The 140688-nt window shown below is 47.5% G+C and overlaps 30 protein-coding genes across 30 annotated transcripts; 20 read left to right on the forward strand and 10 right to left on the reverse strand.

Annotated features, from left to right (window-relative positions):
- Positions 1–51403: 51403 nt before the first annotated feature.
- CLAFUR5_01347 (uncharacterized protein) lies at positions 51404–53728 on the reverse strand (the record flags this gene model as incomplete). Its single annotated transcript, XM_047900495.1, has 3 exons — positions 51404–52721; positions 52771–53147; positions 53219–53728. 3 exons carry the CDS (start codon positions 53726–53728, stop codon positions 51404–51406), a joined length of 2205 nt encoding a protein of 734 aa, XP_047756167.1.
- A 1424-nt stretch (positions 53729–55152) lies between these two features.
- Positions 55153–55647, reverse strand: CLAFUR5_01348 (uncharacterized protein; the record flags this gene model as incomplete). Its single annotated transcript, XM_047900496.1, has 1 exon — positions 55153–55647. One exon carries the CDS (start codon positions 55645–55647, stop codon positions 55153–55155), a length of 495 nt encoding a protein of 164 aa, XP_047757255.1.
- Positions 55648–58505: 2858 nt separating this feature from the next.
- CLAFUR5_01349 (uncharacterized protein) lies at positions 58506–59006 on the forward strand (the record flags this gene model as incomplete). The annotated part of the gene is made up of 2 exons (XM_047900497.1): positions 58506–58535; positions 58587–59006. The coding sequence occupies 2 exons, from the start codon at positions 58506–58508 to the stop codon at positions 59004–59006; spliced, it is 450 nt and encodes a 149-aa protein (XP_047757256.1).
- An 844-nt stretch (positions 59007–59850) lies between these two features.
- Positions 59851–60060, forward strand: CLAFUR5_20127 (uncharacterized protein; the record flags this gene model as incomplete). The annotated part of the gene is made up of 2 exons (XM_059462964.1): positions 59851–59886; positions 59941–60060. The coding sequence occupies 2 exons, from the start codon at positions 59851–59853 to the stop codon at positions 60058–60060; spliced, it is 156 nt and encodes a 51-aa protein (XP_059318863.1).
- A 576-nt stretch (positions 60061–60636) lies between these two features.
- On the forward strand, positions 60637–61146 carry CLAFUR5_01350 (uncharacterized protein; the record flags this gene model as incomplete). The annotated part of the gene is made up of 2 exons (XM_047900498.1): positions 60637–60672; positions 60730–61146. 2 exons carry the CDS (start codon positions 60637–60639, stop codon positions 61144–61146), a joined length of 453 nt encoding a protein of 150 aa, XP_047756015.1.
- A 189-nt stretch (positions 61147–61335) lies between these two features.
- On the reverse strand, positions 61336–62715 carry CLAFUR5_01351 (uncharacterized protein; the record flags this gene model as incomplete). Its single annotated transcript, XM_047900499.1, has 2 exons — positions 61336–62187; positions 62248–62715. The coding sequence occupies 2 exons, from the start codon at positions 62713–62715 to the stop codon at positions 61336–61338; spliced, it is 1320 nt and encodes a 439-aa protein (XP_047756014.1).
- A 1438-nt stretch (positions 62716–64153) lies between these two features.
- CLAFUR5_01352 (uncharacterized protein) lies at positions 64154–65694 on the reverse strand (the record flags this gene model as incomplete). The annotated part of the gene is made up of 6 exons (XM_047900500.1): positions 64154–64456; positions 64509–64555; positions 64643–64989; positions 65041–65143; positions 65336–65456; positions 65545–65694. 6 exons carry the CDS (start codon positions 65692–65694, stop codon positions 64154–64156), a joined length of 1071 nt encoding a protein of 356 aa, XP_047756017.1.
- A 343-nt stretch (positions 65695–66037) lies between these two features.
- Positions 66038–68080, reverse strand: CLAFUR5_01353 (Potassium transport protein 1; the record flags this gene model as incomplete). The annotated part of the gene is made up of 5 exons (XM_047900501.1): positions 66038–66563; positions 66605–66768; positions 66801–66822; positions 66872–66949; positions 66996–68080. 5 exons carry the CDS (start codon positions 68078–68080, stop codon positions 66038–66040), a joined length of 1875 nt encoding a protein of 624 aa, XP_047755926.1.
- A 1623-nt stretch (positions 68081–69703) lies between these two features.
- Positions 69704–70396, forward strand: CLAFUR5_01354 (uncharacterized protein; the record flags this gene model as incomplete). Its single annotated transcript, XM_047900502.1, has 1 exon — positions 69704–70396. One exon carries the CDS (start codon positions 69704–69706, stop codon positions 70394–70396), a length of 693 nt encoding a protein of 230 aa, XP_047755921.1.
- A 1497-nt stretch (positions 70397–71893) lies between these two features.
- CLAFUR5_01355 (uncharacterized protein) lies at positions 71894–72431 on the forward strand (the record flags this gene model as incomplete). The annotated part of the gene is made up of 2 exons (XM_047900503.1): positions 71894–71937; positions 72098–72431. 2 exons carry the CDS (start codon positions 71894–71896, stop codon positions 72429–72431), a joined length of 378 nt encoding a protein of 125 aa, XP_047755920.1.
- Positions 72432–72512: 81 nt separating this feature from the next.
- On the forward strand, positions 72513–72989 carry CLAFUR5_20128 (uncharacterized protein; the record flags this gene model as incomplete). Its single annotated transcript, XM_059462965.1, has 1 exon — positions 72513–72989. The coding sequence occupies one exon, from the start codon at positions 72513–72515 to the stop codon at positions 72987–72989; it is 477 nt and encodes a 158-aa protein (XP_059318864.1).
- Positions 72990–73471: 482 nt separating this feature from the next.
- CLAFUR5_01356 (Ferric/cupric reductase transmembrane component 2) lies at positions 73472–75373 on the forward strand (the record flags this gene model as incomplete). The annotated part of the gene is made up of 1 exon (XM_047900504.1): positions 73472–75373. The coding sequence occupies one exon, from the start codon at positions 73472–73474 to the stop codon at positions 75371–75373; it is 1902 nt and encodes a 633-aa protein (XP_047755923.1).
- Positions 75374–75615: 242 nt separating this feature from the next.
- On the forward strand, positions 75616–76138 carry CLAFUR5_01357 (uncharacterized protein; the record flags this gene model as incomplete). Its single annotated transcript, XM_047900505.1, has 3 exons — positions 75616–75738; positions 75794–75922; positions 76085–76138. The coding sequence occupies 3 exons, from the start codon at positions 75616–75618 to the stop codon at positions 76136–76138; spliced, it is 306 nt and encodes a 101-aa protein (XP_047755922.1).
- A 626-nt stretch (positions 76139–76764) lies between these two features.
- On the reverse strand, positions 76765–77301 carry CLAFUR5_01358 (uncharacterized protein; the record flags this gene model as incomplete). Its single annotated transcript, XM_047900506.1, has 3 exons — positions 76765–77013; positions 77069–77211; positions 77247–77301. 3 exons carry the CDS (start codon positions 77299–77301, stop codon positions 76765–76767), a joined length of 447 nt encoding a protein of 148 aa, XP_047756019.1.
- A 1017-nt stretch (positions 77302–78318) lies between these two features.
- Positions 78319–79053, forward strand: CLAFUR5_01359 (uncharacterized protein; the record flags this gene model as incomplete). The annotated part of the gene is made up of 1 exon (XM_047900507.1): positions 78319–79053. One exon carries the CDS (start codon positions 78319–78321, stop codon positions 79051–79053), a length of 735 nt encoding a protein of 244 aa, XP_047756018.1.
- Positions 79054–79070: 17 nt separating this feature from the next.
- Positions 79071–80075, reverse strand: CLAFUR5_01360 (uncharacterized protein; the record flags this gene model as incomplete). The annotated part of the gene is made up of 2 exons (XM_047900508.1): positions 79071–79985; positions 80019–80075. 2 exons carry the CDS (start codon positions 80073–80075, stop codon positions 79071–79073), a joined length of 972 nt encoding a protein of 323 aa, XP_047757321.1.
- Positions 80076–80539: 464 nt separating this feature from the next.
- On the forward strand, positions 80540–81388 carry CLAFUR5_01361 (Short-chain dehydrogenase RED1; the record flags this gene model as incomplete). Its single annotated transcript, XM_047900509.1, has 1 exon — positions 80540–81388. One exon carries the CDS (start codon positions 80540–80542, stop codon positions 81386–81388), a length of 849 nt encoding a protein of 282 aa, XP_047757322.1.
- A 391-nt stretch (positions 81389–81779) lies between these two features.
- CLAFUR5_01362 (uncharacterized protein) lies at positions 81780–83664 on the forward strand (the record flags this gene model as incomplete). Its single annotated transcript, XM_047900510.1, has 3 exons — positions 81780–81878; positions 81941–82108; positions 82165–83664. 3 exons carry the CDS (start codon positions 81780–81782, stop codon positions 83662–83664), a joined length of 1767 nt encoding a protein of 588 aa, XP_047757323.1.
- Positions 83665–84536: 872 nt separating this feature from the next.
- Positions 84537–86157, forward strand: CLAFUR5_01363 (uncharacterized protein; the record flags this gene model as incomplete). The annotated part of the gene is made up of 3 exons (XM_047900511.1): positions 84537–84859; positions 84917–85041; positions 85091–86157. The coding sequence occupies 3 exons, from the start codon at positions 84537–84539 to the stop codon at positions 86155–86157; spliced, it is 1515 nt and encodes a 504-aa protein (XP_047757324.1).
- A 112-nt stretch (positions 86158–86269) lies between these two features.
- CLAFUR5_01364 (uncharacterized protein) lies at positions 86270–86706 on the forward strand (the record flags this gene model as incomplete). The annotated part of the gene is given in 2 exon segments (XM_047900512.1): positions 86270–86630; positions 86645–86706. 2 exon segments carry the CDS (start codon positions 86270–86272, stop codon positions 86704–86706), a joined length of 423 nt encoding a protein of 140 aa, XP_047757317.1.
- A 415-nt stretch (positions 86707–87121) lies between these two features.
- On the forward strand, positions 87122–87439 carry CLAFUR5_01365 (uncharacterized protein; the record flags this gene model as incomplete). Its single annotated transcript, XM_047900513.1, has 1 exon — positions 87122–87439. One exon carries the CDS (start codon positions 87122–87124, stop codon positions 87437–87439), a length of 318 nt encoding a protein of 105 aa, XP_047757318.1.
- A 21-nt stretch (positions 87440–87460) lies between these two features.
- On the forward strand, positions 87461–88879 carry CLAFUR5_01366 (uncharacterized protein; the record flags this gene model as incomplete). The annotated part of the gene is made up of 2 exons (XM_047900514.1): positions 87461–88515; position 88879. Coding segments are annotated over 2 exons (1056 nt in total).
- A 1047-nt stretch (positions 88880–89926) lies between these two features.
- On the reverse strand, positions 89927–91738 carry CLAFUR5_01367 (IQ domain-containing protein IQM5; the record flags this gene model as incomplete). The annotated part of the gene is made up of 1 exon (XM_047900515.1): positions 89927–91738. One exon carries the CDS (start codon positions 91736–91738, stop codon positions 89927–89929), a length of 1812 nt encoding a protein of 603 aa, XP_047757320.1.
- Positions 91739–92486: 748 nt separating this feature from the next.
- On the forward strand, positions 92487–94090 carry CLAFUR5_01368 (uncharacterized protein; the record flags this gene model as incomplete). The annotated part of the gene is made up of 3 exons (XM_047900516.1): positions 92487–92685; positions 92736–93509; positions 93564–94090. 3 exons carry the CDS (start codon positions 92487–92489, stop codon positions 94088–94090), a joined length of 1500 nt encoding a protein of 499 aa, XP_047757315.1.
- A 60-nt stretch (positions 94091–94150) lies between these two features.
- CLAFUR5_01369 (uncharacterized protein) lies at positions 94151–94456 on the forward strand (the record flags this gene model as incomplete). Its single annotated transcript, XM_047900517.1, has 1 exon — positions 94151–94456. One exon carries the CDS (start codon positions 94151–94153, stop codon positions 94454–94456), a length of 306 nt encoding a protein of 101 aa, XP_047757316.1.
- A 1112-nt stretch (positions 94457–95568) lies between these two features.
- Positions 95569–96067, forward strand: CLAFUR5_01370 (uncharacterized protein; the record flags this gene model as incomplete). Its single annotated transcript, XM_047900518.1, has 3 exons — positions 95569–95601; positions 95653–95820; positions 95981–96067. The coding sequence occupies 3 exons, from the start codon at positions 95569–95571 to the stop codon at positions 96065–96067; spliced, it is 288 nt and encodes a 95-aa protein (XP_047756091.1).
- Positions 96068–97068: 1001 nt separating this feature from the next.
- On the reverse strand, positions 97069–98811 carry CLAFUR5_01371 (uncharacterized protein; the record flags this gene model as incomplete). Its single annotated transcript, XM_047900519.1, has 1 exon — positions 97069–98811. The coding sequence occupies one exon, from the start codon at positions 98809–98811 to the stop codon at positions 97069–97071; it is 1743 nt and encodes a 580-aa protein (XP_047756090.1).
- Positions 98812–100099: 1288 nt separating this feature from the next.
- Positions 100100–101120, reverse strand: CLAFUR5_01372 (uncharacterized protein; the record flags this gene model as incomplete). Its single annotated transcript, XM_047900520.1, has 2 exons — positions 100100–100902; positions 100970–101120. The coding sequence occupies 2 exons, from the start codon at positions 101118–101120 to the stop codon at positions 100100–100102; spliced, it is 954 nt and encodes a 317-aa protein (XP_047756089.1).
- Positions 101121–102658: 1538 nt separating this feature from the next.
- On the forward strand, positions 102659–103923 carry CLAFUR5_01373 (Peptidase M20 domain-containing protein 2; the record flags this gene model as incomplete). The annotated part of the gene is made up of 3 exons (XM_047900521.1): positions 102659–103571; positions 103738–103826; positions 103882–103923. The coding sequence occupies 3 exons, from the start codon at positions 102659–102661 to the stop codon at positions 103921–103923; spliced, it is 1044 nt and encodes a 347-aa protein (XP_047756088.1).
- Positions 103924–104866: 943 nt separating this feature from the next.
- On the forward strand, positions 104867–105295 carry CLAFUR5_01374 (uncharacterized protein; the record flags this gene model as incomplete). The annotated part of the gene is made up of 2 exons (XM_047900522.1): positions 104867–105180; positions 105235–105295. 2 exons carry the CDS (start codon positions 104867–104869, stop codon positions 105293–105295), a joined length of 375 nt encoding a protein of 124 aa, XP_047756095.1.
- Between the last annotated feature and the right edge of the window lie 35393 nt (positions 105296–140688).

Raw genomic sequence — 140688 nt, forward strand, 5'->3', positions numbered from 1 at the left:
ATTACTAGAATAGTCCTCCTTCTAGGACCTAGTTCGCTTATTCCGCGGTAGCTATCTAGACGATTAGAGAGGAGTACGTCTTAGTAGCTTCGACGTTCTTATTTAGCTACGCTACTTTAGTAAAGCGTACTCCCGGTAAGGTGTTCTAGTTCTATATCTAGAGTAGGGCGAGGTCGTTCTCTACCCTAAAGGTCCTTAGTACCCTATAGGCTATTACCGTAAACTACTAGTAAGAGACCTTTACCGACCTCGCTACCTTGACTGTCTAGTCCTTAAGGTAAGGAAGGAATCGTATTTAGTAAGCTAGCTACGAGATAAGGTAACAAGTCTTAACCGCGCTTTCCTACTTATCTAGTACTACCGTATAGCCTCGTTTCGAGAGGTTAGCCCGGAGCAAAAGCTTCCCTCTACGCCCTCTCTCCCTATTTGCTCCTTAAGCTAATATCCACCTCTATAGGCCTAAGCCCTTTAGTACTCTCTATTGACCGATATACGTATCCGTCCTCTCGGGCTATATAGATAGTGTTAGCCGTCGCTACTAGTATATACTACGCCCTAGGTTTTGACGCCCTTCGCGTTACCGTAGCCTATCTCTAGAAAGCGGCCGTCTATACCTCGTAGGTTTGCTCGGGGCACACACTACGCCGGGCAGCGTACTCCTTACGTTTCTACCTACTAACTAATATAAAGTTCCTTATTACCCTACCCTCGATCCTCCCCGATTATAGAACTAATCTACTTATATTATACGTCTTTTCCCCGTCCTAATAGCCGTCTTTTCCTTACTTACGCTATCGTCTTTTCCTCGTCGTAATCTACTATATTAGACTAGGTACGTTATATAGCGGGATAGGTAGTACCTTAGGTAAAACCCTCGTTCCTATACCGGGTGCTTAATAGGCCCTTATAGGCTTCGTCGCGTATCTACCTACCTACCGTATTACCCGCTAGTAAACACTAGATTGTTTCGTAGTCCGCTCGACGCCGTCGTATAGTCCGCTTAGTTGTTATTCTATAGTCCGCTCGTCTAATATTCGTCGCTTAGCCCGCTCGGTTTACGGTCTCCGGAGGTAAAAATTCTGTACTTATACTAGAGGTGTCCTATCGAGCGTATAGGCTACGGTTCCGCGCCCTTCTTATACGTAGAAAGAAGAGGGACTCGCTCCCGATACGAGTACACGCTCGTCGGATAGTTTTTATGTCCGTTTTACTAGTAGTCCTCTATTCGCCGTAGCTTCGCCTATATTACGCGCCCGTCGCGCCTACGACGCTCTAGCGTAAGAATACTTAGCTCTCTCGTAGTAAGACGAGAGGTTCGTAGCTAATACTACGTATAGGTAATTCTCGTCGTCGACCCTACCTAATATATAGGCGCTCGACTCTATTAAGACTAATAAAGTAATATACCCTATCCCTATACTATGCGCCCGGTTACGAATAGAAGTATATCGCCGTAGACTTTATCGTCGACCTACCCGCTAGTAAAGATCGCGATACTAGACTAATCTATAAATATATCATAATAGTTACCGATATACTAACTAAACGCGTACGGCTACTCCCTACTAATAACTTGAACGCTAAGCACGCCGCTACCTTATTCTATAAGTATATATTCCCCGTATACGGCCTGCCGGAGGTAGTCGTGAGTAATAGAGGCACGTAATTCGTTAGCGCGCTCTTCCGTAGACTCTACGTAAGGCTTAGTATCTACTAGAATCTTTCTATAGCCTTCTATCTAGAAACGGATAGGTAATTAGAACGTATAAACTAAGTACTCGAATAGTATATCCGCACCTATAATAACTATTAACAAGATAACTAGGTCGAGTTACTACCCGACGCCGAGTTCGCCCTTAATAATTACGAGTCTATAAGTACCGGAATAACTCTATTCTTCGCCGACTCTAGCCGCTACCCGCGGGTAGAGTTTAGTAGCCTAGCTAAACTATAAGTTATAGCTCGGGAAGCACCTAACGTTAAGGCCGCTAACGCGTTAGTTAATAATATATAAGACACTTAAGTACAAATGCGGCGGGTACTCGAGTCTATACGCCGCGACCGCCTAGACGAGCTACGCGACGTATATACTTTTACTTAAGTACAAACGGCCGACGCCGTAAACACTCGGCGAGCGCTAGCGCCTACCTACTAGCCTAACGATATAGTTCTACTAGATACCCGTAATATTAAGACTATACGCCTAAGTAAGAAACTCGATTATAAGTTCCTTAGACCGTTTCGAGTCGTTAGGGCCGTAGGTAGACACTCGTATAAACTCGAACTTAGCGATAGGATATAAATCTATAACGTGTTCTATACGAGTAAGTTACGCCGCGTAGTAACCGAAGGGATACCTAAATAACGTAGACTACTACTAGCGCCCGTAACCGTAGAACGCGAAGGCTAGGTATTAGAGGAATACGAAGTAGAGGATCTAGTAGATTCTATTAAATAGGTACGAGTTACGTAGTAGTAGAAGACGGCGAATTATACAAAAGACGAAGAAGGACCTAATAGGATAGCGTGTATCTATATATAGTATCGCTAGTATTAGTATAGGTGTTTTAGAAGGGACAGCTATACTTAGGACTTAACTAGTAAGCCCTGATTACTAATCTCCCTAAGCACCTAATGTTAACCCTATAACCTATATATTCCCAATACTCCTACTTAGGTCAGAAGGTCTTAAACAATCCCTTATATAAGCTAGAGCTGCCTTATAAAGTTTTGAAACTGCTAGCTATTAAGGGGCTTAGTCAGCCTGTTAGTAACTATGTCCTTTATATAGTAGTAATCCACTATAATCTTCCTTCGCTACGAGAGATTCCTAATATAGTAGTATATAATATCAATATGCTTTGACCTATTATAGACATAGGCATCTTTAATAAAGGTCAAAGCTACTTAGTTGTTACCTATAAGCTCTACGGGTCTTAGCTTATTAACAGTACTGCTTACCTTGATCCTAGGTTAGAATAAACACTCTCTAACTAGGTCAGGACACCTTATCTCTCTAAGGACTATAGTAAGAAACTGTAACTACTTAGCTACTACATTTATAGCTATGAACTCAGCCTCTTTTGTTGATATAGTAATAGACTTCTGCTTCCTACTTATCTAGGACATAGGTGATCTATAAAGGAACTATATATGTCTAAGGATTAAGACTCTATCTGCCTTATCTATAGTATAACTAGAATCTAAGTATCCCTAGAGAATACCTCCTCCTCTTCTATATATTAAGCCTAGGTCCGGGTATGATCTTAGATACCTAGAGAGTTTCTTTAAAGCTCTAAGATGTTGTTTTAAAGGGTCAGCAATATATAAGCTGATTCTTCTAAGGGGGAAAGTAAGGTCTGGCCTTGTCATTGTCATTAGCTATATCTAGGTACTATTATAACCCTAGTACTCCTGTTTGTTATATCTCTTATCTATAGTAGCTAAAGGTCTTAGATCCTTATAGCCGTCTATAGGTAAGAGTATAGGTGTGGCCTTCTCTAGAGAGATGCCTATCTTAGCAAGGTTAGTTTAGATATAGTGTCCTTGATCAAGCTTTATAGTGCCTTAGGACCTGTCTCTTATAATCCTTATTCTAAGGGTCTTCGTAGGTTCACTAAGATCTTTAATCTTAAACACTTTTCTAAGCTTAGCCTTAAACTACTAAACATCTAACAGCTTTAGAGCTATAATAGGGATGTCATCTACATAGGTGAGGACTATAATGTCTCTTCCTCTATAGATAAGTAGGCATAGATCCACCTAGGACTAGGTGGATCTAATCTGTTCTAGCTTAGCAACATAGAGCTAGTTCTAATCTCTAGCTACTTACTTCAGTCTATATAGGCTTCTAAGGACCTTGACGACTATATTTAGTGGAATTTCAACACCTAGGGGTAGGATCATGTAGATGTCTTCAAGAAGGCTGCTTTCGGTGAAAGTATTGTTCACATCCACCTAGTGCATCTCAAGATCTCTCTTATATACTATAGCCATGAAGACCCTAAGGGTATCATGCCTAACAGTAGGTGCAAAGGTCTCTTCAAAGTCAACACTATATTTCTGTGAAAACCCTCTTGTAACCAGTCTTGCCTTGAACTCTTCGATGGCTCTACTGATCATTCTTTTCACATCAAAAACCCACTTAGATGTAACCAGGCTTGCACCCCTTGGTGGTACAACTGGATCCAAGGTATTGTTGCTTCCTAAGGCAATAAGTTCTTTCTGGATTGCCTCTTTCTACATATGTCCCCAATTGGGGTCTCCCACTGCCTCCTTATAGGACTTTAGGATTGGTACTTCCTGCTGGTAGGCTATGGCCTGCCTAACAGCAGCAAATGCATATCCCTCCACATCATTCAGGATTTCCTCAACCCAGCTCATAGTTGGATCAAGATGAAACATCTGAGCAATCAATGCCCTATGATGCTTGGCTTCATGCTCAGCAGAGCCATCATCTTCATCCCCCCTTGACCTCTTGTTGCCTGCAAGCTGAGGTGGCTGTTGAGGTTGATCCTCCTGAACAAGTTCCTCTTCCTTTTCTTTTCTTGGAGTCCCCTCTACCCCACTCTTCTGGTACACTCTAATGTCTTTTGGAGGTTGGGGAAGTTGCACAAACAGAGGCTTTGCCTGGAGCTGCTGTGGCTGCATTGATGAACTGGAGACCTGAGCAGGAGGTCTTCCAACGGGGTTTCTCTTCAGGGCTCTGCTTGACTGGTTTGTGAAGGTGATGCCAAGATCCATATCACCCCCCCTTCTCATTCTCAAACCAGTCAACTTGCCCGTGTGTTTTGATGGCTTTCATGTCAGGCTCCCAGAAGAGCCATTGCTTTGTGGTGTCCTCCACATAGCCAACAAAGACAACTTCTTTACCCCTATTCATGAGCTCGTCACTTCTCAAGCCTTGAGGTTGGGATCTCGGGTCTACACAGACCACTGCTTTACATCCCTAGACTCTCAAATGGTCAACTGATGGTACCTGGCCAGTGAAGGCTTCTTCTAGTAAAAGAGTAGTACCATCTATTATTGGTCCATTTGGAAGTCTGTTTCTGACCACAGTTTGAGCAATAAGGGCCTCTAGCCAGAATTCAACTGGCATACTCGAGTCCTTAAGCATAGCTCTCACTGTATTCTCAGAGGCTTGGATTGACCTTTCCACAGGTCCATTCTGAAGTGAGTTGTAGGCATCAGTTGTGTCCATCTGAATGCCAAACTCCTTCTCCCACTGTTTTAGCAAGGAAAGAATTTCCCTTACACCATTACTACGGATTGCAGATAGAAAACACCTTGAGCTGTTCTCTATCTGAACCTTCCATTCCTTTAGAGCTGTAGGAGCATCACTCCTAGCCTTCAAAGGGATTACCCACTTCTTCCTCAAGAAGTTGTCTACAATCTCAAGCCAGTACTTGAAGCCAAGTCTTGAGACTGCCCCTTGAAAAGGCCTATAGATGTCAATAGAGATGAGGGCCAGCCTCTCTCCTTTCCTCTCTGTGGAAGGTCCTTTGAACTTCCTCATGTTTGCAAGGGAGCAGACCTTGTAGTTCTGGTGTTTGGAAGGAACAGGAATGGGATCTTTCTTGTTAGTGCATCTATGTAGGTTTCTTAGCAGTCCCTTGCTAAGGTGTGCACATCTTCTATGCTATAGCTCCCACTGGTCCTGGGACTCAGTAGCAGTCATAGCCTGTTCTAATTCACACTCAAAATGTGTACCTAACTTAGACAGATCTAAGTCATGCTCCTATAGAGAGGCATATGCTTAAGGCATAGCTTCAAGCTGCTCTAAAACACTTTGAATGAATAGAACACCCCCTCTCAGCTTTATCTAGACAACAGGTTTTCCAGAAAGGGATTTAAGGGCGAAACTAGGTAGTTAGATAGCAAACTGTTGGCTGAACTAATTCTACGAAACAAGACTAACTCTAAGGCCAGGAACAAACAAGACATTTTCGAAGACAATTTGCTTTCTAGAAGGACTACCTATTACTGCACTTCCTATATATGTAGCTTATAGATAGCCACCCCCAACCTTGATCCACTTCCTCTTTTGAAGAGGCTTCAGTGTCCTAAATAGTGAATCTTGGTCAGTTATATATAATGAAGCACAAGAGTCAAGTAACTACTCGGACGAGGGGTACTTACCCTTAGCTTCTATAGTAGAATAGGCAACCTCATCAATATCATTATCTTCTGATAGTATCTTAGAGTCTAATGCGTCTTCCTAGGTCGTATAGGCCCTTATAGGCTTCTTACTAGAGGAGGGCTTTGGCTTACGGCTCTCCTTTATCTACTTTATAAGGCCCGTTATTACCTTAAGGACATTACGAAGGTTTGGTAATAATGACCTCCTACGAGGTAGTGACGGTTATCTCTTAGTAGGGTAGGTAACCCTAGCTAGTTTGTCCTTGTTCCTAATAGCCTACTAAGCTATAGAAAGGTGTAGGCACTTGCTTATAAAATGGTCACTATTATAGAGATAGTACGTAAGCTTACCCTAGAAACCCTTCTTAGCGAATATAGCTGTCCCTTAATAAATTATTGATTCTTACTTCTCCCTAAGGATTGTAAGAATGTCTTATAGTAAGAGATTTACCTAGGTATTAATTGCATCGCGAATTGAGCCAAATGAGTCTAGTAGAGCTACTAAGAGTTGCTAGATCTTTCTGTCCTTAGTCTTAATGTCTTAGAACTAAGGCGAGATTAAAACAGCCCTCCTTACAATTGAGCTAAGCTCCTACTAGGCGTTATCTATTGACTAGTCCTCTATTATTACGAAATTGGTGTATTGCTAAAGCAAACTTCTTCTAGTAGCGAGAAGTCTTCTCTTATATTTAGCTTTAGCCTATTCCTACAACTCCTTCGTATACCGGATCTCGTATATTATCTCTTAACTATCTGTCGACAGATAGATATACATCTTATATAGGGCCGTTATATTATACCGTCTATACGATGCCTTCCTTATTGCTTAATCTAAAGGAAGGGATAACTCCGATACTATAGAGGGTGTCGCTATAGATAGGGTTATAGCGGGAATGTCCGTAATAATGTCTTCGAGGGCCTAGTCAACCTACTTTAATACTAGGTGTATTCTTATTAGCTTGAACTATGTTTCGTGGTTCTCTCTTATTAGAATAGGTACTACTCTCTTTCTTATAAACCTAGTCTCGTTCTCTATTTCTTGTAAGTTAAGGGACAGGTTGGCTACCCTTAGGTAGAAGGATATATTCGGTCGTACGCGATCGGACCGAAATAGGATAAACCGAACGCGAGGTTAATAGCAGAGAGGATAGCTATCCGCCGGGAAGAGGAGGAAAGTCAGTCAGTAAGGATCGTATTAGTACTAAGACACTATAGCGTAACTCTCTTAGTAGAGGGAGTTTCTAAGACACTACGGCTCTCTTAGAATAAACAGTTAGTCGATACGAACGCGATGTCCGGAGAGCGACTCTTCTTAGTAAGCTCGCCTACTTATCTAAGGTATTAGTATAGACTCCCTAACTCGGAGTCTAACAGTGCCTTACTAGGCTCTTTTACGTCTTATATATACCTATAGCACGGCTATAGCTTCCTATATAAGGCGGGTACGGCCTCTAGTCTGCCTTCCTTTTGTTCTAAAGAGGAATAACTCTAATACGACTTTATCGAGGGTGAAACACCGAGTTACTAACTCGGGCTTATAACCTATTAAATAGGTACGAGTTGCGTAGTAGTAGAAGACGGCGGATCACACGAAAGACGAAGAAGGACATAATAGGATAGCGTGTATCTATATATAGTATCGCTAGTATTAGTATAGGTGTTTTAGGAGGGATAGCTATACTTAGGACTTAACTAGTAAGCCCTAATTACTAATCCCCCTAAGTACCTAATATTGACCCTATGACCTATATATTCTTAACAGATTCTAAGATTAGGTATAACGATATATAGTATATAGTTATTTAGAAGGATCGTACGCGGAGCTAGGCTAAGTAGTTAGCCGTACTACCTAGATATAAAGAACTCGTAATCGCGTTCTACTAGCGATACCTAGACAAACCTAAGCCTACCTTCGACGGACTCGATTAGCCGGCAACTTAATACGGGCTAGCGCTAATCCTTAGACCGTATATATAAACGCGGCATAACTATAGCTTCCTCGATAAAGCTCTTAAAACTAGTACCGGTATTAGTACTAGCGATAGCCCTCTATACGCTCCGAGTATTAAATATAGAAACGTCGTAGGAGCTCCTTATTCGAGGAGGGGGGGTACTATTACGAGATAGCTCTTTTTATAAACTACCTCGTAATATAGTATCGTCGGCCGTACGCCCGCGCGCTAGCGGCCGCTAGTACCCGCTAGCTCGATTCGCGCGACTTTATCTTCTCGCGCTTCTCGCGCTCTCTTAGATAGCTCGCGTAACTATATATATCTTTACCCGACCCTATTATAGTACTCTCCCCCGTAATAGTAGGAATATAAGTAGGACCTAGAATAAGCTAATAAGGACCTTATAAAGGCTAACTAGGACGTTACTAAGTATAGGAAGTAGGCTAATAACTAGTATAGCTCTACTAAGAGAGCCGAAAAGGAGGTCGATATATTTAAGGTTAAAGTCGCTAAACTAGAAATACTCGTACCGGACGACTCTACCCCTACGGCTACCGACGTAGTAGGGCTATAGTAGACTATCGCTACGCTTAAACAGGATCTCGAGGAATCTAAGCGTAGCCGTACTACCGAGAAACCTAAGGAGCGTAGCGCCCGCTCCCTCTCCGAGTTACGACATCGACGCGGCGATAGACTAGCTAAAAAGCCCGCCAAATAACTCGCTACGAAGCCTACGCGGAAGTAACGTAAGGAGCGATTCGCTAATAACTCCTCCGACCCCGATTCCTCCGACTCGTCCTTAGACTCTAATTCCGATTTCGAAGAGCGTCCGCGCCGTAAGAGTAAGGGTAAGGACAAGAGATCGAGAAAGAGATAAGAGACCGTTATCGTCGACGACGACGACTTTGAGATTATAGATAGTAGCGTAGATATCGTACGCTATAACCTAACTATAGTAGAAGACTTTAAGACGAGTTCCCGTATCGAAGTACCTAAGCCTAAATTCTTAGGAGAGAATATAGGTAGTAAAGACTCGCCGATACTTAATAAGTAGACTACTTAACTCGGTAATAGGCTTACCGCTTCTATCTTTAAGGACGTACTATCCGCCCTATATACTATATAAGAAACTACTATAGGGTTAGTATACTCTATACTCCGTAACTATATTCCCTAGAAGATCGTCTTCTCTAAGGTTCCCTCCGCGAGCCGGCTATTTAAGAGCGTAAAGAAATGCCTACGTTTCCTAGATAAGAACTTCGGCGACTATAATCCCGAGGGCACCGCGCGTAATAATATAGACGCGCTTAAGATAGTAGAGAATAACAAGTTCTCCGAGTTCTAAACTAAGTTCTAACGTAAGCGCGCCTAGCTCCTATAAGGCGCGAGCCGTAAGTACGAGGTTATCGAGCTTAAGAAGAAGCTAAGCTTTTAGTACCGTAATCGACTAGTCGTACTACCTAACGTAAAGTCGGTTAAGGAGCTTACTCGGTAATACTACCGCCTAGAGAGCGAGCTAGCTTAACTTAAACACGACCTACTACGTACTAAGAACGACGAGAAGAAGGATAAGAAGACGACTATACCTAAGGGTAACGGTACGGTATTAGTACCTTCTATAGTAGGGTAGATTATAGTACCGGTACTCTATTACGGGTAGTAATCTATAAGACGATAGTATAGGGTTACCGTAAAATAAGCGTTATTCGTTAAGGCTACGAAAGAGAAGCGTAAAGCGCGCGAGATATATAGGGAAGCGCTAAGGCGCTAGTACGCGGGGAAGAGCCGCGGCGCGACGTTACGGTAGTAGTAAACCGTAATATACTCCCTTTAGATAACGGTATACCTCTCGGCCGCTCTCCTTATACTAATTAGCCGCTCCTTCCGTAGAAGGACCGCCCTAATTAGTATAAGAACCTTATATAACTTACTTAAGGACGAATATATACTTTCTATATATCTATCCCCTAACGCTTATCGATCTCTACGCTAAAACAAGACACATTCGAAAGCTCTTATCAAGGCTATTCTAACGATATATAAAGTAGGCCACTGCCCCTAGGACTAAGGGAATTCTACCTTATTTAATCTAGATAGCTTAAAGCTCTCTTCACCCTGTTTCTTTAGCTCTAAACGCCGCGGAGGTGCCTAGCTACATTAGGCAACTCCTAGGCAATAGTAGCCTAGGCTACGGTACTAACGGCGCCTACGGCCCTATAGGCGAAGCCCCTCTAAGACAACTGGCAGCAACTTATAGAGGACGCAAAAAGTATAGAAACTAACGATCAGCTCCCTTACCGGTCTCTATAGGTAATGATCACTTAGCTACGTACGGCGCTTATACTATCGTATTACCGAGGGCAACAAGAAATGAGGACGACGTCCTAGGCGATTAGCAAGGCCACCCGGAATCAACACTACTATAGCTAGGCATCGGTCGCGGTATTGATACTAGGCCCCCGTCTAACGTACGATATAGTTACGATCCGCATTATAGTAAAGGAAGACTAGGCCGAAGTTACGAAGCTATCGAATAAGGAGCTCGCCTAACGAATTAACTAACTAGGGGTGGTCGTAGTGAACTAATAGTCTAACGGCACTCTATAGATCTATACTAGCTCTACTACTACTAGGAGGTACCTAGAGGCATAGCTATAGTGGGCATCTAAGGTTACGGCATTAGCGAAGGTCTTAACGAAACAATTTACGATCCTAGTCTACGACATGCCTAAGGAGTTTGACCTAACTAACTAGGGTCACCTACGCGCTCTCTAAGAGGACAACCCGGTCACTCTTAACTCTCTAATCTAGAAGGCGACTTGGCTCTATAGGAAATGGCCAGAAGGCAAGAAGGCCTCGGCGCTAATAGTATAGCTATAAGACGCGAAAGCGGCGGATCTAGCGATAGAACAAGGCCTAGTCTAGTAATATAGCCTTAAGATAGTAGAAAAGCACTCCTTATCCTTTCGTGTCCTCTAATACTTTAAATGCTAACAGTATAGACACCAAACCTATACGTATACAAATAAGCAGGCCTACTCGAACTATATAGGAGACTATAGATCTAGGGACTATATATTGACTACGAGACGGTACGCGAACTGTCCGGGGTACTACCTATCGTATAGTACGGAATGCCTATAGCGGAAACTAGCGAAAAACAAGGCAATTATAAACAGAACCGTCGCCCTAAGATTCTACGGCGACCGTAAGGCTAGCCTACACCGGAACTAACTAGCGGCGGTCGGGTATAAGCGCCCTAGGGCCGAGAACGATATAAAGGATACGTAACCTAGGGCGTACGGGAGGCTACGTACTCTGCTAGCTACGGCGAGGGAATCTAACTAGGCCCGGCTCCCCTTTAGTATATAGCCGATAGGCGTAGACTAGGACGTATAGGGCAGTAGGACATAGGACGATATAGAGGAAATGATTGTCGATACCGATAACTAGCCTCGACACGCTTAGTATCATCTAGTATAACGTCAACTATAGCAAGGATATAGTCTAGAACCATTTCCTATACGAGGCGGACCCGCGCGTCTACTACGTCCTTATAATCTAGGAGCTATAGATTAACCCGCACTATAAGAGACTAACGACCTATAAGTCACTAGGCTATACGACATGCCTACGAGGCGACGGTAGACCCCGTACGTACTTCTATATTAGTAAGGACATACTAGAATCCGACTAGGAGGTAGTATACTACGTAGACGAAGAAGGCGGGGGCGATATTACCGACCTCTACGTAGGTAGTACCTAGATATACAACCTATATATACAACCGCTAGCCTCGAGGTCTAGCCGCGACCTAGGGGTCTATAGACACCTAGACAGTGCGCTTAAGAGACAAGGGTGCCACATCGTAGTAGGAGACTTTAATATATACTACCCTTCCTAGGAAAGCCTTATATAGCCGTACCCTATAGCCGACGAAGTACTCGACTTAATAGCGAGCAACGCAATTGCCCTTAATACCCCGAAGGACCTAGGCACCTAGAAGAGAGGGGGACTCTAAGGCACGATCGACCTCTCCTAGATCTTAGATAGCTACTACTATACGGTAACCTACTATAGGATCGAACATAAACTCGAGGCGTCGTTAGACTATATACTAGTTAGGACCTCTATTACGATATAGATATAACATATACTAGCAAGAACCCCTAAGCCAAACTAGGGAAAGGCCTACTAGGCTAACATCTAGGCGTACCTCGATAACTCTAAGAGGCTAGTCTAGATCGCGTAGTAGCAATATAACAGTAAAGACGAGATAGACGAAGCAGTCTAGGGGTTAATAGACGAAAAAAGAAAAGCGACCTTACTTCACCTTCCGCTTACCTAACTAACGACATAGTCTAAACTATACTAGACGCCGGAGTGCACTACGGTAGTAAGAGAAGCAAGGAGAGCCCGCCGGGTATAGACGAGCAGCTATAGCGAGGAGGCCTAGAACGTATATAGGGAGGTATACTAACAGAAGAAAGCTATAATACGAAGGGAGAAAGTAGTCGGCTAGAGGGCTATAGTAGAAGAAATCGCCGGCAAGCTAGAGAGGATATAGAAGCTAGCGAAATGGGCCCGACAGGACCCTATATAGGGCCCCTCCTTCTCTATCCTAGCGCTACGATCGCCTAGTAGCCCGGTTAGCGACCCCGAGGCTAAGGCGCGTCTACTAGCTAGCAAGTTCTTCCCGCCCCTAGTCGAGGCTGATCTAAGCGACATAAATAGCTCTACTCCCCTAGCCCCTAGTATCGCGGTCTAATAGGAGGTGTCCGAGGGAGAAGTTGCCGCTATACTAAGGAAGTTGCCGGCGAAGAAAGCCCCGGGGCCGGATAGGATCCCAAACGAGCTACTAAAGAAGTGTAGAGATCAACTAGCCCTAGTAGTTATAGCGATCTTTAACGCCTGCCTACAGACCGGGTACTACCCGATAGCTTTTAAACAATCGACAACAGTAGTCCTACGTAAGCCGTAGAAGGAAGACTATACGTAGGTAAAGTCGTACCGCCTAATTGCGCTCCTTAACACTCTTAGGAAGGCGCTTAAGAAGCTAGTTATAACGAGACTCTCCGAGGCGGTAGAGGAACACTCCCTACTCCCGGACACCTAGATAGGTACGCGCCTATAGCGATCGACGCTATCCGCGATAGAACTTATTACCTCTTAGGTAAAGGCTATCTAGTATAAGAATAGGGACAAGGTGGCTTCCTTACTTAGCCTAGATATATCGGGAGCCTTCGACTACGTATTATACCCGCGGCTACTCTATATCCTAAGGTCGAAGGGACTCTCTAAGTGGCTTATTAACTTCGTACGGTCCTACCTCTAAAACCGTAGTACGTCGTTCCTAGTCGGCTAGTACAGAAGCCCATTTCAAGTAGTCTATACTAGAATCCCGTAAGGCTTAACGCTAGTACCTATTCTGTTCCTCTTCTTTATAGCGACGCTACTCCTAGCCCTAGAATCCTAGAACACCGCTACGAGCGGCTTCGTAGACGACACAAACATCCTAGCGTAGTCTTCCTCGACTAAGGAGAACTGTAGGCTACTAGAAGAGAAGTATAAGATCTACGAGGACTAGGCTAGGAGGTACGGGGCTCGGTTTGCCCTAGAAAAGTACAATCTAATACACTTTACGCGCCGGCTACGGTTCTATAATATACAAGCTTCTATCTAGATATAGGGGTATACGACTAACCCGGCAAATTAGCTTAGGATCCTCGGACTATAGGTAGACCCGGCGCTACGGTAGAGGAAGTACGTATAGGCAATATTACGGAAAGCTAAACAGAATATAGCATTATACTAGAGACTTACTACGTCTATATAGGGGGCGGACTTCCGGTAGTTACGACTACTATATACGGCTATTATACGGCCAGTCCTTACCTATAGTAGCTAAGTGTAGTCCTTAGGCGAGAGGGCCTACCTATCAAAGGGACTCGTCGCGCCGCTAGCGAAGATCTAAAACTAATGCCTAAGGAAGGTCACCGGGGTATATAAGTCGATACTAACGAGGATACTTAAGCACGAGACCGCTATACCGCTAATCGACCTATATATCTAGGGACTACGGACCTCCTACTTAGGTAAGTCGGCACAGTACCTAGTATAGAAGGTTATCGCTAGTACAGTCGTAAGGGCCCGCGAATTAGTACTAGCGTATAGGGGCATTCGACCCGGAAACGAGCCGAACTACCGGGCAAGGGACGAATAGCTAGCAATATAATAGGAAGGTAAGAAATCGTTTGTAGAGCAACTATAGAAAGAGAGGTGGAACAACTAGGTTGTAGGGCATAGTAGACGCCCTTAGCTAGCGGGACAACCTAAGGAATAGTTAGCTACAAAATCCGCGGTTAAGCACCCCCCGAAGCTTATCTACTACCGCCTTACGAGGGTATAGAGTAGTATAGTAACCTAACTACGAAGCGAACATATCGGCCTCTAGGGGTACCTATTATAGAGGAAGGTTCTAGGATACACGAATACTAGCTACCCCTACGGCTATCGCTCCTAGAACGTACGGTACGTACTCCTCGTCTATCCGAGGTGGTCGCTAGGAAGGGGGGAGTAGATAGTAAAGGCGAGGAACCGGACGATTAGGGCACTTCTTAATAACGCTAAGGACCTACGGCGCATTACGAACTAGATACTAGAGAAGGGCTGGCTAGAATAGTACCGCCTAGTAGGAGTAGTATAGGAAGAGAGGATACGACGTAGCGCGACGAGACCGGCTAGGAGCGGGGGCTAACGGGGTAGTAACATAGACTACGTACGTTTAGAGGGAAAGCTAAACTAGACAAGGAGTAGTCGGGGGCGGGAAGGGTTTTCACCTATTCGGGTTTCCCTTTGTACATAACAATAGATATATACCTATATAGGCCGGATAGGGTCCTAGAATAGGGGAATGACAAATCTATCTATCTATCTATATAACTTACTTAAGATTAGCGTACTTAGATTATCGCTAGCGGTAGCTACCTACGCTACCGGGGTACCGGCTACGTCTTAGGCGCCGCCGGCTACCTACTTAACCTATACGAGCGTCCTAAGAAGAAGGCTAATAATAACGGCCTTACGGTTACTAAAGCACCGGCGGGAAATGCCTAAGCTATTATTTAAGCGTAATAGATAATAGTCCGCCTTAGGAAGTCTTATACTAGAACTAATACCCTTACGAACCTTATAAATATACCCGTAACGTATAGGCGTTTTCCTTATAAGCCCGAGCGAGCACGCCCTCTTCTATAGAAGTAGATAAAGGACCCGAAGTCTCGTATTACTTTGTAGTAGAGGGTAGGGCAAATAGAATATATATATATATATATACCTTCCTTAATAATAGTACTAACTCTAAACTCGTAAATACTTCCCTTATATAAAAATATAAATTCCCGCTCTATAATATTAAGCCCTTTACGCTAGGCCTAGGTAATAGCTCCTAAGTACTAATAATCATTACTAAAGCTATAAACATTAAACTGAACCTTTAAGGCTATGTCGAGACGGTCAAATACCTAGTTACCGATACCTACTACGATATAGTCCTTAGCCTTAGATAGTACGCAAAGTATAGCCCTTATAAAGACTAGAAGCGAAGCGTGCTTACCTTTAACGACGTTAACTATTAGAATCACTCTCTCTATAAGAACGTTAGCCTACTAGTAACATTACCTATCCCGAGTTACTACTAACGCCGGTACCCGACTATAATAGCCTTAAGCGACCCAATATCCGCGACATACCGGTCCCTTAGCCTCTCGAAGTCGGCGCCGAAAGAGTTAGGGCTAAGTATAGAGACGACATTAAGTAGATCAACTTATACAAACTCCGGAGACTCTATCGTATAAGAGGTACGGAAGTATATACTATATAGATTAACCTACGCGAAGTATATACGGCTAAGAGCGCGGCCGATCTAGTTATAGTATAAGCGTTAGGGCTTTACGCTATAATAGTACGAAAGGTTATAGGCGGTAACGCTCTATTCGCGTACGCTATATATATTAGATAGAGAGATTTGTTATTCCCCTATTCTAGGACCCTATTCGGCCTATATAGGTATATATCTATTATTATATACAAAGGGTAACCCGAATAGGTAAAAACCCTTCCCGCCCCCGACTTCTCCTTATCTAGATTAGCTTTCCCTCTAAACGTACGTAGTCTATATTACTACCCCGTTAGCCCCCGCTCCTAGCCGGTCTCGTCGCGCTACGCCGTGTCCTCTCTTCCTATACTACCCCTACTAGGCGGTACTGTTCTAGCTAGCCCTTCTCTAGTATCTAGTTCGTAATACGCCGTAGGTCCTTAACGTTATTAAGAAGTGCCCTAATCGTCCGGTTCCTCGCCTTTACTATCTACTCCCCCCTTCCTAGCGACTACCTCGGATAGACGAGGAGTACGTACCGTACGTTCTAGGAGTAATAGCCCTAGGGGTAGCTAGTATTTATATATTCTAGAACCTTCCTCTATATTAGGTACCCCTAGAGGCCGATGTGTTCGCTTCGTAGTTAGGTTACTATACTACTCTATACCCTCGTAAGGCGGTAGTAGATAAGCTTCGGGGGGTACTTAACCGCGGATTTCGTAGCTAACTATTCCTTAGGTTGTCCCGCTAGCTAAGGGCGTCTACTATGCCCTACATCCTAGTCGTTCCACCTCTCTTTCTATAGTTGCTCTATAAACGATTTCTTACCTTCCTATTATATTGCTAGCTATTCGTCCCTTACCCGGTAGTTCGGCTCGTTTCCGGGTCGAATACCCTTATACGCTAGTACTAATTCGCGGGCCCTTACGACTATACTAGTAATGACCTTCTATATTAGGTACTATACCGACTTGCCTAAGTAGGAGGTCCGTAGTCCCTAGACATATAGGTCGATCGGCGGTATAGCGGTCTCGTACTTAAGTATCCTTATTAGTATCGACTTATATACCCCGGTAACCTTCCTTAGGCATTAGTTTTAGATCTTCGCTAACGGCGCGACGAGTCCCTTTAATAGATAGGCCCTCTCGCCTAAGGACTACACTTAGCTACTATAGGTAAGGACTGGCCGTATAATAGCCGTATATAGAAGTCGTAACTACCGAAAGTCCGCCCCCTATATAGACGTAGTAAGTCTCTAGTATAATGCTATATTCTGTTTAGCTTTCCGTAATATTGCCTATACGTACTTCCTCTACCGTAGCGCCGGGTCTACCTATAGTCCGAGGATCCTAAGCTAATTTGCCGGGTTAGTCGTATACCCCTATATCTAGATAGAAGCTTATATATTATAGAACCGTAGCCGGCGCGTAAAGTGTATTAGATTGTACTTTTCTAGGGCAAACCGAGCCCCGTACCTCCTAGCCTAGTCCTCGTAGATCTTATGCTTCTCTTCTAGTAGCCTACAGTTCTCCTTAGTCGAGGAAGACTACGCTAGGATGTTTGTGTCGTCTACGAAGCCGCTCGTAGCGGTGTTCTAGGATTCTAGGGCTAGGAGTAGCGTCGCTATAAAGAAGAGGAACAGAATAGGTACTAGCGTTAAGCCTTACGGGATTCTAGTATAGACTACTTAAAATAGGCTTCTATACTAGCCGACTAGGATCGACGTACTACGGTTTTAGAGGTAGGACCGTACGAAGTTAATAAGCTACTTAGGGAGTCCTTTCGACCTTAGGATATAGAGTAGCCGCGGGTATAACATGTAGTCGAAGGCTCCCGATATGTCTAGACTAAGTAAGGATACTACCTTGTCCCTATTCTTATACTAGATAGTCTTTACCTAAGAGCTAATAAGTTCTATCGCGGATAGCGTCGATTACTATAGGTACGTACCTATCTAGGTGTCCGGGAGTAGGGAGTGTTCCTCTACCGCCTCGGAGAGTCTCGTTATAACTAGCTTCTTAAGCGCCTTCCTAAGAGTATTAAGGAGCGTAATTAGGCGGTACGACTTTACCTACGTATAGTCTTCCTTTTACGGCTTACGTAGGACCACTATCGTCGATTGTTTAAATACTATTAGATAGTATCCGGTCTATAGGTAAGCGTTAAAGATCGCTATAACTACTAGGGCTAGTTAATCTCTATACTTCTTTAGTAGCTCGTTTAGGATCCTATCCGGCCCCGGGGCTTTCTTCGCCGGGAACTTCCTAAGTATAGCGGTAACATCTCCCTTAGATATATCCTATTAGACCGCGATACTAGGGGCTAGGGGAGTAGAGCTGTTTATATTGCTTAGATTAGCTTCGACTAGGGGCGGGAAGAACTTACTAGCTAGTAGACGCGCCTTAGCCTTAGGGTCGCTAACCGGGCTACTAGGCGATTATAGCGCTAGGATAGAGAATGAGGGGCCCTTTATAGGGTCCTATCGGGCCCATTTTGCTAGCTTCTATATCCTCGCTAGCTTGCCGGCGATTTCTTCTACTATAGCTCTCTAGCCGACTACTTTCTCCCTCCGTATTATAGCTTTCTTCTATTAGTATACCTCCCTATATACGTTCTAGGCCTCCTCGCTATAGCTACTCGTCTATACCCGGTAGGCTCTCCTTACTTCTCTTACTACCGTAGTATACTTCGGCGTCTAGTATAGTTTAGACTATATCGTTAGTTAGGTAAGCGGAACGTAAAGTAAGGTCGCTTTTCTTTTTTCGTCTATTAACCCTTAGACTACCTCGTCTATCTCGTCTTTACTATTATATAACTACTCCGTAATCTAGACTAGCCTCTCGGAGTTATTAAGGTACGCCTAGATATTAGCCTAGTAGGCCTTTCCCTAGTTTAGCTTAGGGGTTCTCGCTAGTATACGTTATATCTATATCGTAATAGAGGTCCTAACTAGTATATAGTCTAACGACGCCTCGAGTTTATGTTCGATCCTATAGTAGGTTACTATATAGTAGTAGCTATCTAAGATCTAGGATAGGTCGATCGTGCATTAGAGTCCCCCTCTCTTCTATATTCCTAGGTCCTTCGGGGTATTAAGGGCAATTACGTTACTCGCTATTAAGTCGAGTACTTCGTCGGCTATAGGGTACGGCTATATAAGGCTTTCCTAGGAAGGGTAGTGTATATTAAAGTCTCCTACTACAATGTGGCACCCTTGTCTCTTAAGCGCACTGTCTAGGTGTCTGTAGACCCCTAGGTCGCGGCTAGACCTCGAGGCTAGCGGTTGTATATATAGGTTGTATATCTAGGTGCTACCTACGTAGAGGTCGGTAATATCGCCCCCGCCTTCTTCGTCTACGTAGTACACTACCTCCTAGTTGGATTCTAGTATGTCCTTACTAATATAGAAGTACGTACGGGGTCTGCCGTCGCCTCGTAGGTATGTCGTATAGCCTAGTAACTTATAGGTCGTTAGTTTCTTATAGTACGGATTAATCTATAGCTCCTAGATTACTAGGACGTAGTAGACGTACGGGTCCGCCTTATATAGGAAATGGTTCTAGACTATATCCTTACTATAGTTAATGTTATACTAGATAATACTAAGCGTATCGAGGCTAGTTATCGTTATCGACAATTATTTCCTCTATAATGTCCTATATCCTACTACCTTATACGTCCTAGTCTACGCCTATTAGCTATATACTAAAGGGGAGCCGGGCCTAGTTAGATTCCCTCGCCGTAGCTAGTAGAGTACGTAGCCTCCCGTACGCCCTAGGTTACGTATCCTTTATATTATTCTCGGCCCTAGGGCGCTTATACCCGACCGCCGCTAGCTAGTTCCAGTATAGACTAGCCTTACGGTCGCCGTAGAATCTTAGGGCGACGGTTCTGTTTATGATTGCCTTGTTTTTCGCTAGTTTCCGCTATAGGCATTCCGTACTATACGATAGGTAGTGCCCCGGACAGTTCGCGTACCGTCTCGTAGCCGATATATAGTCCCTAGATATATAGTCTCCTATATAGTTCGAGTAGGCCTACTTATTTATACACGTATAGGTTTGGTGTCTATACTATTAGCATTTAAAGCATTAGAGGACACGAAAGGACAAGGAGTGCTATTCTACTATCTTAAGGCTATATTACTAGATTAGGCCTTGTTCTGTCGCTAGATCCACCGCTTTTGCGTCTTATAGCTATACTATTAGCGCCGAGGCCTTCTTACCTTCTAGCTATTTCCTATAGAGCCAAGTCGCCTTCTAGATTAGAGAGTTAAGAGTGACCGGGTTGTCCTCTTAGAGAGTACGTAGGTGACCTTAGTTAGTTAGGTCGAACTCCTTAGGTATATCGTAGACTAGGATCGTAAATTACTTCGTTAAGACCTTCGCTAATGCCGTAACCTTAGATACCTACTATAACTATACCTCTAGGTACCTCCTAGTAGTAGTAGAGCTAGTATAGATCTATAGAGTACCGTTAGACTATTAGTTCACTACGACTACCCCTAGTTAGTTAATTCGTTAGGCGAGCTCCTTATTCGATAGCTTCGTAACTTCGGCCTAGTCTTCCTTTACTATAATACGGATCGTAACTATATCGTATATTAGGCGGGGGCCTAGTATCGATACCGCGACTAATACCTAGCTATAGGGGTGTTAAATCTAGATAGCCTTACTAATTGCCTAAGACGTCGTCCTTATTTCTTATTACCCTTAGTAATACGATAGTATAAGCGCCGTACGTAGCTAAGTGATCATTACCTATAGAGACCGGTATAGGAGCTAATCGTTAGTTTCTATACTTTTTACGTCCTCTATAAGTTACTACTAGTTGTCTTAGGGGAGCTTTGTCTATAGAGCCGTAGGCGCCGGTAGTATAGTAGCCTAGGCTACTATTACCTAGGAGTTACCTAATATAGCTAGGCACCTCCGCGGCGTTTAGAGCTAAAGAAATAGGGTGAAGAGAACTTTAAGCTATTCAAATTAAATAAGGTAGAACTCCCTCAATTCTAGGGGTAGTGGCCTACTTTATAGATCGTTAGAATAGCCTTAATAAGAGCTTTCGAATGTGTCGTGTTTAGCGATATAAGGCGAAAATCGGTCTAGGAGACTCCGTAAGTCTCCGCTATATATATTAAAGATAGCTACTATAGAACGCTCCGTTATTAATAGGAGTACTAGGTAGAAGCCTACGCAATGAACGTAGCTAATTATAACGTATTTATAGAAAAGCTATACCGGAATTAGAAGGACTCCGACGTACTCGGTAAGCTACCGGCTATATACTATTATCGGTAAGCTCTATTCTCGAAGTTAGAGTTAGATAAGCTACTACCTTATCGCCCTAGCCTAGATTACAAGATTAAGCTAAAGAAGGATACTCGGCTACCGTTTAAGTAGCCCTATCCGATTTCGAATAGAGAGTTAGAAGTAGTAAAAGCTTAGGTAGATAACTAACTTTAGAAAGGTAATATCTACCGTAGTAACTTACCTATAGTATTACCTGTTAAGATGTAGCATCTCAAAGGGAGTCAACAATCAGGAAGTGATCTGGCAGCCTGAGGCATCCACAATGACTCAGCTTGTAGGGAGATACCTTCTCTCCCCTTTAGCTTAGATAGACATCTAACACAATCAACATATTGGTTCCTGATATATTGCTGCATGCTCGTGCTATTAGTCAGTTGAAGATTGATCTCTTACTCCACTCCGCTGCCATCCACCCGTACCTGTTCAACAGGTTATGAGCCCGGGTTTGTGCAGGAATAAGAGCAACCTATATCAGTACAGGTTACTTGTATCCCTTGCTATCGTAGCAGAAAACATCTGGGAATCAGAAGTCTACCCCGTCTATCCTATCAAGGAGCTTAGTTCGATACTAAGTGATAGGTAACCCAGACAAGGACTCTGTGCGGCTTACTCAAAGCCAATACCTTGAAGATACTCTGTAGGCAGGACTGCATCGAGATACTATCAAGAAGGACTTCAAGTAAGTCATTTGAAGCTCTGCTAGGAGAGACAGACCTGTGTCCTAGCCCCGAGACCTCACACCGCTCCTTCTTTACTTTACCAAGCAGGCCTTGGTATCCACACCTACGAACTTTCCCATTCTACACCAGAAGCCTCCGCAGGATCTGAGCCACCACCTTGGAACATACACACCTTGTTTCATTACATCCAATTTATTATGGATTCATACCAAGAGAAGACAGAGGAGAAGGGAGGCAAAATCCCAATTCTTGGGAGGGACAATTGGAAGAGATGGTTCAACCTTCAGAGATACAAGATGGAGAGCCAATCAGCATTCTTTGCAATTGATGACCTAATGGAAGTGTCTTTTGACAACATCAAGGGCAAGACTCTGAAACTCCAAGAAGAGGCTACAACCAAAGAGATCCTCAATACGCCAACATGGACAAGACACAATGCAGTATGCAACTTCAGTATCCTTAGTAGGATCACAGAAGAAGATGAATTTGAGCTTGAGGGCTCATGTGAATCTGGAAGAGCTGCTGAGAAGTGGGTGTATCTCTGGAACAAGTATAGCCAGGTGCTACCAACCCATGCACATGAGCTCACAAAGCAATTTGTGACCTTTGAGATGAGTGAAGAGTTCACCATCAGATCCGCATAGACACACCTGGTTTCTCTTGGAAAAAGGATTGCTGATGTTGACCCAGAGGGTCAGCATTACAGGAAAGCTGATGTGAGGATGACCCAGCTCTTAAGCTCACTGCCACCTGACTACCATGTAGCCAGGGATACTATCATGGCTCAGCCAAAGATGGATCATGAAAGGACCTTAAAGATCCTTGAAGCTCAAGAAGCCAGGTTGGATCCCTCTAAGGCTGAGTATGGCATGGCAGCCACCTGGGTCAAGCCCTCAGGTCTAGCAAGACCACTCTCCTGCCTTCTCTGTGAGAAGGATCATCTGATCAAGGACTGCCCTAGTTTGCCTGAGGCAAGAAAGGTCCTTAGATCTCATTCCCAACCACCATCTTCCCAGAATACAACACATGTCAAGAAGAAGAGAACTCCACCACCCACTTCAAGGAGGACACCAAGAGAGAAGTCCTCTATGGAAGAACTTAAGAAAATGGTGAAGAAACTCAGCTCTGACATGCTGTCACTCCAGAAGAACCAGGCCCAGTCTTATACCTCTAAAGCAAAGAAGACTGGAAAAGGTTTCTCCGCCCAAGAGTCACCATGCAGCTCATCCCCAGAGACAATGTCTGATGATGATGAGTATGATGAAGTGGCTCACTCAACTGCAGAAGTCCAAGGCAAGTTCCCCTCGTCAGAGTGGTTACTTGACTCCTGTGCTTCATCCCATATGACTGACCAAAGCTGCCTCTTTAGATCTATGACTCCCTTGACAAGGAAGAAATGGATCAAAGTGGGAGGTGGGTTTTTATTGGCCACTCATATTGGGAATGCAGAGATGAGTGGGAGAGCTGGCAGAAAAGTTGTTTTGGAAGATGTCCTGCTTGTACCCAAGCTAGGAGTGAACCTGGTTTCATGGAACCAGTTTAGCAAGCAGTTTGGTGTGCAACCTCCATCATTTTCTCTTGTTTCCCCCTCTGGTGAGACTGTTGTCCAGACAAAGCTCCTTGGGGGGGTTCCATTCATTGATGAGATTTCTCCTCTCCTACAAGAACGGGCACATTACTCATCATGTGCACCACCAATGGAGAATGCCTTTGTGACTGCTCAATCAGAGACCGACCTGAAGCAGTGGGAGCTTTGGCATAGAAGATTTGCACACTTTGGGAAGAATTTGCTCCAGAATCTTCACAAGGTAACAGACTTGAAAGAACCCATTCCTATCCCTAAGGATGGCTTTCACCAGTGCAGAGTATGCTCAATAGCAAAGATGAAGAAGTACAAAGGCAAAGTTACAGAGAGAAGACCTGAAAGACTTGCCCTTGTATCTATTGACATATGTGGCCCACTACCAATCTCAAGACTAGGATTCAAATACTGGCTTGAGATTGTTGACAACTTCTCTAGGAAGAAGTGGACCTTTCCTCTTAGGAAAAGAGAAGATGCTCCAGTTGCTCTCCAGAACTGGAAGATCAAAGCAGAGAGGAAATCATCAGCGCAGCTGAAAGCAGTAAGACTTGACAATGCAAAAGAACTTATTGCATTAGTGAAGCAGTGGGAGAAGGATTTGGGGATTGGGCTCGAGCCGACTGAGGCATACAACTCTCTACAGAATGGACCAGTTGAGAGGTCAATACAAACCTCAGAGGACTCTATAAGGGCAATGCTTGAAGAGGCTAAAATGCCGGTTGAATTTTGGCCTGAAGCACTAGAGGCCCAAACTTATATGAGGAACAAACTGCCAAATGGCCCAGATTACGATGGGTTCAAGGTTTCACCAGATGAGGCTTTTGATGGTATCAAACCGACCATCAACCATTTGAAAGTTTGGGGATGCAAAGCTGTTGTCTATATGGACACAAGATCCCAACCTCAATGGGCAAGAAGTGACAAGCTAATGAATAGGGGTAAAGAAGCAGTGTTTATTGGGTATGTTGAAAACACAGCTAAAGCCTGGCTCTTTTGGGAACCAGACATGAGAGCTGTTAAACAACACACACATGCAGACTTCTTTGAGGACCAGCCTGGAGGTGATATGGGTCTCAATGTTCCAACATTGAATCTACCAAGCAGTGCACCAGCTAGGAAGCCCTTAGGAAGGCCGAGGAAGAACGTATCCTTAGGACAATCTACCTACCATTCAGGCGTCCATCAGAGCCCCCCCGAAATAGATCAGCCAATTGAGAGCCCTAAAGTCGCTCAGCCGAGAAAGCTGTTTGTGCAACTTCCCCAGCCTCCGGAGAACGTAGGGGAATTTCAGAAAATCGATCAGCCAATTGAGAGAAGCTCCCTAGATCCCCAGGAAATAGACGTTACTAGGTCACAAGTGACGGTCCCTAAATCATCCCTTGGAAAGAGAAAGGCTGACTATAATGTTGAGGGCTATGACATGAAACAGAAAGCCCTAAGATCCATGGTCCCTAAGCCCGAACTAACCACTGAAGTGGGAGAAGCAATGGACCTCTCAGAGAACCTTGCTGCTTTTCACCAAGCTTTCTTTGCAGCCATGCAATCAGTGGACAGTTCAATACCATGGGATAGCGAATTCCTGGAAGAAGTTGAGGAAATGGCCTTTGCAGCAACTGTAGAAGCCATTGCATACAAGCAAGAGGTCCTAATTCCAAAATCCTACAAGGATGCTGTGAATGACAAGAAATGGGGACATCTTTGGAAGGAAGCAATCCAAAAGGAACTAGATGCTCTACAGAGTAACAACACCTGGGAAAATTCTGTTCCACCAAAAGGAGCAAATCTGGTTACATCAAGATGGGTCTTTGATATTAAGAGAAGCATTAGTGGAGCTATTGAAAAGTTCAAGGCTAGACTAGTTGCAAGGGGCTTCTCACAGAAGTTTGGTGTTGACTTTATGGAGACATTTGCACCTACAGTAAGACAGGACACCCTTAGGGTGTTTATGGCTATTGTGTGTAAGAAGGATCTTCATCTTCACCAAGTGGATGTGAACAATGCATTCACAGAAAGCACCCTCCATGAAGACATCTTCATGTTACCACCACCAGGAGTTGAGCTTCCACCAAACATGGTGTTCAAAATCCTCAAAAGCTTGTATGGACTTAAGCAAGCAGCTAGAGATTGGAATCAACTCTGTGTGTCAAAGCTCAGAGAGATTGGATTCACACAGTCAGAAGTGGATCCATGCCTACTTATCCATAAGAAGAGGGAGATCATAATCCTTATATATGTGGATAACATTCTAATTGCTACACTAAAGTTGTTAGATGTTCTCTAGTTCAAAAGAGAACTTGGCAAGATCTTCAAGATCAAAGATCTAGGTGAACCTGAAAAGATCCTTGGCATGAGAGTCACAAGGGACAGGAAGAGAGGAATCCTGAAACTTGACCAAGGACACTTTGTTAGGGACAGCCTAGCCAAGATGGGAATGAACCATGAGAAGGCAGCACCTACACACTCACCCATGGACAGCTATGAGGCCCTCAAACCTTCAAGCCACATGGATGAGAGGTGTGACAAGGCAGAGTACCAGAGTATTAATGGTACTTGGATGTGGCCAGCAACAATCACAAGGCCAGACATTGCTTTTGCCCTAGGAAGGATGAGCTCATTTGTGAGTGACCCATCCACCTACCACATGAAGGCTTTGAAGAAGATCACTAGGTACCTAAGATCATACCCTGATCTAGGACTTCAGTTCTCAAAGTCTGGAAAAGGACACCTTATTGGATACTGTGATTCTGATTATGCAATGGACAAAGCAGACAGAGTCTCAATCCTTGGGTATGTCTTCTTCCTCTGTGGGGCACCAGTTTCTTGGATGAGCAAGAAGCAAAAGTCTGTAGCAACATCCACAATGGAGGCTGAATACATGGCTATGAATGCATGTGCGAAGCAGTCCCAATTCCTAGCTTCACTGCTGAGGGAAATGGATTGTCCAGAGTTAGTGGGAGACTGTTCCCATCAACCAAGAATCACTGGAAACCAGGAGACTGTATCAAATTTGAGACCAGTCCAATTAAGAGGTGACAATCAAGCTGCCCTCACCCTAGTGAAAGATGCACATGTTCATGACAAGTCGAAGCACATTGACATTGCCTATAACGCTGTTAGGAAACTTTGGTGGAGGAGGCTTATTGCTGTTGAGTACACCCCAACCTCTGAGATGGTTGCAGACGGGTTTACAAAACCAAAGACTGGTCCACACTTCCAGAGGTTTGTAAGCCAGCTGAACCTGTCATAAAAAGGTCCAAGTACTATTGACAGGAAGTGAGCAGACTGTAACCTCCCATACGAGATGAGTGGGAGTGTTAAGATGTAGCATCTCAAAGGGAGTCAACAATCAGGAAGTGATCTGGCAGCCTGAGGCATCCACAATGACTCAGCTTGTAGGGAGATACCTTCTCTCCCCTTTAGCTTAGATAGACATCTAACACAATCAACATATTGGTTCCTGATATATTGCTGCATGCTCGTGCTATTAGTCAGTTGAAGATTGATCTCTTACTCCACTCCGCTACTATCCACCCGTACCTGTTCAACATTACCGGTAATTATTATACGTAAACTAGGTAGTAGACTACGCGTCTATATTAACTACCGCGCCCTAAACGCTATTACTATAAAATCGAGGTAGACTATCCTACTTATCTAAGATACCCTTAACTAGATCAGTAGTAAGAAGTACTTTACTAAGCTCGATATAATCGCTACCTTTAATCGTTTACGTATCGCGGAAGGGGACGAGTAGAAAACGGTATTTACTACGCGCTACGGTTAATTCGGATGTCTAGTAATGCCCTTTAGTCTCTATAATATACCCAGTACCTTCTAGTTATATATTAATAACGCGCTCCGAGAGTACCTAGACGATTTTACCTCCGCGTACCTCGATAACGTACTTATATTTAGCGATCCCCTAGAGGAGTATATCGTTTACGTCGAGAAGGTTATAGCGAAGCTATAGGAGGTAGGACTTCAACTCGATATCGATAAGTACGAGTTTTACGTCTAAGAGACGAAGTACCTTAGCTTAATTATAGGCGCGGACGGTATTAAGATAGACAAGGACAAGATCGCCGTAATCTAAGAAAATGAGACCCCTCGTAACCTAATAGATATTCTGTCCTTCCTTAGCTTTTATAACTTCTATAGGCGGTTTATTCGTACCTACTTAGGCATCGCCTACCCGATAATATAGCTTACTAAGAAAGACGTACTATAGGTATAGGGCAATAAATATTAGGACGCTTTCGAACGTATAAAACAAGCGTTTACTAAGGACGACATTATACTCGTATATTTCGTACCCGGGCGAGAAACGAAGCTCGAAACGGATACGTCGGACTTCGTTACTACTATAGTAATGTCGTAGCGAGGAGAAGACAGTATATAGCGCCTAGTAGCTTTTATGTCTAAGAAGATGTCGCCGTAACAATATAACTACGATATCTATAATAAGGAACTACTCGCTACCGTAAAAGCCTTTAAGGAATAGAAGCTAGAGCTTATATCTAGAGATATTAATAGAGATAAGGCCGACTTCGAAAACCTTACCGACGAAAGCGGTAGGCTAATCCTAGTATACTCCGATTATAAGAACCTTAAATAGTTTACGAGTACTAAGGTCCTAAATAGACGCTAGGTACGTTAGTCCGAGTTCTTATTATAGTTCTACTTTAAGATTGTCTATATCCCTAGTAAGATAAATATTAAACCTAATACTCTAATACGGCGGCTATAGGACGTCCCTCTAAACGATAACGATCTATAAAGATGTTAAATAGGTACGAGTTACGTAGTAGTAGAAGACGGCGGATCATACGAAAGACGAAGAAGGACCTAATAGGATAGCGTATATCTATATATAGTATCGCTAGTATTAGTATAGGTGGATACTAGGTGTCCGGATGTTTAGTAGCCTATAGGCTAGTAAACCCTAGTCACGTGATCTAGTTATATAATACACCTACACCTATATACTTGTCCTACGGCCTATATGTTCTTAACACTCCTACTTAGGCTATATAGTCTCCTACAATCCCTTTACGTAAGCTAGAGCTGCCTTACAAAGTTTTGGAACTACTAGCTATTAAGGGGCTTTATTAACCTATTAGTAGCTATGTCCTTTATATAGCAGTAGTCTACTACAATCTTCTTCTACTACTAGAGATGTCTAATATAGTTATATACAACATCAATATACTTTGACCTTTTATATATATAGGCATCTTTAACAAGTGTTAAAGCGGCTTAGTTATTACCTATAAGCTTGACTAGCCTTAGCTCGTTAATAGTGCCCTTGCTTACCCTTACACTCGGCTAGAAAGAGCTCTTTCCCACTAGTTCTAGGCACCCCATTTTCCTAAGGACAGTAGCAAGAAATTGTGACTGCTTTACGGCTACGTTTATAGCTATAGACTTAGCTTCTATTGTTAATATTGTAACAGACTTCTGCTTCCTACTTATCTAGGACACAGGTGATCTATAAAGGAACTATACGTATCCTAGAATTAAGACTCTATCCACTTTGTCTATAGCGTAGTTAGAGTCCGAGTATCCCTAGAGATTGCCCCCTCCCTTTCTATATATAAGACCTAGGTCTAGGTACGACCGTAGGTATCGGGAGAGCTTCTTTAAAGCCTTTATATACTACTACGAGGGATTAGTAACATATGAGCTAATTCTTCTAAGGGGGAATGCTAAGTCTGGCCTTGTCATTATTATTAGCTATATCTAGGTACTATTGTAGCTCTAGTAATCCTGTTTGTTACACCTCTTATCTATAGGTGCCGTAGGCACTAAGTGCTCGTAGCTCTCTATAGGTAAGTAGGTTAGCGTAGCCTTCTCTCTAGCTATGTTCATCTTGGCTAAGTTAGCGTAGACATAGTGTCCTTAATCAAGCTTTAAAGTGCCTTAGGACCTGTCTCTTATAATCCTTATTCTAAGGATCTTCGTAGGTTCACTAAGATCTTTAATCTTAAATACTTTTCTAAGCTTAGCCTTAAACTACTAAACATCTAACAGCTTCGGAGCTATAATAGGTATGTCATCTATATAGGTAAGGACTATAAGGTCTCTATCCGTATAGACAAGTAGGTATAGATCTACCTAGGACTAGGTAAATCTAATCTTCTCTAGCTTCGTAACATAGAGCTTGTTCCAGTCTCTAGCTACTTACTTAAGCCTATAAAGGCTTCGTAGGACCTTAAACACTATTGTTAGAGGTGCTTCAACTCCTAGGGGTAGGATTATATAGATGTCTTCAAGGAGGCTACTTTAGGTAAAAGCATTATTCATATCTACTAGGTATATCTCGAGATCTCTCTTATACACTACTGCTATGAATACTCGGAGAGTATTATGTCTAACAGTAGGTATAAAGGTCTCTTCGAAGTCAACCCTATATTTCTATAAAAACCCTCTTATAACTAGTCTTGCCTTAAACTTCTTAATAGCTCTACTAATCATTCTTTTCACATTAAAGACCTACCTAGAAGTAATTAGATTCGCACCCTTTGGCGGTATAACTACTTCCTAGGTATTGTTGCTTACTAAGGCAATAAGTTCGTTCTCGATTACCTCTCTCTATATATATCCCTATTCGGGGTCTCCTACGGCTACCTTATAGGACTTTAGGATTAGCACTTCCTACTAATAGGCTATAGCCTGCCTAACAGTAGCAAATATATATTCTTCTACGTCGTTCAGAATCTCCTCTACCTAGCTTATTATAGGGTCTAGATAGAACATCTAGGCGATAAGAGCCTTATAGTATTTAGCCTTATACTCTTTAGAGTTATTATCTCCGTCCCCCCTTGACCTCTTGTTACCTACAACCTAAGGTAGCGCTAGGTGTTTAGATAGGTCGAACTGAACGACATCTTCTTTTTCTTTTATTAGAGTACCCTAATCTCTAAACTTCTAGTATTCCCTAATGTCCTTTAGGGGAGGGGGAAGTTATATAAACAGCGGTTGCTATAGTGTTAATGACTTAGGTAGGTTCTGTATAGATCCACCGTTATCGGCCTTCGATAGTATTGAAACCGCCTTAATATTTTCTCCTAGCCTTCGTAACGGTGTCTCTAATCATCCCCTATCGGAAAATTTCGCCCTAAAGGGCTTCCTCCTAATAGGATTACGCTATAGCGCTCGACTCGGCTAGTTAGTAAAGGTGATACCAAGATCTATATCTCCCCTTTTCTTATTCTTAAACTAGTCGACGTAACTATACGCTTTTATAGCTTTTATATCGGGATCCTAGAACAGCTATTGTTTTGTAGTGTTTTCTAAGTAGCCTATAAACACGGCTTCTTTTCCTCGGTTCATCAACTTGTCTCTCCTTAAGCCTTAAGGTTAGGCTCTTAGGTCTATATAGACTATAGCTTTATATCCCTAGACGCGGAAATAGTCGACTAACGGTACTTAGCTAGTAAAGGCTTCTTCTAGTAAAAGAGCAATACTATCAATGATCGGACTATTAGGTAGTCTATTTCTAATTATAGTCTATGCTTATAAAGCTTCTAGCTAGAACTCAACTAGTATACTAGAGTCTTTAAGTATAGCCCGGACTATATTCTTAGAGGCTTCAATTGACCTTTCTATAGGTCTATTCTAAAGAGAGTTATAGGCATCAGTTGTGTCTATCTAAGTACTAAACTCCTTCTTCTACTCTTTTAGCAAGGCGAGAATTTCCTTTATACTATTACTACGGATCGTAGATAGAAAGCACCTTGACTGCCGTTCTACCTAGACCTTCTAATCCCGTAGGGCTATAGGAGCGTCGCTCCTGGCCTTCAAAGGGATTACCCACTTCTTCCTAGTGAAGTTGTCTACAATCTCAAGGCAATATTTATATCCTAGCCTAGAGACTGCGCCCTAAAAAGGCCTACAGATGTTAATAGAGATGAGGGCTAGCCTCTCCCCTTTCCTCTCTATAGTAGGTCCTTTGAACTTCCTTATATTTATAAGGGAGCAGACCTTGCAATTCTGGTGTTTAGAAGGAACAGGAATAGGATCTTTCTTGTTAGTAACTCTATATAGGTTTCTTAGTAGTCCCTTACTAAGGTGTGCACATCTTCTATACTATAGCTCCTACTGATCTTCGGACTTAGTATTAGCTATAGCGGTACCGTTACGTTCTTAAGAGAGTATACTAGTATACTATAGCTCAAGAATTTCCGAGATCGAGTAGATAAACGGTACTCCTCCTCGAAGTTTAGTCTAGATAACGGGTTTACTAGACAAGGATTTTAGGGTGAAACTAGGTAGTTAGACAGCAAACTGTTAGCTAAACTAATTCTACGAAACAAGACTAACTCTAAGGCTAGGAACAAACAGGACATTTTCTAAGACAATTTGCTTTCTAGAAGGACTACCTATTACTACACTTCCTATATATGTAGCTTATAGATAGCCACCCCTAACCTTGATCCACTTCCTCTTTTAAAGAGGCTTTAGTGTCCTAAATAGTGAATCTTGGTCAGTCATATATAATGATATATAAGAGTTAAGCAACTACTCGGACGAGGGGTACTTACCTTTAGCTTCTATAGTGGAATAGGCAACCTCATTAACATCATTATCTTCTAATAGTATCTTAGAGTCTAATACGTCTTCCTAGGTCGTATAGGCCCTTATAGGCTTACTAGAGGAGGCCTTTGGCTTGCGGCTCTCCTTTATCTACTTTGTAAGGTCCGTTATTACCTTAAGGATATTACGAAGGTTTAGTAATAATGACCTCCTACGAGGTGGTGACGGTTGTCTCTTAGTAGGGTAGGTAACCCTAGCTAGTTTGTCCTTGTTCCTAACAGCCTACTAAGCTATAGAAAGGTGTAGGCACTTGCTCATAAAATGGTCACTATTATAGAGATAGTACGTAAGCTTGCCCTAGAAACCCTTCTTAGCAAACATAGCTATCCCTTAATAAATCATTGATTCTTACTTCTCCCTAAGGATTGTAAGAATGTCTTATAGTAAGAGATTTACCTAGGTATTAATTGCATCGCGAATTGAGCCAAATGAGTCTAGTAGAGCTACTAAGAGTTGCTAGATCTTTCTGTCCTTAGTCTTAATGTCTTAGAACTAAGGCGAGATTAAAACAGCCCTCCTTACAATTGAGCTAAGCTCCTACTAGGCGTTATCTATTGACTAGTCCTCTATTATTACGAAATTGGTGTATTGCTAAAGCAAACTTCTTCTAGTAGCGAGAAGTCTTCTCTTATATTTAGCTTTAGCCTATTCCTACAACTCCTTCGTATACCGGATCTCGTATATCATCTCTTAGTTATCTATCGATAGACAGATGTATATCTTATATAGGGCCGTTACATTATGCCGTCTATACGATGCCTTCCTTATCGCTTGATCTAAAGGAAGGGATAACTCCGATAATATAGAGGGTGTCGCTAGGGTTGTAGCGGGAATGTCCGTAATAATGTCCTTAAGGACCTAGTTAACCTCCTTTAATACTAGGTGTATTCTTATTAGCTTGAACTATGTTTCGTGGTTCTCTCTTATTAGAAGAGGTGCTACTCTCTTTCTTATGAACCTAGTCTCGTTCTCTATTTTTATAAGTTAAGGGACAGGTTAGCTACCCTTAGGTAATAGGATATATTCGGTCGTACGCGATCGGATCGAAATAGGATAAACCGAACGCGAGGTTAATATTAGTACTAAGACACTATAGCGTAACTCTCTTAGTAGAGGGGGTTTCTAAGACACTACGGCTCTCTTAGAATGAACAGTTAGTCGATACAAACGCGATGTCCGGAGAGCGACTCTTCTTAGTAAGCTTGCCTACTTGTCTAAGGTATTAGTATAGGCTCCCTAACTCGGAGTCTAATAGTGCCTTACTAGGCTCTTTTACGTCTTATATATACCTATAGCACGGCTATAGCTTCCTATACAATGCGGGTACGGCCTCTAGTCTGCCTTCCTTTTGTTCTAAAGAGGAATAACTCTAATACGACTTTGTCGAGGGTGAAATACCGAGTTACTAACCCGGGCTTATAACCTATTAAATAGGTACGAGTTACGTAGTAGTAGAAGACGGCGGATTATACGAAAGACGAAGAAGGACCTAATAGGATAGCGTATATCTATATATAGTATCGCTAGTGTTAGTATAGGTAGATACTAGGTGTCCGGATGTTTACTAGCCTATAGGATAGTAAGCCTTAGTCACGTGATCTAGTCACATGACATACCTACACCTATATACTTGTCCTACGGCCTATATATTCTTAACAAAAGATAGTATTAAGAACAGACGTTACTACCTAAGTACCGATTCCTTAATATCTCGCCGATAGAGATCCGTCTAGGCCGATAGGACAATAAACTTATAACTAAGATCCGTATTATATATAGAGAAGCGGAGCTATAGTAAGTATTACGCTAGTTAGACGTAGAAAAGCCTTATACGCTACTACGCTAGTACCGTATAGATAATAGCGAGGCGGTAGCTATAGGCGGCCTTATCTATATTAAGAATAGATACGGCGGCTATAACGTCTTCGTACTAGAAGTACCGGGTTTGCGCTTTAAGGTCTTCTAAGTATATTATAGTACCCCCTCTACTAGTTACCTAGGTCGTACGAAGACCTACGAGCTTATTACTCGCGACTTCGTCTAGCCCGGCCTTTCGTAGTATATACGTAATAAGATCTTTAAGTACTATAAATACCGCTCGTTAAAACCCTCGTAGACGTAATACCTAGGGCTACTAAAACCCCTACTAATCCCGTTTAAACTATAGGACGAAATTGCTATAGATTTCCTAATAGGACTACCGAAGAGTACTGATTATAATAGCGTTATATATACTAATGCCCTTACGATTACTAACCGTACGGGTAAGGAATACTATAAAATCCTAGTAAAGGAGATAACGGCCGAATATATCGCCGAGGTCTTCGTCCGGGACTACTACCGCTTATATAGTACCCCTCTGTCTATTATTATAGATCGAGGTAGTTAGTAGCTATTAGCTTTTTAGTAACGCTTCTACGAACTAGTAGGGATAGTCTATAAGTTGTCTATAGCCTTCTATCCTAAGACTAATAGATAGTCTAATATTACGGGTAGCCCGCGACCCCCTACTATAGCTACGTCGGCCGGGCTAAACCGCGGACCTTCTATATCGGGTTAGCGCGGCTTAGCTTTGCTTTATAACTTCGCCGCGCCTCGCGCTCCTCTTTCGTAGCTTCGTAGAACAATAACTATCTCGTTCGGACCCTATAATACGCGCGCCCTTATAGTTTGTTCTACTACCCTACCTAGATCGCGGATCTAGGTAAGGGACGCGTAACAATAGGAATAGATAGAACCGTAGAACTCGAGAACGGGTAGAGTCGCATCAGAACATAGAACACGGTAAGGCGTATAGCGCGTAGATACCTAGAGAACGTAACGTAGCGACATTATTAGTAGGTAGTCGCGCGCTCGTAGATAGTTAGGATATAGGCACCGTTACGCCTCCCCCGAACCTAGATAATATGACTTTATAAACAGCGAACGGCGGCATACCACCGCTACCTAAGCCTAAGGGCAAAAGCAAGTAGCGTATATCTCTTTTCCCCGACCTCTCCTCTTTCCCTTAGAGTTAGATATAGGACGATAACCGGCGGGTTATAGTAGACACCGGTGTCGCGCTATAACAAGAGATTAATAAAGCTTACTAGAAGGCCTTCGAGCGAGAAGAAGGTAGTAAGATTGACTTTATAGAACTGTTCGAGTTTAAGCTCGAAGAGAACCTAGGCGGCGACCTAGACGAGGTATATCTATTACTCGACGAGGCAGAACATATTCTCGTATCCGAATACCAGAATGTTACCCTAGACAACCTTACGACCCTTATATCCTAACACCCGAAGACCACCTACGACTTTGTACTATAAGTAGTTAACACGGCGATTACTAAGGGTAGACAACTCGATATAATAGAGCGAGCTAACGACCTCTAGAACACCTAGTACACTACGCTATATACCGAATACGACCGTATCTATAAGATGCTACGAAGTAAAGAGCTTGTTACACAGAAAATGGTAGTAGATCTTAAGAGTAAGAAGGATTGCGACCTAGCTAAGTTATAAGAGCTAGAGAAGAAATATAAGGAAGCTAATAACCTATATAAGTAGTTTAGCGAGATCTACGAGAAGGAGAAGAAGAAGGCACAAGATGCTAAGGTGAAGAACTAGGCCCTATAACAAGAAGTCGATGACCTAAAGGCTCGGCTTAAGGTAGGAGACACTATATAGAACGGAGGTAGGGGCCGCTTAGGCCGCCGACCCTCTCGTTCCCGCCTACGCGAGACCTTACTCGAGCAGCTGTTACGTAGGTATCGTGAAGCTACTAGTAGAGGTGGCGGTAGCGGTAGTAGTAATGACGATAGAGACGGCTATAACCGTAGTAATAATAGCCGAGGACGTGATAACGACCGTCCGCGACTAGGACCTAACAATAGTCGTAACTCGAGAATACGTAACACCCGTACCTAGACACTACTAGTTGACCTTCTAGAGCGTCTCTTTACTATTGACCGCACCCTTACTCGCGGCATAGAGATCGGCAAGGGTATGCCTAACCCTAAGTACTTTAAGAACGATAATGACCCTAATTTCGATAGCTAGTATAGTAGTATTCTCCTAAAGCTAACTATAGTGACCTTCCGTACTAAGGTAGATAGTCTACGCTTCGTATATAGGTAGACGTAAGGTGATCCTTAGCGAAGTATTAAGCCGAGGATCCCTATGCCTAGACAGTAGTCCTTTAACGAGTTCAAGACTAGAGAAGAGTTGTTAGATTAGATAACACGCTAATATAGTATACGTAATAAAGGAACTAAGGCTATAGTTAATATTACTACCTATAAGTAAGAACAAGGCGAAACCTTTATAGCCTTCTATATACGCTACTCGAAGTTACGCGCCTAGAAATTATAGACCGATAAGACCGAGCTTATACTATTCCGTAACCGACTAAACCGTAAGTACTTTATTAAGACCTTCGGCGACCGCGAAGTCGACCGCCGCCTAGATAGTATATAAGACGTTATCGAGGAGTATACCGTACTAGACGAGAGCTTCTACGAGACAGATCGACTATACCCGTAGAAGGAGCGCCCCCGTAGTAATAGCAACTTAAACGGTAATAGCGGCTAGAATAACTAGAATAACGGTAACGTAGTTACTAGTACCGCTACCGGTGTAGTAGATGCCTTAGTATAGCGCCTACTACAGTACGCTAGTACTAAGAAGAAGGAGGATCTACCGACATATCTATAGAACCTACCTACGCTTAACCGTAAGTAGCGCGAAGACCTTAAGAAGTAGGGTAAGTACTACCGCTACCGTATAGGTTCTTACGTATCGACTAACCCTAAATACCTAATGTATAGGTACGATAGCGACTATCGCCTACCGCGTCTACGTAATACTACGCCGAATCCGAACGCGAACCTTAGTTCCCTACCCGCCGATCCGTAGTAGGGAAATGGCACGACCGCTGCCTAAGCGTAGTAGATAGCGGTCACCCGAACTTCCTAGGATAGAAAGAGTATAAGATTAAGAGATACGGAATGTAAGAGACGGTAATAGACTATAGTAAGGAGCTTAAGATATCGGTATACGTACTAGATAAACAATAGCTAGCTATACACCCTTATATATTATTACCCGTAATAATATAATATAGAAAGGCTCGAGGCCTTATAGATTCTACTTCTACCTCTCTCTTTCTTAACTAGAAATTTATACGTAGATACATAATACCCCTAATCCCTTTAACGCAAAGCCGACGACTAATACTAGGAGATAGAACGGCTACTATACGGCAGATTATATACGCGGCCCTTATAGACGTAGTTGTCGGCGATTATTACGAGCAAATGTTATACTACGTCACCGACCTCGAATATAATATCGTCTTTGGCCTACCGTAGCTTATAGCGTATAACCTAAACATCTTCTAGGAGATAGGCGAGGTGGCATTTAGATCGGATTACTACTTTAGTCACTATCTATAGAATAAGACATCGATAATAGTACAATCCCTAAACTATCGCAAGAAGAAGAAGTAGGCACTAGTACGGTACGGACTAGAGCCCTTTACTAGAGAAGCAGCGAGCTTTATAGTAGGAGGGGCGGAGCTAAACGTCTTATTATATAACCTAGAAGACATAGACGATAAAGAAGTGGACTACTAGGGCGTTTCTTAACGCGCGTAGGGAATGTACGCGTACCGGCCTAGGGCTAAGTGCTTCTACATTATGCCTACTAGGCGTAAGAGCGACGACGGAGAGCTTAAGCTAAGTGTAATAGCTACTAATGATCTAGACCAATTCTTGAATAAGCAGTTCAATTATAACCCGAAGGAGAAGTTACCGCCGATATACTACGATATTACGGACGCTTTCTTAGCTAAGGATTATAAAAGACTCCCACCTTACCGACTAGACGTAGATCATGAGATTTATATTAAGTCTAATAGTCTATAAGAGCCACTATACCGCAAGCCCTACGGCCTAGCTAAGAAGGAGAACGAGGCAGTTAAGAAATAGCTAGACGAGTAAATATCTAAAGGGAAGGTACGGAAAGTAGGGCAAAAGACGAGCTAGTCTCCTATACTAGTACTAGTAGTACGTAAGCCTAGAGGTAGGCTGCGTGTTTATATCGACTATAGAGGATTGAATGCGATCACTATTAAGAACCGGTATCCGATTCCCTTAATATAAGAGACGCTTAACCGTATATACGGCAAGAAGTACTTTACGAAGCTAGACATTATAGTAGCCTTTAATAAGTTACGGATAGCTAAAGGGCACGAGTGGTTAACGGCGTTTACGACACGATACGGTATCTACGAGTGTCTAGTACTGCCATTCGGCTTATATAACGGACTAGTATCGTTCTAATTATATATTAATAAGGTCTTATAAGAACACCTAGACGACTTTGTATCAGCCTACCTAGATAACGTACTTATCTTTAGTGACACCTTAGAGGAGCACATTAAACACGTACGGAAGGTTCTTACTAAGCTACGCGATATAGGACTTATAGTAGACATCGACAAAAGCGAATTCTACTAATAGAAGGTAAGGTATCTTAGGCTAATTATAACCCCTAACGGTATCGAGATGGACCCCGAGAAACTCGAATGTATTTAGACATAGGAAGCTCCTAAGAACCTAAAGGATGTCTAGGCCTTCCTTAGATTTGCCAACTTCTATAGGCGGTTCATCGAAGCATTTTCGCGTATAGCTACTCCTCTTATAAACCTGACCAAGTCGGACGGACTAAGTAATCATAAGAACAGAAGGATTCAATAGTTACTAGATTACTAACGAGCCTTTGACAATCTGAAAGCTACGTTTAGTAAAGCCGGCATGCTCGTACATTATATACTAGGTAGGGAAACGGTAGTAGAGACAGATTCTTCAGATTTTATAAACGCCGGCGTACTTTCGTAGTATAACGAGAAGAGTGTACTACATCCTATAGCCTTCTACTCGAAGAAGTTAAGTCTATAGGAGTGCAATTATAAAATCTATAACAAGGAACTGTTAGCTATTATTAAGGCTTTTAAGGAATAGAGACCCGAGCTCGCCTACGAAGTAGATAATAAGGACTTATAGCTAGTCAAGATTTATACCGACTATAAGAATTTAGAATACTTTATAAAGACAAAGTAGCTGAATCGGCGACAAGCGCGTTAGGCTAAGTTCTTATTATAGTTCAACTTTAAGATCATATACCGTCTAGGACTTTAAGGTATAAAGCTAGACAGCCTAACGAGACGTAGCTAGGACCTTCCGTAGGGGGTGAACGACCCTCGGAACTAGTATTAGTAGTAGACATTGCTGCCTCCTAAGCGATTCCTTAAGATCGCCTTACTATAGGCAATAGTAGAAGATACGCCGGAAGAAGAGGAACTAGTATAGCTAGACCCTAAAGCTAAAGAGTTCATACCTATAGAACGAGATACGCCTACTAAATAACCGGCGACGCGTAAAAGTCAACGGGAAGCCGAACTCGAGTATTAAATGTCGACGGCGTACGTAACCGATAACGAGCTTAAGACCGCGATTAAGGACCTATAGAAAGACCGTACTCCTATACTACTATAGAGAGCGAAGATTCACCTAGTACACTATAAAGTAGATAGCGACCTGCTATATATTCGAAATCAATACGACGGCTAGAGCTTATAGGTACTAAATGACTAAGCCTTATAGACTAGGATAATCAAGATAAACTATAACGCTCTAGTAGTAGGCTATCTAGGACGAGCTCGTACTTATAAACTCGTAGCACGTAAATTCTACTAGCCTAGATTAGCGAGATCCGTACGTAGATACACCGCGAATTGCCGTACCTACCGTATAACAAAATCTCTATACTCCTAGCCACTAGGATTATTATAGCCACTTCCTGTTCTAGATCGGCCTTAGAAACATATTACAGTCGACTTCGTTATCGGACTCCTAGATAGCACTCTTAACGGCATAGTCTATAACAACATTATGACCGTTACTAATAGGCTTACTAAGGAAGTCGAGCTGATCCCTATTAGCGCAATAATAGTATAGAATACGGCAAGGCTTTTCCTTAAATATATATTCTATCGGCGCGGGTTTCCTAATACTATTATATTAGACCGTAGTAAGTAGTAGGTTGCTACCTTCTAGAAGAAACACTATAAGATGCTCCGCACAAATCGTAAGCTAAGTTCTTCGTATCACCTAGAAACTAATAGACAGTCAGAACGTACTAACTAGGCGATAGAACAGTATCTTCGTATGTTCACTAATAAGGCATAGAATAACTAGGTAGAATAGCTATGCCTTACTTAGTTCGCGATCAATAATCACCTATCCGAGACTACTAGTATGTCGCCGTTCTACGCTACCTTAGGCTATAACCCTAAGTTTATAGAGCGAGTTGACCTAAACGCTAGAAAGGAGGGAGGACTGACTACTCTCTAGCGACTAGATACGCGATCAGTAGAAACCTTTATACGTCGAATTTACGAGCTTCATAAGCACCTTTAAGAGAATATACGAATGTTATAAGCTCTCTAAGTAGAAGTAGTAAACCGCTACCGAAGCATTCCTCTAGACTATAAGGTAGGTAATTAGGTATATCTTAGTACTAAGAACATCCGTACGACTCGACTATCTAAGAAGCTAGACAGGAAATATACCGGCCCTTACTAGATTACGGAAGTCATACCGGCTAGACTCTCTTATCGACTAAAACTATTAGACGCTCTAGTAGGACTTAATAACTGCTTCTATACCTTACTACTATAACGAGCCGACCACCCCGATTTCCTACTACTTAAAGGGTAGCATCTAGCGCCGCTACTACCAATAACTATCGAACCTAACACTACCGAGGCTAATATAGTAGCCGATATAGTAGTAGTACCTACGTATATTTACGAGGTAGGAAAGATCCTTGATATATATACCCGTAAGCGGGCAGGCAAGGTAAAGAAGGGGTATAAGCGTAAGGTAGATATATAGTATAAGGTGAAATGGGCTAGATATTAGAACGAGGAGGATAGTAAGACCTAGTAACCTATAGAGGATATGCTTAAATACGCGGCCGCCGCTATTATAGACTTTCACTATAACCGGCCGGAGTTGTCTACGCCTATAGGCTTCGTAGCTCTATCTAACTAGTCCCTACTAGCTACTAAGGTACTCGGGCTTAATACGATTAGGGTCATTCCGAAAGATACCGTTACGAATAAGTCGCCTCGAGCCTTACCTCTAATAGAATCTGCTCCGTATATATTCGATACTCGAGTAGAGCCTATAGAGCCTATAATAATACCTAACTTTGGTTATAAGGATTATACGCGAGTACTAGCCGAAGACAGACGTAGGTCTAGGGCAAGCTAGCTAACTAGGTAACATGTTTCTCGAAGGAAGCCGGTCGAGGATAGTCTTAATAGAGCGAATACGATGTTATCGGATGACGATAGAGTACTAGAGGATAATTAGGCGTTCGCGCGATTATAGAGCTCGACAGGTAAGTAGCCTTATAAGGTAGATAACGCTTAGAGGACTAAGGCGTGTTTTAAGAGGGGGGATACTGTTACGGGTAGCCCGCGACCCCCTACTATAGCTACGTCGGCCGGGCTGAACCGCGGACCTTCCGTATCGAGTTAGCGCGGCTTAGCTTTGCTTTATAACTTCGCCGCGCCTTGCGCTCCTCTTTCGTAGCTTCGTAGAACAATAACTATCTCGTTCGGACCCTATAATACGCGCGCCCTTATATCTAAGAATATAAATAAGGAGATAGAGAAGTACCTCCGTGTCTTTATCGACTACGTATAAGGAGATTAGGTATAGTAGCTTCCGCTAGCGAAATTCGTAAAGAACAACTATATTATAGAAGTAATAACGTACTTTACTACCGAGCGGGCTATACTACCGAGCGGGCCACTTTTGCTAAGAACTGTACTACTTCTATAGATATAGCTATATAACTACTATTATAGTATATATTGTCTTCAAACGAGGCCAAACTGACCTTAGCTGTCTAGGCTACGAAACGTAACGCGACAATTACGAATCGACTTACTATAAAGGTATACGACGCGTCTCGAACTATACTAGGGTATCGATTAAATAGACAACCTCCTCGGGGTGACTACGAGTCTAATTCGAAGAAGCTTATAGAGCTAGAAGAGAGGGTGATACTTGAGTATATACTCGAGCTAGATCTTAGAGGTTTCCCGCTATTAAAGGCTAGTATACGAGCAATAGCCGATTTATTACTATAAGAGAAGGGTCTTAAGCCCGCTAGTCTTAATTAGACAGACAGGTTTATTAGGCGGTATCGTGAGCTAAAGGTTCGTATAACACGTAGATACGATCGTTAGCGAGCCCTAATAGAAGATCTAGACGTTATCGAGAAGTAGTTCTTACTTATACGTAATATAAAGGAGAAGTATAGTATCCTTAACTAGGACACCTATAACTTCGACGAGACAAGGTTTATAATAGGTGTTATTACGTCTTAGAGCGTCGTTACGGGTTTAGAAAGGCGTAGTAGAAAGAGGAAGGTCGTTTAATAGGGTAATAGAGAGGGAGTAGAGAGATAGCGTATTAGATAGCTCTTATACGAAGCGGGATTAGTAAGCTACGTAAGTCTAATAAGGCCCTTATATAGCGGAAAGTACGAAAGCGCAAGTACATTCAGTCTAGAGGGTCTCTAACCTTCGATAAGGCGTCGTAATTAATACCTCTATAGGATACTAGGAGGTAGGAAGTGAGTAGAGAGTCGCTAGATAGTGTTCGGCTAGTACTAAGGCTACGACGCTATAAGCGATATAGCGAGTCGGGGTATAACGTACGTACCTATTAAGTAGACTCGCTAGATAGCGAAGAATCTAAAGAGGAATTGTCCTCCTAGTAACGATTCTATAGGATGTCGTCGTATTAAGATACCGTCGTAATTAAAGTAGAAGTAGTATAGTTCTTAGTAAAAGTAGCCCGCTCGGTAGTATAGCCCGCTCGGTAGTAAAGTACGTTAGGTATATCGCTATTCTTTATCGAACGAGGTCGTAATCCTCGATACTAGTAACTTTAATAGAGATAGCCTCCCTAAGCGTCTAATACCTACTAAGTAACGCCTATCCGCCGAAAAGGTAGAGCATTTTACTTAATAGATAAAGGACTTCTATACGTACCTATATAAATACTTACGTTACGATTAAGCCCTATAAGTAGATAACGCTAATATATACCGTACTATACTACCGCGATATAGCCTAGGCGACCGTATCTATATTAATACTAAGAACTAGAAGTCATTACGCCTAGCTAAGAAGCTTAATATCAAATAGTTTAGACCGGTAATAATTACTACCGCGCTCGGTAAGAATACGTATAGTATTACTCTACTAGAGACGATTCACGTATATAACTCCTTCTATTTAAATCTTCTCCGACTAGTAGATCTAGAAGATAACGTACGACCGCCGCCGATCGAGGTTACTAATAAAACTAGTAATACGTTTAAGACCTAGGAGGTTAAACGCGTCCTAGATTCTAAGCCGAAGGGTAGAGGCATTACTATACTAGTAAAATAGAAGGGCTATTTAGATAGTAAGTCTACCTAGGAGCCCGCGAGCGTAGTATATAAGGATATACTAAAGGTAGTCGTAGACTTTAAGTATAATAACCTAACTAAGTCTATACTAATCAACTTTTATCCGCTAGAAGATTAGATTCCGAATAAGACCTTAGTCGATATAAGGCCGGACGCGAACGTAATAGATCTAGTACCTTAGTTAACCGTAACGGTATAGCCTTTATATAAAGGTCATAGCCCTATAGCTCTAGCTAAGGATAACTATACGCCTAATGCTAATGATAGCTATATTAAAAGGGTTTTAGTGTCTACTTCTAGTAAGTTATTAAAGCTAATAAATGTTAAACAGGTACGAGTTGCGCAGCAGTGGAAGACGGCGGATCACACGAAAGACGAAGAAGGACCTAATGGGATAGCGTGTATCTACATACAGTATCGCCGGTGTTGGTGTAGGTGTTTCAGGAGGGACAGCTGTACTCAGGACTTGACTAGCAAGCCCTGATTACTAATCCCCCTAAGCACCTAATGTTGACCCTATGACCTGCATATTCTCAACACTCCCACTCAGGTCAGAAGGTCTCAAACAATCCCTTATACAAGCTGGAGCTGCCTTACAAAGTTTTGAAACTGCTGGCCATTGAGGGGCTTAGCCAGCCTATCAGCAACTATGTCCTTTATATGGCAGTAATCCACTGCAATCTTCCTTTGCCACGAGAGATTCCTGACATAGTGGTATGCAACATCAATATGCTTTGACCTGTCATGGACATGGGCATCTTTGACAAAGGTCAAAGCTGCTTGGTTGTCACCCATAAGCTCCACGGGTCTCAGCTCATCAACAGTACTGCTTGCCTTGATCCTAGGTTGGAATGAACACTCTCCAACCAGGTCAGGACACCTCATCTCCCTAAGGACTGCAGCAAGAAACTGTGACTGCTTGGCTGCTGCATTCATGGCCATGAACTCAGCCTCCATTGTTGATGTGGCAACAGACTTCTGCTTCCTACTCATCCAGGACATAGGTGATCCACAAAGGAACCATATATGTCCAAGGATTAAGACTCTGTCTGCCTTGTCCATAGCATAACCAGAATCTGAGTATCCCTGGAGAATACCTCCTCCTCTTCTGTACATCAAGCCCAGGTCCGGGTATGATCTCAGATACCTGGAGAGTTTCTTCAAAGCTCTAAGATGTTGCTTTGGAGGGTCAGCAACATATGAGCTGATTCTTCCAAGGGGGAAAGCAAGGTCTGGCCTTGTCATTGTCATTGGCCACATCCAGGTACCATTGCAACCCTGGTACTCCTGTTTGTTGCACCTCTCATCCATAGTAGCTGAAGGTCTCAGATCCTCATAGCTGTCTATAGGTGAGAGTGTGGGTGTGGCCTTCTCTGGAGAGATGCCCATCTTGGCAAGGTTAGTTTGGATGTAGTGTCCTTGATCAAGCTTTACAGTGCCTTGGGACCTGTCTCTTATAATCCTCATTCCAAGGATCTTCGTAGGTTCACCAAGATCTTTAATCTTAAACACTTTTCCAAGCTCAGCCTTAAACCACTGAACATCTGACAGCTTTGGAGCTGCAATGGGGATGTCATCCACATAGGTGAGGACCATGAGGTCTCTTCCTCTGTGGATGAGTAGGCATGGATCCACCTGGGACTAGGTGGATCCAATCTGTTCTAGCTTGGCAACACAGAGCTTGTTCCAATCTCTAGCTGCTTGCTTCAGTCCATACAGGCTTCTAAGGACCTTGAAGACCATATTTGGTGGAATTTCAACACCTAGGGGTGGGATCATGTAGATGTCTTCAAGAAGGCTGCTTTCGGTGAAAGCATTGTTCACATCCACCTGGTGTATCTCAAGATCTCTCTCACATACTACAGCCATGAAGACCCTAAGGGTATCATGCCTAACAGTAGGTGCAAAGGTCTCTTCAAAGTCAACACCATATTTCTGTGAAAACCTTCTTGCAACCAGTCTTGCCTTGAACTCTTCAATGGCTCCACTGATCATTCTTTTCACATCAAAAACCCACTTAGATGTAACCAGGCTTGCACCCCTTGGTGGTACAACTGAATCCAAGGTGTTGTTGCTTCCTAAGGCAATAAGTTCTTTCTGGATTGCCTCTTTCCACATATGTCCCCAATTGGGGTCTCCCACTGCCTCCTTATAGGACTTTAGGATTGGCACTTCCTGCTGGTAGGCTATGGCCTGCCTAACAGCAGCAAATGCATATCCCTCCACATCATTCAGGATTTCCTCAACCCAGCTCATAGTTGGATCAAGATGAAACATCTGAGCAATCAATGCCCTATGATGCTTGGCTTCATGCTCAGCAAAGCCATCATCTTCATCCCCCCTTGACCTCTTGTTGCCTGCAAGCTGAGGTGGCTGTTGAGGTTGATCCTCCTGAACAAGTTCCTCTTCCTTTTCTTTTCTTGGAGTCCCCTCTACTCCACTCTTCTGGTACACTCTAATGTCTTTTGGAGGTTGGGGAAGTTGCACAAACAGAGGCTTTGCCTGGAGCTGCTGTGGCTGCATTGATGAACTGGAGACCTGAGCAGGAGGTCTTCCAACGGGGTTTCTCTTCAGGGCTCTGCTTGACTGGTTTGTGAAGGTGATGCCAAGATCCATATCACCCCCCCTTCTCATTCTCAAACCAGTCAACTTGCCCGTGTGTTTTGATGGCTTTCATGTCAGGCTCCCAGAAGAGCCATTGCTTTGTGGTGTCCTCCACATAGCCAACAAAGACAACTTCTTTACCCCTATTCATGAGCTCGTCACTTCTCAAGCCTTGAGGTTGGGATCTCGGGTCTACACAGACCACTGCTTTACATCCCTAGACTCTCAAATGGTCAACTGATGGTACCTGGCCAGTGAAGGCTTCTTCTAGTAAAAGAGTAGTACCATCTATTATTGGTCCATTTGGAAGTCTGTTTCTGACCACAGTTTGAGCAATAAGGGCCTCTAGCCAGAATTCAACTGGCATACTCGAGTCCTTAAGCATAGCTCTCACTGTATTCTCAGAGGCTTGGATTGACCTTTCCACAGGTCCATTCTGAAGTGAGTTGTAGGCATCAGTTGTGTCCATCTGAATGCCAAACTCCTTCTCCCACTGTTTTAGCAAGGAAAGAATTTCCCTTGCACCATCACTACGGATTGCAGATAGAAAACACCTTGAGCTGTTCTCTACCTGAACCTTCCATTCCTTTAGAGCTGTAGGAGCATCACTCCTAGCCTTCAAAGGGATTACCTACTTCTTCCTCAAGAAGTTGTCTACAATCTCAAGCCAGTACTTGAAGCCAAGTCTTGAGACTGCCCCTTGAAAAGGCCTATAGATGTCAATAGAGATGAGGGCCAGCCTCTCTCCTTTCCTCTCTGTGGCAGGTCCTTTGAACTTCCTCATGTTTGCAAGGGAGCAGATCTTGCAGTTCTGGTGTTCAGAAGGAACAGGAATGGGATCTTTCTTGTCAGTGACTCTATGCAGGTTTCTTAGCAGTCCCTTGCTAAGGTGTGCACATCTTCTATGCTATAGCTCCCACTGGTCCTGGGACTCAGTGGCAGTCATAGCCTGTTCCAATTCACACTCAAAATGTGTACCTAACTTGGACAGATCCAAGTCATGCTCCTGTAGAGAGGCATATGCTTGAGGCATAGCTTCAAGCTGCTCTGAAACACTTTGAATGAATGGAACACCCCCTCTCAGTTTTGTCTGGACAACAGGTTTTCCAGAAAGGGATTTAAGGGTGAAACTGGGTGGTTGGACAGCAAATTGTTGGCTGAACTGATTCCAAGAAACAAGACTAACTCCAAGGCCAGGAACAAACAAGACATTTTCTAAGACAATTTGCTTTCCAGAAGGACCACCCATTACTGCACTTCCCATATGTGTAGCTTGTAGATAGCCACCCCCAACCTTGATCCACTTCCTCTTTTGAAGAGGCTTCAGTGTCCTGAATAGTGAATCTTGGTCAGTCATATGTGATGAAGCACAAGAGTCAAGCAACCACTCGGACGAGGGGTACTTGCCCTTGGCTTCCACAGTGGAATGGGCAACCTCATCAACATCATCATCTTCTGATGGTATCTCAGGGTCTGATGCGTCTTCCTGGGTCGCACGGGCCCTTGCAGGCTTCTTACTAGAGGAGGCCTTTGGCTTGCGGCTCTCCTTCATCTGCTTTGCAAGGTCCGTCATCACCTTGAGGACATCACGAAGGTTTGGTGATGATGACCTCCTACGAGGTGGTGACGGTTGTCTCTTAGCAGGGTAGGTAACCCTAGCTAGTTTGTCCTTGTTCCTAACAGCCTGCTGAGCTGCAGAAAGGTGTGGGCACTTGCTCATAAAATGGTCACCATTGCAGAGATGGCACGTGAGCTTGCCCTGGAAACCCTTCTTAGCGAACATGGCTGTCCCTTGATGAATCATTGATTCTTGCTTCTCCCTAAGGATTGCAAGAATGTCTTGTGGTGAGAGATTCACCTGGGCATCAATTGCATCGCGAATTGAGCCAAATGAGTCTGGCAGAGCTGCTAAGAGTTGCTGGATCTTTCTGTGCTCAGTCTTGATGTCTTGGAACTGAGGCGAGATTAAAACAGCCCTCCTTGCAATTGAGCTAAGCTCCTGCCAGGCGTCATCTATTGACTGGTCCTCTGTCATCACGAAATTGGTGTATTGCTGAAGCAAACTTCTTCCAGTAGCGAGAAGTCTTCTCTTGTATTTGGCTTCAGCCCATTCCCACAACTCCTTCGCATGCCGGATCTCGTATGTCATCTCTTGGTCATCTGTCGACAGACAGATGTACATCTCATACAGGGCCGTTGCATTGTGCCGTCTGTACGATGCCTTCCTTATCGCTTGATCTAAAGGAAGGGATGACTCCGATGATGTAGAGGGTGTCGCTATAGATGGGGTTGCAGCGGGAATGTCCGTAATGATGTCTTCGAGGACCCAGTCAACCTGCTTTGATACTAGGTGTATTCTCATCAGCTTGAACCATGTTTCGTGGTTCTCTCTTGTCAGAACAGGTGCTGCTCTCTTTCTTGTAAACCCAGTCTCGTTCTCCATTTTTTGTAAGTTGAGGGACAGGTTGGCTGCCCTTAGGTAAAAGGATGTATTCGGTCGTACGCGATCGGATCGAAATGGGATAAAACGAACGCGAGGTTGATGGCGGAAAGGATGGCTATCCGCCGGGAAGGGGAGGAAAGTCGAAGGATCGTGTTAGTGCTGAGACACTGTAGCGTAACTCTCTTAGCAGAGGGGGTTTCTGAGACACTGCGGCTCTCTCAGAATGAACAGTTAGTCGATGCGAACGCGATGTCCGGAGAGCGACTCTTCTTAGTAAGCTCGCCCACTTGTCTGAGGTATTGGCACAGGCTCCCTGACTCGGAGTCTGACAGTGCCTCACTAGGCTCTTTCACGTCTTATATGCACCTACAGCACGGCTGTAGCTTCCTGTGCAAGGCGGGTGCGGCCTCCAGTCTGCCTTCCTTTTGTTCTGAAGAGGAATAACTCCAATACGACTTTGTCGAGGGTGAAACACCGAGTTGCTAACCCGGGCTCATAACCTGTTAAACAGGTACGAGTTGCGTAGCAGTGGAAGACGGCGGATCACACGAAAGACGAAGAAGGTCCTAATGGGATAGCGTGTATCTATATACAGTATCGCCGGTGTTAGTGTAGGTGTTTCAGGAGGGACAGCTGTACTCAGGACTTGACTAGCAAGCCCTGATTACTAATCCCCCTAAGCACCTAATGTTGACCCTATGACCTGCATATTCTCAACAATAGACAAAATAAACAATATAGAGGATAATAAAGCTTTCGTATTTACGCTAAGGAAGATTTAAGGATATACGCTTCGAGATAAAGGTGTTTTAGAGGGGGGAGTGTCACGGCCGCTCCGTAAGTAAAGGATTCGAAACTGATCACGTGACCCTGGATCACGTGACCCGGATGACTAAGCTCGGCCTAATGCCGACGCCGACACCTCGGCCTTTAAGTATAGGCCTCGTTCTTAGACTCTCTTCTCTCTTTAGCTATCGACTTCGTTAATACTATACCCTTATACCCTTATACTATAGTCTTATAACAAAGAATTTCCGTAATATCTAAAGGACTAGTTAATACTATAGGGTTACTAAGTATAGCCTACGCTAATAGTATCGAAGAGACTTACCGGGACTATAGAGTCTATTATTAGAAGCTTATAGCGAGATATTAAGCGCTCCGCTAAGCTAATAGTCGATACACGCGAACACCCTATATTATTACTAAGCAACTGGCCTAAGCTTATAAAGAAAGCTATATTCGATTAGAACTAGTATTATATTAAGACTCTTAGATTTTCGCCCTTCTAGATATTATACGCTATAGACGATAACGTTCCGCTATCCGATTAGTAAGTAATCGACCTACGCCGAGCGGAAGTAGTTAAGATACTTAATGCCGAAGCCCGTAGTAAGGACCCCTTAATAGTAGTATTACGAGCAGTACAGTACCTTGCTCGTAAGGACCGTATTCACCGTATAGTGCGTTAGCGTAATAAGCAGGTCAAGCGCCGCCGAGCATTAGTAAGCAACCAAGCAGTACGCCGACAGCATGACTTCTAGGTTAGCGAGCTCGCGCTCGTCAATAACGTTCACTTTGAGCAGGCAAAGTCCTATCACCTAACATGGACTGGCCTCTTCCGCATCGCCGAGAAAGCACTAGGCGACCTCAATGGGTATGCCCTCGCGACATTGTAAGGCAAGCGACTTCAAGGTTGGCGACATACACGCCGTAGCTAACAAGCAGCGCCCTTGAGCGCTTGTGTGAGAAAGAGAGTACGAATGTTGATGGAGTTCTCAGCCTTCTGATTGGATGACACTGAATACAGCGCCAACACCCTGGTCACCGTAACGGCTATATCAACGCCGTAGTGATCAGCTTAGCTAACCAGCGATCGAGAAACACTATCAACCCACATGGCACCGTACTACAACGCGATGACGACACGAGACGAACTCGACACCGACACGACATGATATAACAAGAGCATAGATAGCGCAGGGCGCAAGGATATTGGATACAGCCTGAGGGCTTCGCAACGTATTGGGCTGCTCAGCAAGCGCCCCGGCAGGAGTTTGGGATTGATGGATATGATACCCCCCGCATGGATACGGCGCATGTCACTTTCGGATTGGTTTGTATAGCAGGACGGCAGCATCGGATCTTGCCGAGCATGGATACAGTCATTGTTGACGGCCTTGAGGGCCCGTGTGTGGAAAGAGAGTAGGGAAGTGGTCTGGCAGAAACACGAGATTGACGCGGTGTCACGTGACCTGATTCAGGGTCCGGACACCTCCATCTTCAGAACAGCTTCGTAGACACTTCTATAGCATCGACATCACTACCACTTTTCTTGCTATTACCGAGGCAATTATGGAGGCCAAGATGCGTGATGCGAGGTCGACGAGGGGGTTGAGTGATGTTGATGTGACCTCTACGGCATAGCTCTACCATCAAGATAAGTCAAGAGCTTGTATGCGTGCAATGAGACTATCGACACTTCACCTGATGCAGAAGCAGAAGTCAATTAAACACGCAAAGCGTCATTCTAGGAACGTCAACGAGGGTCTTGAAGCCGCTATGGGAAAGCGTTCAGACGTGACAATTTTGTTCCACATCACCAAGAGACCTAATGTTAGCGTAGTGAGACCCTTGCGCGTCGAAGAGGGGGAGAAGAGAAAGCAAGGCATCTCGTTGCTTCACTACTTGCTTTCCTCCTCTTGTGCAGCTTCATATACGCACCGTGCACACATGCATTCCCCGCCCAGGGCGCCCCTCGCCCACTCCCTTCGCTCCTTGACCGGTAGATCGATATCGCAGTAATGGTTAACGACCTCTTCATCCTTCTTGATCCCAGCCTTCGACTTGGTGACTTTTTCGCCCCCTTTGCCAGTCCATGCAACGCGCTCCTTCCTCGTCCAGAATTTGATACTCCCACCCCACTCCCAACTAACATTCGGATCGCAGCTGTGGTTTGCAAGACACCACATAGGATGCACCGCACTGACTTCCGGCCCTCGGATTGCTCTGCCCCCTAGTCCAGAGAGGCGTGCTGACGCGGTCCCACGGAATTTGGCGTATAATGTGTTGAACACCCAGACGTCGTATTGGTGGTTCGCGAAGATGTCAATGTCCATTTTCTCGAGCATATGGAACGGTAGGCGAACATTGTGTTCGAAGCTGAAAGGTAGTGTTAAGGGTGCCGTGCAGGATTCGGGGTCGTTAGGATTTGGATAGATGATCTTTTCGATTTGTGGGATTGGCGTGAAGTCGCCCCAGATGTACTTCGCTTCGTGGAGCTGAAGAGGGTGGACACCTTGCGTCTCGGCCATGGCTAAAGAGCGCAGCAGAAGGAGCGAATAAAGCGAATCTGCTGCCTGCGCGGGTGGGACGTCTTTCGCAATCGCTTCGATGTCTTTGTCGCATAAGGCCGGATGATAGCTTTCCATGGCTTCATCGTAGCACCATTGGCTGCAGAAGACGACTTCGCATTCCGAACATGAGATGATTGCTTCACCTTCTTTGCTGTTCAGATCCGGCAGGTCAGCGCTGCAAGCATCGCATAGCGCATCTTGTAGTTTGTTATTGGCGGTTAGCAAGCTGGTCTCGTTGAGTATCTCCTCGTTGGGGCCAATGTCTGTCTTGGCGAATACACCGAGCTGTGTTGAAACTTCTTCTGGACCTCCCCCCAGCGCTGGCAGGTCAACAGCGCGGACTTCGAGCTTGCTAGAAGCAATGCTCATCAGCTCATTAAGCTCGCCGAGCATGTTGATGCGATCTGGCTCGTAGCCATTCCACGGGTATTGCTCACGTCTGACCAAGCCACTATCCGGCCAGTCGCTCGGCGGTGAATCCATACTTAGCGCTTTGCCTTCCAGCTTGGCACCGGCGCGAAGGATGGCAATGTGAATGGAAGCCAGCTCTCTATCACCAGGATAGGTTCTAAGGGCCTGCTTTACATAGGTCAACGCGCTTCTGAAGCAGCCGCAAAGCAAAAGGCTGCGTGTCAGGAGGCGGTATCTGGTCTGCGTCAGCTTTTTGCAAGTATGTGCAGTAATGGTCGACTCACAGAATCAGGCGATAATGGCCTTTGAGCCATAGCACAAGCTCAACGTCCAGAGTCGGATCAAGCTCTGTAGGACTCGCGCTCTGCAGCTCTGCATCCATGGCTCGTCTGATGGTCGAAATCCGCTCTTCCAAAGGCTGGAGCTGTATCACGCCTTTCAGCGAGTCCGACGCTTCGTCATGGTATTCTTCTGCCTCATTATCAAGCGCATCAGATAGCAGCAAAGCCTTGTATGCAGCTCCCGAGGCCAGGTCAGGATACCCTAGTCCAAGAAAGTCTATGGCTTGGGCAAGGTAAAATGGCAGGCAGTATGGCTCACTCGCGAGCCGTATGAACGCCTCTTCCAATCTGCGTGCACGATATGCTCCGCTGAGGTTCGGCTAGTACAGCAATCAGCCTACCTTCTTTGCCACAACACGCAGCCTAGAGACTGCTTGTAGCCAGTACACACCTCCGGATATGAGTTAGTGGACCGCAAACTACGGACCAGGCTCTCAGCAGGACTCAGGTCGGGTTGAGTCTTGGTCTCAGCTACGACGCTTTTCTCTGAGGGAGCAGCCGCCTTACCCGAAGATAATACCCCATTATGCGCACGCTCGCTCGTCTGTGGTGGATGAGAGGTCTCTGCACGTGATCCATTTGTGCCGTCCTTTCCTGCGGATTTGGTGGTGGCTGTTTTGGTGGGCTCTGACAGCAGTAGCTTGTACGATGCAAGTGTCTGGTTGAGACGGTTCAAGGCATTGTCGACACTCTCAATGGAGGCCTTGTATTGGTCCATATCGAGCATGTGTTTTGCTGGGTCATCACAATCCTGTTGCCAGTCACGTCCGAGGCGGTTGTGCCTGCAAAAACTTTCTTCGTGGTTGTGTTGCCAAGCCGGAAGGATCACCGCGCCAACAGGCGCAGGCGACGTTGATCGGATCTTGGAACGCCTTCTTCGATGACTCCGATGCACTATCATTCAGCGTCGGCTCTCTGCAGCTCGTTTCTTGGAGGCGAACAGGTCGCTGCACGACATACGACTCAAGTGCCGGATACCCAGCAACATCTGCGATGACTTCTGAGTCACGCTGCCAGAGGCTGCCTCTGTGAGAGGAGCTCCTACTCGCCTGCGCCACGCCTGCGACGGCACACATCGCAGATGGAATCGCTCCCAGCTCGATGCGTTACGGAACCTTGACAAGGCGGTCGACAAAGCCCGTCGCTGGCAGTGTGTATAGTCCGCGGGCATCGCGAGGGCGACGTACGCGCGACCGCCGGCGAACGAGAAAGATGAAGCATGTCCTTCACGTGTTAACCCGGCTTCCTGGATCTCCTCCCAAGTCACGATGCCAGGGCTGACTGGCACGCGTTTTACGGCTAGCTTGGCCTGGCAGGTCCGCGGACGCGGTCCTAGCACTAGCAGGATGGAGGAGGATGCGATACGGCAGCAACTGTCTGCTAGCTTGCTGTGCCTGCGCGCTCCATCGATGCCCAATAGTCCACGTTCCTACTACAGTTCAATAGTCGGCACAGCCACAAGATAGGCTACGGAAATTGCACTTCGTCTCGAAGAACGACTCTACGTGACTTCGTGAGGACTGTGTTGGCGAGTCGAGATGGTCGTGCTAATGCAACCGACAAGCGCAAGTTACCGATCGTTGTTGTACCTCCCAAACCTGGTCACGCAGGTGGTCAAGAGATTCTGACGCCTCGTGTCAGATTAAGGTTTCGTGTCTTGGTGATCGACGATAAGCTATCTAGATGCTCGATGAATATTGTTGGAGCGGGGCTGAGGTCCGCTGGGCTGGCATGCGAAGAGGATCGTCGGTTGTTAGCACGATATCGTTGTGCTATGAGAGTGAGCTGATATGGTAAGACGAACCACCACAGTATTGAAGCTGCACTAATCGATTTGTTGGTACAGTCTCCCATGTCTACTGCGATCAAACATCGCCAACGCAAAGAGGGTGTCTCAGTAAGTCATCAAGTCGTTGATACATAATATTCCAATAGCTGGACGTCTTGCAATGCTAGCCAACCAGTGGCTTCATCTTCGTTGCTGACCTCCATGTACTTCATCCCCGAGGTTTCCTTCCCGCCACATTGTCGTCCTCCGCTGTATTCGTCATCCGTAACATTGCTGAGCGACGCGCCAACCAATGGTGTTGGACTGTCCGATAGTTGTACCTGAAATGTGTACAGCGTCGCCATTGAATGTTCCAGACGTCCTTGTAGATCTTGTCACTCTTGATCGAGGATGTACTGGGCTAGTCTTTGACTGCTCCAGGTTGACTCAGTTAGTGCCAGGCACAATTTTGGGTGTGATGTTGTATGGCAATCCATAGTTGATATGTGTGTAAGAAGTCGGCCTACTTGGCTTGTAGGCAACACTTCTGCTGCTCTTCAGCCCTTGTTCAGGCCAACCAGAGTGGCACAGCGGCCACAGTACCAGAGATTCAGACCATAAGATACCATGTTGGACTTTCCCGTCTTCAAGTCGACGCTGTTCGTTCGCTGGCATCTTGAACATCTAGCAGCGACTGGTGTCATGGGACTGATAGATGAGCTTCGGCTGTCGGATCCAGAAGAATCGTCGCTCGAGACGTAGAGTACGTTTTGCATTGGGTACGGCCGTGGTCGGCTCTTTGAATGGCCATGTGCTGCAGCAGTCTGCAGCGACATCAAGTTGGCGGACATCTTGGGCGCTGGCGACTCAAGCAGGTGCGAATCGAAGTCGGGAGAGGCCAGAAGAGGGTGCTCCGGATAGCAGTGGACGTCTTCGCTTGAGTTGAGCGAAGGCGAGCAGCAAGGTGTTTCGACAGAGTAGTGATTGTAGTTTGGCCGCACGACGGTAAAGTAGTCAAGACGGCGTTCGGCGTCGTTGTTGGTAGAGAACATAGTCGTTACGACATCTAAGATTGCGTAGGTGCTCTGTCGTCAGACTGTCGAAACACAGAAATGTGTGTAGGGTAGGTGATAGATAGAGGCTCATGAGGCGAGGCCCGGCAGCCGAGACTGCCAGAGATATATGAAGCGACATGGCCGGCAGACCACGCTTGGGCAATTCCCGGGCTCTGCTGTGGCCCGACAGCAGATTGCTACCGAGTGACCAGATCGCAGCCGTTCTGGCCGTCAGCGCACCAAGTGGGAAGAGCTTTGCGTGCGAAACTGTCACGAACTTTCGATGACTGGCGACGGCGCCGATGGGGGACAGCAATGTCACAGCATGATCGTCTCTAGCGTGGGATCAACTGATTGGTCCTTCGACCTGCTCCCCGGCACATCTTGGCTGCTGAGCCACAGGTGGGTTGGTTTGCATGCTTTGACGTCTTGGCCGATCGGTGGCTCAGGAATGCCCTACGTCTTTCGATCTGGGCCGACGGCTCTCCTGATTACCACTCCATCTGCTGCTGATGTGCAAAGACACCATCTTCCGCCATGCTGCCGCACTGTCCGGCCGAGATCGACTGCCGCCAACTACGGCGCAGGTTCACTAGTAGGCTGTTACATGCTCGCAGCTACACAACCAACCTGGACTTATGCACGCCTGGGAAATATTCGTAATAAAGGTCGACGAATATTGCTACGGTAGTACGCCGCGTCCCGGTAGTAAAATTTGTCGCGGTCTTGTCGCCCGGGATAGACGGCAAATTGCGCCCGTGTTTCTTCGCTACGCCGCGCCGGGTAGGCCCGCCGTACGCACGCCGAAAACCGAGAATTTGAGAGAGAGAGAGGCAGTATCTCGAATAACCCGTCCCCTCCGAGAGTCTTCGACCGCCTCCTTCGTACGATATCCCGAGATTTGGTGTCTCGCTCTAGATTCGTAGCGAGAGCGCTCGCTTTGTACGGCCGTCGTTGTCCGAAGAGAGTCCGCCGCCTTCTCTCTTCTTTCGAGCAGTTCCGAGTGTCTTCGTTAATAGATATCCGGGCGTATCCTCTCTTCTCCTCTCTTCTCTTCCCAACTTCTTCGTACCGTACCCTAGGTTACCCGTCGCGTTATAGGTTTCGAATAGGCGTCGCTTTTCGTGTTTACGGCTAAGCCGCGATTCGAGAGGGGGGTTCGAGTTCGAGAGGGAGAGTCTTAGTTTCTCTTCGTCGTAGCGAAGGTACTTACGTCGTCCGCCGCGTGAAGGCGCTCTCCGTAGGACGACTGGTCCGAAGCTGAGTTGCTGACTTGCGTATCCCGGAGAGTCTGGAACGATCTATTTGAGTTCCTGTCAACGGCATTGACTTTCACATGTTTGACAGTTCTTTCAAGGTTGATCACAGTGGACCGCCCGACCAAAATCTCCATCAGGGCCAAACAGCGCCATCTCCAGGCCATCGAAACTATATTAATCTGCTCAAATTGATTGAAGTGTCCAGAACAAGAGACAGCAAGTATCAAGGCCCAGAACGTCTTCGAGCAGACCCCCGGCCCAAGCAGCCTGCTGGTCGTCGTTTCGACAACGTCCCGTGTAGCCACACTGCTGTCATTGTCTGGAACGGCGTGCATCATTCTGCGCAGACAAGGAGACGTGAGCAGAGCAGAAGCTAGGTACAATGAGCCTTATCGCAAGCGCCTGGCTCATCGGCCTGTAGTCTCGACCTCGATCACATACTACCTAGGCCCCAGGAAATGTGGCAATACCGAGCAAGTCCAGCCTCTCCTGCGACATCTCATACTTGGCATCTTCATCTCTTGCCGACTCCATCTCCAGCGGGTTTAGATACCACCTGCGACGATAGCGAGGGAGAGGCCCTGCGAAGTACGATCTGCGACGAGCAGCAGCTTTTTCGCGCTCGTGTGACTGGATCACAAGCTTAGCCATCACTCTTGTATTACCTCCATCGGCCGGAAAGCAGTAACTCGTCTGGGTCCACTGAAGTTGCTCTGCACAGGCCCCTCCGAGCTGCTGACTTTTGCCATCACTTTGTGCCAAGACTCGCGAACTCGTCAAGCACGACCAAACCACTCTTTCTTGAATACATGTAGCTGTCGTCAACACCAAGTCGCATTCCAAAAGCCCCCATCCAGAGCCACCACCATACGCAATGCAGAGTCAAGACATGCTCTTCAAACCGTCGCCAGAGCTCGTCTCGACATGTACGAGCCTGCTCGAAGCGGCTTCACTTTCGATTCTTACGCATCGTTCATTGCAGAGCCTGGACTACTCGACTCTGTCGGCTCACACGCAACAACGCCGTTCCGATCTGGCCTTAAGCAACGGGCTGTCATAGTCAACAGCAGATCCGCCGCGACAGATCGAGCACGAGCTACTTGTTGTGCAGACAGTCATTTGGCCGACTTCAGCAAGCTCGGTGCTTATCGACGAGCAGTAATCGACTTCAAGCAGCAAAAGGAATGGCTGACATTGTCCGTGGGCGCCAGAGATTGTATCATCGGGCCAAATGACACCAGATGTGTAGCAAGCTCAGGCAGGCTAAGGGAGATTGGGTTGGGTATTTGGTCGATGAGGCTTGATCCTGATACTGTTGACACGCCAGAGCATAGCCCGACAGCACGTACTGAAGCTTTCGCGTCAGTACTACTAGCGAGGGTGCTTTCCGCGGACTGAAGTCTCATGTAACGGGCGGTGTTGCGACTGTAAAGCACTCGTTCACTTCAGATTGCTGGTCGTTCGCATATGCAGTGACGGCTTCAGATTATGAAGATTCTCTTCCTTCATGCACTCTTTACATCTTCGTCACAAATGAACACGCCTACACCACGATCACTCAACACACCAATCTCACCACCATCAAACACATCCGACATGCCCACCGCTGACTCCACTGAGTTCAGTGTGAGACCAGCACGCTCCTAATGTCGCTGGTCCTTACTTGCCATATTGCAGACCTCCACGTCTGAGCAACCACAGAGTCACTTCCTCAGCATCCCACCAGAAGTCCGTCTTCACATCTATGAGCACGTCCTCGAAAATTTCTCGATCAACGATCTACCCACTCCAGCATCCAGTCAAGAGCCAGCCCTCCTGAACGTCTGCAGGCTCATGCGGGGAGAAAGCGTCTACATCTTCAATGCACGCTTGACCGATATCCTCGACGAGCGGCGTGCTGCTCAATCCGCCGTGAGGTCATATGCGGAAGAAGTAAAAGCCGCGCTCGACGATGGCAACATCCTCAACATCGTTACCAGACTCGAGATCCGTGACGCATTGAACCTTTTCCAGTCCACCAGCCAATACCTTGACGATACTCGCGATACCGTCGAGTGCTTCCGCAGCAGGCTGAGGAAGGAGGGATCTCGAGTCTGACGCTATGGCGTAGCACATCACAGGCAAGACGGATACTCGATTGCGAGTGAAGGTGATGGGACCTTCGCTTTCATAAGCACATGCGACGCCAAGTCGGATTTCCAAGCACATCTTTCCGCCACAAAAGAGTTTCTCTCTGTACTCAATCCCGTCATCCACCGTCCATATCACGCAGACAAGCCCAAACGCCACCATGACAACTAACCCAAAGACTGTAGGTTTCCACCATATAAAACAACACTGGCCGACACTGACTAATAATGCAGACCAGAACGATCATAACCCAGTGACCACTACGCGTCGATTTCCTCACCATCCCACCCGAACTGCGACTCGAGATCTACAAGCTTGTCTTCGCCGACTTCAACATCGACGATCCTTGGGACAGTATCAAGCCCCCTCTCCTTCGCGTCTGTACTGTCGTGCGAACAGAGTGCGTAGGGTTCTTCGACAAGCGACTGTCAGCGATCTCCAGCGAGAGGGACCTCCTAATGCAGGCTGCACTTGCACATTATGAGACAAGAATTGATGTTTTCGAGCAGAGCCACAGCGACCATGATCTCGCGGAGATGATGCGCGTTTGTGAACACGTCCGCGTGCTTGATCATGACTGGCACGCCACCCGTGGTGTCGTGGTACGCGAGCGCCGCAAGCTGAGGCTGCAGAGATTTCGAGTATGAGCCGGAAGTGTCCTGGGCGGCAGACCCAAATGGTCGCTGGATTATTCGCTAAATAGTAATGGCGATTTCAGCCTCATACTCACGCTAGTGCCCCAAGCCACTATCTGTCTTTCAATCCGCGCGTCTTGACTCTTCACCACACTCGCCGTCATCATCAAGCAGTCATGGCTCCTGACACGCCCATTACCACTCAGCATGAGGTATGAGACATCTCTCACATCATACTCACAACCTGCGTGCTGAAGTGTCCCAAGTCTTCCACCACATCACCAAAACGCAACCACATTACCAGACTGCCACCAGAGATTCGCATCGACATCCACGAGCTCGCCCTGTCCGACTTGAACGTGGTCTGCGGCTACGGCTACTACTAGACAACGGAACCGCGGTCCCTCTTGCAAGTCTGCAAACGCATTCTAGTCGAAAGAATCCCGATCTTCAACAAGCGCGACCCGCCAAAATCATCGATTGGGAGGGTAGATTGACGGCTGCCAATTCACTCATTGGTTCCCACAAAAGAGCGCTCTTGGAGCATCCGACGATTGATAAGGATCAATTGATGGAAGCGGAGGCCCGGGTCGGTGCATACAAAGACCGCCTTGAAGATATCCAATAAAGGGCAGCAAGGGAGCGGCTCTGCTGAGGCGAGAAGGCTTTCGAGTCTGAAAAGTCACTCGAGCGCGGCGCCAGTGCAGAACTTCGAGGCTCGAACGGGGTCGAATCCGAGTCTGGTTGGTGGTAGACAGAGCTAGTTTCCAAGGCCTTTGCTGGCTAGAAGCGCACGTGCCGCATGCTTCACTTGCGTTAGCACATGCCCGTATCAGCTTTAAGTGCAAGCTTCTCTTCCGAAGACTCCATTCTTGTTCATTCTACACACTTCTTATCTCTCCACGACACAGACACTATCTCTTATTCTCACCAACAATACAACCGCACACCACTCATCCATCATGGCCCGCACGAGACAGACCCGCAAGAAGCTGAAGGTGTGTCTTGCGCCCATCGAAAGGCGGTTGCGATGCGGGTACTGACCACCAAGACAGACTGTGACAGAACTTCCACCTAAGAAGTGTCAATTCTTCACCCTACCACCAGAACTCCGACTCGAAGTCTACAAGCTCGTCCTCGCCGATTTCACGATCGACCCCTCCGAACGAAAGCTTAGAGAACTGCCACTTGTGCAAGTCAATGTAGCCATTCGCGAGGAGAGCGTGGGAATTTTCAACAAGCGCCTATCAGCTATACTTGACGAGCGATGGGCGGACTTGACTGATGCACAGCTGGAATCTGAGAGCTGTAAGCAGCGGTACGATCTCGGGCTGGGCTCTCGGCGTGCAGGGCTCCGTCGCTGGACTGCTGCAATGGACCGCTGCAACCACATCATGGATAGCATTGAGCGCGACCAGATCGCGGTCAAGATTGAACGCAAGAAGCTGCGAAAGGAGGGGTTTCGGGTCTGATATATGGTGCATTGGGCTGCGTAGTGAAGGCCGGGATCGGAGGGTCATGGTAATGTTGTCGGCGCTTTACGCGGAGAATAACAGTCCGTGGGCATTGAAAGCGGCGGTGATGGTCGGCCATATCGAGTCCAAGCAGCGAGTGGTCCGGGAAGTTGAGGGCGTGCCAAGCATACTTCTCATGTGATCTGCTCAAAACCCATCACCCTTCTTCCATCCCCTCCCACTCCCCTTCGCCCTCTGCTCAGGATCCCGCCCCCTCTCAATAGCTTTCTGCCTCCTCTTCTCCATCTCATTCTCCAATTTCGCGACCCAATTCTCCAACTCCCGATCCATGCCCACCTCCGGCACCTCCAACTTCGCCTCCTCTTTGATTCTCCCATCCTCTGCGTTCCCATGCAACGTCTCGATCTTATTCGCCTTCACCCTCCACATCCTCAACTCCTCGTTGACCTGATTCTTTTCATACTTCAGCTTGAACCATTCGTCGAACTTCTCGGGAGATTCGAAGCAAATGCCGTACCCATCGCAGTAGCACGCCGACATGCTAGGGCAGTGAATGGCAGTTTTGCTGAAGATGAATTGCCAGATGTATTCGAAGACACGGCCGGAGAGATAGTCGTTCAGGTCTGTGCGCATGACCCAGTCGCGCATATAGATATATCGCATCTTGTTCGTTTCCTGAATCCGCTCGCGAGATACTGCGAACTGGGCGCAGCAGGGTTGGGCAAGAACGGTGGGTATAGGATCGAGCGGGAAAAGTTGAGACCATGAATCGGCCAGTATGACCTCTTCCTGTTTGTCGCGATTCTCCATCGTCGACCCGGGATGTAGCCAAGCAGGACACCCAGGATCCCAGTGGCAGCGGAGGTTCATGTAACCCTCTCTTGTTACCCTCTCAGGGCTCAAAGCCCTCACCATTGCCGCAGCATCAGTGTTAAGTAGCTCGTTGTTATGCCAAGCGTAGCGATGTGCATGCATGAAGATGCTCACATCCGGTAAGTGCTCGTAATAATCGATGATGTAGGAAAGGTACACCGAGACCTACCGACGCAACAGAGTCAGCTGTACTCCACCAGCACGTGGCCATCAACGACAGCCTACCTCATGCCCTTTATTCTTCGGCGGCCTTAACGCCGCAGTCGGATCATCCACAACATAGATATAACTCCTCAACAGCTCTTCATCCATCAAATCCACCAGCTCCTCTTCAACCCACCCCGTATCCTCCCTCTTCAACCTGGGTAGCACGAGACCCTTGGTGTAATTACTCCCTGGCGGCTTCATTTTGCCTTGCGGATATGGACTCGTCTCCTCGACTTTCGGCTCCTGGAAGACATGCCAATCTCTTCCACTGCCTCCAGCTCCATCGTGTTTGTCTTGGTCGACATGTTTCACATCCGGCAAGACATTCTCCCCACTCTTAATCTCTTCCTCCGTCGGCCCTACGTCCTCTCCCAAACCAACAAGCTGCCATGGTAGTCCCACATCTCGTCCCTGAACTACGGTAAAGAATAGAATCGTAGCAACTCCAGCAGCGAGGAAGAAAGGCAAGAACCGACGGAAGACCATTCTACGGCGGCGGAAGAGAGCCGTGGTGGCTGCGACTCGGATTCAAGGAGGAAAGTTGATGATGTATGTTCGCAACAGACGACAGATGTAAGATGTGCATTAGACACGCCATTGGACAGCTCGCTTGCTGTAGATCCGAAGCCGTCTCACGGAGCACCGGGAGCAGGAGGAAGGGTGGAGTCGGTAGATGGTCACTTTTGTGCAATCGCGTGCAAAGGAGAGGTGACGATCCTGGTTGAGCTTACGCAGCAGGCACGCTAGCAAACCAAGCTTTGAAGCATAATCACGCAGTCACGGGGATGCAATCATAGCACGAGGGAGGAATTGAAGGCAGTGGACGGTGCAGAATACATGTTGAGATTAAGCCACTACGGACGAGAACCTCCTTCTTCTCCTCCTCCTTTTGCTTCTTCCTCTCGTCCCGCACCTTCTGCGCCGCCGCCGTCGCACAAGAGAAAAGGAAAGCTGCGTTCGATGGCAGCGAGCATTGACTTACCTGGTACTTTGGTGTGCAATCATCATCATGATTTCATGCAACGACATAGTCGCTAAGCAGTTCAAGACTGGATTGTGCCTAGTTCAGTTGTGTTGAGCGTGGGAACCGTGCGCTGCCTAGGTCTTACCATGAGTCGAGGGGTCGTATACCTGTGATGGAGCGATGGCGACCCTGAGGTAGATCTGCGGCCCAGTCAGCAAGCGTCTGTGTGAGGGGGAATGTGGAGGTGGGCTGGAACATTCAAGCCAGTTGCCACTGTAAGTGCCAAGGTGTTACTGTCGGAGAACTGATAACAGAGGTCGTCTAGTTTGGTCAAGGCTGGAAGTGTTATTGCAAGCTGAAAGTACGAATGGTGGTGATGGACGCATGATCAGTTGGTGCTTCAGTCTTCTTGCTGTCATGGTGAAAGGACAGACCAATGCCAGAGTGCGGCTGCGAACTCGTACGGTATCATGTCGAGGTTAAGGCTGATCACAGTGAGGGTTGGTTGAGTCAGGACGGTTCGGTGTAGGACGGTGATAGAATGACGCCGCTGCGAGTCTGCCGATTCAGCTGTTGGAAGTGTGCTCGCCGAGAGAAGTTGTCGCACAGCATTGGAGTCGGTTAAGGCGAGCCGAAAGTATGGAAGGAAAGTTGTCTCATCGATTATTCTGATTGCCGAGAATGGTGACAGCGAGTGGTGCCCAGGAACCACTGAAAGCTTGACTGTTTCACTGCTTGCCGCAATGATGTATCGTCGACCTCTGACGCCGCTAATAACACATGCTGAAGTCGCACCGGACGAAAGGAACGAGGTGTAGTAGTAGTACAGTCTGCCGAACTCCTGCCAGAACTCCTTGGGTGTTGACCGCTCTCTTGAAATTTCGTGCCGAAATCGGTGCCTGCGTTACGGCGCTCTGCTCGTTAGTAGCGCCGGGAAGCACCATTACCTTGTCATGTCGTTTAATCGTAACGGCGGCGCTCTTCTCCGCCATAGCTTCGTGATGGGGCATCGCGTGGTGCAGCCGAGTCGCCGCCGCCACTGTAGCTGCCGCCTTCTCCTGGTGGACCACGTGGTGCGCGATCGTAGCCTCCGCCGTAGCCTCCACCACGTCGGTCTCCGCCATAGCGATCATCACGAGACTGGTAACGGTCGACTGGTGGGCGTCCGTAGTCATCACGACGGCCACCTCCGTAGCCGCGGTCGTCGTAGCGGTCACGGTAGCCTCCGCCACGGTAGTCATCGCGTCGAGGTCCACGACGGTCCTGTATGTGAGGTCAGCATGCAGCAACTATAGTCGATAATGATCGCACGTACGTCGAAGCGGTCACCGCCACGGAATCCTCCACGGCGAGGAGGTTCGTCTATTTCCATAGTTAGCATAGCCGATACACTACCAGAAGTAGCTGAGGAGAGCGGACAACATGGGTCGAAAGAACGGGTAGGCAAACCTCGCTTCGGTGGGCCGAAGTATTTTCCTGGTGTTGGTGTGCGTGGGCGAGCACGGCGAGCCTTCTCGATGGACAAAGTGCGGCCCTCGTAGACTTCGCCTTGAAGAGCCTCCTTCGCAGCGTCGGCCTCCTCCGAAGTGACCATTTTCACGAATCCGAAGCCACGGCTCTCACGGGTGTGGGGATCGCGCATGATGTTGCACTTCTCGACCTGTCCATACTTCTCAAAGAGGCGGGAGACCTCTTCCTCGCTGAGTCGTGGATGAATGCCGGTGACGAAGAGGTTGGATCCAGTGTTCACGGAGTGCTCGCCATCATCTCCATTCTTCTGTGGCGGACGCTCATCACTGTGGCTTGTCAGTGACGTGTTGTACCCCAACTATGCCTGGCGCGCTTACCGGTCAGCACGTCCGTTGGAAGGCTCATCGCGGACGCGGACGTCGCCATCGCGGTCGCGGTCTGGGGAGCGGGAGCGGTCTCGGGCTGGGTAGTCGCGGTCGTCTGTGATGGCTTATGTCAGTATTGGTTGTACACGTGAGTGTCATGTCCAGATCCCAGAGGCAGCAGCAGGCAAGCAAGGCGTATGTCATCCCTGGCATGTGGCAGCATGTTGGCGGCAGGCTGTTTGCGGGCAGGCTGTTTGCGGGCAGGCTGACAAAGACGATGAGTGGTGGAGCTGATGGAAGGACGTACCCTCGTAGGTGCGCTGGTCGCCGCCGTCGTATGTGTCCAGGTCGGCCATTCCGTTGGTGGTGTGGGTGGTGGTTGCGTTTGTCGTGTGCGAGGCTAGAGGAGTGATCGGCGTGGATATGAGCTGTTTGCGCGGGTGTCAGAAGCTCGTACGTGTTGTTTCGACGATGCGGTGGTGCAATGAATGTCGTAGGTGGTGCGCCGCAACTAACCAGAGATGCGATCCAAGTGCCGGGGTGGAGGTGGAAGGAGTGTCGATGAATGGGTGGCGGTGGTGTGGTGAAGAGGTGTGCGTCGGGTGTTTCGCGAGAGGCTGTTGCGTTTTCGAAAGAAAGCTGGAAGGCGCGACGGACCCCTTGCATCCGCCTATGCTGGTTGCGGCTTAGCGTGCACGGACTGCATCGCGAAATGTGATCAGTCGGGCATCAACTTCACGTTCACCTCTGAATAGCACAGTCCTGATGCACGACTCAGAGTCAAGGATGTCCAGCAATTGCAGTCACTTTCGTCGCTATTCTCACAATAGAAGGCTGTGCTGGGGATCCATTAAGATTCTGGAACTTTTAGAAAACCCGCCTCGTCTTCAGCTCTATGGATGGGGATCTGCTGACGGGGACGGACGCACCAATGCCCTTTCAGCCTTGCACTTTCCACTATAACAAAAGACAACAACGCACTCAGCCGCGCTCAGAGGCATGGACACTCTCAACCATCACTGTCCTCGCTCACGCTCGTACTCTCTAGCCCCTCCTCCATCTCAATCTCACTCTGCTCCTCATCCACCGCCGCCAGACCCTGCACAGCCATATCAAGGTCAACAGGCTGGTTACGTAGGCGACCTACGAACATGACCAAGCAGATTATGATTTTACTGAGATTGCTAAACACTGCACAAAGGCTCGTGTCTCCCTTGTCATGACCGACCGACAAGCCGACTCCTGCGTACGCCGACACAACCTCGAAGAGAATAGTGTCTAGAGTAAAGTCTGTGTCTCCCGGGGGCATCTTACCGCCGAGGTATTCGGTGAAGGTAATGAGCAGGGCTGCGATGAAGATGGGCCAAGCATCGAACGAGATGCGCTTTGCTAGTTGTAGCCATCCGAAAGCGTTGATATCGATATGGAGCTTTTTGGCGATGTTGTGGAGGCGTCCAGACTTGACATCCTCGACCCTCTCTCCATCCCAAATTCCAAGGTCGCGCTCTTCAAGCACATTGGTGTGAGGAGATTGACTGGATAAGGTCCAACCGCCATTATCATTATGTAGAAGAACTGCGCTAGTGGACTCATATAGCTGATCGGAACGACTGTGAAGCCTGCACTTCGAATGCAGAAAGCCTGGAAGAGTCCCACACCAGCTTTAATTGCTAGACTAATACGTGGCTTATTGAACCAAACGTCGTCCGGGTTGTTGATGTTGAAAAGCTCGAATCCTGCCTAATCGCCGAGGGTCAGAAGGATGACAGTACGAAGCAGCCAGATTGTCGCTTTCTTTGGGAACATTAGTGTGTAGCAGCGTCGAGAGTATGACAGTCCGTACTCCAGCGCATCGATCCAGTTCTGACAGTCTTCTTGTATCTGATTATCCTTTTGTCCATCGTTTTGCCCATGACCATTGCTGAAAGGATGTGAGGATCTTATAGGCGCACCATGTGTACCCATACATGATGACGGGGTGAAGGGTGTTGCCAGCAAGGATGAGCAAGGCCATTGTTCCCAGCACAGCCCATTCTTGCTGGAATGGTACCATATTCTGGTCGACAAGAGTGAGGCCAGTGTTGGTGAAGGAAGATGCCACTAAGAAGAAGCCAACCCAATGAAGATTCAATCCCTTATCCAGACCGTCTCTCCGGGGCATTCTGCCGATTATGGGCACCATAATGAGTGCTCCGACGGTGTAGCAAAAGACGAGATGGAATATGATAGCAACGCGGAGGAATTCCGCGAACAAGCATTCCAGAAACTGGGTATGATCTTTTCCTTTCGAAGTAAGATCATGGAAGCCACCATGCAGGTCAACGTAACCTGCTGCGCGAAAATCATCTTGAATGACCGAGGCGGCGGGCTGTTGCGTTGCCGTGGATAGGTGGGAGATCGCAGAGGGGCGCCTACCGCGGAAGAGCTGACTGGCGCGGCTCTCTGCTCTGGTGACATGACAATCACTCTCGAACTGCAGGCCTGAAGAGCCAAGGCGTGGGCGGAAAGATGGGGTGGGGCTGAGAGCACTCTCGGCACGAAGCGCTGCTGCCGCCTGAGTGTCGTCGATGGTGATCGTCGCGGCATGCCTTCCTAGTGGCTCAGATGGTGTAGACGCTCTCGAAGCGACACTCTCCGATGACGATTGCTGGAGCGCCATCTTTCGCGAGCGAACATATTCCTTGGCACCCGGCTGAAGCTTGCGTATCTTGGCTTGAATCGGGGCAAGTGAGATGAAGATCGGATGGCCGAGGACTATGGTACAGTACATCACAGTCTGCTGGGAAGCATTTAGCGTGGACAGGTTGACAGTGTTGAAACCAGCCCCCAAGGCTGCGCTACAAGCCATGAAGACAGCATCGATGCCCGAGATCGTATTCTCCGAGATGCCTAGTACGTAGAGTAGGCTTGAGCTGACGGTTATCAGCACCACGAAGTACAAGGATAGCTTGGACTTGTAGTGGAGGTATTTATTCGGAGGTTTCAGGCGCCTCAGGGCCAGACTCAGCGCGCGCAGCACTACGCCCCAAGTCTTCCGCAGCTGGGGTAACATAATCGCCGCTGTACGCCTACAAGGCTTGTAGACTCGTCGGGTTGACTCGTTGCTGGACACGGGGTGCGAAGTGCAATGTGTAGCTGGTGTGTAGCTAGGCGGTGCCAATGGTGACAGAGTGCAGTGTATATCTATTGTCGCAGTAGTGGTAGTGTGGTAGTGGCAGCCAATGCTGTAATGGATGACTTTTTATGAACCATCCATGCGTGTTTGCTCACAGTGCAGGTGATAGTATGCCGGCGGGTAGAGAAGGCGAGCGAAGAAAGGCATGCTTATTAGCATATGAGACTCGATGTCGATCATTGCTTGCTGCAGTCAGGAGAAGTTGTCAAATGCCTGCATAGTGGGTACCATATGGGACTCAACGGGTAGGGAATGAATTCAGCTGTATATTAGCGCCTTCCGAAACGAGTACTCTCGAGCATATGTGGTGGTTGTAGAAATTGCTGACCGGATAGAGGGAGCAAGGCCCGTTGTGGGTGCACAGGTGGCTGCCAGTTTGATTGATGGAAATCAATGACTGAATCAGTCAAGATATACTCTCCGCTTCCCAATCATAGCTCTGTATTGCAGCAAGCCTGTTCGTATGAGATCTCAAAAGGTACTCCTCTGCGCGTACCTCAGTGGCCTAATTCAGCTGCAGTGGTAGTGAGCGATGGGCCTGAGCCACCTCCCTCATGCACAGATTCATCGTCGACAGGCCGGGACGAACCCTGCCGTGTCCCTGTCGCGAGGCGCTCAGCCTCTTTCAATCTATGGTAACGGATCCATACGCAACCTGCGCTAATTCCAGGAAATCTGGTGGCTATTGCTTTGAATGATAGCCCATCTCGGCGTAAGCGATGAAGCGTCTCAAGCTCGTCGGGCCGCCATTTCTTGTTATCTTTCGGGATCTTCCTTCCAGTCACCGTTCCTAAGTTATCTAACTTTTGCTTGACGGATGGTTGACTTCGACCGAGGTGTGTTGCGATGTTGTTGATCTTCATACCTGATCTATGCAAGTCCAGAAGCTCTTCAGTCTGTGGTTGAGTCCAGCCTCTTTGCTTTTGCTTGATCTCTTGTGACCGTGTTGGTCGTCTATGTGCACCGTTCACAGAGGCACAGGTTCTGTCGAGCTGGCGGGCAATCTCCGCAAACGTGGTCCCCTTGGCTCGTAGTTCGAGTATAAGAGCTTGCTCTTGAGACGTGAACAGCCTCTGACGCGGGGGAGAAATCTTCGCGCGTACACGCAGAGGGCCAAGGAGACGCTGCTGAACAGCATCAATACTCAACCGGATGATAGTGGCCGCAGTCCTCGAGACGCTCTGACCTTCTGGGTGAAGACGGACAATGAGGTCATCTTCAGCTGGTGTGAAGCGGTACAATGTCCACTTCGGTAAGCCGGTCGCTCGTGAGGCGGATTTGGATGACAGTATGAAGTTGGAACTTGATGGCTTTGAAAGCATCCGATACTCAAAATCCATATCCCCAGCACGCGCGAGGGAAGGACGCGTCAATTTCGTGACAGAGCATCCTTGGCGATGCTATCACTCTCCCGCGCCCGCCCATCGCCACGACGGGACGCAGACTGTTCACCATGACTCCAACACCATGCATGTAGACCACACCCAAACGTAGGTTACAATGTCCTCCTCCTCCATCGACCCCACTCTTCCACCCCTCAAACCCTCCTTCCAAGCATCCGACCACAAAGATGAAAGCCTCAGCATACAGGCTCTCATCGAGCATCTAGACCTCCAGAAACATCCAGGAGGCGGCTACTTCGTCGAAACAGACTGCGATTCCCGCACTCTCACCGTTCCACCCTGGAAGGATCCCTCCAACACTACACCCACCCACAACGCCAGCACAACAATCCACTACCTCCTCACCCGCCACACGCCCCTCGGCCACTTCCACCGCCACCGCGCTCGAACAATCCACACCCTCCACCGCGGTCGAGGTCGATACGTAATCATGCACGCGGACGAAGTAGCCTCTCCTGCTTGTCCTTCTGGCGACTCGTCGTCAACATCTAAGGACATTCCTGAGAGCGAGAGGTGGGTCGGCAAGGCGAGGATCGAAACATTTGTCGTGGGTCAGGATGTATTGAAGGGAGAGAGGGTACAGTGGATTGTGGAGGGTGGGAAGTATAAGACTTCGTATTTGTTGCCGGATAGTGACGAGAGCAGGGAGAGCGAGGGTCTGTTGATTAGTGAGACTGTTGTGCCGGGGTTTGAATTTGGGGATCATGACTTCTTGAGGGAGGAACGATTAAAGGCGCTTGTGGAGGAGAGGCAGGCGGAGGAGATGGGGTGGATGTTGAGGAGGGACTGAGATCGAAGAACGATGTTGCTGGAGGAAAGAGTCATAACGAGGGATCACTCCCGAATAGAGCCAATCGACGATAGATGTTCGATTGTCTTGCTGATTGGATAGAGGTATAGAGATGAAATGAATGATGCCCTAAATAGAGCCAGTCAATGATGTTCGGTGGTCCTGCTTTCGTGTCTGTATCTGCGGGCTTCCTTTCTATCTACAGACTGCACAATATGTGGCGCCTGTTGGGTTGGGTATCGTCGTACTTGTCTCCCTCATCCTTCGTCCTTCGTACATCAAAGCGAGCATAATCTATGCCGCATGTCATTATCCATATCCATATCCATGTCCCACGTCCAGCCATAACCTTTTGTAAACGCCATCGCTATGATCCAAATGCTCCGCTATATGCAAGAAATTGTTCCTCAGCTGCTCTGCCAGTGCAGTCCATGCTTCGTGCTGCTGCTGGGAATGTAGCGAGCTACATTTATGCATGCGCTCGCCGCCAAGTCCATCGCCCGGCGTTGATCTTAGTCTGCCATGTGCATTGTGAGGCAGGACTTTCTGTCGTTGTGAGTCCCAACGTCGTAGTCGAATCGTTCAAACGTCGTCGCCGCTGGTAATTGAAGAACCACCTCCTCCTCGGCCGGTCAGACTTGTTTGTGCCCAGTATATGCCAAAGCCTATTAAAGCTAGCACGATGAAGAGGACGATGATGATTGTAAAGACGACGAGGTTGCCCTTCATGATGGGCGGGTACGGGAGGTGTTGTAGTCGATCTTCTTTGATTGGCTTGGTCGCAGTCGGCGGCGTCGTGGTCTTCGGTCTTGGTCTGTTTAGACGATCTGCGTCGTTGTTGAGGTAACGAAGCTGTGCGTTGTCGATCGATGCGACCTCCGAGCTTCAAAGCTTGTTGTGGCTGTTGTGAGATAGCAGTGATGATGTTCCAAGCGCTTTGGTCCGATATGTGCAGTACGGACAAGAGCTTTGTAAGAGGTGGATTGTGAAAGTGAAGCCACCGAAGTGCTAGACATTTTGTTCTCGTGGATCAACTTGCCTGCCACATTCGCAGCGCGCGAGGCTGGAAGGTGGCTGGCGGCGCGTCACGACGACTCGCTGTCCTCATGTGCCGGAGATTGCATCTCACCGACTCAAAAGGTGAGGGAGGACTGTAGACATACATGTATGCGTAAGACGTGCCCTTCGGTGTATAAATGTGTGTAGATGTTGTGTCTTGATCAGACGTGAAAGATGTGGTTCCTGCAGGACATGCGAAGATTGCGTTGCGGGAGAGCAACCAGTGGGACGCTCTCGCTTACGAGCGACGCTAGTATACGATCCCTGTCGGCTCTTTCCTGTCGGCTGTAGCCTGTCGCAGCCCTTCTGGACCCTGGTCAGCGTTCGTCCTGTGTCTTTCTCAGCATAATACGAACATCACGACTGCGAATCTGACATCGGTCGCCATCACGCGCTATCACGAAGTGTATTGCATAGCACCGCAAGTCCTCATCCGCCATGAGCTCCAGCACTCAGGCAGCCGCCCCTCAAGCTCGAAGCAGGTGAGTCCGTGTCATGATCATGCACACGGTGTTTGAAGGCCCTCCAATATTGTATATTACTCCTCCAGAGGTCGTCCCCAAATATGCCCATCTCGTCAGTCATACCACGGTCCTGAGGTAGAGCGCCGCTCGTGCTTCAATTCTGATCCGCATCAAACAGACGATTCTCTGATGCCGACCAGGCTGCCATCGCAGTCGGGCGCTTGTTCGTGTCGGACAAGCATGCCATGGCCGAGCAGACCCAGGAAGGACCAGATCCGACAGCATCAACTCCTCTGCCTCCGCCGCACGCGTGCTTGGCAGCGGAGTGTGCCATCACAAAAGTCTTGGAGACCACAGAACTGTTAGAGCTCATTCTCAGCTGCCTGGGTACAGCCGATGTCCATGGTGTTCGTCTGATCAACAGGAAATGGGATGAGATCACAAGAACATCGCCTCTACTCAGACTGCATAACTTTGTCAATCCACAATGGAAACGTCACCCCCAGGACTAACAGCTGCTTGACCTCAACCTACCAGGCCTCTCGATCACATCCGGCGATCCGGTAGATATGGGCCGCTGGATACAAGTCACCATGACAAGAGCAGCAGCATCTCAGATATGCCTGAATGCAGGCAGTCGCAGCCGTGCACTGTCTGTCCACGAAGGACTGCGAGGCCTGCGGATGGCTCGTGAAACAGCAAGTCATGACGGTGCAATCGGCCAACAGCCACCCAACGTCATCGCTTCACAACTTCGACATGAGGATCTCTTCGTGATTCAGCCACCAATAGTCGGCTTCCAGGCTTTTACTCTCCCCACACAGCCATCAGATGCTGGTCCTTCAAATGATCCCTCGCAGCGTACGAAGCCGCGTGCGATTGCGAAGATACACTGCGACACCGGCATCACGCTCGGCTTTCTGGCGGATGCTGTCCAGAGATTTTTGGGCGGCGCAGGCGAGGGAAACGATGACACGAAGCAGATTCTGTTCAAGGCGATCGTCTCTTTCGCCACCCCGGATCCAAAGCCGAAGAAGCGCAATGGTCGGTGTAGCGTCGTTCGTCTATAAACGTGACATGTGCGATAGACCTGTGGTTACACAGCACATCAAAAGGCAACAGATACCAACGACTTTATGTACGAGACAGCAATAGCCGCGAATGACGCCGAGGCGGAAAGTCAGCACAGAGCCAAGACAGGGATGCATTGACTTCGGCAAAACACGTCGCTCGTGGAAGTGGATACTTGCTCATGCCAAGCGAATCTACGACGAACGACGGGCGTGATGCAACTACTCTTTCCAATTTATCTGAGTCTCGATCCCTTCTTCGTAGCAGGAAGGTCATTTGTGGCAATTAGCGGACTGCATTTGGCCGTAGTCAACAGCATTCAAACTCTCAATTCTGCTCACGAGCTCTTGGCATGGCGTTGCAACGATTCCCATAACCTTTGGATGATGCTGTTGTAACGAAGAAACGATTTCGACGACTTCGACCATAGTGCGATCGCCAGAAGCAGGACATCAGGCCGTGTAGGGCCTCACTGCCAAAGATGGACTCCATCGTTGCTCGACACATCCAGGACCATGGCGAAGCCAACACAACAGCCGTCAAATATTGGGGTTATGCAGAACGCATACTACCTTGCAGGAAAGACGCCGGGACCTGCGAGTATCTGGAAGCAGTATACACCATGCACGACACATCGATGCTGTACTCGTTCATCCTATGGGGTGTCATCCTGGGCATTCTGGCACTCTGGACTGCACTACGGATTAGAAGCATCGGCGTAGCATCGCAAGGACGAGGCGGGCTCGTAGACGACATGTGCAGTCAAGTCGGCAGTTGGCAGAAATTCTTATTGCCTGATGCGCCGATGCGATGGTTGTTTGGGCGTGTCTCGCGACTGCAGATTGTAGTACTGGCGGTCATTCTTGCTTACCTGCTCATCTTCTCTTTAATCGGCATCGTCTACAAGACATGGGTGACGCCGATTAAAGACTCATCACTGAGCAACACTCGGACTGGACTTGGAGGCTGGGCGGACCGTGTTGGTGTTTTGGCATACGCTTTGACACCTCTCGCTGTTCTGCTTTGTATGCGCGAAAGTATTCTATCAATACTTACCGGCATTCCGTACCAGTACTTCAACTTTCTCCATCGGTGGCTGGGCCGTGTCATCTTCATCCAGTCGGCACTGCACACCATCGGCTGGACCATTGTGGAAGCGAAGCTATACCAACCACAACCAAGCGTTTACGTGACCTTCATCCAACAGCAATACATGGTCTTTGGCTGCGTAGCCATGCTCTTTATCAGCTTTCTGACAGTCTTCAGCTTCAAGCCAGTGATCCGCTGGACTGGCTACGAGTTCTTCAAGGTCACGCACTGGATCGTCGCAGTACTTTACATCGGGGCCTGCTGGGGCCACTGGGACAAGCTCTACTGCTGGATGGTACCGAGCTTAGCACTCATCGTCATCGACCAATGCGTACGATACGGCAGAATGGCGTATTTGCACTCCACCGGCGGCAAAGGAAGGTCCTCCGGCTTCAAGTGTGACCAAGCCCGCATGCAAGTCCTCACCGACGATAACGGCACTGTCATACGCCTCGACTTCGAGCACGAGCATGCGACATCGTGGAAAGCAGGACAGCACTTTTACCTTACCTTTCCAAGTCTAAGCATCTGGCAAGCACATCCTTACACGGTCTCCAGCGTCCCAGATCCCAATGCCTCGACTCAGACACACACATACCTCATCCGCGTCCGCAACGGACAGTCTAAACAAATGGTTGCTCTCGGCGACTGTGCCATTCCCGTCATCATCGCTGGTCCATACGGCCACGGCTTTCCCAGCTACGAGAGTCGACATGTCTTGGCGGTGGCAGGTGGTACGGGGGTGACCTTCACGTACCCTATCATCATGGAGTTCATCAGACAGAGTATGAGTCGCCGAGCAGTGCAGGACTTTGTCTGGGTTGTGAGAAAGTCGGAAGATTTGCTGTGGCTTGGCACGGAGCTTCGAGAGATGAAGGGGCTATTGAAGGACATGCTCGGTCTAACTATCACGATCTTTGTTAGTCGGGAGAGTCGGGTGGGGAAGGGAGGGGAGGAGAGTGAGAGTTCATTGCGCCATGAGAGCGATCAAGAGCGAAGCGTCATCTCCGAGAAAGGAAAGGAGACCGCTGCAGTCGACACGACTGCAGTGGAGGTGTCATTGAGTGACCTCTTGGCTCCAGCTGGCTCGCGCTTCAAAGTCCACTTCTTGCAAGACCATCATCCGTCTGTGGCGGAGGTTGTAACGGACTTCAGAGAGCGGAGTGCGAATATTGGTGGGCCGGTCGAGATCGTGGGTAGTGGACCGGAAGCGATGGGGACCGATATCAGGTTTGCTGTCTCGAAGATTGATGAGGGAGATGGGGTCAGCCTTTATTGGGATTCGAGGGAGTAGATATGTGTATAGACAATACAGGATGCTTTGTGCACAGGGCCACGACCATGGATAGGTTCAACAGAGTGACTTGAGTAAATAGTTCACTAGCGCAAAGTGCAGCATGTGCATGTCTGACTTTATACATCAGGATTCTCGCGACTTAGCCTACAAATGCAAACTATTCGAGGCCAAGTCTGCTCTTGTTGACATCACCAACGCAACCCGCTGGACCATTCCTCCAACACCACCAATCGTGCATCATGTACATCCCCATCACAAGATATCCCTTCTCCGCCGACGTCTCCGATATCTGCACTACCAAGCCTGACGCTACTATCAGGACCTGCAGCCGAGCGATCAGCATCCAGTACAGCGGACACTTTGTGAGTTCATGTCTCTCTCTGACAGTATCAATTCAGTGGCTGACCTCATGGAAAGAGTTGCGCCGTAGACACCGCCGTCGCCATATCTCTCGCTGTGCTCTTTGCACTGTTGGTGTTCCAAGTCCTGGAGTTCATCAGAAATGTGGTCGAGGTCGTGAGGAAGTGGCCAGCGGAGCCGAAGCAAGTATGTGGCAGTGAGAAGTGTGGGGAGGCGGTGATGGTGGTTTGATACTGGGTCGAGGGCATGGTGGGTGGCAGGATTACATATTCCTGTCTCAAATACCTGACGTGACCGTGTGCCTGAAGAGCGCGCTTGAGTTGCGCAGACAGTCCAGGAACAGTGCAGAGAGTCGAAAAACCGGCACCTGCGCTGTTCATGTTCATTCCAGACATCAGCTAAATAGCGCGCCGAGGTCGCCAGATAATTTTCTAGAGTTTCGTTATCTTCTGTGCTGGCAATTTTACTCTCCGCCTCTTCTGAACTACTTTCAGCCTTACTAGCTCCACAATCTTGCTGCGGTAGCGGTCGCTCCACCACATCCACCAGTTTTGCGAAGTCTCCCCTCGGTGAATCCGGCTGAGCTGCGAAGTGCATTCTCTCGAGCAGGGCAAAGAGCACTTGCATGGTGTAATATGCGTCATTGCCAGCGCAGTGCAACGTACTCTTTGTGTAATCAATTTGCAAGCGCCGTAGCAACGATTCCAGTGAACCAGTCGTGCCTAGGGCCTCTTGGGCAAGAGTAAGTGTATATCCACAAGGCCGACAACCCCGAGATCGTCGAGGGCGATGTCCAGGCTCTTAATAACAGCTAATTCCGTCCAAAGGAGACCATGCCCGACTAGCACAATCTTTCGCTTTTCGCCGCCGTCTGTGATGCTTGGTATAGTGTCGATGATCGCCTGTCTGAGGTTGTCACCGTTGATACGCATCGTGTGGCCAAATCTGAAATCCTGCTTGCTCTTCTGACGCAGCTTGTAGTTGTAGGTCTGTAGCGTTGGATCCTCGCGAAACAGCCTCAGATCACATTATGTTGCCCCGAATCCGTTCGCACCGCGTCCGTTGGAAGCGCCTTCGAAATCTATTGATACGAAAACCACGTCCAGAGGGTTATTCGGTGGGGCTGACCCTGCGAGAGCGAGTCCGAAGGCATCAAGCGCCAGCTTTCCAGCCGTGAGGTACGGCCTTGTGTAGTCTTTCTGTGCTGCTGTCCTCTCGAGGCGTTGCGTGATTTTGGCGAAAGTCTGCAGACCAAGTTCAAGCACAATATCGATGACCTGGGAGGACTATCAGTGCCCTGGAAGCTGTCTTTTTGTCGTGAGTTTCACTCACCTCTTGCTTTCCCCAAAAGTCCCTGTTATAAGCTCGGCTGCTATGGTTGTAGATTGATCGCAGGCCGAGCTCAGGCCTATGCCATCGGTCACTGTAGGCGCGCCAAGCGCCCGTAAAGTCGATTTCAGACGAGGCATTTCGGTCTAGAATGCGATTTAGACGTTCTCCGGTCACGTACTTCCGTCGTTGCTTTGAGCGCATAGCACTGAGCTGTTTTCTCTGGCTGGCGACATCTTGCAGAACATGGTATAGCTGGCGTGTTGGTGGCGGAGTGGTAGCTGCGCGTGGACAGGCGGCCGCGCGCACGGCGTGGTTTTGATCGAGCTGGTCACTGGGAGGGGGAAAGAACATAGTTTCGTGAGTGCAGACTGGAATGTTCGAATTCAGGGTGGAAACCAAGAAGGATTCGCTGGAAGCTGATTGAGGACGGCAGTGGCCCCCAATTTTCGCTTCCGTCAGCAAGGCTTGAGGAGTTATACCCGCGGCGCCTCTTTATCGGGCCTTTGTTTCACTACCGGGCTTGCAGTCGCTAACGGGTCATCCTTATCATCCGCCATGCCCACAATGCACGAACAGCCATACGCACTTGGCTTTTCGAAGAACATACTGCTTGCCAGAACGAACTTCTCGGCATGCCAGCGGTCGCGATAGCGCTTGCCTTCGACGATGCGGAGACCAGGCTCGCCTGTAGCCTTTATGCTGAGCCGGATGGCAACTTGTCTGCCGTGGTTGATCCTAAAAGCGACGTGAAGTCCGTTCTCGGCAGATGTGGCCCTGGCTTGCTCGTCGGATGTTGTCATCTGAACACAGCTGAGAGGCAGCAGAATCGAGGTGCGACTCCTTTGCCTCGCAGAGAGCTCCAACGAGGCAGGCACACTGAGCTCCAGCTTGAGACCTTTGTTGTTCATAGAGAATGCTTGTCTCCAGTGCCCACGCAGGATCTTGCTGCTCTCATCGGGGCTGGATGCGAAGGCCTTTGGCGAAGGTGCTAGGAGTGCTGTCCAGGAGCCAAGTTCAGCAAGGTCTTGCCACCAGGCGAAGATGCTTTCGTCGTCGCTCTTCTTGATGATGTCCAATTGCAACTATGTCAAGTAGGCAGTACGCATTACATATCTTGGCCTTGACGATCTTGAACCATCCATTGCCCTGTGTGCTGTTGTGACGATCATCAGGGCATCACATCAAGATCCAACTAATATTGACGGCATATTTGCACACATGCCGCCGTTCTGAACGACCTGATACTGACCATGTTGCTGACTGATCCTTCCATCATCGATATTAATATTTCCTATCCTTCAACACAACGTCTATCAATACATGTACATGTAGCCATTGCAACATCCGCAGCAATGGGGTCATCAGCATCGAAAACGGCCAAGGCAGCTGGCTCAGCAGCTCGCCAATACCCCAATCGTCCCTCGGGCACAACCCAGAGACCAGCACCAACGACAACCACGAATGCGCCGCCGCCCCCGCCTCCGCCTCCAGCAGCACAACGCCAACCAGGTCCTACAGTCAAGCCCCAGCCATACGCCAGCGGCGATCGATCCGAGGCAATCAACCTCGATGCCTCAGACCCGGACTTTGCCCAGTCACTTCGATCCATCGGACCAGTACAGCCCAATCCGACTCTGTCTCCCACATCAGCTTTCACCACCCAACCTGGAGGAGCTCGACCTCATGCGCCGAATCCTCGAAACAATCCTGCCATCACAGTACTGCACTCGCGAGCAAAGTTGCAGGAGGCGGCCGACGCAGAATTTGAGCAGGCGGGGATTCGAGGACATCAAGGACGACAGTTTCTGGATGTCTACCAGATTCGGCAGATACTGCAGTTTAGGGATGAGAGGGGCATGAAGCACTCGGAGATTGAGAGGAGGCTTGGTCTGAAGGAAGGAGCCGTGGCACGATTGGGAGCGGCGGGTGTGGTGGAGCTGGCACAAGAGCAGGGACGAGCAGAGAGGGACATTAGGATGGTATGATCATGGCAGTGAATTGTCTACAGAGCGGACATGTTACTGGAAACAGTCAATACCGCCTTCACACCAAGATGATCCGTTATCCACGGCTCGTCGAACCCGAGCTTGACGATGGCTTCCCGCTCCTGTTCATCGTCCACACAAACGCCTGCACCAAAGCGCTCGAACGACAGCAGCTCCAAGCCACCGCAGAAGTACACCTTGTCCATTCTGCTGGTCCCGAACTGCTGCCTCAGGTTTGTGGCGGCCTGCTGTCCCCAAGTGTGTCCATTCGCCGCATCATGCTCCTGGCCACCGAGCTCGAGATACGCATCCTTCAACCCATTCACCTCATGAAGCGTACGATCGAAATCCTGGATGGCATTGAAATCACCCGCCACGATCGCACTATCAATTCCAGGCTGGCGCATGTACTCTGCACACAACTTCATCTGCGGAATTCTGTACGGGGGCTCGAACGCCATAGACTCCAAGTGGCTGTTGCAAATCCGAACCGTCTTGCCTCCCAACCTAACATCAACAAAAAGTCCATCCCGCTCCATCCGCGTTTGCGAGTAGTGCACTCGGAAACACGATGTGATGGGCAAGCGCTTGTCGACCAGTGTGATTGTGCCGTAGTGGCCCGATTGCCAGTTGGAGATGTCAATGTCCGATAGGTGGAAGTTCTCTCGGACCCATGAGTGAGAAGCGATCAGCTCGATGTCAGAATCGATGCACTCTTGAAGGTAGATGATGCTGGCTGTCGAGTCTCGAGGGCCGGAATCAATGAGTGATCTGAGGTGCGAGAAGCCTTTTGTCATGCGGGAGGAAGGGTAGGGTAGCATGAAGTCTATGTTCCAGGTGTATAGAGACAAGGTAGACAGAGGTGAAGCCGCGGTAGTGGCGGATTTGGCATCATCGGCTTGCCATTCATCAGTCTGCCATGTATAGTATGGCTGATGCCATGGTTCATCGAACTACCATGGGGCCGTTGATCTCGTCTTGATCTGAACCTCTTCCAAGGCTTTCAGGACGACTTCGTCCATTGCGAGTGTTCTTCGTAGTAGTCGTGATAATGATATTGACAAGTGGCGGAACGGGCGGAGGATTGTTTTGCTCATCGACTTCCAGCGATCAACATAGACAGGAGAGCATCAGCCCTAACAAAGCGTCGATGCGATGATGTACAGTTCAACTTGTATCAGTGTAAATGTCAATACGTCCGTAGATGTGACGGTCGAGGTCAGCTCGCAACCGAAAAGTGGGTCCGAATCCGAGTCAAACCTTGCTGGCTCCTTCCAACCTGAACTTGACACCCTCGTACCCCAACATCACCTCTTGGCCATCTTCCTCCGAGACGACAGCATCCGCATCAGACGCCGATAACTTGCTTACATCCACACTAAAATCACGATACCTTTACTCAACGGAATCACCGAGAAGCCGTTGCCGAGGTCCAGAACCGAGAGAAGCGCAAGCAGAGCAGCATCAACCCTTCCAGACTCCCACTATGTCCAAATCAGTCCTCATCACAGGCTGCACCCCCGGTGGCATAGGCCACTCCCTCGCTCGGGAGTTCAAATCCAAGAACTTCCGTGTCTTCGCCACCGCACGCAAGGCAGCTTCCATATCTGACCTCGAACAACAAGGAATCGAAACATTATCGTTAGAAGTGACATCCAGCGAAAGCGTCAAAGCCTTGAAAGATGAAGTCACCTCCCGCACAGGCGGGACGCTGGACATTCTCGTCAACAACGCTGGGCGAAACTACACTGTCCCTGCCCTGGATGTGGAAATGGAGGAGATCAGGCAGACTTTCGAGGCGAATTTGTTTGGAGTTATGGCGATGTGTCAGGCTTTTGCACCCCTCCTGGTTGAAGCGAAAGGGACTATTGTACAGATCGGATCTTTGGCGGGAATCATGCCCTACGTCTTCGGCAGCGTCTACAACGCCTCCAAAGCAGCGCTGCACTCCTACTCCGACACGTTGAGGGTGGAGCTCGCTCCCTTCGACGTCAAAGTCGTGACCGTCGTGACTGGTGGTGTCAAGAGCAATATTGCCCGGACACACCGAGACCTTCCGCCGAATTCCATCTACCTGCCGCTGAGTGAGGAATATAAGCAGCGATTGACGCACAGTCAGGCTATGGGAATACCGAACGAAGAGTACGCCAGAACCGTTGTCAAGCAAGTACTGGGTAATCCAGGAAAGACACAGGTTTGGGCGGGTGGTTCGTCAGTCTTGGTGTGGTTCGTCAGCAACTTCCTGCCGAAGTGGGTGCTGGGTTTTGTGATGACCAGGATGTTTAAGTTGTGGAAGTTGAGGGGGACATACCAGTATCAAAAGAAAGTGCAGTAGTCCTTGCACTTAGGGTATAGCAGCCGCAGCTGGCGCCGGTGAGAGCATCAGATCTGATCATTTCAGCTACAAGGCCCAACGGTGGAGACAGGACGGAACCACTCTCAAAGAAACAGTGGCAGAAGCACATCTACTTCGCAACATTTGTTAATCCGTCGACCGAGGGGACGTCACGGCCTTTGACGTCTTGGCTGCATGAACGCAATGGAATGTCCGAAACCACACACCCCTTGCAGCTACGCTTCCGCCAAGCATATTGACAATCAGGCAAGGAGACCCAAAGCGCGACATCTAAATCAAGGACCATTATGCTTCGATACTGTCAAAATATCTAGATACGGCTGCTAGCCAGCATTAACAGAATGCTGTGCGTACGCACCATGTAACACGTATGATGACCAGATTCCCAGTCCTGATCATTCTGGCGTCGATTGCGCTAGGATCATTGCCGCAACAAGAAAAGGATCGCAAAGCGTTGCATTTTGTGACGGTAAGTTGTCATCGCCCTCCCCGAGGTCTAGCTTTGATATCTTTCTGATGATCAAAACCCAGGAGCCCAACATCAGAGCGATCTCTTTGACAGTGACCGAGCATGATCCGAAAGCCATAGCGCCAGGATATTGGTTCGTAGCGCCACTTGTCAACAGCAAAGTCCCACTTCCTGAAGATCGTGAGTACGCACCCCTCAAAACAGGAGCGCAGATATACAATCGTAATGGTGTAAGGCACGATGACCCCTATGTGCATTGTCCCACTTGCTGATAAGTTGGGTGCAGGACCTCGTGTGGAGCATGCAAGACCAGCCAATGCCACAAGTGCACAGTTTTCAGCCTGTGTACGTCAATGGCTCCCAGCAGCTTACTCTGGTCGTCCAACAATCGGGCCTGCTGGACGCTGGAAGGCTTGGGGTCACAGCTGGTATTGTCATGAACGATCATTTCGAACAGATTGCTCGTGTGGTGACCAAAGGCGAGAACATACATCAAGACTTCCATGAGTTCCACCTCGATCACTCCGGCAGAACGGCGATAGTGGCAGCAAGATTCCTTTCCAACCACAATGAGAAGGATAGCGGAAACGGGAACTCTGGGTTCCAGGAAATCGATCTGTTGACGGGAGAAGGCACTTTCCAATGGAACGCCTTGTCAGCGGGTGTTGGGTTCGATGAGAGCCATCCTACAGTGCAGCGACTGCCGCCAAGAACAACCACCACTGCCACCACGCCGGACTTCTTCCACCTCAATTCCGTGGACAAAGATGCAGACGGTGATTACCTAGTATCTGCTCGCCACACCAGTACAATCTACAAAATCTCCAGAATAGACGGCTCGATCATATGGCGTCTTGGCGGGACCAAATCCGACTTCACTCTTACTCCCGACGTAACTTTCCACTTCCAACATGATGCCCGCTTCCGCTTCGAGAACAGTACCCACACCATCATATCCCTCCTCGACAACGCTGTACCTCCACACAAGTCACGTCACGAAGAGGAACACGAACAACACCCGCAAACGCCCCAGAGCTTCGGCAAGATTATTCTCCTCAACCACGACACCAGATCCGCCACCCTGCTTCGCCACTTTCCTCGCCCGCACAACCTGCCAAGTCGGAAAATGGGGAATCTTCAAACCCTCGGCAAAAATCCTTTGACATCGAACGTTCTTATTAACTGGGCAAGTCCCAGCGGTATCAGCGAGTTTGACTCCAGGAATAGACTAATCCTAGATGCAAGCCTAGCAGGAGGGACTGTGACATCCTACCGAGTGTTCAAAGCCCCATTCGTTGGACGACCTCTTCGGCCTCCGGTGATGACAGTTCTGCCAGCTGTGCATGGGTGGGACGGAAAGGGGAGGAGTGCCACGTTCTATATGAGCTGGAATGGAGCGACGGATGTGAGAGGTTGGAGAATATGCATTTCGAATGATGAGGAAGTCGAAGGTACCTTTGAAGTCGTGGCGGAAATTTCGAAGAGAGGGTTTGAAACTGCTTGGAGTCTGGTCAGTGGAAAGAGTGGTCAGAGAGCTTTCGTGGAGGCTATTGATGCTAGTGGTGACGTTTTAGGGAAATCCGAGACGAGCCAAATGCCTGGCTGGCATGGAGAACAAGAACGAGAGCAAGAGGATGATATCGATACTGGAGGTGCTCACTGGGCGTTGAGGTGGACGTTGTACGCATGGGCAATGTATGGGCTGTGGACAGCTGCGCATCAGACTTTGGTCTTGTACCGGCGAGCAGGGCGGCGGCGTGGTGGCGGCTACAAGTTGCTGCAGTAGGGAAGGGTATCAAGAACACACTCGAGTTTTGAGCACTTTGTGGTAGTTTCGCAGCATCAGAAGGAATTGGGGGCTCAAGGTACGTTCTCACGTCTTGCCAGGAGATCGTGAGTGTTGCTAACACTCTCTTGTTTCGATAGGGCGGCACCATCTATTTTCGTGATTGAGCGGAAGAGTCTCGGTGGTCCTACGATTGACAGCCAGAACTAACAGCCTGAACTCTTCCATCTCTGGAGGTGCCAATTGTCCTTTCGATGAGTGCAGCGTCATAAAGTCTTCGGCGGCAACTTTGTTCACGCCGTGATGGGATCGTTGTTGGAAGTGTAGAATAGTGTCTCGTAGGTGGATCCACGGATTGCGCCACCGCGCTCCATAAAAGCGTGATCTTCAACGACCTCTACACATTATGGTCTGCACGACCCGCAATGCTTGGGTAACTAGAATCATGGTATACTGATCAGACGAACAGAGAACTGTCATCCAGGAGTGCCCGTCCCGGCCTGAGGATCCGGTCACGCAGAGCACGAGCGCTGTAGTCTGGCATCTGAACTTCTGCACGCTTGCAGCGCAAGGCCGACAATCAGCTGTGAACGACCATACAGCCCACGGAACAGCCCACCACACAGTGCGAAAGTAGACTGCCATACAAGCACGACATGGCATGGTTTTCGACATCATGGCGACGCTTTGCCACAGCGCCTTGTTTAGCTCCTTTCGCGAGCATTACCGACTCCACTTCACACATGGCGTGCGATGATAACAGCATCTGACTCTATCTCATGGGTATCTATCGCCGCTCGCTACGAAGGATCTGATCCCCAACGTTAGCAGAAGTGCGGCTCAGCAGTGGCAAAGCCCCAGTCCACAGAGGAATGGCTCAGCATATAGATCCATCGTCTCGCTCACACGAAGGCTCATCATCAAGTTACGGCACCATGGAAGCTAAAGGACCAACTGTCTCCGACGACGAGGTCAAGCAAGACCCGACTTCGAAACAGCCTGGGGTCGCTATCGATGCTGCCTATGCCAGCGAAGATGAAGGCGACACAACAACAAATCCTTTCCGGGATCTGAAAGTCGCGGAGTACTACGTCGATTTGTATGAGAAGGCCTCCTATGAGTGTCGCCACGTTTTCGATCCGGCGCTAGAGTGGGAGAAGAAGGAGGAGAGAAAGCTTGTGAGGAAGCTTGATTGGTATGTATGTGCGGCACCTTCTGTGCGATCGAAGCACGCTTGACTGATTGTCGATAGGCATGTCTGTACGTGGGCATGTATCATGTTCTTTGCCTTGCAAGTTGATCGTGGAAACTTGGCTCAGGCTGTAAGCGACAATATGCTTGACGAGCTGGGTCTAACTACTAATGAGTACAATTATGGTATGTACTTCCCAGCACCATGGCCAGCAAACACTAACGTCTTCTCAAGGTAACACTATCTTCCGAGTCTCCTTCCTGCTTGCAGAACTACCGTCACAGCTCATCTCGAAGAAGCTCGGTCCTGATCGTTGGATTCCAATGCAGATGTGCTTGTGGTCCATCGTTGCAGCGTCGCAAGCGGCGCTTAGTGGGAAAGCAAGTTTCTATGCTTGTCGAGCCTTGATCGGTGTGCTCGAGGGTGGCTTCATCCCGGACCTGGTGCTGTGGCTATCATACTTCTACACATCTTCGGAGCTCCCCATTCGGCTCTCGTTCTTCTGGACTGGACTGGATCTCACGCAGATTATCACATCGCTCCTTGCCTTCGGACTGCTACGCATGGACGTTATTCAAGGACTATCAGGATGGCGATGGCTCTTTCTAGTCGAAGGCGTAATCACCTTGGCTGTTGGTGTGGCAACATTCTTCTGCATGCCCTCCTCCGCGGTAGCGACCAAGACATGGTTCCGACCCAAGGGCTGGTTCACAGATCGCGAAGTCGGCATCATAGTCAACCGGGTGCTTCGCGACGACCCTACCAAAGGCGATATGCACAACCGTATGGCCATAACCCCAGCCCGGCTCTGGCGCGCCCTCTCAGACTACGACCTCTGGCCAATCTACGCCGTCGGGCTAATCGTCTTTATGCCAGTCGGTCCACCATCTACATATCTGACCCTCACGCTCCGCAGCCTTGGTTTCAGCACCTTCGACACAATCCTCTTAGTGATACCTTCCACAGCTATTAGCTGCCTTACGCTCATCGGTCTTACTTGGCTTAGCGAGCGCTTTCACGAGAGGTCATTCTTCGCCATGATCCAGAACATTTGGGCTATGCCTTGCCTACTCGCGCTCCGCTTCTGGCCAGGGACTATGACCGACGCATGGGGAACTTACGGCCTCATTACCACCCTCCTTGCGTACCCTTACTGCCATGCCATCGCCGTGGCTTGGGCTTCACGGAACTCGGGTTCTGTGCGGACACGATCTGTTTCGGCGGCCTGCTATAATATGTTTCACCTCCGCTCATGCACCAACATGCACCTTAAATTCGCAGACTCATCAAATCAGACGTGAATCTGACCCGTGCAATGGTTCCGCCAGCGCAAAGTGCCGAATGACAGCGCACGCGAGCGTATCGAACGAGACATTGGCGCTCTCGACATGCATGGATGCCTCGATCAACACCATGCCCACCGATGAGCAAACATCAGCCCTCAGCGCCATCAACGCCCTGCGTGCCAGATATGGCTGCGCTCCACTCCAATGGGATGACAATCTCGAGACCGACGCAGCCATTTACGCTGAACAGCTAGCCCAACGCAACAGCAAGCTTGAGCACGACAATATCCCTCAAGAAAAGGCTCAAGCCGAATGTCTCGCCATACTGTACGACAACTTCAAGCCTGAGAATGTTTACACTGAAGCTGTGCGGAACTGGCATGACAAGCGACGCGATACTGCTGGTAATGAGACTGGGCCTGGGGAAGAGGATATGTATTTTGATGATCCGGAGGGGAAGTTTCATTTTGGGAATTGGGGGCATTTTGGTGAGTATCTGGAGGGTTTATGGTGACGGGGCTGATGAACGATGGTGGCGATCTTGGTCTCGAAGCAGGCGGATAAGGTTGGGATATCGTCCGCGATGGCTGAGGAGGGTAGCTTGCATTTCGCGCCTGGTGGAAAGCAGATTTATGTCGTGGTGAGGGTTCATGGAGCTTTCGGGGTTTCGAATCCGATGGATTTGGATGAAAGGGTCGAGCACCACCAGCGACGTTGATGGAGAACGGTCGGCATCGTTGGACCTCGCCACTGGACAGCCCGATGTCTGAGGTCTTTCCAAATCGAATCTGCGAGCACTCTCGTCTCCTTTGTCATCGGAGAATCAGAGAAAGAGTTGCTGTCGCGCGAGATACAGGTCAATCACTATGGTCGGAGTTGCTTGGTTCAGCAAACATGCGGCGCAAGAGTTCCTGTGTATTACAAACGTCACTCGCTCTACCTGAGACTATCCACAGACAAGACTCAGCGGCTACACACCATGCCTTACATACCGTACTTAAAGTTGGCCAGATTCAACATGCCCAACCCCCGCGCCATATTTGACGCGTTTGAGCGCCACGGCGACAACGCCCCAGCTGTGAAGGCCGACATGAATGCCTCAGCTCTGCAGAAGAACGCTACAGCTAGTTGGAGCGAAAGCGACTGTCGCAACATCTGGCATCACGCCAGAATTTGGGGCAGGGTGGCTCTGAGCTTACCAGTCCCTTTGCATTGGCTGGACCAGGATCACTTTGCAGACTGGCTCGAAGCCATGGCGAATGCTCAGACCACTTCTGTTGTTGATGCTGCGCATTAGCGGTCATATCGCAGTGACTACATGAGTGGTCATGTTCCCACTCAGCAAGAGCTTCAGGTGCTCTTCCAAGGGCCAGGGGCCCAAAGGGGTGGCCTGAACTTGGCCACCATCGGCCGCTCGGCACCATCCAATGCTACAACTGCCACACAACCTGCGACTCTCGTCCCAGTGCCTTCTGTCGCCCCAGCACCAGCTATGTCAACCGCAGCTACCATCAGCGATGCAGCTCAAGTTGCAGACGATAGTGTTGAGGAGCACGAAGACGAAGGTCAAGGTCTTTACGAGGTACCAAAAGATGAGGATAGCTTGATTTACGAGGGTGAACCAGAAGGCAGGGCGCTGGAGTCTGGCGAAGACGAGGATGAAATGGAGGTCGTTAACAGCGGTACTATCGACACTGATGAAAGAATGCAGCAAGACACGACTGAAGGTGCTGACGATGACCTTGATGCTCTTCCGCTCGATGAGGATGCTACACCGACTCAGGGGGCCCTCCGAGATGTAGATGACGAAGTGGAAGACCCAATGGAAGACCTACATGGCGAGCATCGCCCCGGTGGATTTACCCTTGATATGTTCGAGAGATATGCTAGAACTTCTCCGCCTACAGATCCTGCCTACCTCCGGCGCTTAGCTCGCGTCGCCCAAGTTCAGCGCGAAGAGGACGAAGCAGACACCAATCGAGCTCCGCGCCCGGCCTCATCACCACAAGCCCTGGCCCAGCTAGACATGAACACCCGTCCGGACACGGTCCCGCAGCCAATCACCACTACCGCCGCTCAACCTCAACCACCCGGTACTGTCGACAGGTCCAATTGGCCGCCGGAGGCCATTGCCGAAGTCGAACGTCTCGAAGGTATCAACAACGAGCTCAGACGCCTTCGTCCCTTACAGACCATCATAACAGAAGCACAAGCCGAGCAGGGACTCGAACAGCGCCAAGCGCTATTCCGGCACTGGGACCCGGATGTGCCACTTAGCGAGGAGGAGTTAAGATGGCAACTTGAGGGGTCGAAGCGGATCATCAATTGGAAGTTGGAGCGATTTTCGCGTCGTGATGGTAGTGGAGACGAGTAGTGAGTGGTAATATGTTGATCTTGCGTGAAAGTTCTTGTTGTGTAAAGGAAGGATAGCTGTTTGTGTGATTCCAAAGTGAGCTCGTTGAACTAAGCGGTTGTAAGTGAGTTCATGTTGGAGATCTCTGGTGTTTGAGTACTCCTGTACTATAGCTTTCACTCTAGGAGCTCTGTGGAAGTCACTGCGCTCTTCTACAAGCTGGAAAATGCCATCATGACAAAGACAAGTCACCTGGTAGTGACTATACTGGAAGGCTCTGCATTCAGCCAGAGTGCCCAGCAAACGGTCCAGTGGTCCTTTGTCGATTGACCATCTATCTATATATACCAGTCCATCCCATAGCTAATCTTCCCCTGTACCAGGAACATCCAACAAGAGAAGATGAGCAAGAACTACGAAATTCACCCCAGCACAGACAAAGCTCAAAAGCCTGCCAACCAGTACATCTACGATCAATACCATCAGGTGGGTAACATTAGAGTCTGGTGATCTCGAGGCCATCTCCAATACCATGATCGGAGCTGGTCATCACCAAGAGTTCCGGATCTACTTTCTGGACTGCTCACGACCTGAAGTGTCGTTGGATGCCCACCAGAGTCTGGATGGCTGTTCTCAGGGGCCATCTTGCTCCAGATGACTGGGTTGGAGGCCGGGATGGGTGGCTCGATAAGTGGCTGCATAAGCAGACGACTATGACCAGTGGCGCTGATCAGACACGAATGATCGACTTCCGCGACGGGGTGCGACGAGGAGATGCTCTCACGCAGCAGGAGATTGGGGATGTGTTCGGAGATCTGCTAGAGTCCGCTGGTATGCCCATTGCTCCTCCAACTCCACCTCTGGCAGCTAGAATCGCAGCTGAGATCGGCACGGTCGGCGCCACCAATGCAGCGCCAGCTCCAGCTGCCGTACCACCAGCTCTGCCCGCACCTGTAGCCACCAACACAGCAACCACGTCTACCAGCAATGACCCAACTCAAACCCTGCCCGGCAGTGACGAAGACGAGAAAGGAGACGAAGGAACTGAGGATGGCCCAGACCAGGGGAGTGACTTTGCCCAAGAAACGGGACTTGAAGAGGAGGATATGCAGGAGCGCGAGGCTGGTGAAGGTGAATCGGACCCTGATGACATCGGAACCAGCAAAGACGTGCAGCAGAAATGGGTTGCAGCTAACAACGATTGGCTGGAAAGGGCCAAGGCAAGGAAAGTTGAGCGTGAGCTGGTCCATGTGAGGTGGGATCCAAATTTCTACGAGGGTGAGGAGAAGGATGGTGTGGATAAGGAAGGTTCCAGTTGGCTCGACCGTCAGGTCCAGGGCTAGCGGGATTATCAGCTGTGAAGGACGGAACTTCGCGCAGGACCTATTGTATGGTGCTGATAGGCTCGTACGTGTAGGGTTTCATCCCTTCTCAAGATTGCATTGATCTGAACTCCTTCTCCTCTTGATCCCATCCCATCAGGACTCTCGAAAGTCCCCTCCTCCGTCCTTCACGGTACGTCTCCCCATGCTCAGCTCTCCAGTTCCTCTCCACCTCCTCCGTTGCATAAGCGCTGAAACTCGCCCGTGGTTTTCCAACCGCGATGGAAGACACCGTCAATAGATCGGGATCATCGCCATTCCTCTTCGCTAGCCTCTTCTCCATCCTTTCTTGCATCCTTGCTTCTTTTCTCTTCTGCTTCACCTCATCATGGCCAGGCCTGAACACCTTGCCAAGATCTTTCTTACCCTTGCCATAGTACTCCATACCAAGCAAGACGGCGTAAGACTTGGAGACTTTCGTCTTCTTCATGTCCACGCCCTGATCTTTGAGACTATCAATGAAGCGGCGAAAACTTCTTGTTGTGGGTCTATAGTGTCCAGACAATGGAGACAGGTATATGAGTTTGCCGTCCTTGATGCCGATGATACCGGCAGAACTGATTCTCGCGCCGGAAAGGAAGGAAGCATGCTGGAAGGCTCCACTAGATTTGATCCCAACGTACAGACGTCCTACTGTATCAGCTACATAGATCCAGGTTCCAGGACGGACTGAGGCACGGAGGAGATGGTTCAAGATTGTGGCGGGAGAGGCGTGGAACTTCTTTCCTTGCTTCTTGGGCACGCCGGGTGTTCCGTCTTCTGTAGCTCCTCGGCGAGCTGCCTCTGAACCCGAGGTAGAGGAGGATGCGCTGGATGAAGAAGACGATTCGAATTGCGAGGCATTGTCGGAGAGCAAAGTATCGCGAAAGAGACCACCAACTGCGGCAAGCTTGGTACTGAATGATGCGTCTGCATCGGCTTTCTCCCTTGACTCTGGATCCGTGTAGGCTGGATCCGTGGATCCTTTGGGTACAATGCCGTGCATCGAGTCCTGGTATTGGTCCACACTCGTCGTGATAAGCTCGTTGTTCTTCGCCCAGCGGAGCATCCCTTCGGAGTCAACCTCTACCAGATAGTCTTTCCGCTCTTCTTTACTGAGGTAGCGGATTCGCTCCCTCTCCAGCTTGTCGCGGCTGCACATACTGAGATCCAGATCACGTCCGTCACCATGATCGAGCCAATGGAAAAAGTTTTGATCCGTTTGTGATTGCTGCCATTGTTCGTGATACACTTGAAGATTCGCTCCGTAGCGGTGCTTTTGGTCAACCATCTCAAGGAAGTAGCGCAAGTCAAGGAGCATGGTGCTGGGCTCTTCGTATTTTACCTTTCTGCTTCTCCTCGAGCCGAATGAGGATGATGGTTCAGGTTGCTGCTCTAAGGCTGAAGTGCTTTCTCCAGCACCAGCATGTTTGGCGATTGCTTCTGCTCGCCGCCAATTCATTCGGGCCTGTTCGGAAGTGGACTTGGATCTTACCCGACCATCTGGCATGTGGCTATTGATGTAATTGAGATGTGGCGCTGTGGCGGATCTGTACTGCCATTCTTTGATTATCTCTAGCCATCGCGAAGACGGATCCAAGTTGAGGCCGTCGATCTGCCGCCTTTCTCGATGGCCCCGATAGGCTCGCTGGATGAGCTTCGCAGCATCATGCTCTTCTTCCGAGTGATACCTGGTGGCCGTTGCCTGTTCCTTCTGTAACTGGACGTCCGATATCCTTCGTATGTCGGCAGGAGATGGCCGCTCCAGGGTATCCAGATACTCCTTATGCGACAATGGACGATTAGGTGTAGGAGTTGGCGTCAGATCCATGTTGACGCCTAGCGAGCTTTGAACATATAGACGATTTGTCTGCGTAGTCATTTGTTCCAATGTGAGTCTCGAGGTCTCACTTCTTCGGCAAAACAGCTTCTATGAAAGTGAGGAGCTGTCCGGTGCATCCTTGCCGGAGGAGTGTTATAGGTGAGTGAGGCAGGGGGGAGGAAATAGTAGGCATGAGATATGGCAGATAGTGGATATAGAGATTATGCAGATACCTTACATGTACCGTCGATCCGATGCATGCATTGTCAGCAGCGCCTGCCACGACACGCATTATTGCCGGAAGGCTCGGAAAGCGCTAGGCGGGCTGTACCCCCAGTGCCCCATCAAAGTCTGAAGAAGGTCGTTCGGAATTTGCACAGCCCAACCAAGTGGTAGTCAACGGCACCTGCATGGAAGGAGACTCGTTTTGGATGGGAATGACGGAGGACAGTACTGTTCTCATTCACGTGACATGCAATTGGGATAATGTTTCAGCTAACGGGTGGTAGCTTAGCTTGAGCTGTGAGCTTCTAGTCTCAGCCAATCAGAGCCACCTCGCTCCGTTGCCCAATAGCAACAAGTCCAGGCTGCCAAAGCGTAGATCTACGTCCGCTTTCGGTATAGCGTGAGGTCCAAGACCACGCAGGCTGAGTACCTGAGCTTAGTGAGCTTCCGCTTCCAAACAACTTCGAAGACACCAATTGAGACACGCGACAACAGACTTCACTTGATGCGCATCACCTTACAGCACTCGTCACACACTTCATCTTGATCGCATCCGCGTCAACAACATCGATTGACAACCGACATGCCGCCGAAGAAGAAGGCCGCCGCTGCGGCAAAAACAAAGTCAACCAGAACCACCGGACGCGCTGTACCAGACACCATCACCAACAACCGCGGAAAGGAGATCGAGACCACTGCAGCTGCTAGACGTGCTACACGTCGTGTCGCTGCGCCTGACTACAACCCCAAGGCCGTCTATGCGGCTCCCACTACTACGACCAGTAAGTGCCATCTGTGCATGCGTTGATCGACTTGAATTGACACGATACAGCCGCAAACTCCTCGAGAAAGCGTGGCCGACCAGCAGCTGTGCAAGAGGATGCTCCGGTGAAGCGCGGTCGAGGTCGTCCACCAAAGTCTGCCGCTGCCGCTCCAAAGAAGACTGCTACCAAGACCGCAACCTCCGCCAAAACTGCTGCTGTTTCAGAGCCCGCCAAGAGAGGACGCGGACGTCCACCCAAGGCACCACGCACGGGCCCTGCTAAGAAGGCGCTGAAGACTACAGCAAAGGCGCCCGTTGCAAAGGCGCCAGCCCCGAAGTCTACTGCAGCCACACCGACTGGCAAGAAGCGCGGTCGGCCATCCAAGGCCGACACCGAAGCTGAGAAGCCACCGAAGAAGCGTGGTCGTCCATCGAATGCTTCCAAGGCTGCCGCTGTGCCAGACGACCAGACTGCTCCACCCAAGAAGCGCGGTCGCCCACCAAAGGGAGGTGAGACAACCAAGATCGATACCGACGATACCGCTGCAGCTGAGCAACTAGAGGAGGAGCTTGAAGACACAGCAGTGGACGGAGAGGAGGGTTCTTCCAGTAAGCTCAAAGCACCAGCTGCAACAAAGGGAAAGGGTGCTAAGGGTAAGAAGACCGCAAATGACAATGATGACACCACACAAGACCGCGAGCAGACCGCATCAGGGGTCAACTACTGGTTAATGAAGGCTGAGCAAGACGGACATGACGTGCCGCTTCCCGATGGCACCGTGTTAAACACCACCTTCACCATCGATGATCTTCGCGCCAAGGCGCAGCCGGAACCATGGGATGGTGAGTCGAAGCTTCACCAAGCGCTCTTGCGCAGCGATACTAATTGACGTACAGGTGTTCGTAATGCATCAGCAGCATTGAACATTCGCAACATGAAGGCAGGCGATATGGCATTCTTCTACGCTAGCGGCGGCAAGCAAGGCCGTAGGCCTGGCATCACTGGCATCATGGAGGTTGTTACGGATCCGGAGCCTGACACTACTGCGGGCGATGCGAACAGCGCAGGATATGTGCCCAAGGAAGCGGACCGCAAGAGATGGGTCCAGGTCCGTGTAGAGTTCCGCAAGAAGTTGTCCAAGCCTGTTCACCTCACCGAGCTTCAGCAATTCAAGAGCGGTGAGCTCAAGGACTTGCAGGAGTTCAACTTTGCGCGTCTTAGCGTGTCCAAGGTGTCTGAGAAGGAGTGGAACTTCATCAACAGTCTTATCGAGGGCTTTGACGACGACGACGAGAACAACGCTGGCAACCTTGAAGACGAGCTTGAAGCTCAAGTCGCCGGTCCCAGTGGTACAACTGTCGTTGAGGAAGACACTACCACTATCGTTACCGAGCAGCCAAACGGTGACGTCGTCGTTGAGTAACAGACCGACGTTGTCGAGAAGGAATTCGACCTGCCTAATGGCTACGCTCCACCAGCCATCATGCAGACGACCGAGCCTGACCTCCCAACCACCGACACCGTCTTCCCAGAAGCGACTTCTGCTACTGGCCGACCAGCATCCCGTGCTGGATCACGTCAAAGCTCTCGTGCTCCGTCTATCACTGGATCGAAGCTTGGAGCCAACAGCTCCCGTCCAGCTTCACGCGCTGGCAGCCTTGCGCCACCAACCGGTCGTGGCCGTAGCCGCACTCCTGGTGCGCGGGGTGGCAGTGTTAGTCCTCTTGCAGGCACGAGCGAGGATCCTACTGGACTCCTCGAGTCTGTACTGGAGACTGATGGGTTCTAATCCACTCCTTACGACATCAACTGACGCTACTCTGGCATGCCTGCTGTCATGCATCGAGAGCTGGCTTCTCCCTACATTGCTTCCTTCCGAAACGAGCAGCTTTCCGTCTAGCACTATTGCTCGCACAATACATACACCCGGCGAGGTGATGACCATCACACGCACAGGTTGGTGCTCAGCGAGGCAGGGAAGGATATGGCGTTTTGCGGCGCAAGCAGCAAGATAACCATGGTCATAGCTTCGCTTTGTAGACACCTGCAATGAATATGCAAACAATACTGTACTTTGTCTCGGCCACCTTGTCTGTCGTGCTTCCTTCTGTTTCGTGGAGTCAATGTCCGAACGCCTTCGTGAGGGCGGCATCACTGTCTACTGTTGTCCACTTTGACCGCCCAACGCGGACTTTGGATGCCGGGATTGACGTTGCGAATGTTGGAAAGTGGTGAACACACATTGCTCGGTATCTCCCTGTTCAGATATGTCACCACCACGATTCGACCGAGGTCGAGAACAATATTATAATGACACCCGAAGACATAGATTTGCGGTAGGCTCTAAAGAGCAAGTCTCTAAGCCATGTTGTCGGCGTCCCACAAGTTTCCCTGGCACACTACCTCAACACTAGTTGACTAAGAATTGTCGCCTGGAGCATTACACTTCACGACACGCGTCGCTTCATGGTCCTCCTCGTCAACTCTTTGAAGTTCCGCTAACCATAGCGGATCGATTGAGATCTCACAGGCATGGATCGTGAGTGTCAGGAGGCGATACAAGCACACACATGCATGTGCACAGCAATCGCGGCCAAGATGTGAGGTGATCATCCCAAAATGTTCCTTCTTCGAGCAAGTCGCAACACTTGCGCTTCCAGTCTTGCCAGAGCATGGTAGCCATGACAGCATCCCGCATGTAAGCTTAACTCGACTGCCGGTCTAGAATGGCAAGTACGAGGCACATGCGTGGAAGGGGTTCTCCTCGTATGCCTGTGTTTACCGCCTACTTACAGGATAACTCGACCTGACCACAACTCCGACTGACCTCCAGCACCACCCTCACTCAATACCACACCACCAGAACCACAGACACCAGAAACCCCCTCAATCACCGCGACCATGTCCACAAACAAAGAAGAGCGCGATCTCAAGGTACTCCTTTCTTTCACACTCGTCACTCGACCCCCACTCACTGGGTTCTAGCGCGCCGACGACTACCTCAACCGCACCAACGAACCGGAGCCCGGCCAGGTGACCGGCCCAGGTGCCCACTTCAACGATACATTCGATCCTGCTCTGAGGAAGAATGCCCCAGCTGCTGCGTCTGGGGCCGGTGCGCAGAAGAGTGCGCAGGAGAAGTTGGCGAATACGGTGAGTTTGTGATCATAAGAATTGGGGGAGAGGCGAGATGCTATGGAAGCCGAGAGGAATGGAATGGAACGGAGGGGAAGCGAGGGAAGGAAGGGATATGGCGGATATGAAGAGAAAATGGGAAGAAGGATCGAGACATGAGCTAATGTGAGGATCCTAGGACTCGACAATGACGACGGCACAGTTACAGGCTGCGGCGAAGGAGGGAGATCCGAATGGATTGTTGGGCAGGAAGGTCAACCACTAGAGCATCAAGAAGCGGAGCAAGGCACGGACGGCAGAAGTGGAGGTATGAGATATGGATGAATAGCATCCGATATGAGCTGAAGCATTGGAGACGACGAGAGGTGAGTGAGAAGAGCACCCGAGGCATATACACCAGAGAATAAATGAACATGAACGAAAGAATACACGGTTAGCACTACTTCTGCACTGACTATATTGTATGGCACACCCTTGCCGACTTACGACCTCACCCCACCGCAGGAGATGTGCTCATAGACAGCAAAAGTATCTTCAACGGTAAAACAATGATCATTGTGTCAAAGGTATCCGCGATGTAACTCGAGAGGATGAAGCGAGACGTCCCAGGCTTCTTGGAACGGTCGAGCATCTGCGACTTGACGGCTTCACTACCAAGACGCACCTTACCATTGAGACAATGCTGACTGCCTTGGAGCTAGGCATCTGGCCGTGAGACGATGATTATTGACAAATAAGAGATTTTGCGACTCTTCATTTCAGTTCGATTCGGTTGGGTTCGGTTCGGTTCAGTATCAATATGATATTTATACACTATTTGCCTTGGCATTTCACCATTCCTCTTTCTCCCCCATACTACCCCTATCTTCCCTCCTCAAAAGAAACCCAGGTAGCTCCCCTCTCGTCTTGACGCCTCAAAAGCGCCACGCATTGCAATATAAACAAAAGCCTAAAAAGAAAACAAGTCCCATGTGCAGCGCTGAACGCTATCAAATTCAGGTTCAAAATCCTCTGCCGACCAATACGTCGTGCCCGGGATGCTCTCTTCTCTTCTCTCCATGTCTCAGCGCACTCGTGTGTGGGGTATAATACAGGTAATAACACGTTGCTCTCGATGATGTCCAGTAGCAGTAAAGTAAGTCGAAGGCCAAGGTCCAGCCGAAATTATGCACAAAAGGAAAAGGTAATGTGTGTGTGTGTGTGTGTGTGTCGCGAGTCGGGTGTGGTGTCTGTCGAATGTGGAAAAGGTCTGCAACAGAAGGATGACTACATCACCACGCAGCAGCAAGCCTTCTTGGCCTTGGCTTCTTCCTTCTCATCGAGATCAGGTACTCGTGGTGTCGTGTTGTGGGCCGTGGTCGGTGGCTGTGCGGGTGAGATAGGCGATGCTGTATTCGAGCGGTGTATGTGCGGTGATGAGGGTGGAATCGTGGGCGTGATCTTGTAGCCGCCACTCGTACCTGGCCTGACGCTGCCGTTTTCACTGCGGGAGTCAGACTTCGTGGGACTGAGTGGCCAAGGTCCTCCATTCGCAGAACCATTAGGCGACATTCGATTCTTTTCAGGCGACGGACTTCGCGGGATAGGTGGTAGTAATGAGTGTGTGTCCAGGATAGGCACCTTCGGTCGTGGAGGCTCTTCATCGTTCAACAGGTTGAAGTCGCGGTCGTAGATAGTGCCAGATTTCCCCTCCTTCTCCCACTGCTCCTGCATCATCCGCTTGGCATGAGTTGGCAGCATTTGCTCGTCCGGCGGCAGTCGCGGGTCTGGCTTGTACATGCTCGCAATCCAAGGTGCCTCTCCTTCCGGCGGAGAGTGTCGGCCAGTAGATGGCCGTGATTTATGTCCTCGTCCTGAGCTGGAGCCAGGTCGCTGAGTCGTTGCACCAGAGACTGCCCGCTTGTTCTGGTGCGAAGAGCCAGGTCTATTCGTAGCGGTCGGGAGCGAAGTCTTCCTTGAGCCAGGCGTTGCTTTCGTAGGGACGCGACTCTTTGGAGGACTGTACTCGTCGTTCGACGAGTTCTTGTTTGAAGAGCTCCCAGGTGGTGTCGTCTTGGACTTTTCAGACTTCTCCGGGTCAGAATCCAGCAAGATTGCACTGCTCACGCTAGGACTGCGAATCTTGCGGGCATTGCGCATCTCATCAAAGCTGCTGCCCCAATTCTGGCTGCCTGCGCGGCTTCGAGGGAGAGGTGAATCTCGGTCTGCAATGTCCTTTGGCACAGGGACTGGTGTCACGCGTGATACAGGTATGCGGGACGTGCTTGGGCGAGCCATCTGTCCCTTGTATGCCTGTCGCTCCCGAGCGACGTCTTCTGGGTTGCGGAAGTCGGCGTCTCTGTATGGATTGTAGTCAGCATCCGCAGCAGGATGATGCTCATGCCGCATAGGCTCTGGCTCTGGCTCTGGCGCTTCATTTGGTGCCGAGGGTACGGTCGAAACGCGCTTGCGAGGAGATTCATCACCGTAGGCAGGGTACGCATTGGCATAATCCACATCGTTGCTGATGTCATTCTGGCGGGTCTGGCTCGTGCGACTTCGCGGTCGATGCGCGCTGGAGCGACTGAGCGAACGCCCGTTCCTGGCATCGTTGGGACCAGCGCTCTCTGAGCGGCGAGAGCGTCGAACGGATATGCCCGCATCTGCCATCTCCTGGATCTCTATCTGCGCCAGCTTGTCCCTGTGTATCCATGCCGAGTCGTCCACGCCTGGCACCTGCCCTTTCTTGTTCTCGTCGTGCTGCTGCCGCATCTCTCGGAGCTGGTTGCGTGAACGTTTCCGTCCCGCGGTGGTGTTGTTCTGTCGCATCGACGTCCTCCGCTGCTTGGTCGTCTCCGAGTCGGACATCAGGTCCCAAGCGCTGGGACGTTTGTCCAACTGCTGCAGCTTCTTGCCCTCGTGCTCTGGATTGCCCATCGTGTCCCGTCGGTGCGGCAGATGCCTGATATTGCCATCCATCTCGTCCAAGGGTACGGCATAGCTCCATGCCCCGCCATTCGTGGCTGCCATGCTCGTGCAACGATACGCTCGTGTTTGCTTCGGGAGGTTGTTTGCGTAATCCCCCGTTTCACGTGCTAGGCATTGATCGCAGGTTCGTGGCCGTGTGTGTTGCGGGTGGTAAAGCACTTCCGATGACCAACAATGGCGAAACGACTGCAGCGGAGTCTCGCAATGGTGCTGCCGTCCAATCATGCAGGGAACTCCAGGCTGTCGGCGAAGGGGCGCATGCACATGCAGCGTGGCAGCCAACACTGACGTACGTCCGTACCGTCTCCAATGCCCCGTCCAGATCTGTCTGGAAGCTCTACCAAGCTGCGATCGCGCTCCAAGATACAACTGGAAGTCTCGTATGCCAACGCGTCGAAGAAGGACGGTTGTGCGTGGCCGAGCGTGTGGCTCCCGACCAACACTCCTGTTCGAGTCCAACAAGTGAACAAGTCCAAAAGACTAATAGATCAAACTGAATTGCTAGGATTGCACACAGCCAATGGGCAGGCATGGACGATCGGCATTGACTTTAGCGTGCTTCTAGAAGGGGGTGATGAACTGCTGAACATCTTCTCGACTCTCCTTTTCACCCTCTCGACACGCTATTGATATGTTGATATACGGTCTTGAGAGTCCTGCCTGCATTCAATAGAATTGGTCGACTACTTCATCTCACAAATCACCACACTTGGACGGCTGCAGCACATTCGTCCACATGACGGAAACGCCTCAAACAGCACACTCCCACCGTTCAGCGCATGCTCAAACACCCCCACTGCCGTCGAGATTGTGCTCATGGTCTTGATGCCACAGAGGCTCATCTGGACTTCAACAACCGCCAGGTCAGACAATCCACGGAAGATTTTCATCGTCATCGATACACTCGTTGCCGGACACGTAAAGCCACATTCGCACAGCAACGTCCGCATCCAGTTCTTGCTACTAGGACGTTGAGCACCCGACCGTTCCGCTGCAACGGTCTCGGCGTTCTGGGCATTGGCCTTCGTATCGCTTCCGAAGCGATGGCATACAATCCCACCACACACTTCATGGCCATGAGAACAGCATCGTTGCGGAACATGGGCTGTCTCAAAGCGTTCATTCTCGTGGATATCATCTATGTCAATTCCGGGCTCCAGCCAGTACTCCATCTCCCGAAAGCAACACCATTACGTCCTTTTCTATCTTGTCCCCGTTGCCCCTCAACGCATCGCTAACCTCATCGAAGGTATAAACGAGAAGCTTCAGTTGGCGGTAAAGCTATGTCCGGGGGCCTCATTCCCCAGCATCTGCATCTCGAGCTGACAACTTAGCTCGGCGTTGGTAGCCCCGGACCACCCATCGCATGGGCATTCAGCTGCATGGCATTCAGATACTGCAAGATTGAGCAGTCATCGCAACCCACCAGCTTCTTCAAGCTACTGACCTGCTCTTGCAGCGCCGTATTGGCCGCCAGTAATCTCGCCCTTTCATTCTCCATATCTCGGATGTAGCTCGCCGCAGTAGATATGATGACCGCTTTGGAAGGCATCCGTGGACCTGAAGGATCCTCAAGCGCGTCGAGACAAGGCTGGGCATCTCGCAAGGATGGAAGTGTCAAGCGTAATGCTTCGATCTGGTTGTTAAGATTGTCGCGGTAGCGACGCTCTACAAGGTTGTGAGGGACTCTGCCACGGGGCACGTTTACGCGGGCGTCTCTGGACATGCATGAATGCTGGAAACGGCCGGAGATCTCTGGATCTGCCTCCTCTGGCTCTGTCACCTGGCGCTTCATCTTGGCTGGCGGTGGCTCCAAGTCCGATGCGGGCGCACTTCTTTGGCGTGGGTTGTGTGGCATTGGTCTCGACGGCATGTGTTCTGGAGGAGTTGGGGGCTGCTCCACCTTCGGCCATTGTCTATGCTTGGGGCACAGCTCCAGGTTCCAGCAATCTTCAGCTGTCCCCGTACATGGAAATGCGGCTTTGGCATCCTCAGATAATGGGTCTAAAGGTCTGAATGGCGAGATGGGTGTGGGGGGCAGATTATGGCGAAAGGAGCTCTGGGTAGGAATCGACCACTCGGATGCAGAGTGCAGTGGAATCACAGGTCTTTCATGATGTGTTTGCGCCGCCCCTAAGGCTGCTGTTAGTGGTAGACTCGATATCGAACAGATCGTCCAGGAGATCTTGGGATGGCGCACAAACAGTTTGATGATGTGATTGTGCATTTGCGCCGGGACGACGATGTTCATGAACAGTACGAGCAGCGCTCAATCCATTGTTGAGCATGAGACTGTCAGGCGAGACAAACAGGGATCCGCCTTGGTGGTGGGTGCCTTCCACCTGTGACATCGTTAGTGGTATGCCTAGTGTGAGGCTGGTGTGTTAAGGTCTTGTTGATGTGGTGAGGATCATGAGGAGAAAGGTGAGCTCGACGTCAGCAGGCAACCGGAGGCATAAAACAACCCAAAGGCGCAAAATTGTGACAACACCATCGAAGATCACTTCTTGTGTCACTCGTGGTCATCGACACGCACTCTGCTGAGCAACCTCTCATAACGCAAAGATGCGTCCTGGGCCCGCGGCAGAGTTCAGCTACGGAACGATATGGGACGCCAGGTTTCGATCCTGTTCCCAGACCGTGCATGGACAGGGCTTCTGAAGGAGGGACTTAGCACAACAGGGCGCCTGGGGATCACGTGGAGCCAGGGAGCTGCACACTCACGGTCTAGATTACATTTGTACTGTAGAGCTTTTCGTTTCGGAGACCAGGCTCCGTAAAGCGGATCAGGGCAAACAGTTGCAATCGGAGGATGTTGTTCACACCCGATCTGTGAGTGATCTTTAAGGCGGCCGGGCCGGACGTAGACCCGCACTCTGCACGCCGGTGAGGTCTTCGATACAGTAGAACAGCTTGCAGATGCTGCTCGAAGCTCTGAGCTCATCGCTGCCTTCAGTAGTGTCTCCAGCAGGAGGCGACTCCGTTGTGCAACGAGCTCATGGCACGAGGTGTCTCTGGTTTGAGCATTGTTCAACGATGATTCGCTATCGAAGGTTAGCACAACCCATGTGTAGGACCGAAGAACCTGGCTCTGCCGAAGAACTGACGATGATGCTCGCTCTTCGTTCCGTCGCGCGGCGGTGGGGATGCTCTTCCGTGCGGTCGGTAGAATACAGGTAGTCTCCTAGAAGAACGCCCATAGGCGGAGCGGACAGCATCTGCCATCAGCGATCGTGAGGAGGTGAAGCGAGGCTAAGAGTTGTGTCCAGAGATAGCTTGAAAGTGACGAAGTTGAGCCTCACGTCGATCATACGAGGCGGTGCTGCTCGAAGCTGCTGTTGCTGGTCGATGTGGAGGATGCCGTTACCATAATGGCAGGCGCACACCGCTGCTAGAGATGCTTCCACGAGTTCCCTGAAGGCGATGTCCGCGCCATGGCTGGGGTTGCGGAGTGAGTACCTTGGTCAATCAGTAGTTCTATGGATGCGCAGCATTTGCTGATGGCACGGCACCGCATGCCAACGCGGACCGTCTGGGTTGCGACATGTTCCCGATGAGCTCCTTCACATACATCATCATGTCCTTGTATGCACACATGCGGAGCTCAATACATGCTGGTGATGGAACAGGTTTGGAACGCATTCGTGCGACCTCGGCGAGGCACTGAACACCACTGCGCGAACTTGCAGTCGTCTGTTGACGCCTCGATCGTCGTGCTGCCGATGCTGCCATGTCGAAGCAATACGAAGAGAGGGACGTCGTCTTCGACTTGGCCGCTCTGCCGAGGTGCCTGGTGTACGGATGACCGTTCTGGTGCCCCACGGGCGAGCCAGCTGCCAGCCACACCTTCCTTGGAAAGTCTACCTCATCTGGCAATCGTGCATCAACAATGGACCAAGACTTCGTTATGATAGAGCATCACCACGACCGCAGCCCCCACCTGGATTCCATCTCACAATACGTTGATGCGTTGAACGATGGCCTGAGGAAAGTGTCCCTGGAGATACACGACCACCCTGAGCTGCAGTACAAGGAGTTCCACGCCCACGATGGGCTGACCAAGTATCTCGCCACACAGGCTGGCTGGAAGGTCACCAAGTCGGCGCACGACATCAGGACTGCCTTCGTTGCTGTGTACGACAGTGGTAGACCAGGGCCTACCGTCTCCTTCAACGCAGAGTACGACGCCCTCAAAGGCATCGGCCACGCCTGTGGCCACAATCTCAACGCGATAGCCTCTGTAGGAGGAGCGCTAGCAGCTGCAAAACTTGTTACGGAGGCTCGTCTGGGCGGCAAGGTAGTGTTATTTGGCACGCCTGCTGAGGAAGGCGGCGGTGGCAAGATCAAGCTGCTCGACGCGGGCGCTTACAAAGGTGTCGATGTGTCACTCATCTCGCATCCCGGAATCACTGCCAACGCAGCTCTGATGCGTACTGCAGCCTATGCCAGCTTCAAGGTCGAGTACTTCGGCAAGGAAGCTCATGCTGCCGCGGCGCCTTGGCAAGGCATCAACGCTTTAGACGCGCTCATCACTGCTTACAATGCCATCAGCGTACTTCGACAGCAGACCCAGCCAGGCGACATAATACAAGGACATATCACCAATGGAGGTCTTCGACCAAACATCATCCACGCGTATAGCGCTGGCATGTTTGTTGTGCGCTCGAGAGATCGTAGTCGACTGGAAGCATTGAAGAGCCGAGTGCTCAAATGTTTTGATGCGGGAGCAATAGCTACTGGAGCCACCGTGAAGGTCACACCCAAAAGTGCATACGACGATCACATGCCGAATCAAGCCCTAGGTAAGTACAGAAGCGTCCGAGCGCAGTAGAAGGCAATGCGTCTTGGGACTGCATTGCTCGGTTGGTGTGCTTGTCCCCTGCCGAAGGCTGCTGAGACAGTGCCACGTTCTCCCGGCAATAGCTGACTCTTTAGCCTCCTGCTACAGGAGTGCATCCAACAGCTTAGGTGGAGATATCCCACCTCCTGAGCTTGCCGGCTCCACGATGGCGAGCACAGACCAAGGAAATGTCAGCTACCATATGCCATCCATCAGCGTAAGTGAGGCCGTGAGATGATCATCGAGAAGTGCAGTCTAACGTTGCATCACAGCCCAACTTCTGGATACGCAGCGAAAGCGAGGATGGTCAGTAGCTCGGTGGCCCGCACACACCTGATTTCGAGAAAGCTGCAAGGACAGAGGAGTCTCACCAGAATGCGTTGAAGGTAGCGAAGGCACTCGCGGTATGTTCGTGGCGGTGTTCTTGCCGTGTACCATATCTCAGGCAATCGCTAATACAGTCGCTATTAGGCGACGGGTGTGGACGTTCTGACACGACCAGAGCTGCTTATAGAAGCGCAGCGCGAATTCAACGAGATGAAGAAACGCCACGCATAGGGTGGCACGAGAAACGCTCGTATATACCGCACTGTGGGACGAAAACACCTTCTCCTTGCAGGATCTAACCTCGCGTGGTGTACGGAGATACTTCCTGCCTGCTGTGCTACAACAACGCCGCGTGTATGGATGATTCGCGAAGAAATATCAACACTTCCCTGGGTTGATCCTCCAGATATGTGGATTTCTTTGCATTCTTGCTCACCAAGAGGGAGTCAATCTTGCCGATCACTATCCTGGGACCTCTTCTGCGAGAGAAGGTGAAGCGCGATGCCGAGTACCGATGTCTCTCATTACGAGACCAGCAGCATGTACTCATCGCTGGAAGTGTCCTGTCCCTAATCACAATCAGCGGACGGGGACCCGGTCATTGGTGCACGATCTCCCATTCCTCAATATCGCATTCCAACGATCAGAGCTCGTACTACCTGAGGTCACTTCTATAGTAACTAATCGCCGATGACGACTTGGCCACCACGTTGTTAGAGACCACGGGTGTGGTGGATTTTACATTGCCAAGCTTGCAAAATGTAACGAGTTGTGTGGTATGTTGATCTTCACTAGACATAAGTTGGCTACTTTCCTGCTCCAGCTACTCGGAGCACGACAAATCACAGTTCCAGACTCACCTATCCTATTCGTCGCATTCATCGGCTCCTTTACCTGTAGCGACGATCAAGCTTCGACCACAAAGACATCATGAAGACCTCAATGGTACTCTTATTCGGGTACGCCGCCGCAGCAGTCGTGCCCAGAGTCAATGATGTCCCATCTCCCGTCCCGGTAGCACGACCAGGCGCAATCATCGAAGCACAAGAGCCAACCGGCACCGCAACAGCATCTTGGATCAGTCACAGCAACATGACCAGTACAGCCACCAGCTCGGTCACCACAGCGGCACCGACATCCCTACCTGGAGTACCCGAGGGAGGCTGTGTGCCAGCATCTATCTGCGTAGACAAGGCGACCATGATGGATTGCGGAAGTGGTCTAGTACGCAAGCGATACGGAGGGTAAGTTTCTTCTCTTCTTCAGACCTCCTTGAGATCCTGCTAACTTGGCCGCAGGTGTTATGATAAGAACTTCTGCCACGCTACAACATCCTATCTCGACCCTACATGCGGATGAAAACTTGAGCCTTTGATGAGAAATACTTTCTGGCGGCGGCGTTAGTGGCGTACTTGATGGCTTTTTGACCGGATAATGCTTATGACTTTTACGACTTCCAAGTGTTGGTGAACGGTGTGGGTGGTACACCAGATGAGCGAGCGAGCGAGCGAAGCAATACCCAGGGGCGTTATCATGTGTTTCAGCAGAAATCAGTACATACTCGAAAGCTATCTTCAGACCGATTTCCTTGGCAATTACCATATCATCGTCCTCCAGCTGGAAGGGAAGCGAGCTTTATGTCCGGAGGCGTATTCTAACTTTCAAAAACCGTGAGACAGCAACAGGGGTGGGATTTCACACAGAAACCGAGAGATCCTACGCCGGATCTACTAAAGTCTAGAAACTGCTCCCATAGCAAAAGCTAAAATCGCTACTACTAATACGCCTACTTTATAAAGACAGCTCTCGCGCAAGCATAAAGTAATACATCTTGCAAGATCTTAAGTACTATAGCTATATAACCTATCGCGACTCTATTCCGTGAGTCTTAGGCTCGTCCGACTCGTTCTCGCTGTTTATGTCACAGTGAGGTAGTAGACGAGTTGCAATTCGGATCTACGAAGAAGAGCGCGAGATGCGCGAGCTATTTGAATGCGCGCCAAGCCCGGATGAACGTTGATCCGGCGCCGAGCTATTCACTGCGGGGTAGCGCGTTGCATGTGCACGCGCACCTTCATGCGTGACAGTACCCCCCCCTCCAAAAGAAGGAGCTCCTACGACTGTTGGGTTGTCGCATCCGTGCGGTGCGCTGAACGGCTGTGAAGCCGTCAATCTGTTTTTCTTGCTCATGTACTAGGGTTGGCGCTAAGTTGTGCCTAACTATGTCACCTTCGTCTGTTACGCGCACAGGTCTAGATGTGGCAGCGTCCGGCGGTAGACCTTTTTCAATCACTGCAAGGCCATATAGAGATGGCGCTTCAGGCAGCTCGACAGGTGGCTTCGGCTTATTCGGATATTAGGCGTAGAACTTAGCTAGTATCTCTTCGTACCTAGGTATCAGATCATCCCATCGCTATGTCCATTGTTCGCCGCTCTTATAAAGCACAGTGTACCACACTTGCTTGTTCTTGTACTTGTCTACTACGTCGAGTACCTTATCTACTTCCTACTCTTACGTAAGTCCGTCGTCTTAGGCGATTTCGATCGGCGGAGGTAGTAGTATACGCTGACCGGGTATCGGGTCGTCCGAGTTGCGTATAAGGAGGCTAGAGTGGAACACATTATGCACTTTTATGCCGGGGTACGGGGATAGGTCGATACGGTAAGATCGTCGGCCGATACGCTTAAGGACGGTAAAGGGGCCGAGTCGTTTACTATCGAGCTTCTTAGATAGGCGACGTGTTACGATGTGTCGTAAGTCAAGAAACACCTTTTCGCTAGCTTAAAAATCTAGTGCGGGTACACGGTACTTGTTCGCTTAATCCGCTATCCGTACGCTACCGAAGCTATATACCGCTTATAGCTATACTAAGACTTCCTTTATATATATAATAGTCCCTTATCTTATTAGCAAAGTCCTCTACTACCTTAACTAGTAGCAAAGCCTATTGAGTTATAGCTAGGCGATCTGTCGCGATCCGAGCGTATATATAGGTAACATCCTATTATCAAAACTTAAGGCTACGTACGCTAAGAATTAGGTGACTAATTAGTCACCTATAGCCTCTTTAAGAGCAACACCTGTCTATTCTAGATAGACATATACAATATACAACCTGCTTTTGAAACACCCTATATAAGCCCGTATAATAACTTCCTACACTTCTAACGTGATAGTTATAAGCCCGATTAGCGCTTACTAACATTCGCTATAATAAGGAAGCCGTAAAGTAGAGTTTGTATTGTTATAGCACTACTACTATAACTAGTACAGTAGTATCCCCTAGGCCTAGTGAACCCGCGTAGAACTTTTACTAGCCTATAACCTATTTTATAGTTATAGCTACTACCGAGACGCCGGTAACTACCGGTGCCCTACCTTAGGGTACCGTAGTTCTAAAGAGCTATGACTAATAGGACAAGTTTGACCGTTAGCTAGAGCTCTACGTAGAGTCTTTGAATGTCTAGAAGTATATAGATCCTCACTAACTAAGTAACGAGCTAATAGAGCCTACTTACTTAACGTTTAAGGAAATCTAATAAGCGTATACGGTAGGAGACGCTACATTAAGAGATCTTATTAAGCTACGACAAATAGACGCAGACCGAAGGCAACGGATGTACGATATCTTTACTACTACGCGATCAAAGCTTATTACCTACCTTATCCGTACGACGATAGAGCTAGGGCAAGAGCTAATACACGGCTAGAACACCCTTAGAGCGAAATACTAGGCTCTTAAGGATTAGTATAGTCTAGACGATATGCTACGTAAGCGGTAGCTCACGCTTAAGCTGTCTAGGCTTTAGAAGGCTAGCGTACGTAGAATCGATAACTAGTACTTAGACTAGTTAGTTTTATAGACTAAGATGCTTAAGTATAACTACGCCGAGTACGACGACCTTAGTAGACACTTCCTACTTACTATTTAGTAGAAGTAGGCTCTAGCCTACGGTGCTTCTCTATATAACGAGTAGAAGCGTAACAAAATGTTACTATAAAAGCTTACTAAGCGTTACCTCGAATAGATACGCGATACTATACTAGTAACAACTAACGGTCGATTAGTCTTCGTAACCTTCTCCGGAGAAACCTTAGTAGAAGTAGAGGATGAAACAGCACCTATAGGTACTAGTTAAAAGGAGGGTGACCGTAGCAGTAGCCGTAGTAATAACCGTAGTAATAGCCGCGGTAATAAGGGTCGTAGTAGTAGCCGCGGCGATAAGAACAAAGACAAGGACAATAATAGGCCAAGCGGCTACTAGAACATCACCGGCGAGCCTAAGGACACCTATTATAAGGGCCTATTCTTATACGATGTGATCAACCCCGATAAGCGCCTAGTAAAGGATTAGCGCTTAGAGTAGTAGAAGAAGTACTAGAAAAACTTTATTAACTACTACTTAAGCGACGACGGCGAGCGTCTGCTTAGCGTGTTGAATCGTAACAATCGTAAGGACTAGGAACGTAACAAGGCTATTACTAATACGAAGAAGGCATCACTAAGCGATAAGGGCTTTGTTAGCCTTACTGTTCTTTCTAGCTCAATTAGCAAGTTAAGCGTCAACTTTAGGGATTACTAGGTATATAATAACTGTTTAGACACTTATATAATTAATCATTATGACTAGGAGGGTATAGAGTTTATTATAGAGCGCCTTACCACCTTAGAAATCTAGGCTAGAACAACTACCTTTCCAATTATAGCGTTAGGGCGTGTTTATATATCAATTAGGGGCCATTCATTCACCTTGCTAGATGTGGCTTACTGCCTAGGCTTTTATGTGAACGTTATCTCTTATATACGTATAGAAAGAGCCGGACTCTAGTAGTACGGACGTAGCAATTTAATATAGCATAACGACACTAAATTGATAGACCTATACCGCCCTACTAGTATAATCCCTTTCTTTAAGGTGGTTATACTACCTAAGTCACCTATTATTTACTAATAGCCTATAAAAGAGGGCCTAGTACTGCCGAAGGTCACTAAAAAGATACGTAACGCGCACTTTATTAGCACTATTAGTAGGGGTGTAAACATCGGCGATGAACCTACTAATAGCGTAGCATCTCTAACTACTTAAGAGGATAGTGACCGTACCGTTCTCGTAGTTATAAATAGTACTAGGGGCACTTAAGGTATAGCTACGTCTAGTAGGACCCCTATTAAACACCGAAAGCTCTCTAGCCGCTAGTGGCATCAAATCTTTAGTTATATTAGCGCTAAACGTATTAAGTAGTTGCCGCTTAGAGTTAAGGGGGTGATCATTAACGATAGTCTAAGCGCACCCCTTACTACACATTGTAGAGTATATAGGCTTAGTAAAGCTTATAAGGTACACAATCGGTCTTAGCCTATTAGGGTAATGACCCTATACGGCTACATAGCTATAGACTTGGTAGAATTTACTATCGCCTATAACGGTAATAGGTACCTCGTCCACTTCTACGATCTAGATACCTATAGACACTTCTAGTTTACTATTAAGAATAGGGATTAGTAATCGGTATTAGCTTGCTTTAACAGCCTACTAAGCTTTATCAACTTCATTAGTCGTAGGTTCGTATACTTCTATAGCGATAACGAGCCCGCTATTAGGAAGGTGTTTCGCTTAGTCATTAATAATAACAAGATTGAATAGTACGTAACCGCGGAATACGCGCCTACGTAGGACCTAGTAGAAAGAGCTAGAGCTCTAATTATCACTATAAGCAGAACTATTCGTATCTACGTACGATTGCCGGAAAAGCTTTGGCTAGAATGTACTATAGTAGCGGTGTATATCTTCTAGCGATCCCCTATCTAGTCAAAGGGCTAGAAGACCCTATTCGAATTAGTAATAGGACGAATTCCGAACGTAGGTCATATAGTAGTATATAGCTCCCTTATATACGTGTTTAGGTCGACGACGAGAATCACCTATACGTAGTGTCGGCTACGAACCTCTCGTCTAGCTACGAGAGAGCCAAGTATTCTTACGCTAGAGCGTCGTAGGCGCGACGGGCGCGTAGCGTAGGCGAAGCCGCGGCGAATAGAGGACTACTAGCAAAACGGGTATAAAAACTATCCGACGAGCGTGTACTCGTATCGGGAGCGAGTCCCTCTTCTTTCTACGTGTAAGAAGGGCGCGGAACCGTGGCCTATACGCTCGACAGGACACCTCTAGTATAAGTATAGAATTTTCACCTCCGGAGACCGTAAACCGAGCGGGCTAAGCGACGAACATTAGACAAGCGGACTACAGAACAACAACTAAGCGGACTATATAACGGCGTCGAGCGGACTACGAAACAATCTAGTGTTTGCTAGCGGGCAATACGGTAGGTAGGTAGACACGCGACGAAGCCTATAAGGGCCTATTAAACACCCGGTATAGGAACGAGGGTTTTGCCTAAGGCACTACCTGTCCCGCTACATAACGCACCTAGTCTAATATAGTAGATTGCGACGAGGAAAAGACGATAGCCTAAGTAAGGAAAAGACGGCTATTAGGACGGGGAAAAGACGTATAATACAAGTAGATTAGTTCTTTAATCGGGGAGGATCGAGGGTAGGGTAATAAGGAACTTTATATTAGTTAGTAGGTGGAAACGCAAGGAGTACGCTGCCCGGCGTGGTGTGTGCCCCGAGCAAACCTGCGAGATATAGACGGCCGCTTTCTAGAGATAGGCTGCGGTAACGCGAAGGGCGTCAAAACCTAGGGCGTAGTGTACACTAGTAGCGACGGCTCACACTGTCTGTACAGCCCGAGAGGACGGATACGTATGTCGGTCAATAGAGAGCACTAAAGGGCTTAGGCCTATAGAGGTAGATATTGGCTTAAGGAGTAAATAGGGAGGGAGGGCGTAGAGGGAAGCTTTTGCTCCGGGCTAACCTCTCGAAACGAGGCTATACGGTAGTGCTAGATAAGTAGGAAAGCGCGGTTAAGACTTGTCACCTTATCTCGTAGCTAGCTTACTAAATACGATTCCTTCCTTACTAGACATATCGGGAGCCTTCGACTACGTGTCACACCCGCGGCTACTCTATATCCTAAGGTCGAAAGGACTCCCTAAGTGGCTTGTTAACTTCGTACGGTCCTACCTCTAAAACCGTAGTACGTCGATCCTAGTCGGCTAGTACAGAAGCCTATTTCAAGTAGTCTATACTAGAATCCCGTAAGACTTAACGCTAGTACCTATCCTATTCCTCTTCTTTATAGCGACGCTACTCCTAGCTCTAGAATCCCAGAACACCGCTACGAGCGGCTTCGTAGACGACATAAACATCCTAGCGTAGTCTTCCTCGACTAAGGAGAACTATAGGCTACTAGAAGAGAAGTACAAGATCTACGAGGACTAGGCTAGGAGGTACGGGGCTCGGTTTGCCCTAGAAAAGTACAATCTAATACACTTTACGCGCCGGCCACGGTTCTATAATATGTAAGCTTCTATCTAGATATAGGGGTACACGACTAACCCGGCAAATCAGCTCAGGATCCTCGGACTATAGGTAGACCCGGCGCTACGGTAGAGGAAGTACGTATAGGCAATATTACGGAAAGCTAAACAGAATATAGCATTATACTAGAGGCTCACTACGTCTATATAGGGGGCGGACTTCCGGTAGTTACGACTTCTATATACGGCTATTATACGGCTAGTCCTTACCTATAGTAGCCAAGTATAGTCCTTAGGCGAGAGGGCCTGCCTATCGAAGGGACTCGTCGCGCCGCTAGCGAAGATCTAAAACTAATGCCTAAGGAAGGTCACCGGGGTATATAAGTCGACACTAACGAGGATGCTTAAGTATAAGACCGCTATACCGCCGATCGACCTATATATCTAGGGACTACGGACCTCCTACTTAGGCAAGTCGGCATAGTACCTAGTATAGAAGGTTATCGCTAGTATAGTCGTAAGGGCCCGCGAATTAGTACTAGCGTATAGGGGCATTCGACCCGGAAACGAGCCGAACTACCGGGTAAGGGACGAATAGCTAGCAATATAATAGGAAGGTAAGAAATCGTTTATAGAGCAACTATAGAAAGAGAGGTAGAACAACTAGGTTGTAGGGCATAGTAGACGCCCTTAGCTAGCGGGACAACCTAAGGAATAGTTAGCTACAAAATCTGCGGTCAAGCACCTCCCGAAGCTTATCTACTACCGCCTTACGAGGGCATAGAGTAGTATAGTAACCTAACTACAAAGCGAACACATCGGCCTCTAGGAGTACCTATTATAGAGGAAGGTTCTAGGATACACGAATACTAGCTACCCCTACGGCTATCGCTCCTAGAACGTACGGTACGCACTCCTCGTCTGTCCGAGGTAGTCGCTAGGAAGGGGGGAGTAGATAGTAAAGGCGAGGAACCGGACGATTAGGGCACTTCTTAATAACGCTAAGGACCTACGGCGCATTACGAACTAGATACTAGAGAAGGGCTAGCTAGAACAGTACCGCCTAGTAGGAACAGTATAGGAAGAGAGGACACGACGTAGCGCGACGAGACCGGCTAGGAGCGGGGGCTAACGGGGTAGTGACATAGACTACGTACGTTTAGAGGGAAAGCTAAACTAGATAAGGAGTAGTCGGGGGCGGGAAGGGTTTTCACCTATTCGGGTTTCCCTTTGTACATAACAATAGATATATACCTATATAGGCCGGATAGGGTCCTAGAACAGGGGAATAACAAATCTATCTATCTATATACGTGTTTATCTATAGACTAGATTAGCCTAGTAAGAGCGAGAAACTCTAAGAGAGAGCGCTTATAGGCTACCTTATAGGATACGACTCTACTAACATCTACCGCGTATAGGACCTATTAAAAGATAGGGTTATACGAGTTAAGGACGTCCTCTTCGATAAGACTACGTTCTATAACCTATTACGCCTAATAGTAGGGTACACGACCCCTATCGAGAACATCGTAACAGCGGAACCGGCTAAAGAGCCTAAATAATACTACGACCTATATGTCGCTTATCACGAGCAAGACATAGTATAGGCCGAGGGGGTAGAAGAACAGGCTTAGTAGCCGTACACCTAATAACCTCGAGACGCCTACTAAAAGCTCCTTAGGTAAGAACTATACTAGCCGTAATACCGCGAGTTAGTAATATATAACTAAAAAGACCGGCAAATCGAGTACGTAACAGATCACGTGACTTAAGACAATATATAGATAGATAGATAATTCATTTACCCGTTGTAGTGCCCTCCGGCCTATGCGGGTTTATGTCTATATATGTTACTGCATAAGGTAGGAAACCTATTCCTAGGTAAAAACCTCCTCTCCTTCTCTAATAGCTTCCTTGCCATGAGTTCTCAGTTTTCCTTCCATTAGGGTGCACTAGTGTCATGGTGGTTAGCCTCTGACTACCTTGTCTGCAACCCTAGAGTTGTCCCCCTCTTCCTGCTCTCCTCCTCCTTCTTTCTCTCCTCAATCCATCTCTCTGTTTCCCTAGTAAGAGAGAACTGCTCCAAAAATCCTTGGTGGATGATCCACCTTGTAATTCTCTGGAGGTCTCCCTTATTGCTGATCATGGCTTGGAAGTTTCTGTTCCTTGCCCTTGCCCTCCATTCACCTCTCCCTGTACTCCATTCTTTGCAAACCAGAAGTCTATGTTCGACATTCTGGGACAGGTAGCCGCATGGGCAACTCTTGTCTTCGATACCTGGGACTTTTCTCTGATGCAGGTATGCCCTGACTCCGATGTGTTCAGAGCGGATTTGTATTGCTATGCTTGCTTCTGACCTGGTCAGGTCTGAGTACAGTAGGTAGTTGTGGCTACCAAACTGTTGGAGTGCCTTTGGGGTTCCTGGCCTCTGTGGGGTTCTTGTCCATTCAGTCTTCCAGAGGAGTCCTGCCATCCTTTCAGCTAGAGACTGTTGCTTCTTCCCTTGGCTGGCTGCTGATCCTCTCCCTTGAGCCCTTCTGTCCTGTTCCTGCTGGGCTAGGTGCAGCTGTTCTGTTAGTTCTTTGAACTTCTGCAGGTCCTGCTGCTTCTGTGGGGCTAGATTGGGTCTTGCTTGTCTGTGCCTTCTTGTGCACTAGCTCCTGATTTTGTTGACTGCCTTCTAGATTACTAGCTAGGCTAGGTATACAGACGTCTTTCCTATATACTAGTATCTCAACCCTTGAAGGTAGAGCTTGGCTAGTAAGGAGCTAGACTCCATTTCGACCACCCTTATTAGAGTTGACTTGTATACTCTAAGCACCTTTTTTAGACAGGAGGCTTAGGCTCTGCTAATAGGATCTACAATTCTCTTTAGGATCTTGTCTTGGGCTGACTAGATCTAGGCTCTATATAGCATAGCTGGCTTCACAATGGCCTTATACATAACCTTTGCTTTCGCAAATGTGGCTCCCTATATAGAGGCTGTAAGCCTGTCAATTGATTGCCTGTTGTTGTCTGCTCTTGCCTATACTTTCTTGACCTGTGGTCCCTAGCTGAGCTTTAGATCTAGCCATATTCCTAGCACCCTTAATTAACTTGAGGGTTCTGTTATGTGTCCCTGAATGGTGATTAGGGCTTGCATATTGTGTCTATTTCTGGCTCTACTGAAGTGGATGAGTTGATACTTCTCTAGGGCAAATCTGGCTCTATGTTTCCTAGCCTATTCCTCACATTCCTTGTGTTTCTTCTGCAAGATTCTGCAGTTCTCTTCTGTGCTGTCTGACCAGGCTAGGATGTTTGTGTCATCCACAAACCCTAAGGCTGATGTGTTTCTAGAGTTTAGCTTTGCTAGCAGGTCTGCTATAAAGAGGAGAAACAGGATTAGAGACATTGTTGATCCCTATAGGATTCCTGTCTCTGTAGGCATGCTGTCAGATTTGTATCTGCCTGGTCTTAGTCTTATGGTTCTGCCTCTAAGGAAGGACTGGATGAACTGGACTGTCCAGTTAGGGATAGCCTTCTGTTTTAGGATGTGGATCAGCCTCTGGTGTGAGACATTGTTAAAGGCTCCTAATATGTCCAGTAAGAGGAGTGTGGCTGCTTTGTTGTTCCTAAAGTGCCACAGGGTCTTGATCTGCTCTATGATAAGTTCTATAGCTGTTAGTGTTGATCTTTGTTTCCTGCCTCCTATCTGTTCTTCAGGAAGGATTCCATGTTCTTTAGCTAGGTTTGTAAGCCTTTCTACTATGATCTTTTCCAGGAGTTTGCCTAGTGTGTTAAGCAAGGCAATAGGTCTGTATGCCTTTAGCTTTGTGTAGTCCTCTTTCTGTGGTTTTCTCAAGACCACAGTCAGTGACTCCTTGAAGTGTTTAGGGCAGTGTCCTTAGGCTATGCACTGTGAAAAGATGTTTGACAGTGCAGGGGAGATCTGGTCCTTGTATGTCTTGATGAACAAGTTTGGAATCCCATCTGGTCCTAGGGCCTTGTTTCCTGAGAGTCTCTTGATGATGCTCTTGATCTCTCCCTCTCCCACTGTGCAGGATTGCTCTAGTGGTGTTGGATACACACTGCCCTCCAGATCCTGCAGGTCAGCTTCTACCTGTGTGCCAAAGAAATGTTTCCCCAATGCCTGTGCCTTTCCTGGGAGAGTGTGTTGGATTACTCCTTCCTGGTCTTCAATGTTTGGAAACTGGGGCAGCATGTTTCTGTCCTGTGTGGGTTGTCTTGCCCACTTTGCTAGTTTCCACATCTTCTCAGGATTCTGGGTAATGGATCCAACTGTTGACCTCCACTCCAGCATCTTGTCCCTCTTGATCTGGGCCTTCTTGTCTCTGGTTGCCTGGTTGTATCTGTCCCATGCTTCCTGGGAGTGGCTCTGGGTAAGGGCTCTCCTGGCCTGCCTGGCTGCCTTGACCTTCTCTGAGCATTCCTTTGTCCAGAATGGCTTCTGGTACAGTGACTGTTTCTTTTCTCTGGTGTGGGCTGCCGCAGTTTCCTGCATTGTTCTAACCAGTTCTGCCACTGCTTGGTCTATGTCTAAGGCTGTTTCCAGTCTCCTGGTCTCTAGTCCAGCTAGCTTCTGTTCCAGGTCTTGTCTGATCTGTTCCCAGTTGGCTGCCTTCCAGGCCAGCTGAGGTTCTAGGTCTCCTTCCTGCTGTGTCTGTGTCTCAAACTCCACCTGAATTGGGAGGTGATCTGATGAGGACTCCAAGTCCTGGTTAACCCAGCATCTGGTGACCTTCTGCTGAAGGTCATGTGATGCAAAGCACAGGTCAATGGTGCTTGAGCTTGCTCTCTGTGACCAGGTAGTTAGGCCCTTTGGGGTAACTAGGTGCATGTTGTTGCTTTGGGTAGTGGAGAGGAGTCTGTTAGCTAGGAAGTGATGGGCAGGTGCAAAGTCTGATCCCCATGTAGGATGGTGCAAGTTGAAGTCTCCCAGCACGATGTGTTGGGAGTCACTCTGCAGGATGTCTGGCAGCTGTTGTAGTGTGCCCAGCTGGGTGCTGCTTCTGGAGCTGGGGGGTGGGTTGTATACACTGTGGATGTGGATGCTGCCTTGGTTGGTGTTGAGTCTGACTGAGGTGATGTCTCCCCCTTCCTGTTGGATTTGTTCCCAGCTGTCTGTTGCCATCTCTTTGCTGATGTACATGCATGTTCTAGGGGTGCCTTGTTTGGCTAGGAGTGTGTGATACCTTGGGTCGTTAGCAGTAGATGGTCTGTTAGATTTGCTGTTGATCCAAGGTTCCTGGACTGCAATAACTAGGTGTTTCTTTGGGTCCAGTGCTTGGAGAAAGCTTCTCTGGACCTTGTGCTGGCTTTTGTTGACGTTGTACTGGATAGTGGTAAGATTAGGTGTCTCAATCATGACTCATCCATGCTGGTCTCCTGCTAGTCTTCTCGTGCTTCCTGCTGCTGGCTGCTATTTGGGATTGTAGTAAGGTTGAGCCTGCTTTGTGACGGGTCTCTTCCTACAACCACAATTGATTTTGGTCTACCTATGGCAGGGTGGCCTTGGGCCTGTGTGGTCTCTTCTGTTCTGCCTCTTTTCAGAGGGTTGTAGACAGTCCTTAGGGGTTCTTGGGTGATTGTCCCTGTCTGGAATCTGATAGGGGTGTTGATCCTGGCTTCTCTTGCCCTCCTCTTTGCCTCAATCCTAGCTGTGCAGTCTTGGGACCAGGAAGGGTGTTTCTTTCCACAGCATGCACATCTGGCTTCACTCTTTGGGGCTGTGCAATTCTGTACTTTGTGGCTACCAGCACAGTGGGAACAAGTGTCCTTTTGGCTTGGGCATCTAGTAGAGATATGACCATACTGTTGGCACTTGAAGCATTGCAGTAGTCTGTGGGTGCTTCTATGGATTTCTGTGTCCATTCTTTCGCATTCCCAGAAGATGCCCTTGTCAAGCACGGTGTTTGCCTGTTCTACAGTGCCTATCCAGAGCACTAGAGAAGACTCTCTCTTTGTGTCCTTTGTCTTTCTGTTGACCCATGCTGCTTTTGTGATCTGTAGCCCTGGGCATACAGCCTGGTTCTGGTCCTGCAGCCTCTTAAGGTCTCCTTCAATGTCAAACTTTGTGGTCATCCCATGGGCAATAACCATATTTTGTTGGTGTGAGACCTTAGCCGTCTTGCCTAGTTTGACTGTCCACTCCTTCTGTGTCTCTAGCCTCTTCCTGTCTTGCTCCTGTGCTGTGAACAGCTTAAGGACACCTCCCTTCTCTTTCCTGGCTCCAATGATGCCTTGTATCCCAATCTTCTGTATGATCTCCTTGCCTGACAGGCCCTCAATCTCTTTCTGCTCTTGCTGGTCGGAAATGTAGACCTTGATAGCTGTTTTCTGGGGGGGGAGGGTTTTGGGCTGCAACTGCTGCCCAGGTTGGTTGGCTTAGTTTCTGGCCTTCCTGTGTCCTCTTCTTTGCTGCTGCTGCTACTGTCCTGTTAATGATCTGTCCTGTTTGGCTCCTTAGTGCCTTTAGCCCTCCAAGGAGCTCCAAAATCATCCCCTTAAGTGCTCTTTCTGGGTGCTCGCCATCTCCTGCCATTGCCATTGTTTCTGCCTTCCTGCAGACCTCCTTCCACTCGTTACTCTCCTGCTCCTGGTCGTTTCCTGCGATCGCTATCATCGTGTCACGCCGTTTTTCGAACACGCTAATATAGTATACGTAATAAAGGAACTAAGGCTATAGTTCTAAGACAATATATAGTAGTTAGTACCTAACACTACTAACTACTACGACACCCTATAGTAGCAGATAATAGATGCCCTTACCGTAGAAGACCGTAAGGAGATTATAGGTAACACGGACCCTAATCGCGAGCTATATCTATTTATATTTATACTACTAGAAGACGCGTTAATATATAACGCGTCTAATACACTACTCTTTCCCCTAGAGCTAGAGCTCTATATACTAGAGGAGTCTAACTATGTAGTTATAGAGAATAGAAAGCGCCTACGAACGGCCTACTTCTACTATATACTATACTAGATTATAGTCGCTAATATAATTATCGGCTAGATGTCCGGTATACGACCTAGAATACGCGCCTATCGCGACAAGAGCGATCGAAGCCCTATACGAAGAGGCAACAGCCCTCTAAGGCGTGTTAATACTACTACCTCTATATACCGCGATGACCTTCCGCCCGAACCTTCTAACTACCGAGCCGCTATAAAACACCGCTTCTCCTAATAGTAGATCGAAGCTATAGCTAAGGAGTTTACTAAAGCCCTAGTAATAGGTACATTCAGATAGGTAACAAAGGAAGAGAAGGATCAGGATGCTTAGTAAGAGGAGGGACTTTAGCTACTACTACCGCTTAAGTAGGTATATAAATATAAACTAGACGAGCACGGTATACTAAAGAGCTTCAAGGCTAGGCTATACGTAAGAGGCGATTTGTAAGGAACACACTTAGACATATACGCCGCTATACTACTAGTAAGTATATTCCGCCTCTACTATACTATAGCCGCGAGCTTCGACCTAGAAGCCGAACAATTCGATATTATTAACGCCTTCCTAAACTCGGACCTACTATATACTATATATCTATAACCACCTCCTAGAATCGATAGGCCATCCTATAGACACGCCCTTAAGCTAGTCAAGGCCCTCTACGGTCTAAAGGAGTCCCCTTTATTGTAGTATAACTCCCTAACCGAGACGCTAGCCTCCCTTAGACTAGTACCCCTATCGGACTCCGAATGTATCTACTATAATAACAAGGTTATGTTCTTCTTTTACGTTAACGACCTAGTTATACTCTACTACCGTAAGTATAAGGCCTATACTACTAACATTAAGTAGCGGCTACTTACTAAGTACGAGATATACGAGCTCGGTGATCTCTCCTAGTTCCTAGGAATCAAGGTTACGCGCGATAGAAACAAGCGCTTACTATAGCTCTCTTAAGAAGACTACATTAAGAAGCTAGCCGCCAAATTTAGTATATCTACGAATACACGTAAAACGACAGTACTAGTAGATCAACACCTTAATTAGACCGTTCTAGAGGGTCATTAACCCACCTCTATCGCTATCCTTACGTACTAATAACGTATAGGATCCCTCAACTTCGCCGCTATATACACGCGGCCTAACATCGCCTTTTCCTTATCTATACTATCGTAGTATCTAACTAAGCTAACTAAGACATACCTCAAGCTTATAGATTAGTACTTGCGCTATCTCCTAGAGACCAAGAACCTCTACCTTATATATAGCGCTAGCAAATACATCACTAGCCTTTATAGCTAACTAGAGCACCTCGGTAGTAACTACGAGTTCTTTAGAGCATCGGACGCGTCCTACGGCATAAATAATGACAGGACCAGCTCAAATGGCTAGGTCTTTATGCTATTCGGTAGACTAGTAGATTATAAGGCATCTAAACAAATCACTATTACTAAGTCCTTAATAGAGGCTAAGCTACTCGGGCTTTCGTAAACCGCCTTAGAGCTTATATAGTAGGAACGAGTCTTCGCTAAGATATACCTTTAGTTCAATTAGCGCACCTACTTGTACTACGGCAACACGTAGACTATCCGCCTTGTTAACTAATAAGGGCAAAAGCTTGACACAAAGCTACGCTACGTTAATATCTACTACTACTAGCTCCGATAGCGAGACTAGCGTAGAGACATTGAGATCAAGTATCTTAGTACTAACTATATGCCTATAGACGGGCTGACTAAGCTACTTCTACTATAGAAGCACAAGCACTTCGTTAAGCTACTTAATATAGCTAAGGAAGGCGTAGACCTACGCACCTTAGTGCCCTCTATAGCCGTATTAGGAGGTAACGGGCCAATAGACGCCTAAGAAGCCCGTAGTAGCGGCCTTACCTTATCTCGAAACGAACACCGAACGGCTTTATCTTTACGGACACCTCTCTAGAAGCGCTAGTAGGCGCAAAACACGGCTACTAGTAGCTACTAATACTATAGACGATAACGAAGCTAGGGCAAAGCATCTACTATTTACCGGTACGGCCCTAGCACTATCATTAATAGGTGTTTCTCGGACTCCTATTAGCTAATAGCGCAAGGGCGAGAAACACCCCTATCACTAGTAGTAGCGTACGCGCGCGACAAAAGTAGCGCGTCTAATTAGAAAGCGAGAAACGCCTCTAACTTACTACTAGTAACAATACTACCACCTTGTCACTATATTATCCGCTACTTTTGTACCTTATATATAGCACACACTTGCCCAAAACAAAAAGGTGTCACTACCCTAAGGTGATGACCTTTAAAAGTGTAGAAAGTAAGGCACCCCGAAGGTGCCTTTTTAACTTTCCGATACCGTTACTCCGGTATTACCTATTAGAGCCCTATTACACCTTATATAGTACAAGCTCTGTCGTAGACAGCCCAGTGCATTACGCTACTAACTAGTATCTTATACTCCCTAGGGGTAGAGCGAGCTCTCTTACTATTCGCCGGAGCGAAATAACTTAGTATAGAGTAATTATCGGACAATTTAATAAGTTGAGCGGACGACAATATATGTTTAAGTATACGATAGGACTAAGGCTACCCCTAGAATGAACTTAGGACCTCTGATGTTTGCCGGTAGGTAAGATGATTATACACTTAAGTGAAAGTCCGTATAACGGGACTATTACCTAAGCTATCTTACCGGTAACAGTCACACATTCTATACTTTATTATATAGGTAACAATAGTAGTAGTGAAAGTGAGGAATAAGGGAAGGGGTACAAAGCTCACCTTACTCACCCTAGCTTACTTCACTTAAAACAGCTGACTTACCCTTACTATAGTAGTAGTAACACCGAGGGCCTAACGTCACTACTATAGGTAGGGGGGGTAGTTATGACAGGGTGTACACGATTATATAGGAATCAGCTCATTCACTCTAGCGCACGAGCTAAGGGGGTGTGTCCCGATCTGAGCGTGTATATAGGCAACATCCTATTATCAAAACTTAAGGCTACGTACGCTAAGAATCAGGTGACTAATTAGTCACCTATAGCCTCTTCAAGAGCAACACTTGTCCATTCTAGATAGACATATACAATATATAACCTGCTTTTAAAACACCCTATATAAGCCCGTATAATAACTTCCTATACTTCTAACGTGATACGATCTACTTACTTAAAGTCTATACGGGGATAACGTCCTATATTTACAAGGAAGGGGGTCATCCCTATAGTCACTAAAGTGTAGTTATTTAACGTAAACTCGGCGCTTAGAAGCTAATCTACCTAGTCGTCTTACGCGTAGTTAGTAAAGATACGTAGATACTATTCTAGGGTCTAGTTTATTCTCTTAGATTAACTATCTATCTAAGGGTAAAAGGCTATTAATAAGTTCTAGTTTGTTCTGATTAAGGCATAAAGCCGCTTAAAGAAGGCCAAGGTAAATTAGGCCCCTCTATCTATAAAGATAATATTAGATAGTCCGTACTTTAGATATATATATATATATATTAGCCGGGCTATATACTTAGCCTCTAGGTTGTTCGTAGGGATAAATACTACTTATTTCGACAAATAGTCCGTTACTATAAGGATGTACTTATAAGTAACTCTATCGAGCTTAGATTCACTAGCCGGCAGATCTATAATATAATCTATAGCGATATACTTTAAAACGTCTAGAGGTATTAGAAGGGAAGATAGGGTGCCCTACGACTTTAATCGTTATAGTATAGCCAGCTTATACGGTTAGTAACTACGTATATATTGTACTACTACTAGCTACGTCCTCGATTATCTAGGGCTACTATCGACCGCTATCTCTATTTAGACCCTATAAATTGAGATTAAGTAGCGGGTATAGGTAATATAGCCTTAGGTAATAATGTTTACGTAATATAATCTCGGCTAATTATATTATACCTACTACTCTTTAATCTATAAGGGTCTAATACTAGACCGCGTAGCTTTATAGATTACTATAGAACGCGTCGATAAAGAAATACGATACCGCAAATTTACGCGTTTTAATACTTAAAGCTACTTAAGACTATAGATACGATAAGTAGCTATATAATATATTATATATACGGGTATATTATTCTCGGAAGGGAGAGCCTAGAGGATTAAGAAACACGATAATAAACGAAGGGGCGATAGCGTCGTAAAAGTAAAGAGCGCCCTCGAAGGGCGGCGAATAAAGGGAGACGCGTAGAGCGACGACGCGCCCGGGAGAAACGGAACACAGAGACTATCTACTATAACGACTATAATAACTATAAGCTACTAACTAGAAGAACTAGTATACGAAACACGGTATAGACACGGTAGAATATACCGCAATTATATACGAAATTATAAGGGCGCGCGTACTATAGGGTCCGAATAAGAGAGTTGTTATTCTACGAAGCTACGAAAGAGGAGCGCGAGGCGCGGCGAAGTTATAAAGTAAAGCTAAGCCGCGCTAACCCGATACGGAAGGTCCGCGGTTCACCCGGGCTAACGTAGCTATAGTAAGGGGTTACGGGCTACCTATAATAGTACCCCCCCTCTTAAAACGCGTCTTAGTCCTCTAAGCGTTATCTATCTTATACGGCCACTTGCCCGTACTACTCTATAACCGTACGAAAGTCTAATTATCCTCTAATACCTTATTATCGTCTAGTAATATATCTATATCCTATCTATCTATAACTAGCCTATCCGCGACCGGCTCCCTTCGAGAAACATACTACCTAGTTAGCTAGCTTACCCTAGACCTAAGTCTATCTTCGGCTAGTACTCGCGTATAATCCTTATAGCTAAGGTTAGGTATTATTATAGGCTCTATAGGTTTTACTCGAGTATTGGTATAACTACCGGTACTATCGTAGAGCTAAGGGTAGTAGGTAATACCGGAGTCCTTAGTTAAGATAGTAGGCTTTCCCGTAACCTAGCTAGTATAGCGGTACGTAGTAAATATATACTAAGTAGATTCTATTAGAGGTATAGCTCGAGACAACTTATTCGTAACGGTATTACTATTAACCCTAATCGTATTAAGCCCGAGCACCTTATTACTTAGGAGGACCTAATTAGATAGAGCTACGAAGCCTATAGGTATAGATAACTCCGGCCGGTTATAGTAAAAGTCTATAATAGCGGCGGCCGTATATTTAAATATATTCTTAGCCGGTTACTAGGTCTTACTATTGTCCTTATTCACCTTATACTAAGTGTCTACTTTACGCTTCTACCCCTTCTTTACTTTACCTACTCGCTTACGGGTATATATATCTAAGATCTTCTCTACCTTATATATATATATAGGTGTTAGTCGACGACGAGAATCACCTATACGTAGTGTCGGCTACGAACCTCTCGTCTAGCTACGAGAGAGCCAAGTATTCTTACGCTAGAGCGTCGTAGGCGCGACGGGCGCGTAACGTAGGCGAAGCCGCGGCGAATAGAGGACTACTAGCAAAACGGGTATAAAAACTATCCGACGAGCGTATACTCGTGTCGGGAGCGAGTCCCTCTTCTTTCTACGTATAAGAAGGGCGCGGAACCGTGGCCTATACGCTCGATAGGACACCTCTAGTATAAGTATAGAATTTTCACCTCCGGAGACCGTAAACCGAGCGGGCTAAGCGACGAATATTAGACGAGCGGACTATAGAACAACAACTAAGCGGACTATATAACGGCGTCAAGCGGACTACGAAACAATCTAGTGTTTGCTAGCGGGCAATACGGTAGGTAGGTAGACACGCGATAAAGCCTATAAGGGCCTATTAAACACCCGGTATAGGAACGAGGGTTTTACCTAAGGCACTACCTATCCCGCTACATAACGTACCTAGTCTGATATAGTAGATTACGACGAGGAAAAGACGATAGCCTAAGCAAAGAAAAGACGGCTATTAGGACGGGGAAAAGACGTATAATATAAGTAGATTAGTTCTATAATCGGGGAGGATCGAGGGTAGGGTAATAAGGAACTTTATATTAGTTAGTAGGTAGAAACGTAAGGAGTACGCTACCCGGCGTAGTGTGTGCCCCGAGCAAACCTACGAGGTATAGACGGCCGCTTTCTAGAGATAGGCTACGGTAACGTAAAGGGCGTCAAAACCTAGGGCGTAGTATATACTAGTAGCGACGGCTAACACTATCTATATAGCCCGAGAGGACGGATACGTATGTCGGTCAATAGAGAGCACTAAAGGGCTTAGGCCTATAGAGGTGGATATTGGCTTAAGGAGTAAATAGGGAGGGAGGGCGTAGAGGGAAGCTTTTGCTCCGGGCTAACCTCTCGAAACGAGGCTATACGGTAGTACTAGATAAGTAGGAAAGCGCGGTTAAGACTTGTTACCTTATCTCGTAGCTAGCTTGCTAAATACGATTCCTTCCTTATACGTAGACGAAGAAGGCGGGGGCGATATTACCTCCCTCTACGTAGGTAGTACCTAGATATATAACCTATATATATAACCGCTAGCCTCGAGGTCTAGCCGCGACCTAGGGGTCTATAGACACCTAGATAGTACGCTTAAGAGACAAGGGTGCTATATCGTAGTAGGAGACTTCAATATATACTACCCTTCCTAGGAAAGCCTTATATAGCCGTACCCTATAGCCGACGAAGTACTCGACTTAATAGCGAGCAACGCAATTGCCCTTAATACCCCGAAGGACCTAGGCACCTAGAAGAGAGGGGGACTCTAAGGCACGATCGACCTCTCCTAGATCTTAGATAGCTACTACTATACGGTAACCTACTATAGGATCGAACATGAACTCGAGGCGTCGTCAGACTATATACTAGTCAGGACCTCTATTACGATACAGATATAACGTATACTAGCGAGAACCCCTAAGCTAAACTAGGGAAAGGCCTACTAGGCTAATATCTAGGCGTACCTTAATAACTCTAAGAGGCTAGTCTAGATCGCGTAGTAGCAATATAATAGTAAAGACGAGATAGACGAAGTAGTCTAGGGGTTAATAGACGAAATAAGAAAAGCGACCTTACTTCACGTTCCGCTTGCCTAACTAACGATATAGTCTAAACTATACTAGACGCCGGAGTACACTACGGTAGTAAGAGAAGCAAGGAGAGCCCGCCGGGTATAGATAAGTAGCTATAGCGAGGAGGCCTAGAACGTATATAGGGAGGTATACTAACAGAAGAAAGCTATAATACGGAGGGAGAAAGCAGTCGGCTAGAGGGCTATAGTAGAATATATCGCCGGTAAGCTAGAGAGGATGTAGAAGCTAGCAAAATAGGCCCGACAGGACCCTATATAGGGCCCCTCCTTCTCTATCCTAGCGCTACAATCGCCTAGTAGCCCGGTTAGCGACCCTAAGGCTAAGGCGCGTCTACTAGCTAGTAAGTTCTTCCCGCCCCTAGTCGAGGCTGATCTAAGCGACATAAACAGCTCTACTCCCCTAGCCCCTAGCATCGCGGTCTAATAGGAGGTGTCCGAGGGAGAAGTTGCCGCTATACTAAGGAAGTTGCCGGCGAAGAAAGCCCCGGGGCCGGATAGGATCCTAAACGAGCTACTAAAGAAGTGTAGAGATCAACTAGCCCTAGTAGTTATAGCAATATTTAACGCCTGCCTATAGACCGGATACTACCCGATAGCTTTTAAACAATCGACGACAGTGGTCCTACGTAAGCCGTAGAAGGAAGACTATACGTAGGTGAAGTCGTACCGCCTAATTACGCTCCTTAACACTCTTAGGAAGGCGCTTAAGAAGCTAGTTATAATAAGACTCTCCGAGGCGGTAGAGGAATACTCCCTACTCCCGGACACCTAGATAGGTACGCGCCTATAGCGATCGACGCTATCCGTAATAGAACTTATTACCTCTTAGGTAAAGGCTATCTAGTATAAGAATAGGGACAAGGTGGCTTCCTTACTTAGCCTAGACATATCGGGAGCCTTCGACTACATATTATGCCCGCGGCTACTCTATATCCTAAGGTCGAAAGGACTTCCTAAGTAGCTTGTCAACTTCGTACGGTCCTACCTCTAAAACCGTAGTACGTCGATCCTAGTCGACTAGTATAGAAGCCTATTTCAAGCAGTCTATACTAGAATCCCGTAAGGCTTAACGCTAGTACCTATTCTGTTCCTCTTCTTTATAGCGACGCTACTCCTAGCCCTAGAATCCTAGAACACCGCTACGAGCGGCTTCGTAGACAATATAAACATCCTAGCGTAGTCTTCCTCGACTAAGGAGAACTATAGGCTACTAGAAGAGAAGCATAAGATCTACGAGGACTAGGAGGCACGGGGCTCGGTTTGCCCTAGAAAATTATAATCTAATACACTTTACGCGCCGGCCATAGTTCTATAATATATAAGCTTCTATCTAGATATAGGGGCACACGACTAACCCGGCAAATTAGCTTAGGATCCTCGGACTATAGGTAGACCCGGCGCTACGGTAGAGGAAGTACGTATAGGCAATATTACGGAAAGCTAAACAGAATATAGCATTATACTAGAGGCTTACTACGTCTATATAGAGGGCGGACTTCCGGTAGTCACGACTTCTATATACGGCTATTATACGGCCAGTCCTTACCTATAGTAGCTAAGTGTAGTCCTTAGGTAAGAGGGCCTGCCTATCGAAGGGACTCGTCGCGCCGCTAGCGAAGATCTAAAACTAATGCCTAAGGAAGGTCACCGGGGTATATAAGTCGATACTAACGAGGATACTTAAGTACGAGACCGCTATACCGCCGATCGACCTATATATCTAGGGACTACGGACCTCCTACTTAGGCAAGTCGGCATAGTACCTAGTATAGAAGGTCATCGCTAGTGTAGTCGTAAGGGCCCGCGAATCAGTACTAGCGTATAGGGGCATTCGACCCGGAAACGAGCCGAACTACCGGGTAAGGGACGAACAGCTAGCAATATAATAGGAAGGTAAGAAATCGTTTATAGAGCAACTATATAAAGAGAGGTAGAACAACTAGGTTGTAGGGTATAGTAGACGCCCTTAGCTAGCGGGACAACCTAAGGAATAGTTAGCTATAAAATCCGCGGTTAAGTACCCCCCGAAGCTTATCTACTACCGCCTTACGAGGGTATAGAGTAGTATAGTAACCTAACTACGAAGCGAACACATCGGCCTCTAGGGGTACCTATTATAGAGGAAGGTTCTAGGATACACGAATACTAGCTGCCCCTACGGCTATCGCTCCTAGAACGTACGGTACGTACTCCTCGTCTGTCCGAGGTAGTCGCTAGGAAGGGGGAAGTAGATAGCAAAGGCGAGGAACCGGACGATTAGGGCACTTCTTAACAACGCTAAGGACCTACGGCGTATTACGAACTAGATACTAGAGAAGGGCTAGCTAGAATAGTACCGCCTAGTAGGAGTAGTATAGGAAGAGAGGATACGGCGTAGCGCGACGAGACCGGCTAGGAGCGGGGGCTAACTAGGTAGTGATATAGACTACGTACGTTTAGAGGGAAAGCTAAACTAGATAAGGAGTAGTCGGGGGCGGGAAGGGTTTTCACCTATTCGGGTTTCCCTTTATATATAATAATAGATATATACCTATATAGGCCGGATAGGGTCCTAGAATAGGGGAATAACAAATCTATCTATCTATATAGGTGTTAGTCGACGACGAGAATTACCTATACGTAGTATCGGCTACGAACCTCTCGTCTAGCTACGAGAGAGCTAAGTATTCTTACGCTAGAGCGTCGTAGGCGCGACGGGCACGTAACGTAGGCGAAGCCGCGGCGAATAGAGGACTACTAGTAAAACGGGTATGAAAACCATCCGACGAGCGTGTACTCGTGTCGGGAGCGAGTCCCTCTTCTTTCTACGTATAAGAAGGGCGCGGAACCGTGGCCTATACGCTCGATAGGACACCTCTAGTATAAGTATAGAATTCTTACCTCTAGAGACCGTAAACCGAGCGGGCCGAGCGACGAATATTAGACGAGCGGACTATAGAACAACAACTAAGCGGACTTTACGCGCCGGCTACGGTTCTATAATATATAAGCTTCTATCTAGGTATAGGGGTATACGACTAACCCGGTAAATTAGCTTAGGATCCTCGGACTATAGGTAGACCCGGCGCTACGGTAGAGGAAGTACGTATAGGCAATATTACGGAAAGCTAAACAGAATATAGCATTATACTAGAGGCTTACTACGTCTATATAGTAGGCGGACTTTTAGTAGTTACGACTTCTATATACGGCTATTAAGTCTAGAGGGTCTCTAACCTTCGATAAGGCGTCGTAATTGATACCTCTAGAGGATACTAGGAGGTAGGAAGTGAGTAGAGAGTCGCTAGATAGTGTTCGGCTAGTACTAAGGCTACGACGCTATAAGCAATATAGCGAGTCGGGGTATAATAATTAAGCTCTTCGATATTCTATTTAGCTTTCCGGAGGTATATATCTATTATTATATATAAAGGGGGAAAATGGCGACGACGACGCTAGTAGACGACCGAGAGCAAGGGGGAGACGAGTAGAGGACGCTCTATAAGAAGGCGGAAGAGATAGTAGCGGTAGAAGAAGGGAGGTTTCCGGAGAGAGTACTAAAAGGAGTAATAAGCGAACTGCTCGGGGGACTAAAGGCGCTCAAACGACAAATAAGCACTACGATCAATATAGCAATCGAGGTAGTAACACGAAACGTAAGAAACAACCCTTAAAGAGACCCGAGACAGACCTAGGGCCTAACGACCTAGGTAACAATCGCGAGCTAACCTACCCCCCCCTTAAAGCACAGTACTACGAGTCTATATTACGGACTAGAAAGAGAAGGAAGAGATAGGAAAGATAACCGGGAGGGAGATAGTCGAGAAGATCGGAGTAAAGGGAATAGTAGGGGTAAGGGCAGACAATAAAGGGGTCAAGCTGTTTATAGTATACGTATAGGACAAGAAGGCCCTCAAAATAAATAAGGAGTGGACACTAAAGATCGGGAGCACAGCGAAAGTCTCCTATTAATAGTATATAGTAATTGCGTATAGGGTCCTACGAACCTTTGACATATAGAGGGATATACTAAACCTCTAGAGGCAAAACTAGGTAACAGCACTAGGACTATAGATCACAGAGACAGCGTAGGTCAAGAAGAAGATAGAGGAGGGCAAGAGGGCCTCCTCGCTGATCTTATAGGTTGTAATACTAGAGCAAGCGAACAAGGTCTTAGACTAAGGGTTGTACTAGGACTTTAAGAGGCTAGATATAGAAATCTATTAGAGTAACTATAGAATCCTTTAATGTTTCAACTGTCAATAGTACGGACATATTGCCCTAAAGTATAGCAAAGCTACACTAGTCTACTCCTACTATACTAGTGATTACGCGACCTAAGAGTACTAAAAACGGAAGGAGGACATAAGATACGTAGTATATAGGAGAAAACACCCGGTATAGTCAAACTAATGCCTAGTTAGACTATTAGCCTAGTAGAGAGCGCGGGAAGCAAGGGTAATAACACTAACTAGGTTCCTAGTAGGTGAATAGAAACAACTAGAAAGAACTACCCACCCGAATAAGAGACCCTAGCTATAAGAGGAGCTACAAATAGTGCTAGTAATAGGGAGACTAACGTTCTTATACAAGGCAGCGTAGAGCAATAGACAAGTAAGAATCAACTAAATGATAGGGAGCCAACCCTAAAGGGAAGAACAGGAGGAGGGACGGGAAAACTAATAGTAAGACTAACAGCAAGACTAAACGGACCTAGACACAAACATGTCCTAATGCCTTATACTAATAGACTATTAATCATTCAGTATAATGTAAATAGAAGCAAAGACAAGGTCCAAAGGAGCTTTCTACAAGCCTTAGACCCGGAGGAACACCACATTATAGCAATATAGGAACTATAGATCAACCTATACTCTAGGATTCTATTAACTGTACGAGACCCGAGATACCACGTAGTAATAAATAGAACCGAGGGAGTCCTACGAACTTGTATCTATGTCAGTAAGAAGGTACTAGTAGAGGACTAGTAGGCCTAGCCGAGAACCGATAGGGATATCACTATAGTATAGCTTAAAACAACTTAAGGCCAGGTCCTAATCTATAGCGTATACAACCTACCTTTAGAGTCCAGAAGCAGTACATAACTATATACGCTAGGAAGGCTCCCGGAAGTAATAGACTAACAAAACTATAATATTGTAATAGGAGATTTCAACCTCTACTACCTAAAGTAGGGATCGGACTTCACCCTAGTACACTACTTCTTAGTAGGGAGGCTTATTAGTCAGATAGAAACAGCCTAAATGGACTTGATCACGCTAAAGGGAACAGAAACTTAGGCTAGAAACAACAGTTCTAGCACGCTAGACCTATACTTTATGTCCTACGCCTTAATACGACGGGTAGAAAGCTATATAGTCAATGACTAACTAGAGTCCTTATCAGACTACTATCTAATCCAAACCGATATCCAACTTATAGTTAAGGAGGAGAGGGAACCTAAGAGGAGGCTCTACTAGAAGCAGGCCGAGTAGACACTAGTATAGTAGCGGCTAGAAGGTGAACTAGAACAGGTAAACATTGACAATATATATATAACGGAGGGGATTAACTAAGTAGTGGAGCAGCTAACAGAAGCTATATAAAGGGCAGCCTAGGCCTATATACCTAAGAAGAGATGGTCGCTATACTAGAAGCTATACTAGACACTAGAGTATATAACTAAAGTTAAGGAGGCAAGGAGAGCAAGAAGGAGATAGGAGTAACGACGTACCTAAACAAACTAGGAAGCCTATAACAACGCGTACAAAGTAAAGAAGGCGTAGATCAGAAGAGACAAGACGTAGGAGTAGAGGTCAACTATAGGGATGATTATAGAACACCCGGAACAAATCTAGAGACTAGTAGAATAGGCTAGGAAACTAGACGAGGAACGGAACTCCCCGCCCTAGTTTCCCTTAATATAGGACTAAGACGGGGAAACGTAAGCCACTCCGATAGGGAAAGCGAAAGCATTCGTAGACTACTTCTTCGGGACTTAGGTAGAGGTAGACCTAAGCAATATCCTAGGAATATACATTCCTCCGCTAAGGGAGGCTAACTAGTAAGTGTCTACTATAGAGATCGGAAACATTATTAAGAAACTAAAGGGCAACAAAGCCCTAGGCCTAGACAAGATCCCTAACTATTACCTAAAAGCTAGTAGTAGCCTTATTACTCTAGTGCTTACGCCAATCTTTACCTAGTGTATAAAGTAGGGGTATTACCTAAAGGCCTTTAGGCAATTACTGACTTACGTCCTAAGGAAACCCTAAAAGGAACACTATACCAAGTTGAAGTCATATAGACCAATTGCGTTACTAAATACACTAGGGAAGCTCCTAGAGAAGGTCGTGGCTATAAGGCTTACCGGAATAGTAGAAGAACATAACCTCCTCCCGGTAACGTAAATAGGGAGGAGACAAAAGAGATCTACCCTTATAGTAGTCGAACTGATCATAGAGCAAATCAGACATATCTAGCACTATAGCAATAACAAGGTAGCCTCACTACTTTCACTAGACATATTAGGGGCTTTCGACAACGTGTCCTACGTAAGGCTCCTATATATCCTTAGAATAAAAAGCATCCTAGCCTAGATAGTATACTTTATATAGTCATTCCTTAAGGACAGAACAACCTAGATCCTTCTAGGGTCCTTTAAAGCCCCGTAGACCCTAATTACGAACACGGGCATCCTATCGGGCTCTATACTCTCCCTAATTCTGTTCCTCCTCTTTATAGCCGACCTGACCCTACTCCTAGAAACAGTAAACACCTTAGTATCGGGGTTTGTAGATAACACAAATATCCTAGCGTAGTCGGGGTCTATAGAGGAAAACTGCGCACTCCTAGAGGAGAGATATAGACAATACGAAAAGTGGGCAAGAGAGTATAGGGCAAAATTTGTACCGGACAAGTACTAACTTATCTATTTTAGTAAGGTAAAGACAAAATATAACTTGGTAGCACTAGTAAAAATCTAGGGGTTCGAAACCTATCCTATAAGGGAACTTAGAGTCCTTAGGATATAGCTAGACCCGAAACTTAGCTAGGGACTATAAGTGAAGAAGGCGTAAGCGAGAGCGGACACTAATAGACAATTAATCGAGAGACTCACTACGTTAACCTAGGGGGCGACCTTCACAAAGGCCTAGACTATGTACAAGGCCATTATTAAGCCCGTAATGCTATATAGAGCAGCAATTTGGGCAGCGGAAAAACACATCCCGAAGAGAATTAAGGACCCCCTTAATAGAGCGTAGGCAGCCTACCTAAAGAGAGTACTAGGGGTATATAAGTCAACCCCTTATAGGACAATAGAAATGGAATCAGGTATAGCCCCTATTAGGGAGTACATCTAGGGCATAAGGTGTCAATACGTAGAGAAGACATTAGCATACCTAGCCTAGGGAACTATCTAAGCAGCTACTTAAGGGATAAGAACCTAGTAGGAGAGGAGGAGAAGACCTAACCGGCCATATATAATCCTATAGAAGGAAGCAGACCTAAAAATATCATAGGAAATCCTAGTAGCCCTTGAACAGAGAGAAGCTCTAAGGGAGCAAGCTAATATAGGGGACAAAGGGAAAAAGAAGTAAAGCTAAGTAGAAAGGATCGTAGGTCACCTATAGGAAACGCGTTAGAACCAAAAACCGGTAAGCCTAGGAGCCCTACTAGCGGCCAGGACCTTCGGGAGGTATAACTACCTTATCTACAAAGACCTAAAGAGGGCGGAAGCAAGCATAGCTATCTAGATTCGCTTAAAGCACATTAGGCTAAGAGTATACTTATACTAAAGAAGAGTCCTAGGATACGATTCCAAACGTTGCCCCTATAGCTACCTATCCTAAAACCCGGAGTACATAGTACTGAACTGTACTAAGTGGGTAAAAGGGAGAAGCTAGTAGAGGGCGAAGGCAAGAGACAGGCAACACTAGGCCATCATCTAGGACAGACAAGATATAAGGAGAGTAATAAGATAGATCCTTAACGAGGACTACCTAGAGCAATTCTCCCTAGTAGTAGAAACGGAAAGGTGGATAGAAAGGAGGGAGAGAGAGAGAAGAGCCGGGGAAACAGAAGGGAGAAAGGGAATCGAGAGGAGGACATCACTAGGGTTACGGGCAAGGTAGTTATAGGGTAACAACTATAACACTAGCGTACCCCAAAGGAAGGAGAACGAAAGGACAAGATAGGAAAGAACGAGGAGGGCAAAGACGAGGAGGTTTTTATCCGTTAATCGGGTTTCCTACCTACACAAATAGACCTAAATAGCGAGAGACCTATATAGGCTATAGGGCACTAAAACAGGCGAATAAATAATCTATCTATCTATATACGGCTATTATACGGCTAGTCCTTACCTATAGTAGCTAAGTATAGTCCTTAGGCGAGAGGGCCTACCTATTAAAGGGACTCGTCGCGCCGTTAGCGAAGATCTAAAACTAATGCCTAAGGAAGGTCACTAGGGTATACAAGTCGATACTAATAAGGATGCTTAAGTACGAGACCGCTATACCGCCGATCGACCTATATATCTAGGAACTACGGACCTCCTACTTAGGCAAGTCGGTATAGTACCTAGTATAGAAGGTCATCGCTAGTATAGTCGTAAGGGCCTACGAATTAGTACTAGCGTATAAGGGCATTCGACCCGGAAACGAGCCGAACTACCGGGTAAGGGACGAATAGCTAGTAATACGATAGGAGGGTAAGAAATCGTTTATAGAGTAACTATAGAAAGAGAGGTAGAACAACTAGGTTATAGGGTATAGTAGATGCCCTTAGCTAGCGGGACAACCTAAGGAATAGTTAGCTACAAAATCCGCGGTTAAGTACCCCCCGAAGCTTATCTACTACCGCCTTACGAGGGTATAGAGTAGTATAGTAACTTAACTACGAAGCGAACATATCGGCCTCTAGGGGTACCTATTATAGAGGAAGGTTCTAGAATATATAAATACTAGCTACCCCTACGGCCATTATTCCTAGAATGTACGGTATATACTCCTTATCTATCTAAGATAGTCGCTAGGAAGGGGGAAGTAGATAGTAAAGGCGAGGAACCGGACGATTAGGGTACTTCTTAATAACGTTAAGGACCTACGGCGTATTACGAACTAGATACTAGAGAAGGGCTAGCTAGAATAGTACCGCCTAGTAGGAGTAGTATAGGAAGAGAGGATACGGCGTAGCGTAACGAGACCGGCTAGGAGCGGGGGCTAACGGGATAGTAATATAGACTACGTACGTTTAGAGGGAAAGCTAATCTAGATAAGGAGAAGTCGGGGGCGGGAAGGGTTTTCACCTATTCGGGTTTCCCTTTGTATATAACTATAGATATATACCTATATAGGCCGAATAGGGTCCTAGAATAGGGGAATAACAAATCTATCTATCTATCTATATAGGTGTTACGACTATATTAGCGACTATATCGGCTTCGGTAGTGTCGGACTCGATAGTTATCGGCGGTAGTAGTACTAGATACTAGCCTTCGAGTAGTAGAAAGTCGGGATAATCGGCTCGCTAAAGTAACGAGGTATAAAAGTAGTTATCGAGTCCTACTATAGCGTTCGACAATCTCAGTTTATATAAGAGCTTAGCTAGTATAACTTCTATAATCTAGTACGGGCTAGCGTATCTTCTATCGAGCTTCTTAGATAGTCGAGTCGTACGGATGTTCTTAGTACTTAGGTATACCTAGTCGCCTACTTTATAGTCTAGCGGAATGCTTCGGTAGCGGTTTACTACTTTAGCTTAGAGAGCTTATAACATCCGTATATTTTGTTAAAGGTACTTATAAAGGTCGTAAATCCGGCGTACGAAGGCTTTAGCCGATCGCGTATCTAGTCGCTAGAGAGTAGTTAGTCCTCCCTCTTTTCTAGCGCTTAGGTCTACGCGCTCTATAAACTTAGGGTTATAGCCTAAAGTAGCGTAGAATAGCGACATACTAGTAGTTTTAGAAAGGTAGTTATTAATCGCGAACTAAGCTAGATAAAGCTATTCTACCTAGTTATCTTATGCCTCGTTAGTAAATATATAGAGATACTATTCTATTACTTAGTTAGTACGTTCCGACTGTCTATTAGTTTCTAGGTAGTATAAAGAACCTAGCTTACGACTTATACGAAGCATCTTATAAAGTTTCTTCTAGAAGGTAGTAACCTATTGTTTGCCGCGGTCTAAAGTAATAGTGTTAGGAAATCCGCGTCGGGAGAATATATACTTAAGGAAAAGTCTTGCCGTATTCTATATAGTTATCGCTCCGATCGGAATCAGCTCGACTTCCTTTGTTAGCCTATCTATTACGGTTATAATGTTATTATAGGTCATGCTATCGAGGGTACTATTAGGAAGTCCGACTACGAAGTCTACCGCGATATACCTCTAAGGTCGGTCCGGTACTAAAAGTAGGTATAATAATCTAGGTAGCTAGGAGTATAGAGATTTCGTCGTACGGTATATACGGTAATTCGCGGTATATCTACGTACTAATCTTACTAAGCTAGGCTAATAGAATTCTCGTGCTACGAGTTTATAGGTTCGAGCTCGTCCTAGATATCCTACTACTAGAGCGTTATAATTTATTCTAATAAGCCGAGTCCGTAGGGCCTAGTTATTAGGTATCTATAGGCTCTAACTATCGTACTAGTTTCGTATATATAATATGTTACTATCTACCTTATAGTACGTAGGGTATATCTTCGCCTTCTATAAGAGTAGAGGGATAGTACTTTCTTTCCGTAGTATCTTAATTGCCGCCTTAAGTTCTTAGTCTAGGGCGTAAGTAGTCGTTATACGGTACTCGAGTTTAGCTTCGACTTTAGCTTTATTCGTAGTCTATACTTCCTAAGCTAGTACTAGCTATGTTTATAGTACCTATTCTAGTTCTAGAATAAACTCGATTGCTTTAGGACTTAGGCGAGTCGTCTCTTCTTCTTTAGGCGTATCTTCGATAGTAGCTCGTATAGAGTCGATCTTAAGGAATCGCTCTAGCGGAAGTAATGTCTAATACTAGTACTAATTTCTCGGATCGTCTACCCCCTACGGAAGGTCCTAGCTACGTCTCGTTAGGCTGTCTAGCTTCGTTCCTTATATACCTAGGCGGTATATAATCTAGAAGTTAAATTATAATAGAAATTCTGCCTATCGCGCTTATCGGCGATTTAGCTACTTTATAGTCATAAAATATTCGAGGTTCTTATAGTCTATAAACACTTTGACTAGATCGCCGTCCTCGTCTACTTCGTAAGTAAGCTCCGGGCGCTACTCTTCGAATACTTTAATAATCGCGAGGAGTTCCTTATCGTAGATCTCGTATTTATACTCCTAGAGGCTTAGCTTCTTCGAATAGAAAGCTATAGGATGTAATACTCCCTACTCGTCGTATTATAAGAGTATACCTATATTAATAAAGTCTAAGGAGTTAGTCTCGACGACGGTCTACCTACCCGGTATATAGTATACTAGTATACCCGCCTTACTAAACGCTACTTTTAACGCCTCGAATGCCCTCTAGTAATTATTAGTCCACTTGATTCTACGGTTCTTATAATTACTAGGCCTATCTAACTTCGTTAGGTTAGTTAATAGGGATATAATACGAGAGAAGGCCTCGATAAACCTACGGTAGAAGTTCGCAAATCCTAGGAAGGCTTAGACATCCTTAAGATTCGTTAGTACTTCCTAGGTCTATATATATTCTAATTTCTCCGGGTCTATCTCGATGCCCTAGGGTATAATAATAAGGCCTAGATATTGGATACGTTCCTAGTAGAACTCGGACTTATCGATATTAATAGTAAGCCCGGTATCTCGTAGCTTAATTATTACCTTTCGTACGTATTCGACGTGTTCCTCTAGAGTGTTACTAAAGATAAGGACGTTATCTAGATATACTAACACAAAGTCATCTAGATGTTCCTATAGAACCTTATTAATATATAACTAAAAGGTTACGGGTCCGTTATAGAGGCCGAACGGCAATACGAGGCATTCGTATATACTATAGCGTATTACAAAAGCTATTAGCTACTCGTACCCTTCCGCGATACGTAACTTATTAGAGGCTACTATAATATCTAGTTTCGTAAAGTACTTCTTTCCGTATATACGGTTAAGCGTTTCCTATATTAATAGAATAGAATAGCGATTCTTAATAGTAATAGCGTTTAGCCTACGGTAGTTAATATATACTCGTAGCCCTCCTCTAGGCTTTCTTACTACTAATACCGGTGCCGGTGACTAGCTCATTTTCTGACCGGCCTTACGTACCTTACCTTCTAAAGTCTGTTCGAGTAACTATTTCTTAACGGCTTTATTCTCCTTCTCGGCTGGTCCGTATAGCTTTCGATATAGCGGTTCTTAAGATCTACCGGGTTTGATATAAATCTCGTAGTCGATGCCTAGTTAGTAAGGTAGGAGTTCCTCGTAGTCCTTTACTAAGAAAGTATCTATAATGTCGTAGTATATAGGCGGGAGCTTCTCTTTAGGATTATAGTTAAACTGCTTATTTAAGAACTGATCTAGGTCATTAGCTACTATCGCGCTGAGTTTGAGGCTATTATCGTTATTATCGTTATCCTCGTGCCCCGTAGGCATAATATAGAAGCACTCGGCCCTAGGCCGGTACGTATATATCTCCTATACACAAACATCCTAGCCTGGTCAGACAGCACAGAAGAGAACTGCAGAATCTTGCAGAAGAAACACAAGGAATGTGAGGAATGGGCCAGGAAACATGGAGCCAGGTTTGCCCTAGAGAAGTATCAACTCATCCACTTCAGTAGAGCCAGAAACAGACACAATATACAAGCCCCAATCACCATTCAGGGACACACAACAGAACCCTCAAGTGAATTAAGGGTGCTAGGAATATGGCTGGATCCAAAGCTCAGCTGGGGACCACAGGTCAAGAAAGCACAGGCAAGAGCAGACAACAACAGGCAATCAATTGACAGGCTTACAGCCTCCACATGGGGAGCCACATTTGCGAAAGCAAAGGTTATGTACAAGGCCATTGTGAAGCCAGCTATGCTATATGGAGCCCAGATCTGGTCAGCCCAAGACAAGATCCCAAAGAGAATTGCAGATCCCATCAGCAGAGCCCAAGCCTCCTGTCTGAAAAAGGTGCTTGGAGCATACAAGTCAACTCCAACAAGGGTGGTCGAAATGGAGTCTGGCTCCCCACTAGCCAAGCTCTACCTTCAAGGGTTGAGATACCAGTATGTAGGAAAGACGTCTGCATACCCAGCCCAGCTAGTAATCCAGAAGGCAGTCAACAAAATCAGGAGCCAGTGCACAAGAAGGCACAGACAAGCAAGACCCAATCCAGCCCCATAGAAGCAGCAGGACCTGCAGAAGTTCAAAGAAATAACAGAACAGCTGCACCTAGCCTAGCAGGAACAGGACAGAAGGGCTCAAGGGAGAGGATCAGCAGCCAGCCAAGGGAAGAAGCAACAGTCTCTAGCTGAAAGGATGGCAGGACTCCTCTGGAAGACTGAATGGACAAGAACCCCACAGAGGCCAGGGACCCTAAAGGCACTCTAACAGTTTGGTAGCCACAACTACCTACTGTACTCAGCCTGACCAGGTCAGAAGCAAGCATAGCAATACAAATCCGCTCTGAACACATCGGAGTCAGGGCATACCTGCATCAGAGAAAAGTCCTAGGTATCGAAGACAAGAGTTGCCTATACGGCTACCTGTCCTAGAATGTCGAACATAGACTTCTGGTTTGCAAAGAATGGAGTACAGGGAGAGGTGAATGGAGGGCAAGGGCAAGGAACAGAAACTTCCAAGCCATGATCAGCAATAAGGGAGACCTCCAGAGAATTACAAGGTGGATCATCCACCAAGGATTTTTGGAGCAGTTCTCTCTTACTAGGAAAACAGAGAGATGGATTGAGGAGAGAAAGAAGGAGGAGGAGAGCAGGAAGAGGGGGACAACTCCAGGGTTGCAGACAAGGTAGTCAGAGGCTAACCACCATGACACTAGTGTACCCTAATGGAAGGAAAACTGAGAACTCATGGCAAGGAAGCTATTAGAGAAGGAGAGGAGGTTTTTACCTAGGAATAGGTTTCCTATCTTATGTAGTAACATATATAGACATAAACCCGTATAGGCCGGAGGGCACGACAACGGGTAAATGAATTATCTATCTATCTATATATCTCCTATACGCGCTACGAGACTTCCTAGTAATCCACCTCTTTATCTACCTCTAGAGCGGACATATTTAGCTCCGTCCCTCCGGCTATAAATCCTACTAATTCGCTAGTAAAGGGCTTTAGTCTATATTTCGTTTACTAGGTTCTACCGATATAGTTTAGAGATTGTACTATTATTAATGTCTTATTATATAGATAGCAACCGAAGTAGTAGTTAGATCTGAACGCTACCTCGCTAGTTTCCTAGAAGATGTTCGGGTTATACGAGGAGAGCTACGGTAGTCTAAAGACGATGTCGTATTTAAGGTCGCTAACGTAGTATAGCATTTCCTCGTAATAACCGCCGATAACTACGTCTATAAGGGCTATATATATAATCTGACGCGCTATAGCTAATCTATCTCCTAGTGTCAATCGTCTATTCTTTGTTAAAGGGATTAAGGGGGTTATATATTTACGTATAAGTTTCTAATTAAGAAAGAGAGAGGTAGAGGTAGAATCTATAAGGCCGCGAGCCTTTTTATGTTATATTATTACGGGTAATACTATATAAGGGTGTACAGCTAGTTATTATTTATCTAGTATATATACTAATATCTTAAGCTCCTTACTATAGTCCGTCTCTTATATTCTATATCTCTTAATCTTATACTCTTTCTATCTTAGAAAGTTCAATTACTAACCGCTATCTACTACGCTTAGGTAGCGGTCGTGCCATTTCCCTATTACTATAGGTCGGTAGTAAGGGAGCTAAGGTTTAGGTTAGCGTTAGCGTTGTTTCGTAGGCGTAGAGGGCGGTAGTTACCGTCGTAACTATATATCGGGCATTTGGGATTCGTTAATACGTACGAGCCTATACGGTAGCGGTAGTACTTACCCTACTTCTTAAGGTCCTCTCGATACTTACGGTTTAATAAAGGTAGGTTCTATAAGTGAACCGGTAGGTCCTCCTTCTTCTTCGTACCTACGTATTATAGTAGTCGCTAGACGATTATAGCGGTCGTACTAGTAGCTACGGCGCCTACGGTATTACTACCACCCTACACGCCGTTATTATTCAAATTAGAGTTGCTACGTAGGCGCTCCTTCTATAGATATAGTCGGTCGGTCTCGTAGAAGCTCTTATCTAATACCGTATATTCCTTAATAACATCCTATATATTGTATAAGCGTCTATCTACTTCCCTATCGCCGAAAGTCTTAATAAAGTACTTACGATTTAGGCGGTTACAAAACAGT

Source organism: Fulvia fulva, chromosome 1 (genome assembly GCF_020509005.1).
Source record: "Fulvia fulva chromosome 1, complete sequence".
Lineage (NCBI taxonomy): Eukaryota > Fungi > Ascomycota > Dothideomycetes > Mycosphaerellales > Mycosphaerellaceae > Fulvia > Fulvia fulva.